Source organism: Lissotriton vulgaris, chromosome 4_1, assembly GCF_964263255.1.
Source record: "Lissotriton vulgaris chromosome 4_1, aLisVul1.2, whole genome shotgun sequence".
Classification (NCBI taxonomy): domain Eukaryota; kingdom Metazoa; phylum Chordata; class Amphibia; order Caudata; family Salamandridae; genus Lissotriton; species Lissotriton vulgaris.
Window position 1 is genome coordinate 1308231725 of NC_141691.1, and position 144179 is coordinate 1308375903.

The following is a 144179-nucleotide window of genomic DNA, read 5'->3' on the forward strand; positions in this document are numbered from 1 at the left end:
TTCTCCAGATAGCTTGTGATATTCCAATTTATTTTCATGCTCCACTGGTAGCATTAGTAAACAATGTAAAGTAATTGCTTTAATGTTGTGTGCTGCCAACCCAGTTGGGGCAGTGATAACACAAGACAAATGTGGCTCAGTTGTTTTCTGTAGATAACTTGTAATTACTTTCATTAAAAAACTTTTTCCCGTTCCAGCTTGTCCACTCACGTACATTCGGATAGGTTGAAATGACATACATGAGCACTCTTTCTTTTCATGAAGTAATCCATGGTCAATCTGTTGTCTCACCTGCTCATATATTTCTTTCTGCTCAACATTTATTTGTTCTTCCAAATTTTCTTCGTTTGTTACATCTTCTGGAGCTTGATACAGAGCTGTTTCCACCTCATGCATGGCGATTGCTGCTTCTTTTTCAACAATTGGTTGTCCTAGTGGATCTTGACTCTGTACAGCAGAACTTTAACTATAATGAGAACTGTCTCTAGCAATCTCAGATGCAATTGTAGCTTCTTGATCAATTTCTTCGTTCAACATTTTTACACAATTTGCAAAAGCACTGCATTGTATGCTGTCTTTACAAGCATTAAAGGAATCTTCATAGCTCTAATTCCAGTTCTGAACGCCATGGTTTGAATAGTTGTAAAAGAGCTAAATAGTAAAATTCCCTTTTATCAGCAGTGTCAAAAGTAAGCTTCCTGTGAGTAATCAAATTTCCTTTTGTTTGTTTCACCAAACATCCTTCCGAAACAATGACTCCATATTTTCCATCATTGATGTTCTCTGTAGTATTCCGTTTAAAAGTGTAGTTCTACAGCACTTCATAGAGACTCATGTTCTCAAGATGATTACTTCTGTTTGGGTAATATGTGTCCAACATATTCGTTTTCAAAATATCTGTACTTTCTGAACGTTTTTCTGCTAAATATTCAATTTTCTGAACAGATTTCAGTACCCGATTTCGCATTGCTGCTAGACCTAGACTCACATAAAGGATTCTTCTAGATTTTGAGTATAGACTTGCCAATGATAACCAATCTGAGCATTCATTTGCTCCGATTTCTCGATGCGATAACATCTTGAAACTGAAACTGTATAATTTCTTACTTAGAGTCTTCTCGTGAGAAATCTCTTCCCACATTTCTTTCAAATCTGTCTTTTCTGATTTTGTAATATAAGATGTTACATATCAAGCAACAGCAATGGAATTGTCCGCAACATATTGAATATCCATGTTAGCATTCCACATGGACAAAATGACTGGGTTGAAGTCCTTTATGCATTTTGACTTTCATTTCATCTTAAGTTGTAGGTATTTTTTGGAGACTTTCTTGTGATAGTATGTCACAAAGATGACATAAAACTATTCACTCTTCCTTCGATATTACAGGAGGATTTTTTTTATTGCAGATAAAAGACATCATAGCCTCAAATCTATGATTGAAATACCTGCATACACTAACAGGATCCAAAGAGCACAATTCTCCATGTGTCTTGTATTCAATGTTTTTTATATTAGAATTTGCCTCTCGAAGAAATTCTAGCAAATCATCCCAAGCGTACTCAGGACAGCTTAGGGTAAGGAATCATGTTGGAGTTCCTAAGTTCTGCAGCATACATTTCAGTTCTCCATGACAATGGTACCAATATTCATTAGTCCCACGCTGACATGCCATCAGATTACTGAGCTGAGATTCTAGATGATCATCTCTCTGGTGCACTTTATCCATAAAATCTTTTGCAGATACATTTTGCAGATGTATTTCAGATTTTAGAATATGGTTGACTGCATATGAAAGTCCAGACAAGTCACTTTCAAACAAAAGATGAAATATTTAAGGGATACATTGTCGAAATCTTGGATCTTCTGCATATAAACTTGTTGTTCGATATTCAGATGCAGGAATCTGCACAGGACATTGATCATATCGTCCTCCTTTTCCAGTTGGGAACAACTGTGGTAAACAACAAGTTTCCAAGCTCTCTTCCCATACACTCATGGGACTTCCTTTTGCCTTTTTCATTTGGAACAAATCAATTGTGTTTCCATTCACTTCTTTTGAAAGAAGTGGATGCACACTATATTGTTCATGGATTTCTTCACATCTTAACATATCCACTTTTTCAATTAGTCCACTTGACGTTTCAGTATCTTCTTCTAAAAGTATTTCTTCTTCTCCTATATAAGCATTCTTATAGTATTTATTGTTTTTTATCAAATACAATGTTGCCTTTTGCACTTTCCTAACATTCACTAACTCCTGCCGGATTTTCCTATTCTCAGTTCGCACACCATCAACAAGAATAACTAGAGGTTCACTTTCTACACTGTCTACACCAATAGTTTCAATATTTTTCTTTAAATCTAAAGGTAAATACACCACTCTTCCTTTTAATCCTCTTTGTAAATCTGAAGGAGGCAATGTACCTGTTTTAGGCTCCATAAGAACAATAGCCTGAAACGGGTGCACACACTGAATGAGAAGAGACTCATAGGTATTGAGATCTGTCAGTTGTGGAGGAATAGCAACTAACTCTAAATTATTATGAACAGCTCTAGCAGGCTTTCTATTCTCATCTAACTAGTTACAACAATATTTACAAATAAGCTGATCAGAACCCAAATCAAAACAATGCTCTACCAACTAAAAAGTTGCAAATTCCCTCCACTTATCATTATTTTCTTTTTCAATATTTAAATACAGATCAACACTCCTAGTCTGATTTTTGTAGTGAGTTCGGCGACAACAAATGCAAGAAAAATTTGGCCTTTCACCTGGAATCACCTTAAACTTTGTAATTTCATTTTCAAATTTTTTTTGGTACAACTATGTTCAACTTTCCATGCAACATTTTCTTCTATTAATGTTTGGGTTTCTTCACTCTCTTCTTCAGGACCAAATTAACAAAACTCAATATCATCACAAACTTTTTTCACATCTGATACTGGCCCTCACAAAAGAGCACTGTTCAACTCACTTAACTTTAGTGCTGGACTTTTTGCAATAATACAATCTTCTCACTTACTTCCCCATTTGAGTATGATGTACTGCCAACATCCTGAAATGGTGAAAAACACTTTGACATACTTTACTTGAAAGACAAGCCAGAAAATGACCTTGCAAACCAGTATATTTTCTCACTCTGCAAGGGTCTAGTCCTTGCAACAGCTTAATCTTTTGTTTAACACTTTTTTTACAATATGCTTGTAAGAAATTGTGTAATTTATCAATAGATTCTTGTCGTACACTACAAATGCAACTACAATCCCAATTGTACACTGGGCTTTAGGACGTCTGCCTAGAACTTCATCAGCTAGCACTTCCTATGCATTTCTATGAACCATTTGCTCTTTCTCAAATGGACAACCATCTCTAACCTCTTACTTTTGGCCTTCATTAAAGCCTTTTTAACAATGGATTCAATATGCTTCTTCTTTTTATAAAATGTTGTTCTCTTTCTATATTTTTTTGTGTCTTTCAGTAAGTTATTCACAACAAAATAATTTGTGGCGGATATCCTTATATTGATTTTCTCTTCTTTTACTATGAGTTGTATCCTTTGTTTTTACATTGCCTTTTTTGCCTTTCCTATTCTTTTCACTTTTTCTTGTGCTTAGAACATTTTCACTGCTTTGCACATTTCTATTTTTTTGTCTCAGTTTAGTAATCTTTTTCATAAAGTTTTTTGAAGTCTTACCAGAAATTGTTCTCTTTTTCGCCACATCATGTTGGTCTTCCAAGAGTTGTGGTTGAGTTTGTTTTTTAAATAAGTATCCTTTTTCTGACTTTTTATTTGTCTTTCTTTGTGCGGCATGATAACTTTATTTTAACGATGATAATCAGTATCTGTAAAAAATAAACATATATAAGTATTTATTAAAAACTTTAAAAAATGATTCATTTTTATTACTATACAAACACATTTCATAAAAATTGTAACTAAAAAATAGTAGGCCTGAAGCAGAACTGTGAAAGTTGTAAGAGCACTACATACATAGTACAAACCAGTTTGAAGCACTCCATAACACTAAAACCTGAAGCAGTTTCCTGCCACTAAAGCAACAATAATTTTATTGCTGTTCTTGATAATATACCCCTGTGTCATTCTAGACAAATAACACTATCCCTTCTATTTTAATAAAACACATTTCGTAGTCTAGAATGAGTACTGGCTCATACCTGGTTGCCTCCAGTGTCGCCATACTTCTGCCTGCCTGCTGATTGCTGCTAAACAGTCCACGGGGGACTGCAACGGTTCTTCCTGCCACCACATTTGCGCCACTACAGGACGGGGACTACATCCCCCAGCATCCTCCTGTGGCGCTTCCTTCCGCAATACCGCAAAGCGCCAGGAGGCGCTTCATAAGCACTTGAGGGCTCCCGCAGCGTGGGTCCCTCGCTCCTACCTAGTTGCCTCCAGTGTCACCATACTTCTGCCTGCCTGCTGGTTGTGCTAAACAGTCCACGGGGGACTGCAATGGTTCTTCCTGCCCCCACATTCGGGCCACTACAGGACGGGGACTACATCCCCCAGCATCTTTCTGTGGAGCTTTCCTCCACATCACCGCAAAGCACCAGGAGGCGCTTCATAAGCACTTGAGGGCTCTCGCAATGCAGGTCCCACACTCATACCTGGTTGCCTCCAGTGTCGCCATACTTCTGCCTGCCTGCTGGTTGCTGCTAAACAGTCCACGGGGGACTGCAACGGTTCATCCTGCCGCCACATTCGCGCCACTAAGGACAGGGACTACATCCCCCAGCATCCTTCTGTTATGCTTTCCTCCGCATCACCGCAAAGCACCAAGAGGCGCTTCATAAGCACGTAAGGGCTCCCGCAGTGCCAGACACACGCGGGCGTGCCTGAGCGCTGCCCAGGCAAAGCCCAGGCCAAGGGCGGGCCCGTACAGCCTGTCATAGCTCGACAGAGACTGGACTGGGCCACCACTCTGATACTTGGACTTTGGTAGCTTAGTAGCAGTGTGGTGAGCTTGCATCTCCATATTGCCTGAAATCTTTGTGTACCTTTAAGTGTCCTGTTTAATTTATAATATTTAGAGTTAAGAGGTGATGAGTGTAATATGAGCAAACGCAAGGGTCCTGCTGCTACCCTGCTTTCATCATCAGGGCAGAATCCTTATTACACCATGAAATTGAAATTGCTGAAAGGCGATTATCCCTTGAACCAACACATACTCAAATGTGCTCACCTAGTATTTCAGGCACTCCGCACGTATTTCTATTGGTATCCATAGAAACAGGCAGAGATGATGGGTTGAAAACTAACTGCTCTATTATTGCTATACCCCCAGGGCAAAATGATACAATCAGCTCACCAAGTCCGACAATGGGAGCTAGACTAAGAAAGCAAAATCCGAGACTGGGGAAAAAGGGAGATGACAAGTGTGTAAAAAAGAAAGCTATCCCTATTGCAAGGAAACCTAGGGCTAAGGCTGCAGGGGGGTCTTCACAAGGAGTGAAATCAAAATCTAGCTCTGATCCTATAAAGGTATCTGTGAAAAGTGTATGTACCTAGACAGAGATTATTGACGATCAAAATCTCCCTGATTTAAGTAATTATTATGAGGACTTTGAGCGTATTGTAAAAAAATCTCTTGAGTCTGCTAAGGAGGCTATGTTATCTGAGCTAGTGGATCATATTAGCGCGGTTCTGAATAAGTGTGGGCAGAAAGTTCGTTCAGCTCGCGGAATTTGCAGATTTTCCGTGATTTTGCGATCCGCGAATTTCACGAAATCGCAAAAAATCCGGAAATTCGCGAACGGCACAAATTTTCATGGAAGCACTTACAGGGTTACAGCAGCAGGTGCACAAGGTGAAGTTAATTTCTCTGTAACCATTTACAAAAGGGTTACAAAGAAATTAACTTCAACTTGGGCACCTGCTGTAACCCTGTAAGTGCTTCCTGAGAGGCGCCTTGTTGCCTACTTGCAACTATTCTCTGACCCTGCTCTGAACCTCGAAGCAGGGTTAGAGAATAGTTATCAGTAGACAACGAGGCTCCTGTCAAAAAATTAAACCTCAACAGGAAGCACTTACAGATACAAATAATTAAAGCAGGTGCCTGAGTTGAAGCTCAAATTCAGTAACTCCTTAATCAGCTCAAAAAAAAATTGTGCTTTATCGAGGCTGGGCAGTTGTGCGTTCTCCCCATATCTACCGTCGAAAATTAGCTATGATGCTTGATGGAGGCCTTTGCATCCTTGACTTTCACAGGCACAATCCCCGTGACCAAGAGCTTCTTTCTCGTCATCTGCTGTTCTGATTGGTGACTGACCTTTTATACACACCCAAGAGGCATGTGAACTCGCATAGAAGCCACCCCCCGTTTGGACCCGCCACTCACACTAGCGGTGTGCACTATTTTCCCGCCCTTTACACACTATGATGGACAGCTCACTCGAGGGACCCCGGTGCCCTTCGGCGCGATGGCAAAGTTAATCAGCCACAAAAAAAGTGCGCTTTGTCGAGGCAGGGCAGGTGTGCGTTCTCCCCATATCTACCGTCGAAAATTAGCTATGATGCTTGATGGAGGCCTTTGCATCCTTGACTTTCTCGGGCGCAATCCCCGTGATCAGGAGCTTCTTTCTCATCATCTGCTGCTCTGATCGGTGTCTGACCTTTTATACACACACAAGAGGCATGTGAACTCGCATAGAAGCCCCCCCGTTTGGCCCCACCACTCACACTAGCGGTGTGCACCGTCTTCCTGCCCTTTACACACTATGATGGACAGCTCACCGAGGGACCCCGGCGCCCTTTGGCGCAATGGCATAGTTAATCAGGCGCAAAGAAATGTGCGCTTTATCGATGCTGGGCAGGTGTGCGTTCTCCCCATATCTACTGTCGAAAATTAGCTATGATGCTTGATGGAGGCCTTTGCATCCTTGACTTTCACAGGCACAATCCCCGTGACCAGGAGCTTCTTTCTCATCATCTGCTGCTCTGATCGGTGTCTGACCTTTTATACACACACAAGAGGCATGTGAACTCGCATAGAAGCCCCCCCCCCGTTTGGCCCCGCCACTCACACTAGCGGTGTGCACCGTCTTTCCGCCCTTTACACACTATGATGGACAGCTCACTTGAGGGACCCTGGCACCCTTTGGCGCGGTGGCAAAGGTAATCAGCCCAAAAAAAGTGACCTTGTCGAGGCTGGGCAGGTGTGCATTCTCACCATATCTACTGTCGAAAATTAGCTATGATGCTTGATGGAGGCCTCTGCATCCTTGACTTTCACGGGCGCAATCCCCGTGACCAGGAGCTTCCTTCTCGTCATCTGCTGCTCTGATCGGTGTCTGACCTTTTATACACACACAAGAGGCATGTGAACTCGTATAGAAGCCCCCCCGTTTGGCCCCGCCACTCACACTAGCGGTGTGCACCGTCTTCCTGCCCTTTACACACTATGATGGACAGCTCACTCGAGGGACCCTGGCCAGCGCGATGGCAAAGTTACCCACACATGGTCACTGGAGGCAACTCTTCTGGCCCTTTACGCAGCTGTAGTGTAGGAAAAGCACTATACATTTACCCAACGAGGTAGCACTTACTGATTAGCCAGTAGAAAGTACTCCAGTTAAGTACGGTGCAAATCGCCCAAAAATCCTCGATTTCGCTGGGAAATCTGCGAATTCGCAGATTTTTTTTGCCATTTTGCATGAATTTGCTAACCGCGAATTCGCAAAATTCGCCCATGCTTAGTTCTGAAGCCCATGGAAGAGAAGTTGGGTCAACTGCAAAAAGCTATAGGATTACGGAATAATGGCAGCTATCCACCTAGTGAGTGTGCTCAGAAAAGAGGGGCACAAAAACACATGGAGATTCATTACTACTAACAGTCCAAGGTGACAATAGGCCAACATTGGTTGAACTGGAGATAAGTACAAGGGGTGGTGTGGTTAAGAATAGTTCAAAAGACGGGGTGACCCTGTGTCCCTCATAACCTGGGTAATTAGACGATTAAAGAAAAATTGGTTCCGTCGGGTAGAGCTGACATTGATTATGGGTACAGTAAATGTAAAAAAGAAGAAATGACAAACTCTCTTAACACACACATATATTCAAAAGACAGTACTCAATGAATCAGTTCTGGTCGTTAAGGGGTTGGCTCAAGAGTTTATCAGAATTACTTCATTCCATGATAAGCAATACAATTTTTATAATAAACAGACTGTGAGACATAATTTGAAATTCCGAAAGTGTCTACGGGTGACTGTTGTGCATAGTGATAAGATAGTGAACAATATATACAGTGTGAAAGACTGTTTTTATATACAGATTTGGAAAGCCAAAGCTTGATTCTAATCCAGGAGTTTCATTCTTAGTACAGAAACCCGGTCAATCTGGATCTAAATAGTGCGTCGATGTTTCGACCCTTAGGTGCCCCTGTTGGTGGTCACGGCGGGTCTTCCTCAAGACAAGGTTGCAGGGGTTATATGTACACAGTCCTGCCAGGTTTAATGATTCAGAGCCTGGGGCGTTGAGGCACAATGTCCTAATGTTCAGTATGCATTTGCTGCTGCCGACGGATGAGATCTCGCTCCTTCGTCAGCGACCGCAGAAGTCCTCCTGAGTCAATCATGCACTTAGATCATTAGCCCTCTAGCTACTCTGCACCCGGCTTAAATCTTCCCAGCCGATCGTTTCTGCCGTGACCACCAACAGGGGCACCTAAGGGTCCTCGATTTCCTGAAATGCCCCTAAATCAGGAGCAACAACTACTATTGTGGGCTGTTCTTGCGGCTGCTGCTGTTGTTGTTCTTGCGGCTGCTGCTGCTGATGTTGTTCTTGCAGCTGCTGCTGTTGTTGTGGCTGTTGTTGCAGCTGCTGCTGTTGTTGTTGCTGCTGCACACTTATGTGCTGAGTTGCCTGCATTGATTGTGTACAACTTTGCAATGATGACATTTCAACATCGCTGCTCATTAGTAGACTGGCTACCTCTGAGACACTCAAGGGCTTGGGCCTAGGTTGGTGGGGTTGGACCGCCGGTGCAGAGGTCCTGCTCCCAGCTTGGTTCCCCGGACAACGCTGCTGCAGGCATAACTTTTTTGCTCCCAAAAAAAACATTGGCCGGCACACCAGTAGTGGTTAATGGCACTTCTTTTTTCTGTTCCTTCTTCTCACCAACAACTTTCTTGGCACTGGACCTGGTACCTTTCTTTGGGGCCATCTTCTTCAGATGTCAGGCAGGACGCAGATTCACAACAAGTTGTGTTCACACGTCGATGTGATGCGCAGCAGGACTTCTGTCTGTCTGGCAGTACAACGGGTAATGATGATGACACCTCCTCCTCTGGCTTTTTGTGCACCTAAAAGCAAATGAGCCAGGAGAAGAACATCAGTGAAATGTTGCATTTGTTGTTATGTGGTTAATTTACTTACTACTGTACAAAAGGTATAGTCTAGTCATTTCTGGGACTTTGTCAACAAAGGTTATGTTATACTAATGTGTATACACACACTACTATCTCAAGAAGGATAGGAAAGAGAATAAGAACCACCAAATTAAAAATTTAATGGAAGTGGGGTAAACCACCCCAAAAAACACACTTCCCAGCTCAATCCAGTGCTATCCATGCCCTAAATGATGTCTAAATTCAGCAGACCACACACAGAAACACTTGATTAATAAAGCTGTGGCTACCCGCTCTGAGCCTACTGGATGAAAGCAGGCCTGTTGGCAGACAAGGCCAGACAAGCTTGCAGGCCTTGGCTTCCAAATGGCCACCAGCCACATGGCCAGGCCCAACAACATCAGATAACCCACCCCAAGAAAATACACTTCTCACCTCAATCCAGTTCCATCCATGCCCTAAATGATGTCTAAATTCAACAGACCACACACAGAAACACTTGATTAATAAAGCTGTGGCTGCCTGTTCCTAGCCTACTGGATGAAAGCAGGCCTGTTTGCAGACAAGGGCAGACAAGCTTGCAGGCCTAGGCTTCAAAATGGCCACCAGCCACATGGCCAGGCCCAACAACATCAGAAAGCCTACCCCAAAAAAACACACTTCCCAACTCAATCCAATGCCATCCATGACCTAATAGATGTCTAAATTCAACAGACCACACACAGAAATACTTGAATAATAAAGCTGTGGCTACCTGCTCTGAGCCTACTGGATGAAAGCAGGCCTGTTGGCAGACACGGCCAGACAAGCTTGTAGGCCTTGGCTTCAAAATGGCCACCAGCCTCATGGCCAGGCCCAACAACATCAGAAAGCCCACCCCAAAAAAAAACACTTCCCAACTCAATCCAGTGCCATCCATGCCCTAAATGATGTCTAAATTCAACAGACCACACACAGAAACATTTGATTAATAAAGCTGTGGCTACCTGCTCTGAGCCTACTGGATGAAAGCAGGCTTATTGGCAGACAAGGCCAGACAAGCTTCCTGGTCTAGGCTTCAAAATGACCACCAGCCACATAACAAGGTCCAACAACATCAGAAAGCCCACCTCAAAAAAACACACTTCCCAACTCAATCCAGTGCCATCCTTGCCCTAAATGATGTCTAAATTCAACAGACCACACACAAAAACACTTGATTAATAAAGCTGTGGCTACCCGCTCTGAGCCTACTGGATGAAAGCAGGCCTGTTGGCAGACAAGGCCAGACAAGCTTCCAGGCCTTGGCTTCAAAATGGCCACCAGCCACATGGCCAGGCCCAACAACATCAGATAGCCCACCCCAAAAAAAACACACTTCTCACCTCAATCCAGTGCCATCCATGCCCTAAATGATGTCTAAATTCAACAGACCACACACAGAAACACTTGATTAATAAAGCTGTGGCTGCCTGTTCCTAGCCTACTGGATGGAAGCAGGCCTGTTGGCAGACAAGGGCAGACAAGCTTGCAAGCCTAGGCTTCAAAATGGCCACCAGCCACATGGCCAGGCCCAACAACAACAACATCAGAAAGCCTACCCCAAAAAAACACACTTCCCAACTCAATCCAATGCCATCCATGACCTAATTGATGTCTAAATTCAACAGACCACACACAGAAACACTTGAATAATAAAGCTGTGGCTACCTGCTCTGAGCCTACTGGATGAAAGCAGGCCTGTTGGCAGACAAGGCCAGACAAGCTTGTAGGCCTTGGCTTCAAAATGGCCACCAGCCTCATGACCAGGCCCAACAACATCAGAAAGCCCACCTCAAAAAAACACACTTCCCACCTCAATCCAGTGCCATCCATGCCCTAAATGATGTCTAAATTCAACAGACCACACACAGAAACACTTGATTAGTAAAGATGTGGCTACCTGCTCTGAGCCTACTGGGTGAAAGCAGGCCTTTTGGCAGACAAGGCCAGACAAGCTTGCAGGCCTAGGCTTCAAAATGGCCCCCAGCCTCATGGCCAGGCCCAACAACATCAGAAAGCCCACCTAAAGAAAAACACTTCCCAACTCAATCCAGTACCATCCATGCCCTAAATGTTGTCTGAATTCAGCAGACCACACACAGAAACACTTGATTAATGGAGCTGTGGCTACCTACTCTGACCCTACTGGATAAAAGCAGGCCTATTGGCAGACAAGGCCAGGCAGGCTTGCAGGCCTAGGCTTCAATATGGCCACCAGCCACATGGCCAGGCCCAACATCAGAAAGCCCAGCCAAAAAACACACTTCCTAACTCCATCTAGTGCCATCTATGCCCTAAATGATGTCTAAATTAAACCGGCCACTCACAGAAATACTTTATTAATAAAGCTGTGGCAACCTGCTCTGAGCCTACTGGATGAAAGCAGGCCAGTTGGCAGACAAGGCCAGACAATCTTGCAGACCTAGGATTCAAAATGGCCACCAGCCACATGGCCAGGCCCAACAACATCAGAAAGCCCACCCCAAAAAAACACACTTCCCGAATTAATCCAGTACCATCCATGCCCTAAATGATGTCTAAATTCAACAGACCACACACAGAAAAGCTCGATTAATAAAGTTGAGCCTACCTGCTCTGGGCCTAGTGGATGAAAGCAGGCCTCTTGGCAGACAAGGCCAGACAAGCTTGCAGGCCTAGGCTTCAAAATGGCCACCAGCCACATGGCCAGGCCCAACAACATCAGAAAGCCCATCCCAAAAAACACACTTCCCAACTCAATCCAGAGCCATCCATGCCCTAAATGATGTCGCAATTCAACAGACCACAGAAGAAACACTTGATTAATAAAGCTGTGGCTACATGCTTTGAGCCTACTGGATGAAAGCAGGCCTGTTGGCAGACAAGGCCAGACAAACCTGCAAGCCTAGGCTTCAAAATGGCCACCAGCCACATGGCTTGGCCCAACATCAGAACGCCCACCCCAAAAAACACACTTCCCACCTCAATCCAGTGCAATCCATGCCCTAAATGATGTCTAAATTCAATAGACCACACACAGAAACACTTGATTAATGATGCTGTGGCTACCTGCTCTGAGCCTACTGGATGAAAGCAGGCCTGTTGGCAGACATGGCCAGACAAGCGCGCAGGCCTAGGATTCGAAATGGCCACCAGCCACATGGCCAGATGCAACAACATCAGAAAGCCCACCCCAAAAAAACACACTTCCCAACTCAATCCAGTGCCATCCATTCCCTAAAGGATGTCTAAATTCAACAGACCACACAGAAACACTTGATTAATAAATCTGTGGCTAACTGCTCTGAGCTTACTGGATGAAAGCAGTCCTCTTGGCAGACAAGTCCAGACAAGCTTCCAGGCCTAGGCTTCAAAATGGCCATCAGCCACATGGCCAGGCCCAACAACATCAGATAGCCCACCCCCAAAAAAAAAAACTTCTCACCTCAATCCAGTGCCACCCATGCCCTAAATGATGTCTAAATTCAACAGACCACACACAGAAACACTTGATTAATAAAGCTGTGGCTGCCTGTTCCTAGCCTACTGGATGGAAGCAGGCCTGTTGGCAGACAAGGGCAGACAAGCTTGCAGGCCTGGGCTTCAAAATGGCCACCAGCCACATGGCCAGGCCCAACAACATCAGATAGCCCACTCCAAAAAAACACACTTCTCACCTCAATCCAGTGCCATCCATGCCCTAAATGATGTCTAAATTCAACAGACCACACACAGAAACACTTGATTAATAAAGCTGTGCCTGCCTGTTCCTAGCCTACTGGATGGAAGCAGGCCTGTTGGCAGACAAGGGCAGACAAGCTTGCAAGCCTAGGCTTCAAAATGGCCACCAGCCACATGGCCAGGCCCAACAACAACAACATCAGAAAGCCTACCCCAAAAAACACACTTCCCAACTCAATCCAATGCCATCCATGACCTAATTGATGTCTAAATCCAACAGACCACACACAGAAACACTTGAATAATAAAGCTGTGGCTACCTGCTCTGAGCCTACTGGATGAAAGCAGGCCTGTTGGCAGACAAGGCCAGACAAGCTTGTAGGCCTTGGCTTCAAAATGGCCACCAGCCTCATGACCAGGCCCAACAACATCAGAAAGCCCACCTCAAAAAAACACACTTCCCACCTCAATCCAGTGCCATCCATGCCCTAAATGATGTCTAAATTCAACAGACCACACACAGAAACACTTGATTAGTAAAGATGTGGCTACCTGCTCTGAGCCTACTGGGTGAAAGCAGGCCTTTTGGCAGACAAGGCCAGACAAGCTTGCAGGCCTAGGCTTCAAAATGGCCACCAGCCTCATGGCCAGGCCCAACAACATCAGGAAGCCCACCTAAAGAAAAACACTTCCCAACTCAATCCAGTACCATCCATGCCCTAATTGTTGTCTAAATTCAGCAGACCACACACAGAAACACTTGATTAATGGAGCTGTGGCTAGCTGCTCTGACCCTACTGGATAAAAGCAGGCCTATTGGCAGACAAGGCCAGGCAGGCTTGCAGGCCTAGGCTTCAAAATGGCCACCAGCCACATGGCCAGGCCCAACATCAGAAAGCCCAGCCAAAAAAACACACTTCCTAACTCCATCTAGTGCCATCTATGCCCTAAATGATGTCTAAATTAAACCGACCACTCACAGAAATACTTTATTAATAAAGCTGTGGCAACCTGCTCTGAGCCTACTGGATGAAAGCAGGCCTGTTGGCAGACAAGGCCAGACAATCTTGCAGACCTAGGATTCAAAATGGCCACCAGCCACATGGCCAGGCCCAACAACATCAGAAAGCCCACCCCAAAAAAACACACTTCCCGAATCAATCCAGTACCATCCATGCCCTAAATGATGTCTAAATTCAACAGACCACACACAGAAAAGCTCGATTAATAAAGTTGAGCCTACCTGCTCTGGGCCTAGTGGATGAAAGCAGGCCTCTTGGCAGACAAGGCCAGACAAGCTTGCAGGCCTAGGCTTCAAAATGGCCACCAGCCACATGGCCAGGCCCAACAACATCAGAAAGCCCATCCCAAAAAACACACTTCCCAACTCAATCCAGAGCCATCCATGCCCTAAATGATGTCTAAATTCAACAGACCACACACAGAAAACCTTGATTGATAAAGCTGTGGCTACCTGCTCTGAGTCTACTAGATGAAAGCAGGCCTGTTGGCAGACAAGGCCAGACAAGCTTGCAGGCCTTGGCTTCAAAATCGCCACCAGCCACATGGACAGGCCCAACAACATCAGAAAGCCCACCCTAAAAAAACACTTTCACCTCAATCCAATGCCATCCATGCCCTAAATGATGTCTCAATTCAACAGACCACAGAAGAAACACTTGATTAATAAAGCTGTGGCTACATGCTTTGAGCCTACTGTATGAAAGCAGGCCTGTTGGCAGACAAGGCCAGACAAACCTGCAAGCCTAGGCTTCAAAATGGCCACCAGCCACATGGCTTGGCCCAACATCAGAACGCCCACCCCAAAAAACACACTTCCCACCTCAATCCAGTGCAATCCATGCCCTAAATGATGTCTAAATTCAATAGACCACACACAGAAACACTTGATTAATGATGCTGTGGCTACCTGGTCTGAGCCTACTGGATGAAAGCAGGCCTGTTGGCAGACATGGCCAGACAAGTGCGCAGGCTTAGGATTCAAAATGGCCACCAGCCACATGGCCAGACCCAACAACATCAGAAAGCCCACCCCAAAAAAACACACTTCCCAACTCAATCCAGTGCCATCCATTCCCTAAAGGATGTCTAAATTCAACAGACCACACAGAAACACTTGATTAATAAATCTGTGGCTAACTGCTCTGAGCGTACTGGATGAAAGCAGTCCTCTTGGCAGACAAGTCCAGACAAGCTTCCAGGCCTAGGCTTCAAAATGGCCATCATCCACATGGCCAGGACCAACAACATCAGAACTCCTCTGTGCCTATTAGATGAAAGCAGGCCTGTTGGCAGACAAGGCCAGACAAGCTTGCAGGCCTAGGCTTCAAAATGGCCACCAGCCACATGGCCAGTCCCAACAACATCAGATAGCCCACCCCAAAAAAAACACACTTCTCACCTCAATCCAGTGCCATCCATGCCCTAAATGATGTCTAAATTCAACAGACCACACACAGAAACACTTGATTAATAAAGCTGTGGCTGCCTGTTCCTAGCCTACTGGATGGAAGCAGGCCTGTTGGCAGACAAGGGCAGACAAGCGTGCAGGCCTGGGCTTCAAAATGGCCACCAGCCACATGGCCAGGCCCAACAACATCAGATAGCCCACCCCCAAAAAAACACACTTCTCACCTCAATCCAGTGCCATCCATGCCCTAAATGATGTCTAAGTTCAACAGACCACACACAGAAACACTTGATTTATAAAGCTGTGGCTGCCTGTTCCTAGCCTATTGGATGGAAGCAGGCCTGTTGGCAGACAAGGGCAGACAAGCTTGCAAGCCTAGGCTTCAAAATGGCCACCAGCCACATGGCCAGGCCCAACAACAACAACATCAGAAAGCCTACCCCCAAAAAACACACTTCCCAACTCAATCCAATGCCATCCATGACCTAATTGATGTCTAAATTTAACAGACCACACACAGAAACACTTGAATAATAAAGCTGTGGCTACCTGCTCTGAGCCTACTGGATGAAAGCAGGCCTGTTGGCAGACAAGGCCAGACAAGCTTGTAGGCCTTGGCTTCAAAATGGCCACCAGCCTCATGACCAGGCCCAACAACATCAGAAAGCCCACCTCAAAAAAACACACTTCCCACGTCAATCCAGTGCCATCCATGCCCTAAATGATGTCTAAATTCAACAGACCACACACAGAAACACTTGATTAGTAAAGATGTGGCTACCTGCTCTGAGCCTACTGGGTGAAAGCAGGCCTTTTGGCAGACAAGGCCAGACAAGCTTGCAGGCCTAGGCTTCAAAATGGCCACCAGCCTCATGGCCAGGCCCAACAACATCAGAAAGCCCACCTAAAGAAAAACACTTCCCAACTCAATCCAGTACCATCCATGCCCTAAATGTTGTCTAAATTCAGCAGACCACACACAGAAACACTTGATTAATGGAGCTGTGGCTACCTGCTCTGACCCTACTGGATAAAAGCAGGCCTATTGGCAGACAAGGCCAGGCAGGCTTGCAGGCCTAGGCTTCAAAATGGCCACCAGCCACATGGCCAGGCCCAACATCAGAAAGCCCAGCCAAAAAAACACACGTCCTAACTCCATCTAGTGCCATCTATGCCCTAAATGATGTCTAAATTAAACCGACCACTCACAGAAATACTTTATTAATAAAGCTGTGGCAACCTGCTCTGAGCCTACTGGATGAAAGCAGGCCTGTTGGCAGACAAGGCCAGACAATCTTGCCGACCTAGGATTCAAAATGGCCACCAGCCACATGGCCAGGCCCAACAACATCAGAAAGCCCACCCCAAAAAAACACACTTCCCGAATCAATCCAGTACCATCCATGCCCTAAATGATGTCTAAATTCAACAGACCACACACAGAAAAGCTCGATTAATAAAGTTGAGCCTACCTGCTCTGGGCCTAGTGGATGAAAGCAGGCCTCTTGGCAGACAAGGCCAGACAAGCTTGCAGGCCTAGGCTTCAAAATGGCCACCAGCCACATGGCCAGGCCCAACAACATCAGAAAGCCCATCCCAAAAAACACACTTCCCAACTCAATCCAGAGCCATCCATGCCCTAAATGATGTCTAAATTCAACAGACCACACACAGAAAACCTTGATTGATAAAGCTGTGGCTACCTGCTCTGAGTCTACTGGATGAAAGCAGGCCTGTTGGCAGACAAGGCCAGACAAGCTTGCAGGCCTTGGCTTCAAAATCGCCACCAGCCACATGGACAGGCCCAACAACATCAGAAAGCCCACCCTAAAAAAACACTTTCACCTCAATCCAATGCCATCCATGCCCTAAATGATGTCTCAATTCAACAGACCACAGAAGAAACACTTGATTAATAAAGCTGTGGCTACATGCTTTGAGCCTACTGGATGAAAGCAGGCCTGTTGGCAGAGAAGGCCAGACAAACCTGCAAGCCTAGGCTTCAAAATGGCCACTAGCCACATGGCTTGGCCCAACATCAGAATGCCCACCCCAAAAAACACACTTCCCACCTCAATCCAGTGCAACCCATGCCCTAAATGATGTCTAAATTCAATAGACCACACACAGAAACACTTGATTAATGATGCTGTGGCTACCTGCTCTGAGCCTACTGGATGAAAGCAGGCCTGTTGGCAGACATGGCCAGACAAGCGCGCAGGCCTAGGATTCAAAATGGCCACCAGCCACATGGCCAGACCCAACAACATCAGAAAGCCCACCCCAAAAAAACACACTTCCCAACTCAATCCAGTGCCATCCATTCCCTAAAGGATGTCTAAATCCAACAGACCACACAGAAACACTTGATTAATAAATCTGTGGCTAACTGCTCTGAGCTTACTGGATGAAAGCAGTCCTCTTGGCAGACAAGTCCAGACAAGCTTCCGGGCCTAGGCTTCAAAATGGCCATTATCCACATGGCCAGGACCAACAACATCAGAACTCCTCTGTGCCTATTAGATGAAAGCAGGCCTGTTGGCAGACAAGGCCAGACAAGCTTGCAGGCCTAGGCTTCAAAATGGCCACCAGCCACATGGCCAGGCTCAACATCAGAAAGCTCACCCCCAAAAAACATACTTCCCACCTCACTCTAGTGCCATCCAAGACCTAAATGATGTCTAAATTACACAGACCACACACAGAACCTCTTGATTAATAAAGCTATGGCTACCTGCTCTGAGCCTACTGGATGAAAGCAGGCCTGTTGGCAGAGAAGGCCAGACAAGCTTGCAGGCCTAGGCTTCAAAATGGCCACCAGCCACATGGCCAGGCCCAACATCAGAAAGCCAACCCCAAAAAACACACTTCCCAACTCCATCCAGTGCCATCCATGCCCTAAAAGATGTCTAAATTCAACAGACCACACACAGAAACACTTGATTAATAAAGCTATGGCTACCTGCTCTGAGCCTACTGGATGAAAGCAGGCCTGTTGGCAGAGAAGGCCAGACAAGCTTGCAGGCCTAGGTTTCAAAATGGCCACAAGCCACATGGCCAGGCCCAACAACATCAGAAAGCCCACCCTACAAACACACTTCCGCCTCAATCCAGTGCCATCCATGCCCTAAATGATGTCTAAATTCAACAGACCACACACAGATCATAAAGCTGTGGCTACCTTCTCTGAGCCCACTGGATGAAAGCAGGCCTGTTGGCAGACACGGCCAAACAAGCTTGCAGGCCTAAGCTTCAAAATAGCCATCAGCCACATGGCCAGGCCCAACAACATCAGAAAGCCCACCTCAAAAAAACACACTTCCCACCTCAATCCAGTGCCATCCATGCCCTAAATGATGTCTAAATTTAGCAGACCACACACAGAAACACTTGATTAATGAAGCTGTGGCTACCTGCTCTGACCCTACTGGATAAAAGCAGGCCTATTGGCAGACAAGGCCAGGCAGGCTTGCAGGCCTAGGCTTCAAAATGGCCACCAGCCACATGGCCAGGCCCAACATCAGAAAGCCCAGCCAAAAAAACACACTTCCTATCTCCATCTCGTGCCATCTATGCCCTAAATGATGTCTAAATTCAACCGACCACACATAGAAATACTTGATTAGTAAAGCTGTGGCAACCTGCTCTGAGCCTACTGGATGAAAGCAGGCGTGTTGGCAGACAAGGCCAGACAAGCTTGCAGACCTAGGATTCAAAATGGCCACCAGCCACATGGCCAGGCCCAACAACATCAGAAAGCCCACCCCAAAAAAACACACTTCCCGAATCAATCCAGTACCATCCATGCCCTAAATGATGTCTAAATTCAACAGACCACACACAGAAAAGCTCGATTAATAAAGTTGAGCCTACCTGCTCTGGGCCTAGTGGATAAAAGCAGGCCTCTTGGCAGACAAGGCCAGAGAAGCTTGCAGGCCTAGGCTTCAAAATGGCCACCAGCCACATGGCCAGGCCCAACATCAGAAAGCCCATCCCAAAAAACACACTTCCCAACTCAATACAGAGCCATCCATGCCCTAAATGATGTCTAAATTCAACAGACCACACACAGAAAACCTTGATTAATAAAGCTGTGGCTACCTGCTCTGAGTCTACTGGATGAAAGCAGGCCTGTTGGCAGACAAGGCCAGACAAGCTTGCAGGCCTAGGCTTCAAAATCGCCACCAGCCACATGGACAGGCCTAACAACATCAGAAAGCCCACCCTAAAAAAACACTTTCACCTCAATCCAATGCCATCCATGCCCTAAATGATGTCTCAATTCAACAGACCACAGAAGAAACACTTGATTAATAAAGCTGTGGCTACATGCTTTGAGCCTACTGGATGAAAGCAGGCCTGTTGGCAGACAAGGCCAGACAAGCTTGCAGGCCTAAGCTTCAAAATGGCCACCAGCCACATGGCCTGGCCCAACATCAGAAAGCCCACCCCAAAAAACACACTTCCCACCTCAATCAGGTGCCATCCATGCCCTAAATGATGTCTAAATTCAACAGACCACACACAGAAACACTTGATTCATAAAGCTGTGGCTACCTTCTCTGAGCCCACTGGATGAAAGCAGGCCTGTTGGCAGACACGGCCAAACAAGCTTGCAGGCCTAAGCTTCAAAATGGCCACCAGCCTCATGGCCTGGCCCAACATCAGAAAGCCCACCCCAAAAAACACACTTCCCACCTCAATCAGGTGCCATCCATGCCCTAAATGATGTCTAAATTCAACAGACAACACACAGAAACACTTGATTAATCAAGCTGTGGCTACCTGCTCTGAGCCTACCCGATGAAAGCAGGCCTGTTGGCAGACAAGGCCAGACAAGCTTACAGGCCTAGGCCTCAAAATGACCACCAGCCACATGGCCAAGCCCAAAAACATCAGAAAGCCCACCCCAAAAAAACACACTTCCCAACTCAATCCAGTGCCATCCATGCCCTAAATGATGTCTAAATTCAACAGACCACACACAGAAACACTTGATTAATAAAGTTGTGGCTACCTGCTCTGAGCCTACTGGATGAAAGCAGGCCTGTTGGCAGACAAGGCCAGACAAGCTTGCAGGCCTAGACTTCAAAATGGCCACCAACCACATGGCCAGGCCCAACAACATCAGAAAGCCCACCCCAAATAAACACACTTCCCACCGCAATCCAGTGCAATGCATGCCCTAAAGGATGTCTAAATTCAACAGACCACACACAGACACACTTAATTAATAAAGCTGTGGCTACCTGCTCTGAGCCTACTGGATGAAAGCAGGCCTGTTGGCAGCCAAGGCCAGATAAGCTTGCAGACCTAGGCTTCAAAATGGCCAACAGCCACATTACCAGGGCCAACAACATCAGAAAGCCCACCCCAAAAACACACACTTCCCCCCTCAATCCAGTGCCATCCATGCCCTAAATGATGTCTAAATTCAACAGACCACACACAGAAACACTTGATTAATAAAGCTGTGGCTACCTGCTCCGAGACTACTGGATAAAAGCAGGTCTGTTGGCAGACAAGGCCAGACAAGCTTGCAGGCTTAGGCTTCAAAATGGCCACCAGCCACATGGGCAGGCCCAAGAACATCAGAAAGCCCACCCCAAAAAACACACTTCCCAACTCCATCCAGTGCCATCCATGCCCTAAATGATGTCTAAATTCAACAGACCACACACAGAAACACTTGATTAATAAAGTTGTGGCTACCTGCTCTGAGCCTACTGGATGAAAGCAGGCCTGTTGGCAGACAAGGCCAGACAAGCTTGCAGACCTAGACTTCAAAATGGCCACCAGCCACATGGCCAGGCCCAACAACATCAGAAAGCCCACCCCAAATAAACACCCTTCCCACCGCAATCCAGTGCAATGCATGCCCGAAATGATGTCTAAATTCAACAGACCACACAGACACACTTAATTAATAAAGCTGTGGCTACCTGCTCTGAGCCTACTGGATGAAAGCAGGCCTGTTGGCAGCCAAGGCCAGACAAGCTTGCAGGCCTAGGCTTCAAAATGGCCACCAGCCACATTACCAGGGCCAACAACATCAGAAAGCCCACCCCAAAAACACACACTTCCCCCCTCAATCCAGTGCCATCCATGCCCTAAATGATGTCTAAATTCAACAGACCACACACAGAAACACTTGATTAATAAATCTGTGGCTACCTGCTCCGAGACTACTGGATAATCATGCTTGAAAATTAAATACATTCAAAAAACACCAAAGAAGCAGTTGCTTCATCATGCACACCCCCCTGAGGCCTTGACTAGCTCTGGCCTACTACTGTCTACTACTGCCCACAACATTTTTTTTAAAAAGGAATGATAGTTACCAAAATTATATTGTAGTTGCAGCAACTGCAATGCCCCCAATCAAACAGACACAACAACCACTTACTTGTAAAATATCCAATTTAAAAATCCTCAAATCCAATTGCAATGATGCAGCAGACAAAAAAAGTGATCTTTCCAGCTCAAAATCCAAAGGCAGAATGACCAGGAGATAGACAAAGTACTAGGAGGAGCCTGCTGGACAGGAACAGGAAGTTGGAGATTCTGTGGTACTTACTGCCTCTCCCCACCTTTTTAAAAAAGAACAGCCAAATGTCAATCTGGGGAGTTTTTTTTCACCCACATCATCATTTCCAGAAGGTTTCATGCTGCTAGAGCTGATATTCTTCTCAAATTGAAAATTTCACATGTTCGAGTTCTCGAGCTTCACATAACTTCCGCCGGCGCGTCGAAAATGTCTTGATCGTGTTCTCTCGCTCCCTGTCGCGTTGGATATGATGTGTTCAGGTTCTCTCGTTCCTTGCGCGTTTGATATGACGTGTCCACGTCCTCACGCTCTCGCTCGCGGTGGAGAATGACGTGTTCGAGAACTCAATTATCTCATACTCTCGCGGTGCATGATTGCGAGAAAAAATACGTGATCGTGCGACGAATGACATGATCGCGCGACGAATGACGTTAATGCGGGCGCGAACTCTCGAGAGATAGCGCAAAATGGCTACCACAATCCCACATCTCGTGGAGAACGTTACTGGATCAGGAAAACAGGTAAGGCGATTGCGTGCGCGCGAGAATTAATTTTTTTCACAGTGTGAGCAAGACAAAAATTTCCAGTAAGATGCGGATTGCGGAAATTTTTACATTTTCGTGCTTTTCGCGGAACACAAAAAGGTCGAATTATCGCAATTTCCGCGAGCGCAACGGAATTTGCTCCCAGGCCTACTAAACTGCACTTTAGCTTTAATGACACTTTACTAGTTTTGGAGTCAGTTAAATCAGGCAAAGCACCAGGACCAGACAAAATCCCGGGCGATATTTTAAAATATGATACAAGCATTTGAAGATCTTATATTAATTACCTTTGTAACGCAATAGCTGATTTTGAACCAATACAAACACATAAAAGAGGGCAGAAATAGTCACAATTTTTAAAAAGGGTCATAGGCATGATCCGGCAAACTATCACCCCATTTGCTTAATTGATATCCCACAGAAAATATTTGCTAGGCATATTTTATTTAGGTTAACTGCATGGATTGAAGAGGTTGATTTAATTTCAATATATCAAGCTGGGTTCAGGAAAAAGACTAGTACTATTAATCAAGTCTTCAGATGTATGTGTATATGCTGGAAATATATAAACTTAAGGAAAGGTAGTTTATATATTGCCTTTGTAGATTTAAAGACCCCGTTTGATCTGGTACCCAAGAACCTGTTACGGGGTTGTCTGAAAGATTTGGGGGTGCCAATCGAACTGCTAGTCCCAATAATTAGGCTCCATGAGGGAAATTATGCCAAAGTAAGATGGGAGCCGAGGGTTGAACTTACTAAGGAAATACTGGTGAGACGGGGAGTATGTCAAGGATGTGTATTGGCGCCCATCTTGTTTAGCCTTTATGTAAATGACATCCCTCACTATCTGGAAGATTGCAAAAACGATTCTCCTAGGTTGGGAGGCAAAGTAATACCTGCATTACTCTTTGCAGATGATACCATTCTAATCTCGCAAACCCCTAGCAGACTCCAAAATTTGATGAATTCCTTCCAGTCGTATTGTACTAACAAGGGCCTTGAAATAAATTCCAGCAAGACTAAATATATGTCTATTAATCCTCGTAGATCTTTTAAAAAGACTTTAGAGTTAAGTTAGCAAAGACTAGAATATGTACACAGTTTTAATTATTTAGGTATCACATTAGATACGAAGATGACCTGGAAGCCACAAGTGGAAAAAAACTAGAATAATCTTGCTCCAAAACTGTACTCCTATTATAAAAAAGCACAGTGGGAGTACCTCTAAGGCTGTATCTCCTGCCATCAAGGTTTTTAAATTCAAGGCTCAGTCAGCCGCCTTGTATGGAGCAGAGATTTGAGGGCCCTATTGTAAACGAAATTTTGAAATTGGAGAAAATAATTTCCTCCGAAAACTATTTTCTCTTCCAAATAGGACCCCGCTGATTCCAGTAATTATGGATTTGAACTTGAAACAAACTGATAATTATGCCGTATTATACCCCTCTTATTTTGGGTAAGAATCTGGTCAACAATGGAGCTCTTACATTACAAAAAAGGTCTACAAGAGATAATGAGCACTGGACTCTTTAAGGCTATACCATGGTTCCAACACGTGTCAACTTGGCTAGGGAAAATAGGGCTATCACACTATTGGAAGGAGCCTTTAGAGCTGACCATGGCATGTAGCAAGTTAGTAAAGTCATCTTTTTGGGATTATTTTAACAATAAATTGCTACATGATTCTAGTCTGGGTTCTCTAACATCATCATTTCTCCTGTTCAAAGGTATAGCCCATTTTGAACTGTTTCTAGACGAGGTGCGTCCACAAATCGCGAAATCCTTGTACCTGAAATTTAGATATGGGGTTTTGCAAACAAACAATATTAAATCCAAATGGGGCAGTAATCGTGAGGATAAGGATTATGACAAGTGCACGTTTTGTACAAATGTTGCCTAGGTCAAGGAAGATGATGTACACATATTATTTTTCTGCCCCTAATACGATACTCCAAGGAAAAAATGGATCAAACCGCTCTGCAGTAATTTAAATATCAGGCATTGCAGAGAGGCTGAGCGTATAATGAGGACGAATACCACGCAATTGGTGTTTTTTTGTGCAACTAGATTCCTGTTTATTGTGAAGATTATTAGAGCCAAAATTGGATTGAAACTGTAATAGCGTACTACGTAGTTCTAGTAAATTTTTGACATATTTCTGACTTTGCACTTTAAAAACTGTAAGAACCCAGTGATGAATTTTCTTTCAACCATAAAAAACTGAAATTGGTGGAGTTACCAGATATCAAATAATTCAATAGATTGTAATTATGAGGAGGGCGATTGAAGGATTTTAACAGGTTTTCACTTAACAAGTTTAACAAGTTTAACATTTGTATAGCGCACTAATCACCCAGAGGGTCTCAAGGCGCTTGAGGGAGGGGGGTACTTTACTTATCGAATATCCAAGTTTTTAGTTGTTTTCTGAATAAGAGGTGGTTCTGTGTAAGGCGGAGGTGGGTGGGGAGAGAGTTCCAGGTTTTGGCCGCTAAGTAGGAGAAGGATCTTCCCCCCATGGTGGATCTATGGATGCGTGGAATTGCGGCGAGGGCTTGATTGGACGATCGCAGTTGGCGGGTGGGGGTGTAAAAGGATAGGCGCGTGTTGAGGCATTCGGGTCCTAGATCATAGAGGGCTTTGTGTGCGTGGGTGAGGAGACGGACCGTTATTCTCTTGTTGACGGGGAGCCAGTGGAGGTCTTTCAGGTGACCGGAAATGTGAGCTTGGCGGTGGATGTCTAGTATGAGTCTGGCTGATGCGTTTTGGATGCGTTGAAGTTTTTTCTGTAGTTTGGCTGTGATTCCGGCGTAAAGGGTGTTTCCGTAGTCCAGTCAACTTGGGACCAGTGCGTGGGTAACCGTCTTTCTTGTTTTGGTGGGGATCCAACGGAAGATTTTTTTGAGCATACGTAGGATGTTGAAGCAAGATGATGAGACGGCGTTGACTTGTCTGGTCATCGAGAGGGAGGAGTCCAGGATGAAGCCCAGGTTACGTGCGTGGTCCGTAGGTATGGGTGCGTTTCCCAGTGCCGGTGGCCACCATGAGTCGTCCCAGGCAGAGGGGGATGAACCTAAGATGAGGACTTCTGTTTTGTCCGAGTTCAGTTTTAAACGGCTGTTCATCATCCACTCGGCTACTTCTTTCATCCCTTCGTGTAGGTTGGTTTTGGCGGTGTTTGGGTCTTTGGTGAGGGAGAGGATCAGCTGGGTGTCGTCTGCGTAGGAGATGATGTTGAGGTTGTGTTGGCGCGCGATGGATGCGAGGGGACCCATGTATACGTTGAAGAGGGTGGGACTGAGTGATGATCCTTGTGGTACGCCGCAGATGACTTTGGTGGCCTCTGATCTAAAAGGGGGGAGGCGGACTCTCTGGGTTCATCCGGCGAGGAATGAGATGATCCAGTCCAATGCTATTCCTTGTATTCTGACGTTGCTGAGGCGTTGTATAAGGGTGCTATGACAGACTGTGTCGAAGGCTGCGGAGAGGTCAAGTAGGATGAGGGCAGCTCTTTCTCCGTTGTCCAGTAGTGTTCGAATGTTGTCTGTTTCTGCGATGAGGGCGGTCTCGGTGCTGTGTTTGGCTCGGAAGCCGGACTGCGAAGGGTCGAGGGATTTGTTGGATTCGAGGAAGGCGGCGAGGGTTTCTTCAGAAGGGCGCTGAGTTCGGCATGTTTCCAGCTTTCCGGGAAGGTAGCGGAGATGAGGGAGCAGTTGATGACGTCTCGGAGATGGGGTGCGATAATGGAGTCTGCTTTGTTGAAAATGTGGTGGGGACATGGGTCAGTGAGTGGATGGAGTTCATCAGGCGGATAGTGTCTTCAGTGGTGATTGGGTTACAGGCGCAGAGGTTGTTGGAGGGGGGTTTTGGTTCGGAGGTGGGTGGGGTGGACTGGTCTCCGGACTGGTTTTCAAAGCTGTTATGTATGTCAGCGATTTTGTTGTGGAAGAATGAGGCTAGGGAGTCGCAGAGGTCTTGGGAGGGAGTGATGTCGTTGGTGCCGGCAATGGGGTTGGTAAATTCTTTGACGATGTTGAATAGTTCCTTGCTGTTGTGGGTGTTGTTGTCGAGTCGATCCTTGAATGCTGATTTCTTGGTGGATCGGATCAGTTGGTGGTGTTTGCGGGTAGCGTTCTTGAAGGTGGTCAGGTTTTCAGTGGTTGGGTTTTTTCTCCAGGCTTTCTCGAGGGTGCGACAGAACTTCTTGGATTTCTTAAGGTCATCGTTTAACCAGGGGGCTTTTTTGCTACCTTGTTTCATTTGATGTTTTTTCAAGGGTGCTAATTCGTCAGCGCTGTGGGTGATCCATTGTGTGAGGTTGATGGCTGCAAGGTTTGGGTCCGATGATTTTGCAGGAGGGTTTTGGTGTAGCGATGTGAAGAGTTGGTCGGAGGTAATTTTGTTCCAGTTTCTGCGGGAATTAGTTGTGGGTGGTTGTGGGGCGTAGTCTTTTTGTAGTTGAAGTGGACTCAGCTGTGGTCTGTCCAATGGAGAGCTGTGGTGTGATTGAAGGAGATGTGCTTGCTGGAGATGAAGATTGGGTCAAGCGTGTGCCCGGCATAGTGGGTGGGGGTGTTAACAAGTTGTTTGAGTCCGAGATTGGCGAGGTTGTCCAGAAGGGTGGTGGTGTTGCTGTTGTTGTTCTTTTCCAGGTGGAAGTTGAGGTCTCCCAGTAGAATGTAGTCCTCGGAGGGGAGGGCGTGTGGGGTGATGAAGTCAGTGATGTCTTCGCTGAATTGTGTGCGGGGTCCTGGTGGCCTGTAGATGAGGGTGCCTCTGAGTGTGGTCTTGGGGTTGGTGTGGATCTGGAAGTGAAGGTGTTCGGCGGCTGCGAGGTTATCGTCGGAACTGGTCGTGAAGCGGATGGTGTTCTTGTGGATGATGGCGATGCCTCCTCCTGTTTGGTTGGTGCGGTCCTTACGGATGATCTTGTAGTCGTCCGGGATGGCTATGGCAATGTCGGGCGCTGATGAGGCGTTCATCCAGGTTTCTGTAAGAAAGGCGACGTCCGGCGATGTAGTGTCGAGTAGGTTTCAAAGGTCAATGGCGTGTCTGTGGACCGAGCGGGTGTTGAGGAGGATGCACTTCAGGTGGTTGGTGTTGGAGTTCTGTTTGGAGTTAGTGGATTTGGTGTGGGTTTTGATGCAGTTGAACTTGCAGGAGTGGCAGGTGAAGGGTCCATGGGTGTGTCCTAGGGTTGCTTGATGGCAGTTTGGTGGTCGGCCGGGGTTAAGGGCTGAGAGGGATGCGGCGTCGTAAGTTATGCGGGTGGAGTGGGTTTTACGGGGGCAGGGGGTCTGGCGCTGGGCACGGTCCAGGCGCGGACGGGCGTAGACGGTCTTACCTTTGGCGCACCTTCGGCACGCATGGGGCGCGTCCTCAGCGCGTGAACGCTGCGCGCAGATGCGTCTGTCATATGTGGATAGTGGAGGGGGGCGGAACGAGGGAGGAGCAGCTGGGAGGCGGGAGCGGGGAGGAGGGACGGCCAGGAGTCAGCAACAAAATGGCAGCACAAACAAAAAGCGAAACAGGGGCACCACCGGAACAATGCTACAATCTGGGCAGTGGTAGCGGCACAATGAGGCACAAATAATTCTGCAGGCGATGCGAGCAGTGCAACAATGGCAATTAGCCCAATTAGCAAAAGCACAACAATTAGCAGCAAGCGCTACGATACCAGGCAGCAAGCGCTACGATATCAGACAATGTTACAGGCAATGAATTAGCAGCAAGCGCTACGATACCAGGCAGCAAGAGCTACGATATCAGACAATAATACAGGCAATGAATTAGCAGCAAGCGCTACGATACCAGGCAGCAAGCGCTACGATATCAGACATGTTACAGGCAATGACTTAGCAGCAAGCGCTACGATACCAGGCAGCAAGCGCTACGATATCAGACAATGTTACAGGCAATGAATTAGCAGCAAGCGCTACGATACCAGGCAGTTTTAATTAGTTAATTAATTAGTTTTTGCCATTACATCGCATTCGCGTGCGATGTAATGGCAATGCTGGAACCGGGAGCAGAGACGGCGACGCTGCACAGGAACCACGAGTAAACAAAGGTAAGGGCATGTTTTAAGGGCTTAGGACTTAGGGTTTAGGGCTTGGGGTTTGGGGTAGTGTTAGAGAGTGGTATTTTATGCTACTGTTAGGGCTTAGGGGCAGGGGGTCGTTGTCTATGTTATGTTTGAACATTTAGGGTTGTTTTTTTTTTTTTTAGGATGCGGGAAAACGGAGGCCGTTGTAAAGGCATATCTTATGCATTTCTAAGGGCATGCGAACTAAGGCCATATATTGTAATAGCATGCATTGTGACGTACATCACAAACTAAAAAACGCTTTGTAAAGGTACGCGTTGTTTTGGTTTGTGATGTATCGTCATACATCCATTTGAACCCTACCCCCATTCTGCCTTCTGCCTTTTACCATAGAAACACTTCATGGAACACTTTACTGAGCACACAGGTCAAAAGTTCATCACACAATGTTACTAATCAAAACAGCAAGTGTGGTTGACTTCTCAATATACCAGCTTATTTTATGTATTGTACCTTTCTATCGATTTTTGTTAACCAATACGAATCAGGCTTTCAAAAACAGAAACCTGCACCCTAGTTTTCGATGTAGAATATTGTCAAACAACCAATCATTTCCCTTCTTTTTTTCCCAACTGCATCTTATCCACCATTTTACAAAAATATTACTTTGCAAACTGGCACTTCATTTGCAGAGACCATCTGAGTGCATCCAGACCTCCCATCAACATGCTTAGAGTGTGGATTATGGGACACAGCTATATTTTCTGGAGCCAAAGGTATGCAGAACAAAAAAGGAATTCACAAAGACCTAGTTTTACCAAACGTAGACATTAAATGGATTGGACAGAGAGGGTTAAATTGGCACCAATTGATGCCATTGGTGAAATACTTTTTACATCTCCAACACCCTGACCTCATAATGGTGCACTGTGGGGCAATGACCTAGGCACTTTGACTGGGGTAGGTCTGGAAATGCTTATGAAGGACACCTTTGGAGAATTGTTTTCACTTTTCCCCAAAACTGCCTTTGTATATTCTAACATATGCCAAAGGCAAAAATGGAACTGGTCCAATCAATTTTGTCCACAGATTGAGAGCGCTAGAAAACATGTGAATACATCTGTTTCTGCTTTTCTCAGAGACTATGGCATGGGGTCCATACACCACAACAATCTGCGTTTCAATATGCATGGCATATATAGGACAGATGGTGTACATTTTACAGATGAGGGAAACAGAGTCTTCCTCTTGAACTTTAGACTCTGTATCAGTACTTACTTGTAGGTACTAAAATCTCTCAATCAATACAAGTGCTCTTTTTAGAGGCGCCCAAGATCTAAACACATAAGCTTGATGTATATCTCAAAAATACATGTTTCTTTTTTTTTTTCGGCAGCCAACTGCGTGGATCCTACGCGCATTAAGCAGGCCTAGGGAGTCAGGGTTTTTCTAACTTGCCCCTGTTCACGTTTTGCCAACATATTCCATGGACTTCCTCAGCCTCGCTTCTACCGCGACACAAAATGGCTACCAACAGTTCCTGGTTTCGAATGTTTACAACCGCTTGACAGACAATTAGAATTGAGCGCGTTATCGGGACGGTGCGCTTACCCTAAGAGGCCAATCCTAGCACAATCTGCTGATTCTCCACGCCCATAGATATATAAATGACTTTAACTGCAATTTTCCCTGAAGATGAGGTTGGGGGTGTGTGAAACTTTGAGTTAAGCCACTGGGCTTTGGCCAGCCATCACTGTATAGGCTGACACTGTGAACTCAAAGTACCAGCATGCCTCTGGTCTCGACATCGTCACCGGAGGCATTACTGCTGAGAGCGGAGGCGGGGGATTTACATCTACAAAAGGAGTGACCAGAGTTATGCTCAGGACCCTGATTATCCCCAGCTGTGAATCAGTAGAAGGAAACGAGAACCGGCACTGAGGAAATCTATTCTATTATTCTATTCTATTAAAATTATTTATTACGCGCACTAACACCAGCGGTTTCTTGGCGCTCATTGACATATTGCGTTGACATATGGCGATGGTCAAGGGTGAACATATAGCGTTGATCGGGGTGAGGAATTAATCATAGGCAGCTTGAAAGAGCAAGGTTTTTAGAAGTGTACGAAAGCAGTCGTACGATGGACAGAGGCGGAGAGAGGAAGGTAGGGCGTTCCAGGTGGAGGGAGCCAGTACGGAAAAACTCAGACCTCCATGCTTTTTTCTTTTAAATCTTGGAACCTCCAGGAGGTTTAATGAAGCTGAGCGAAGAGCTCTGGAAGGAATGTGACGGGACAAGGTTAAAGAGATGAACCTAGGAGCTGCGTCCGATAGGGCCTTAAAGGTAGTGCATGCCAGTTTGAAAGTGCAGCGTTTGGAAACAGGGAGCCAGTGCAGACTGCGGAGGAGGGGAGTGACGTGCTGGTGTTTGGGCTGACGGAAGATCAGGCGAGCAGCCTGATTCTGCACCAGCTGAAGACGGTGGAGGTGACATGCAGGAATTCCTGCATACAGAATGTTAGCGTAATCAAGCCTGGAGGTGATGAGCGCAATGACAACCTGGATCAGGGCCTCTTTAGTAAGAAACCTGCTGATCTTGCGGATCCGCCTGAGGTGGAAGAAACAGGCAGAGGTGCATGCGTTGATATGTGGTCTCATTGATAGATCTTCGGAGATAATCACCCCCAGGCTTTTAACTGAGCTCACAGGAATAGGAGCAGTCCCCAAAGATGTAGGCCAGAAGGTGGTATTCCATGGGTGATTGGGGCCGCCCACCAAGACGAGCTCCGTCTTGGTGGGGTTCAGCTTTAGGTGGCTGTGGTACATCCACTCTGCAATGGTCAGCATGGTGGCCTGAAAATTAATTCGGGAGGAAGGGAGGGAGTCTATGGGGAAAATTAACTGAAGGTCGTCTGCATAATTAAAAATAGTGACCGGGGAGTTACAGAGGGAGGCTAAGAGTGGTTGGAGATATAAGTTAAAAAGAAGAGGGGATAGTGCAGAGCCCTGTGGGACACCGCAGGAGAGGGAAGTGAAAGGTGCAGAAAAAGTGGAGAGGTGGACAGACTGTGAGCGCTGGTGAAGGAAGGATCTGAGCCAGTCAAGGGCCACTCCTTGAATGCCGGCATTGTGGACACGGTCGATCAAGATGGTGTGATCGACCGTGTCGAATGCCGCTGAGAGGTCTAATAGGACAAGGGCTTGAGGGATGTTTTTGTCAGCTCCTTTCCTGAGGGTGTCCATGACTGCTACAATGACCGCCTCGGTGGAGTGGAGGGGTCTAAATCCCGCTTGTTGAGGGTCTAAAAAAGATGATTTCTCTATGAAAGAGCTCAAACAGCGGGTGACGTAGGTCTCCAAGATCTTACCTAGGTAGGGGAGAAGGGAGATGGGTCTATAGTTGCTGAGTGTAGTGGGGTCTGCATTGGGTTTCTTTAGTATTGGTAAGACTGCAGCTTGCTTGAAGGAAGATGGGACCTCCCCGGTAGCAAGGGAGTTGTTAAGTAGCGCTATCGGGGGGCCGGGGCAAGCAAGAAAGGCTTCTTTCAAGACCTGCGAGGGACAGCAATCATTGGGGGATCCTGAGCTGACTTTATGAAGGAGTGAGGAGAACTCTTGTAAGGATATGGGTGGAAATTCAGTCAGGATACTAGTGTTTGTAGGAGGAAGAGGAGGAGGAATAGAAGAAGGGGTAGGGATATTGTTTTTTATTGTTGTGATTTTTTCTATAAAGTAAGAATTGAGGGAATCACAGAGGGTTTGGGTCGGCGGAGGTTGGGGGGTGACTCTATCTGGTATGGATAGCTCATTTACAATTGAGAAAATGTCTTTCGTTTTGTTAGAAGAATTCAAAATTTTTTGTGAGAAGTATGCTGTCTTGGCTGCAAGGATGGATTGTTTATAAGATTTTAGGGTCTGAGTGAAAACAAGTTTGAGTTGAGGATCGTAGTGGCGACGCCAGCGGCGTTCAGTTTGTCGCAAGGCGAGTTTATCCGCTTTAAGTTGGTCCGTAAACCAACGTTGAGCGTCATGGGGGCGCATAGCTTTAATAGTTTTAAGGGGGGCAGCTTTGTCGCTAGCCTGACGTAGCCATTCGTCAAGTTTTTCAGCCTGATTCTCAGGAAAGCTAAGACACTCGCTAGACACACGTCTGCCTGACGTTCCCTGGACTTTGATGGGATTTTACGTGGAATAAATCCTGGTGGGAGCCCGCATAAGCCGGGCTTATTCTTTCTTTTGAGGGTGAGCGTGGTGTTCATATAAAGAGCCAGTATGCTTTTCTCTGGCTCAATCGGCATGCCCTCTTGATCTGGTGTGACACAAAAAATCAGCAACTTTGGTAACTGTATAAAACTACATCTTGTCATTCCCCCATGCGGTCTCAAAGTATTTTGGCTGGGACTTACCGCTTTGGGGAAAGAGGCTGCAGTGTGTCTGCAGGGGCCCCACTCGGTACCGTGAGAATTATCCCTGAAGACGAGGTCAGGGGTGGTGTGAAACTTTGAGTTAAGCCACTGGGCTTTGGCCAGCCATCACTGTATGGGCTGACACTGTGAACTCAAAGTACCAGCATGCCTCTGGCCTCGACATCGTCACAGGAGGCATTACTGCTGAGAGCGGAGGCGGGGGATTTACATCTACAAAAGGAGTGACCAGAGTTATGCTCAGGACCCTGATTATCCCCAGATGTGAAGCGCTAGAAGGAAACAAGAACCGGCACTGAGGAAAGCTAAGACGCTCGCTAGAAACGCGTCTGCCTGACGTTTCCTGGACTTTGCTGTGATTTTACGCGGAATAAATCCTGGTGGGAGCCAGCATATGCCGGGCTTATTCTTTCTTTTGAGGGTGAACGTGGTGTTCATTTATATATATATATATATATATATATATATATATATATATATATATATATATATATATATATATATATATATATTCACAGAAAAAGCCATAGGTTATAGTGGATATATAGTTAGGAATTTGCATTTACAAAACCTTGAAAATTCAATGAAAAAACCATAGGTTATAGGCCATATATAGTTAGGAATTAGCATTTACAAAACCTTATTTTACTCGCATAAAACCATTGAAATTCCATATATAGTTAGCTAACTATAAGCGCTAACTATATATCGCGCACCCGCAATCCACTGCTGATGATGTCACATATTACATCATTCATGACATGGTCAGTGACATCACTGATGACATCACTGATGACATCTCAAATGACATCACTGATGACATCACTGATCACAACATCCAGTGATTGTATGTGTCTGTAAAGTTTAAATATGTTTCACATATTGAAGAATGAGTGGATGTATAAGTGTCTGGATGAAGAATTTAGTAGGTGCATGACTGACTGTATGAGTGAGTGATTAAATGTGTCTCACTGAGTACATGGGTTAGTGACTAAACTGTCTTAATTCGTGCATCAGTATGTTTGATGTTGTGTAAGCTGCTGCATGTGTAGATCAGTAGCTATAAGAGTGGCCATATGGGTTATTGATTGGTTGCCCAAATATTTGAATGGGAGGCTGAGTGTGTGTGTGGGTGGCTGGGAGGTGCGTGACTCTGTGCATAGATGTGTAAGCAGTTGATTCACTAGGAGTATGAGTTCAAGAGTGCATGTGGAAACAGCTATATGGGCGGTTGACTGTGCATGGGTGTGTTGGTGAGTGAATGGATTTCTCATTGCTACATGTGCAAGTAAGTACGTATGTAAAACACAATACATGTGAGAGTTGAGATATATAAATAACTGAACATAAGAGCCAGTGAATGTGTGAGTGGCTGTATCGATCACTATGAGCTTGTATCAGGGATTATATAAGAGAGTAAATATGTGTTATTATATGTTTGAATAAGTAAGATGTGTATAACTGTATAGTTGAGGAAATGGAGGTGTGATTGATTCTTTGCATGACTGACTAGGTGTGTGAGTAACTCCATGGATGAGTGACAGTCTGTGAGTGTCTGTTTATACTGAGTGTATGTAAGGTTATATTAGAGTCTGAAGAGGTTCATTGTATTATCACATGAGTGATGTGATCAGTGATGACAAATGAGATGTCATCAGTGATGTCATTTGAGTTGTCATCAGTGATGTCATTTGAGATGTCATCATTGATATCATTTGAGTTGTCATCAGTGATGTCATTTGAGATGTCATCAGTGATGTCATCAGTGATGTCACTGACCATGTCATGAATGATGTAATATGTGACATCATCAGCAGTGGATTGCGGGTGCGCGATATATAGTTAGCGCTTATAGTTAGCTAACTATATATGGAATTTCAATGGTTTTATGCGAGTAAAATAAGGTTTTGTAAATGCTAATTCCTAACTATATATGGCCTATAACCTATGGTTTTTTCATTGAATTTTCAAGGTTTTGTAAATGCAAATTCCTAACTATATATCCACTATAACCTATGGTTTTTTCTGTGAATTTCATTGGTTTTTTAATAGCAAATATGAAAAGCTTTAAAATGTCAAGTACGTGATAGATAAAAACATTTTCGTATTTATGCACGCTGATGTGCTTTGAACGCTGCCCCCCCCCCCTCCCCTCTTTTGCCTTAGTAGTACTCTCTCTTTGCAGATACTGAAGGGTAGTTAACGCAGGCCTTTACCCCCGTTGTAATCCGTCGTGCCTCCTTGTCTCTCCATTTGATTGATTGTTGTCCAAGCATTTACTGTTTTAGAATTGGTTCTCTTTGGATCATTCTCTATTTACAAACAAGCACAAAGTCGCAATACTCTGTTTAGTCTTTGCAGATAGTGAAAAATCGTGTAAAAAAATAAAAGTAATCGAGCAAAATCAGTAGGCCACTAATTGGATCTCTTTTTGACCTCGCTAAAATAGAAATATTAGGAACAACCCTTCTTGAGAAATACGAAAATAGTGAGATGAACTGAGCTCCACACCATGAGGGCTGCAAGACAGCTCGGCTCCATCACCCATCCCGCACAAAATAATGACAAACCCTATGCAAATATTAAAAATATAGACAACACACCAGCAAAGAAACAGGGTAAAACATTTTATTAAAAAACTATTTACATAACGTTGGTTTATAAGATGATGTCAGTAGTGGACCGATGTGTGAATAGATCGAAAACAGCACAAGGCTCCAAGATCCGGATAGCAAGCTCCTGGATGTTGGGTGCCATAGTTTAGAGTTCTGAATTTCAGCCTTTTTCAATGCCTGTGCTTTGTTGAATCAAAATGGCGGCTTGACACAAAGCTGACTCAAGCGTTGTTACTGATGCTATGCAGACCAAAACTGGTTTTCAGTTTGTACATTTTTCTAGATTTTTCAATCCAAGTTTGGTTGACTTTGTAGAACGATGGCTTCAGATTTTCAACATACGGTGTGGTGGCGCTGACTGGGAGGGGGCGCTTCGCTCCTGCCCCCTCCCCAAGTAAGATTTTCATACGTGAAAGTACGTTAATGGTTTTGGTCCCTGAGATGCTTCGATGTCACTACCATTCTCAAATAGCATAAGTTCTGGATGTTGGGTGCCATAGTTAAGAGTTCTGAGCAGCGCTTGTAACACTGTCTGAAGCTTATTTCCACCTACTGCAGCTTCACTATTCTCAAAGTAAGTGAGTGTCGTTTGTGGACCTGACTGCATTAGAAAACAATGTGATATGTTACCTTCCTAAACAGCTTGACGGAGGCCCCTGAGGGGCGGTGTGATGGCCATGGACTCGGAGAAGACGCTTGGCTCCGACACCCTCCCCAAGTCTTATAGCACTGGTGTAGCCTGAGATCGCCCCCGACATAGGCGGCCGGCTCCCGGGGTCCGGCGGAACTTTTTGCCTTTTGATGACTCTTCAATTCTGGACCTTGTCCCACAATCCGTTTGACCTGAAGACAAGCTGTAGTGGGGCGCCCCTTTATCGTTTTAGTTGCCATTCCGCCCGCTTTTGCTACACTGTGCCTCTTCCGCCATTCAGCTTTTTTCCGCCCGCTCTTGCGACTACAGCGTCTCGCTCACCATGTAGTTGAGATGCGCCCGCTCTTGCGGTGCAGCGATAGGCGGCTGCCACAGGACTCTCAAAATGGCGGCCGGCTCTTCGGTTTTGGGCCTGGTCCACTAAAATGGCCCTGGGACACCTTGGAACTCGGACGCTTGTCTGCTAGGGCTTGGGTCCCATTCTCGAAAAGCGTCCCCTCAGCCGTGAAGATTCTACAAAAGTCTTGGGGGCCTCCGACTCCCGCAGGCTTCTGGTGGGGAGCGGCTGCCATGATTGCTCGTGGAATGGCCACGACGGAGCTACGAGATGGTAGTGGTCTCATGCTGACGCCAGCTTTAGTCTGAAACATCCAGAAACACTGTAGACTACCAATTCGATCAGTTCCGGTAGCGCCCCAACATGACCCGGAAGAGAAGAACTTGCCCTCCCCTCTTTGACTGATGGTTCTTGTTGCCTGTCCCCTCTGTTGTCATTTAACAGAACTTTTTGGACTGCTGAAAGGGTTTGTGTTCTGAACGGTGGTTGGTGGAGACATTTAGACTATATTCTTGACCTACGTTGTCGCGTAATGCGTTTTATGACACGCCGCGTTAGCGCACCCGGAAGTGATCCGAGGCGCGGCGCGCAGCGCGTAACGTAAGCATAACAGGTCATGTGACTTGTTAATAAAACTTTTCATTGGTTCATTTTACTTTTGTTAATTTAATGATGAAAAGCTTGGTCATATGACCTAAAAATTACGCTTTTTATTATTTTCGAACAATATTTTTTTTTCAAACATATGTTATAATATTCCAGGCTAATGTACTTTCCCGGAAAATTTACAACTGTCTTGCAAGTAAAATATATTCCTTTTTCGAGAAAAAGGGCGTTTCTTCCTTCCATGACGGAGCCGTTGAGTAAAAGAGATTCGGCCTGCTGTCTTAGTCGCCGATACGCCTGATTATCAGATTCTTATCGATCACTTTATGTTGCAGACATGAAAAACACAACTGCCCTTGACCATTTATCTTTACTGCGTTCCTACATATTATACCTTTTATCCGTCATGTAATTGGACTGCTTTATTTCACTTGCCTTTTACTGATTCGAAAACAGTCACTAAAAGTAAAAACTTTACAAATGAAAATACTACTACCGTGTTTTGTTTTAAAAACCTTTATTGTGAAAATGTCAGTATACAAATACGGGCCTATAACCACGTGGGCCGGCCACGGAGCAAACTGAAATCGTATATGATGAGGAGACATTTACACTGTAGAAGAACGTAACGAGCGGGCCATTAGGTGACAAGAACAAAGGTGTCTAACAGTTGCGGAATCGGTGGACGTACATTTTGTAATTAAAATACGACAGGGCCACTTACAATAACATTTTCTAGATATACATTTGCGGGCAAAGAGTTACGAGTCCCATTTATACCGGCGCCATTTTGGGCGAGGCCGGGCAGGTCCAAGATATAGTCAAAATGTCTCCACCAACCATCGGCCAGACCAGAACCCCTTTCGGCCCTTTATGCTACAAGATGGTGTCTTCCATTCAGAAAATATTGGTGGCAGCATTTTGAAAGGAAACAGAAACAGCCGTTCTCCTAGTGAGTTTCACATTGTTACATTTAGGAAGAATGTTGAAGAGTAGTATGTGGAAAATCTGAAGCCATTTTTCTACAAACTCTCAATCAGACTTGGATGGAAAAAAAAAACCTGAAGAATGTACAAACTGAAAACCAATTTTTGTCTGTATAGCACCAACAGTAACGCTTGAGTCAGCTTTGTGTCAAGCCGCCATTTTCATTCAATCAATAGCGTCCCCCTGCACACATTCAGGGACCTGGTCGTGTCTTCAGATGAAACGCATTGTAGGAAAAGAAGCAGAAAGGAAAAGGAAAAAAGTTCCGCCGGACCTAGTGAAGCTGCAGCAGGTGCAAATAAGCTTCAGACAGTCTTACAAGCACTGCTCAGAACTCTCAACTGAGGCACTCAACATCCAGGACTTGCCATTCGGATCTTGGCGCCTTGTATTTTTGTTTTGTTTTTGATGGAGGGGAAACAACAAAAATCAGACATTGAAAAAGGCTCAACAGTGCAGGGCGCCTTGTGCTGGTTCCGACCTATTCACACATCGGTCCGCTACTGACATCACCTCATAAACCAACGGGGCACCCCACGCTGACTTTCGGCGCAGCATTGTAGGATGGCCACACCAGTGCGGCAATTTGCTGGACACCACCTCGGTGCCATCCAGATCTCGGCGCGTTCATTCAATCAATAGCGTCCCCCTGCACACATTCAGGGACCTGGTCGTGTCTTCAGAAGAAACGCATTGTAGGAAAAGAAGCAGAAAGGAAAAGGCAAAAAGTTCCGCCGGACCTAGTGAAGCTGCAGCAGGTGCAAATAAGCTTCAGACAGTCCTACAAGCACTGCTCAGAAATCTCAACTGAGGCACTCAACATCCAGGACTTGCCATTCGGATCTTGGCGCCTTGTGCTGCTTCCGACCTATTCACACATCAGTCCACTACTGACATCACCTCATAAGCCAACGGGGCACCCCACGCCGACTTCCGGCGCAGCATTGTAGGATGGCCACACCAGTGCAGCCACTTGCTGGACACCACCTCGGTGCAATCCGGATCTCAGCGCGTTCGAGTCACTGTGCCGGAAGAGTGACCGGAACTCAGCTGAACACGCCGTCTTTCGGCGCAGCATTGTAGGATGGCCACACCAGTACGGCAATTTGCTGGACACCACCTCGGCGCCATCCGGATCTCGGCGCGTTCGAGTCACTGTACCGCAACAGTGACCGCAATTCAGCTGGACACGCCGTCTTTCGGCGCAGCATTGTAGGATGGCCACACCAGTGCGGCAATTTGCTGGACACCACCTCGGTGCCATCCGGATCTCGGCGCGTTGTGCTGCCTTCGGCCTATTCGCACATCGGTCCGCTACTGACGCCGCCTCACGTGCCAACGGATTTTCTACGCTTTTTGTAGCCCTATGTCGCATAACAGGTCATGTGACTTGTTTATAAAACTTTTCATTGGTTCATTTTACTTTTGGTTTCCTAAAGATGGAAGGCTTGGTCATATGACCTAAAAATAACACTTTTCATTGGTTTAGAACATTTTTTTTTCCCAAACGATGAAAGCCCCACCTTGTTTCTGGATCATTCAGACTGAAGCTGGCGTCAGCATGAGAGCACCACCATCTCGTGGCTCCGTCGTGGTCATTCCGCGAGCAATCATGGCAGCCGCTCCCCACCGGAAGTCTGCGGGAGTCGGGGGCCCCCAAGACTTTTATACAATCTTCACGGCTGAGGGGACGCTTTTCGAGAATGGAGCCCAAGCCCTAGCAGGCAAGCGTCCGAGTTCCAAAGTGTCCCAGGGCCATTTCAGTGGACCAGGCCCAAAACCGAGGAGCCGTCCGCCATTTTAAGAGCCATGTGGCAGCCGCCTATCGCTGCACTGCAAGAGTGGGAGCAACTCAACAACATGGTGAGCGAGACGCTGTGGCCGCAAGAGCGAGCGCAACTCAGCTAGATGGCCGCCACCTGGGGAGGCCCGTTCACGCCGGCTCCCCCACGCCCCCCCCCCGGGCCGCCGCACGCCAATTTTCGGAGCAGCATTGTAGGATACCAAAACCAGTGCGGCAGTTTACTGGACATCACCTGGGTGCCTGTCGTACATGTTGTGTCAGCCATGTGACACTGGACACAGACCGCTACTGACGAGGCCTCCCCCCGCACCACCCGGGACGCCCCACGCTGTTTTTCTGTGCTGCATTGTAGGATCCCTAAACCAGTGCGGCACCCAGGCGACATCACCTGAGTGCCGTCCAGAACTCTGCACGTTGTGCTGCCTTGGGACTATTCGCACAACAGACCGCTACTGACGAGGCCTCCTCCCGCCCCACCCGGGACGCCCCACGCCAATTTTCGGAGCAGCATTGTAGGATCCCTAAACCAGTGCGGCACCCAGGCGACATCACCTGGGTGCCGTCCAGAACTCTGCACGTTGTGCTGCCTTGGGACTATTCGCACAAAAGACCGCTTCTAACCATTGTTGCTTTTTGTGTGGAGAAATGTTTAAATGTTTTTAGTTTTTGTTCCGTTTGTTAAAGTTAGTAGTTAATAAAGTTTTATAACCTTACTTTGTTGGAGTGTTATCTATTTTTTTTAAAACGGGTGAATGGGGCCTTGATTCGGGTTATTGTCATGTGTGGGCTTTGGAAGTGTGCTGCTGCAGGATCGGACATTTCAAACTCAAATGCACGTTCTTTTTCTTACCTTTCCGAAGCATGGAGCGCAATAGCAGGCAGAGAAAGGGTGATGCACGTGTTGAACACTACCTGACCTGGCAAGTTGCTGGCAGTGCCCCCCCGCCCGCTCCTGAAAGAGGGCACACACACACCGCCGCCCCGAGTACTTCACAAATCTTTAAAAGACCATGCGCTTGTTCATGAGGCTTAAATGGTTTATCACCTCTTCTAGAACCCCTACATCGACCCTCTGACGTTTCATGGAAAAATTACCATGTAACACAATACCAAGCCCTGTCAGCTGAAACCCCCAAGGAATCGTGGGGCATATTATCAAGGGGGTTTATCTCCGCTTTTTTGGCTTTAAAAACCATGAAAGCGGAGATAAAATTATTTCCCTATTATCAAGCTGTCGCTAACACCAGTTAGTGACAGCTAAAAGGAGATAGCGACCATCTTGGGCCCCGCTTTGCATGTCAGTGATACTTATCACTAATGACATGCAAAGTGGCGTGCCAAGATGTTAGCGACTGGAAACAGTCCCTAACATCGCTATCTCCTATTACCAACTTTTGGAGATATTCGCGCTAAGCGCGAATATCTCCAAAATCTAACACCTGCCCTGAGCAGTTCTTAGCCATGTTATCCAATGGGAGGTGGATAACATGGCTAAGAGCATTAGGTCGATAATACATGAATATCGCTGACTTTTCTGCGATAATAGCAAGGTTTATCTGCGATAAAAATCGCCGATGTGCGGCGATAATTTTTGTCTCTAAACAAGTTATAGACAAAAATTATCGCTAGTTGTTCGTAATATGCCCCCGGGTTTTTGCTTGCAGAAATCGGGAGGCGGGAGACTAGCACTGAAATCAGTACTCACACGCCTGAATCAGGAGGATTGGCATGTCTGAATTCTCTACAGCTGGGGCCATAAACTACATCCGCAGGGTTAGGTGATAGCCTGGAACCAGCCTGGCATCTAAAATGGCTGCTGTGCACGACAAAATTGTGGCATTCGAAAAAAGGCAAGATGGCGCAGCCGCTGGAAGAGATATATCAACATATATCAGCCTCCTCAGCCACCCTCAGGAAACATAGGGGATTAGGATATGTCTCCCGCACCCCCTTATACCTAGTACTTTAATTAACGAAGCACAAAATGGCGAATTCCCGTTTCGCTACCAGTTTGCGGCCCAGTTCGCGGCCCGTGAAGCGCTTCTACCGTGAAAAATCATTTTTTTTTTATTTTCCCCACGGGACCCTTTAATAACCCCAACAACATTCCTAGGGGGTCAAGAGGGGGATACCTTGCCCCCTTTCATTAAATTCCCCCTTAGTTTTTCACCTTTTCTTCTCTCTCGATCCTACCGAGAGACAAGATGGCGGCCGCTCCGGACTGTCACGCAGCAAAAAAAAAAAAAAAGCTCACGCACAGCCGCTGGAAGAGATGTATCAACATATATCAGCCTCCTCACCCACCCTCAGGAAACATAGGGGATTAGGATACGTCTCCCGCACCCACTTATAACTAGTAATTTAATTTACGAAGCACAAAATGGCGAATTCCCGTTTCGCTACCAGTTCGCGGCCGCGCTTCTACCGTGAAAAATCATTTTTTTTTTATTTTCCCCACGGGACCCTTTAATAACCCCAACAACATTCCTAGGGGGTCAAGAGGGGGATACCTTGCCCCCTTTCATTAAATTCCCCCTTCGTTTTCCACCTCTTCTTCTCTCTTGATCCTACCGAGAGACAAGATGGCGTCCGCTCCGGACTGTTTAGAATGTTGACAGACACCGGAGAGCCAATCAGCTTTCTGCGCGCAAAGTTCCGATAAGCGAAAAGTAAGCGGACCGGATCGCTGCCCGGAGCGCTGTTACAGATATATATCTTGATTTAAACGTTAATTTCTCAAAAACTACTGGAGCACATATATTGAGACCTAGCAAAGGCACATCGGGCTAACAGTCCCTACAATTTTGCCAAGTTTCGTGCAAATCCATTCAGCCGTTCGAGCTAAAAGTGAGTCCAACCGCCCTATGGAAAACTCAATGCAAAAAACGCGTTTTGGGACCCCCCTTTTTTCTCAGCCCCCCCTTGACGAAACCCCACCAAATTTTCAGGGGCTGCTCAGAAACAAAATGTGCCATTTTCCTGAAAATTTCAGCCGATTCCGTCCACAAACGCCAAAGTTATTAGACATAGAATTTTCAAAAGTCCCATAGGGAAAAAATTCTAACTATATATACCTACTGGCGATAGCCAGTAGGTAATATATATATATATATATATATATATATATATATATATATATATTACCTACTGGCGGTCGCCAGTAGGTATATATAGTTAGGATTTTTTCTCTATGGAACTTTTGAAAATTCTATGTCTAATAACTTTGGCGTTTGTGGACGGAATCGGCTGAAATTTCAGGAAAATGGCACATTTTGTTTCTGATCAGACCCTGAAAATTTGGGGGGGTTTCGTCAAGGGGGGGGCGAGAAAAAAGGGGGGTCCCAAAACACGTTTTTCCCATTCATTTTTCCATAGGGCGTTTGGCCTCACTTTTAGCTCGAACGGCTGAATGGATTTACACAAAACTTGGCAAAATTGTAGGGACTGTTAGCCCGATGTGCCTTTGCTGGGTCTCAATATATGTGCTCCAGTGGATTTTGAGAAATTAACGTTTAGAAAAACAGATATATCTGTGACAGCATCCCGGATAGCGAACCAGTTTGCGTACTTTTCGCGTAACGGAGCTTTGCAAAGTGAAGCTGATTGGCTCTCTGGTGTCTGTCAACATTCTAAACAGTCCGTAGCGGCCGCCATCTTGTCTCTCGGTAGGATCGAGAGACAAGAGGAGGCCAAAATGAAGGGGCAAATGACTATAAGGGGGCATAGTAGATCCTCCCTGACCTCCTAGGTTTGATGTGGAGGCTTTAAAAGGGCCCCGCCGTGCAAAAAAAAAAAAAAAAAAAAAAGTTTTTTTCGTGGGGTGCGCCCGGTACGCGTACCGGAAAGCGGTCTGGGGAGCGTACTATAAGGAAACAAGAATGATTGACTTTTAACTTATTGTATGTTTATCAATTGTTCGTTTTTTTTTTTTTGGTTTTTTTTATTTACGTAGCAACATGTAGGTACCAATGCAGAGTCTATAAATTAATAAAAGCTGTCTCCTTTGTAGATATCTTGCTTGTTGTTAAACAAGTTATTGTGGTATATGGAATTCATACCATAGTCTGTCTGGAAAGCCGAAACAACATGGAGGCAGGAGATGATAAAGAGATGTTAAATACACATTTGAGATTATATAGTGGGAGAAAGGAAGTAACTATGAACAAAGTTAGTATGTAACACCAAAAAGTTGCACAGTATATTTAAAGTCTGACTTCACGTTATAATCAATTTGCTACTAGTTTACAATATACATATAAAAATAAATAATGTGTCAAACAATTTTTGAATTAAGAAATAAAAATGTATTATTCAGATTGTTTCTCAAAATTTAAAAGAAAATCTAAAAAATCATGATCATTTTTTTCTTCATTTTCCAGTAGAAAATCTACTGCTTCCACACATTTCACAAGTTCATTGTTTATTGTATCGTCGTAGAAATCCTTGTCAACTTCTGTCTCCTTTTGTGTTTCTGTTTCAATTTTCAAGTTATTTGCTTGTCCTTCCATTTTAAATTCTGAAAAATGAATTTTTTAAAATGATATCAGTACATATAGGGCACTGTTGGGTTTCAGTACAGACAGGCAGTTTGGTTATTTAAACAGTGTTTTTTTCTTTGGGCAGTGTATGGTATCAAATTGGAAGTAGAAATATGAAGAAAATTATCAAATAAACTCTTAGTCAATTCTGAATTATACTAGAGAAGTCTAACTCTATCCTTAATTCAGGGCCGGCGCTAGGCATGGGCAGCGTGGGCTGCCGCTCAGGGCCTCGCACTCAGCCCACCAGCATGGGGCCACGCACTGGTGATGTGTCCTTTTGTTTTCCTGGAGATCTATCACAAAGAAAGGTGTCGCCTGCAATTAAGGTCCATTGGAGGGGGCCCCCTCCTTGGGCCTCTCATGGATGGTGTCAGGAGGTATAGGGGAGGGAGAAGGAGACGCTCCCTCAATTGCAAGGAGACCATTCACAGACACTGTGGGGGGCCCATTGTCCAGCATTTTGGCGCACCCACAGTTTTAACTTTTAGACCACAATCAATTCTCACACCTATGAAGGTGTGAGAAATGCGTGTGGAGTAAAAGTTAAAACTGTGGGGGCGTCAAAATGCTGGACAATGGGGCCCCCACAGTGTCTGTGAATGTTCTCCTTGCAAGGGGCCACTTATGTAAATTGGAGGGGGCCTCGCGCACGTTCCCTTTTAGCCCAGGGCCTCGCAAATCCTTGGACTGGCCCTGCCATAACTAAAACAGAGAAGTCTATTTTATTCTATAAGTATTACAGAGTGATAGAATATAACTGTCAGAAAATGTTTTTCTAATTAGCTTTCAGTACAGAACATACTTCAGTTTTAAAAATAATATCTTACCTTTTAAATATAACTTGAAGTTATCAGTTGATTTTTAGTTGTTATGCACTTCACGAAGTAGTAGTCAATATGGCTGTGTTTCTCTCTCTTTGTTTATATATATTCAGGTACATAACCAATCAAATGTCATGATATAATAGTAGAAATTGAAAGTAATATTTTAATTGGTTGTCATTTCCAACACTTCCGATATGTTTTGTGAAGTAATTTACCTCAGGGATTTTAGAGAGTTCTACATGCTAAATGGCTAAATGGTATTCCAACGAAATTTGTGAAAATGGTAGGGATTGGTATGTAGTATGAGCTAATGTTTAATTGGTGAAAGTGTCTCTAGTGGTTTTTCTGTAAATTACTTTCCCACCTTTTTTGAGCGAGTGCTTGTCAGTGCGTTTCCCGGTACGCGAACTTGCAGCGTTACGGGAGTCCTCCATTTTGTGTTTCGGTAGAATTGAGATACAAGATGGAGGGTAAATAATGTTCAGAATGGGTAGATTGGGGTACTTTAGACGTATCCTGTCTCCCTAAGTTTTCTGAGGGTGGCTGAGGAGGCTCATATATGTAGAGTAAAAAAAATAGATTTTTTCGCGTGGTTAGCTGCCGGTACGCGAACTGGGTAGCGAACCGGGAAGCGAATATAAGTGAAAATAAGAGAAAAAAGGTACATTCGAAATTTCAAAAGAGTAAACTAAGTTAAGGTAGCTCTGAAAAGAGCTTTTGGGTTCTGTGTAAGTTCTAGAATCTTATAAGTAGGAACCAATACACATTCTTATATTTAGTATGAAAACTCTGTTCCCCTCATCTGAGAAATGCACGCCATCTCCTCTGTAGATATCTTGCATGTAGTAACGCAAGTTATTGTTGTAGATGCAGCCCATTCCATGGTCCCTCATGTAAGCTGAAACAGACTTATTTACATGCTTCCTCGATTTCTCAATTTGGGGACAAAATTGATTGGACCACCTCCATTTTTGTCTTTGGCATATATTGGAATTCACAAGGCAGTTTGAGGAAAAAGTGTCATCAGTTGCTCAAAGGTGTCCTTTAAAAGCATTTCCAGACCTACCCCAGTCAAAGTGCCCAAATCGTTTCCTCCACAGTGCACTATTATGAGGTCAGGGGCTGGCAAATGTAAAAAGGTTTTCACCAATGGTATCAATTGGTGACATTTCAATCCTCTTCGACCAATCCATTTGATTTCCACATTTTGTAAATTGAGGTTGTGTAAATTTCTGTTATCAGCATACCTGTGAGCCAAGTGGATGTAGCTATGTCCAAGAATCCAGACTGAAAACATGGCTAGAGGAGTTTTTGCTGCAGTCAGATGAAGTGTGGGAATGAAATGGCAGTTGAAATAGTGAAGTTTGTAATGAAAAAAACTGTGGAGTTTAAGTGCAAATGATTCATTAGCAGTGATTGGTGTATTTCCATTGCTGAAAACAGAAAGTTAGGGTGCATGGATGTGTTCTTTGAAAGATGTATTTTGAATGGTTATTTAAAAATGTTGTTATGAAAGATTGCAGTGGATTAGCAGGTGTACTGAGAGTTCAGAGTTCATTTGAAACATTGTTGTGTGAACTTGTGAACATGACAGGTCTGGCAGGCGGTAGTTGCTATGGAAAAGAGGTTGAAAGGGCAGAGGGGGGAAGGGTGTTGATTTGAAAAAAGTGAGGGAAGAGTTTTGATTGGCTGACATGAGAGATATGTGTGATGAATATCAGCGTTTCAGTGCCTTTGTTGGTTCCAGCCTCTGGAGTGCATACCTTTAATTCTGCTAAAGAATAATTGGTGTGTTTCTGAGTCTGTTTTGAATTTCAAAAAGAATTTGTAAAGGTGAGTTATCGTTTATATATTTTAGATAAAGAGTAGTATGCTTTTTTTGCGTAAATAAGAAAGTCAGCTGTGTATTTAAAATGATGTTTTGCGTCAAGTGTTTGCATTCTGCTTTCAAAGGCGATTTTGGATTCTTTTACCAATTGTAATTATAGATAATGTAAAGTATTAGTACTGACAAATACCGAATCGGTAATGCCTAATCATTCCTATGGGCTTCAAAGCCCATAGGAATGATTAATTGTTTGAGTTACATAGCCATGTTAAAAGAAAATGATGCATAAGTGTTGCACGGGCATTGTAAATACCCTCCTATGTGTGCTTAGCAATTTCAAGTCACTTCACCCGGGTACAAGGGCCTTGTAAATACGTCCCCATGTGTGTCTGGTCATGTGAAGTCACTTTCCCCATGCTGTAAGGCCCTTGTAACTACGCCCCTATGTGTGCCTGTAAAATTTTCATTATGATTGTTTGAGTTACATTGCCATGTTAAAAGTTATTGAAAAAAAGGTGCAAGTATCTTAAAAAAACGTGTTGATGTGTATTAGGGCATTTTAAGTCAGTTCCCCATGAATGTAGGTGTATAATTGTTTTACATAAAAGGTTTTAAAACTTTGTTTGAAATCAAATGCATGCACACTTAGGGCTCGTTGTAGGTGGTCGTTTTAGTCCATTTACCGACCGGTTACGGCCGATTTCGGCCGTTTCCGACCGGTAAATGGCGAATCGGTATGCAGGGGCCTAAATCCAAGGCCACATGTAGGTAAATCTACATTTACAGAATCGGTGAAATTGTTTTTGATGGTAAAATACCGATTCGTAAAGGCTCCTGGCACTCTGAAGAGTCCCACCTACATATGGGTGGCTTCAAATCGGTATATTTACCGATGTTTTATTTTACAGAATCGGTAAAATTACCGACTCGGTAATTTTACTGATTCAGTAATATATTGCCTCCTACATAACAAATTTTGTAAACTGGTCGGTAACGGCCAAAAATACCGTTTTTCGGCCGATACCGACCGACCTACATCTGTCCCTTAAAGTTATAGGGAAAGATTTATGATGGTTGTGCGCCTCTTTTGTGTTGCTGTTGCGTCACTTTTATAATGCAGGACAGATTTAGAAGATGCACCATGTTGCAAAACAGCAGCCGCGGGTCGTGGAGGGAGTTACGGTGGGGCAGGTAGACGGGGAGGGGGAGGGGCAGGGTGGAGGGACGTAAACACTGGCATATGGATTATTGCAGGTAAGTACACAATTTAATGTGCGTAAAGTTTCATGTGGGCTTTTTTGTTGCAGGGTGGGCAGTCATTTGCATGAAAGCCCTGTAATATTATCACTATCACAGTAAAATTAAAAATATTTTTTTGAATCATTTTTATAGCATTGTTGAATCTAATTCTTACTGTTATTGATTTACTGTTTGGTAATAGTGGTTAATGACATTTTTTATTATATTTTACCACAGATTCAACTGCAGATTATTTGGAAATTAGACAATGCCGTCTAAGGATAGAATTTGAAAGGCTACGAAACGTCAAAGACAGCAGTTGAGTAAAAGTTTGCAGCAGTCCTCTACATTAGAATTACCTCAACGGACGAAGAGAACACCGGGTAAGAGAACAAAATCATTCCTTAGAAACATTTGTAGAAACAAAAGTATAACTACAGAACAAGTTTTAGTCCAGAAAAAGAGAGCCAATTTAAATGGAAAGGAAAGGCCCATCAAAAAAGTTTGTGCTAGAGCAGGAGATAACTCTGTGCATGGCAGTAGAAGGGCAAATATATTCAGGGGCATTCGTAAGCAAATGTTCCGCAACAGGGTAATTGTCAATTTGCTAAAACAATTTAAAAAAGGTCAACAGAAAGTGTCATTTTATAAGAAAAAGAAAAATGTAGAGAAAATTATTGATCAGGCTTTCAAAATTAAGCGAAAGTTATTTATTTTGGTAATTAATAGAATTAGGAAACTAAACAAGGTAATCTATGTTTTCAAATCTAATAGTAGATGGAAGAGAGAAGTTAATCGAAGTAATTTTTGTGAAGTTTTCTTAGGAGAATGGATGCATAGTTCAAATAGTGAGGCATTTTTTAATGAGGAGAGTTATTTTCAGGACAATGATTTGGTGCATGCAGTTGACAGCAGTGGTCGAGCATATGAGGTAAAAGATGGTCGTCCGGTTGAAAAAGAAATACTTGTATCTGCAGATGCAGAAGAGGCGTTAAGTGAAGAGGTTTTAGGGAGACGTCCTAAGGGACCAGTGTACACCTGGAAGTGTAGTTCTATTTGCAGTGTGCGACAGGATTCCATCAATTTGCTTTGTGATTTTATACGGACATTTCATAAGAAAAGTGTAAAGCAAAAAATAAAGTTGTTGCAAGAATTAGATCCTTGCAGAGTGAGACAAGTGACAGGTTTGCGTGGTCATTCACTGGCTTGTCTTTCTCAGAGAGTATGCCAGAGTGTATTTCATCATTTCAGGATGCTAGCAGTGCATCATAATAAAGTGAGGAAATTAGTTAGAATGTTGTATTATGCTAAGAGTCCAGCAATTATGCTTAAAAAATTAAGCAGAGCTCTTTTGCATGGTTCTGAAGTAGATGTGAAGAATATTTGTCAAGAAATTGAGTTCTGTTACTTTGCTGGTAAAGAGAACAATGTTGATATTGAACCACTAGAAGAAGGTAATGTGGAAGACAGTGTGCAGATTTTCAGTACAGATAAGTTTCACAAGGAAATTTCCACGTTTATGGTGAAATCAAGTGAGAGGCCTAATTTCACTTGTGTGTGTTGTCGACGGACTTATTATAAGAATCAGACTAAGTTAGTGGATATATATGCAAAAAGTGATATGGAAAACAATAGTGAATGGAAGGATTTTGCCACATACTTGATGGTAGAAAATTGTTTTGATTTGGGAGTGGACCAACGTATGTGTACTTATTGCTATAACAAATTAAACCAAAACCAGATGCCTGCTAGAGCGGTTTATAATAATCTAGAATTAGATGACATTCCTTCTGAATTGAAGGATTTAAATACTTATGAATCTATTTTGATTCAAAGTGTCCATCCCTTCCAGGCTATTGTACGAATGGAGCCAAAGACAGGGAAGTTGCCTCCATCAGATTTACAGAGAGGATTAAAGGGAAGGGTTGTTTATTTGCCTTTGGATTTGAAGAAAAACATTAATACAATTGGAGTAGAGAAAGTGGAAGAGGAACCTCTGGTTATCATAGTTAATGGTGTTCCGACAAAGAGTAAGAAAATCTGGCAAGATTTAGTGGATGTTAGGAAAGTCAAAAAGGCAACATTGTATTTGATAACAAATAATAAGTACTACAAGAATGTATGTGTTGCAGAAGAGGAAGTAAGTAAAGAAGAAGACAGCGATTTGTGTCCTGAACAAATTGAGAAAGTAGAAGCCTCTAAAAAGGAAGAAATATATGAACATTATAATGTTCATCCTTTGCATTCAAAGGAAGTCATGGGGAATGCTATTGAGTTGTTTCAAATGAAACAAGCCAAAGGGAGTCCCATTAGTGTTTGGGAGGAAAGTTTGGAAGCTCGATGTTTCCCACAGTTATTTCCCACAGGTCGAGGAGGACGATATGATGAGCGACCTGTTCAAATTCCTGCTTCAGAATACCGGACTTTACGATTGTATACAGAAGATCCTAGGTTTCGACAATGCATTCCCTATTTATTTCATCTACTGTTTGAAAGTGATCTCTCTGGATTGTCTTATGCAGTGAACCACATCTTGAAAAGTGGTGTACAACTGCGAAATATCTCGGCAAGAGACTTTATGGATAAAGTCAATGTGCAAGACAGTATTTTGGATTCTCACCTGATTAATCTCATGGCTTGTCAGTGTGGTACTAATGAGTATTGGTACCGCCGTCATGGTGACTTAAAATGTATGTTGAGGAATTTAGGAACTCCCACATGGTTCCTCACTCTCAGCTGTGCTGAGTATGGCTGGGAAGACTTACTTGAATTTCTACGAGAGGTAAATGGAAACATTGAAAATATTGAATTCAAGACACCCGGAGAACTGTGCTCTTTGGATCCAGTGAATGTATGCAGGTACTTTAATCATAGATTTGAAGCTATGATGTCTTTCATCACGAACAAGAAAAATCCACCTCTTGGAGAGGTGTTGGATTTCTTCTGGAGAAAGGAGTATCAAGCAAGAGGTGCTCCTGATATACATATGCTGCTATGGATCAAAGATGCACCCAAATTTGGAACAGATCCGGATGACTTAGTGATGAGTTTCATAGAACAGTATGCTACATGTGCTGTTCCAAAGAAAAATGAAGACAAAAGTCTAAGAGAACAAGTTTTACGGTTTCAAAGCCATCGTTGTGGAAAGTACTGTCGTCGTAAATTCAGAAACAAGGACAAGTACTACACCAAATGTCGTTTTGCATTTCCACGGTCGGTGATATCAAAAGGAAGAGTTAACAATTTGATGTCTTCGCTGCGACATAATGTGACGAGGAAATCACCCAAAAACACATACAATTTGAAAAGAAACGAAGAGTCCAAGTACATCAACGACTACAACCCAGTGATTTTGTCCATGTGGAATGCTAACATGGATATACAGTTTGTGGCTGACGACTGTATGGCTGTGGCTCGGTATGTGACGTCTTACATCACCAAAAAAGAAAAGACAGAACTGAAGGATATGTGGGAGGATATTTCCCATGAAAAGAGCCTCAGTAAGAAGTTGTACAGTTTCAGTCTGAAGATGTTGTCGCATCGAGAAATCGGAGCTTACGAATGTTCTGACCGGTTATCTTCAGCAAGTCTCTATGCCAAATCTAGGAGTATCGTTTGGGAGAGTCTTGGTCTTGCTGCAACGCGTAATCGAGTTCTGAAACCTGTACGGGAAATTGAGTATTTGGCGGAGAAGGAGCCAAACAGTACAGATATTTTGAAGACCAACATGTTGGATACATATTATCCAAATAGAAGCAGTCACCTGGAGAATGCTTGTCTGTATGATGTTCTTCAAAATTACGTTTTCAAGAGGAACATCAAAGAAGATATTGATAAAGGAGTGTATGCTGTAATTGGAAGTGAGGGATGTCTGGTCAAGCAAAAAAAATGTCAATTGATAAATCATCGAAAATTGGATTGCGAATCTCCCGAAAGAAAAGAGTTTTTCTATTTAGCTCTTTTGCAACTTTTCAAGCCTTGGCGTGCAGAAGAGGAACTGCTTGGGGATTTCCTCTGTTACAAAGACTCTTTCAATGTAGCCAAGGAGTCCATAGAATGTCCTGTTTTTCCAAAATATCTTCAAATGTTGAATGCAGAAATTGAGCAGGAAGCAACAATTGCAGCCGAGATTGCTAGAGACAGTTCTCAGGACAGTCAGAGTTCTGTTTCATTGAGTCAGGATCCACTAGGAGAACCAGTTATTGAAAATGAAGCTGCCACTGCCATGATTGAAGTGGAAAGAGCCATGGCACATGCTCAGAAGGAAGCGGTTAACTTAGAAGATTTGGAAAGACAACTTAACGTTGAGCAGAGGAAAATATATGACGAAGTTACCAACCAAATTGAGCATGGATTAAGTCATGAGAAGGAAGAGTGCTCATGTACGTCATTGAAGCCTGTCCGACTGTACGTGAGTGGAGAAGCAGGAACTGGAAAATGTTTCCTCATTAAAGCAATTTCATGTTATCTGCATAAAAGGACTGAGTCATCGCTGTCTTGTGTTGTGACCGCACCAACTGGACTGGCAGCTCATAACATTAAAGGGATTACTTTGCATCGGTTACTGATGCTGCCAGTGGAGCATGATAACAAATTACAATACCACAAGTTATCTGGAGATGCTTGTTGTGAAGTATCTAGAGTCCTGAAGAAGATGAAACTTCTTATCATTGACGAAGTAAGCATGGTTTCCAATGTCATGCTTGCTTTTGTGCATTTGAGAATGCAGGAAGTTCTTAAAACAGAGTATGATGTGTTATTCGGTGGCAAACACATCATTGTTTTTGGTGATCTTCTGCAGCTGACACCAGTGAAAGGACAACCAGTGTTTAAACTGCTTACACATGAAGATACCAAGAAGTGCCTAGGGAGCATTGGCAACGTTAACATTTGGTTAAACTTCAGTTATGCTGAGCTGCGTGAAAATATGCGTCAGGAGAAGGACGAAGATTACAAGAATATTCTGCAAGATGTTAGAATCGGGAAAGTGACTGAGCGTGGTAAAGAAGCTTTACATGCACGCTTACTGTCAAATTTATATCCAGAAGAAGAAGTTTTGCCAGAGGATATTTTTCAGAAAATTACTGTGAAGAAATCTGGAATATGTTTGATGCCAACTCTTGCAGAATGTTCCATCTTCAACAACAAAATGTTGAATTTAGAAAAACAAGAGATTGTGAAACTGGAAGCTATTGACAAAACAGAGCATATGGGAGCAACAATTATTTTGTCTGAGAATTTGAAATCTAAATTGGATTCATTAGAGAAGACTATATCTAAAACTGCGGGCTTTGAAAAGACTTTGAATGTGTGCTTAAATTGCCAAATCATTTTGAGAAGGAATTTACATGTTGAAAGAGGTCTGGTAAATGGATCAACGGGTAATGTTGTTGATTTTGAGAAATACAGAAGTAGAGATGGAATTGAATTTTTAAAAATTAAATTTGATGGCATTGAGGAAGTACAGCTAATTGGTGGTTGCTCTGCTATGTTTTTGCTTGTTAAAGACTTATATGTTCGCTGTAAGCAGTTTCCTGTTTGCTTGGCATATGCGGTGACAATTCATAAATCGCAAGGTTTAAGTGTAGACACTGCTTTAGTGAATATTGGCAGTTCTGTATTCAAAGAGGGTATGGCTTATGTAGCATTGTCACGAGTCAGAACTTTATCGGGATTGTACTTGATTGACTGTGATGTCACAAACATTTGTGCGGATCTAGATTGTGTTAAGGAATACAATAGGTTAAGAAGAGAGTATGCGCCACATTTGCCTCAATATCCTTTGTTTGAGAAACGTGTGGTAGGCCGGAAACGAAGAAATATCAGTAATAGTAGGGAGGTTGTAGCAAAAAGACCAAAAGTCGATGAACCCAAAATTGTAAGCAGGAATAAAATGAATTCTGTTGAAAATGTTGTTGGTTTTAAATTTGAAAATAGTTCTGGTGTCAACTGCTATGCTAATGTAGTTGTTAATGTTCTCTTTTCACTAGAGACTTTCAAAGAACAGATTGTGATCAATTCGGAACAAAGTTTATCCTGTTTGTTGAATTCTGTGTTAGAGAAATGAAGTGCTGATAGAACGAGAGTAGAAAGTGTGTCTGAAATTCGTTTTCTGTTAGACGAATGTTCAGTTCAAACAGAATTCTCTGAAAATATTCAGCAGGATTGTCAGGAGTTTTTAATGTATATGCTTGATGTATTGCAAGATGAGGGTGTAGATGTAGATTATCTATTTGGCCTTTCTTATCAATGGCAGCATGACTGCGAGAACTGTAGGCTATCAAGTACTACTAGTGTAGTCTCAGAAAGATTTATATATTTAACTTTGCCTGACAGTAAATCAGTATCCTTCAATAAGCTAGTAAAGGCAGCCGATCAAAACATGGAGTGCAGCCAATGTAAGTCTGGGATGCTGTCCACGTTAATTTTACGAAGTTATGGCCAGTGTGTCATTTTAATGTTCCAACGATGTATGCCTGATGGAACTAAATTGACAACGTTAATTAATAATTTTGTGGCTTTGCAGTTGTCAATATCAGGAAGGACTTTTATAACTACTGCAATTATATATCATAACGGTCCTTCAACTAATTCAGGACATTATACAGCTTATTTGAAATCTGGAAACGGTTGGTCATTCTGCAATGATTCTGTTTTAACTTTCAAAAAAAGATTGCCTTTCCACCTTCAAAATTCTTACCTGGTGTTCTTACAAACAAAATTTTAGGAAAGGAAGCTTGGGATTTGTTTAGAGGAATTTACAAAGGTTCTAATGGCTCCTACTCTATATGGCCTTGTGGATAATTGTAGTACAGAGCGAAAACTGTTTTTATAAGCTAAGTCAAGCAGCAGATCAAAATAAAGAGTAGAGGAAACGTAAGTCTGCAATGCTGTCCATATTTTTTATAGAAACTTATGAGTGAAATGTCATTTTACAATTTGAACTACATAAACTGGATGAAAAAAGTTGTTAAGTCTAATTAAAAAATGTTGGGCTACACAGTCATCGATTTCAGGAAGAACATTTGCAACTGCAGCTATTATATAATATGCTGGTCCTTTGACAACATCTGGATATTACACAGCTTATTTGAAATGTAAAAAATGGCGAGTCTTTCAGCAAACATTACTAATTGAGTATGAAGCAATGTTGCCTTTTGACTTGATTTTTGAAGTCAGAATTTAGAGTAGGTAATTGGACTATAATGATTCTAGGTGTTGCTGTAACTTAGTGTGCTGTTTTAAATTGCTTTGTATATCTCAGTTTTCTTAAAACAATGGAGTTTATCTTTCAGAAAGTGGCGGGCAGAAAATAGTAGCAGCACAACAGAGTATAAGCTGTTCATAGGATATCCTTTGACGTCATAGAAAGTAAGTTACTTTGGAGAAGTTCCTATTTCTGCTTAGTTATATTATTTGGGTTTTTAAACACAATCATTTTGATTGTGTTTTTTTTCCCCGCTGTTATATGATGAATACCTTCAACGCACTGTTTTCAGTGAAATTTGATATTTTCTGATAACAGCAAAAATAAACCATTAAATATGTTTAATTAATTTTCTACTTATGAATTGTGATTTCTAATATGTATTCATTTTGTCTCATGCTCACTCTTTTTTTACCACCTTGTATTAATTTAAAATTTTTTGTTCTTTCTTACACAGATTAAAAGTATAAAAATGATAATTCAGTACGGTAATGACAATTATAAGGTAAGTGTTTAGTACTCTTTACGTTACATGTCTATCAGATTTAACTTTTATTTGTTCCACTGCTTCTTTTCTTTAACCCTTAGTTTCCTGCCTTTGCTACTTCCTTCATTTCTTTTTCTATTACTTATTTATACTACTCTTTTCACTTCCTTTATCAGTCCTTCTTTCAACAGTAACTGTGTGTTACTCCCTCTATTTGTCTTTCTTTTCACATTAATCTCTGTTTATTTACTCGTCTTTTTAAAAAAAATATTTTTTTTAGTTCGCTCCCGGTTCGCGTACCGGAACGCAAACCGGGAAGCGAATCAAAAGAAATAGAGGATGCTAGAGTGCTAAACATTCTAGCAATTTTTTTTAAAAGGGAAGGTAGTTCTGAAAAGAACTTTTTTTTATTATTTTTGATGTTTTATATTTTTTTGTGTTTTTTTGGAGGAAGGGGAAACAAAAATGATTCACTTCAAAAGGCTCAACAGGAGCAACAAAAAAAAATTACTTTCTTGGACGTTTTGGACATTGATGATTTTCATATGATCTATTTATTAAAGTAATACTCCTCTCTCCACATGAAATTAATTTTCCACAAGCTACACATGTCAATCTCATCTGCCCAAAGTTCTTTTGGAGATTTGGGACCGTTTCCCTTGCCTCTGACTCACTTATTGCTAAGTCATTGGTGGATGTTTTAGCCGGTCGGGGGTTATCCACCAAATCTCGAAGTTGTGCTTTACTATAATTAGGAGGGTGCCACCTCTCCATGTGCCGATGCATGGTATGATTACCATAGCTATATTTTTTTTTGGTCCCTCTCGAGAGTTTATTTTTGCAGATGAGGCATGTAACGTACCTGGAATTTACTTTCTTTTCCTGAGAAGGAAAAGAAAAAAATTGCCAGATAAAATTCTCTTTCACATGGGACGTCCTTGGCATTTCTTTCAGAAACCCACTTGTCGCTTGCTCCTGTTCCTCGTCTTCCTCTTCTTCTTCTTCTTGTTGGAAGATGACCTGGCTAGTCGGTCCTCTCTTCTTTGGTGGTGGTGGAGGTGGTGGAGAACCACCAGCTGCAGCTAATACAAATGCCATGTCTAAGCAAACAAAAACAGGTCTTTCTCTCATAAAAATGAAAGTCGGAGTGAGGAAAAAAGGTGGGACTTTCATCATTTGAGAAAAAAAATGTTCTAAACCAATGAAAAATGTTTATTTTACGTCATATGATCAAGCGTTCCATCATTAGGAAACTAAAAGTAAAATGAACCAATGAAAAGTTTTATGAACTAGTCACATGACCTGTTATGCTTATGTTCCGCGTTCCGCGCTGCGCCTCAGATCGTTTCCGGGGCTTTACGTTTCGCGCCTTGGTTCGCGTTCCAGAACGCTTCCGGGTGCGCTAACGCAGCACGTCATAAGGGGCATTACGTAGTAACGCGATATGTTGCGTTTATGGGACGTGTCACGATGTGCCTTTCTAACGCGGTATTTGCACTAACGGAACGTTTACCGGTTCGCGGACCGGCAACGAAACAAGAAAAAATAATTTAAACTATAATATAAATTGAATTAAAAAAATATAATACAAATATATATAAAATATATTTCTAAATTAGAATAAGAATATATGTTAGAGCTATAGATATTAGCTTTTAAAAAACCAATGAAATTCACTGAAAAAACCATAGGTTATAGACCATATATAGTTAGGGATTAGCATTTACAAAACCTTGAAAAGTCACTGAAAAAACCATAGGTTATAGACCATATATAGTTAGGGATTAGCATTTACAAAACCTTAATTTACTCGCACAAAACCATAGAAATTCGCATATATAGTTAGTTGCAATAACTATATATCGCGCACCCGCAATCCACTGCTGATGATGTCACATATTACATCATTCATGACATGGTCAGTGACATCACTGATGACATCACTGATGACATCTCAAATGACATCACTGATGACAACATCCAGTGACTGTATGTTTCTTTAAAGTTAAAATATGTCTTACATATTGAAGAATGAGTGGATGTATAGGTGTCTGGATGAAGGATTTAGTAGGTGCATGACTGACTGTATGAGAGAGTGATTAAATGTGTCTTACTGAGTGCATGGGTTAGTGACTAAACTGTCTTAATTTGTGCATCATAATGTCTGTTGTTCTGTAAACTGCTGCATGTGTTGATCAGTATCTATATGAGTAACTATATGGGTTATTGATTGGTTGCCCAAGTATTTGTATGGGAGACTGAGTGTGTGTGTGGGTGGCTGGGAGGTGTATGACTCTGTGCATAGATGTGTGAGCAGTTGATTCACTAGATGTATGGGTTCAAAAGTGCATGTGGAAACAGCTGTATGGGCGGTTGACTGTGTGCATGAGTGTATTGGTGAGTGAATGGATATCTCAGTGCTACATGTCAAAGTAAGTACATATGTAAAACACAGTACATGTGAGAGTTGACATATAAAAATAACTGTGCATAAGAGCCAGTGAATGTGTGAGTGGCTGTATGGATCATTGTGAACTTGTATCAGGGATTGTATAAGAGAGTAAATATGTGTTAGTATATGTTTGAATAAGTAAGGTGTGTATAACTGTATAGTTGAGGAAATGGAGGTGTGATTGATTCTTTGCATGACTGACTAGGTGTGTGAGTAACTCCATGGATAAGTGACAGTCTGTGAGTGTCTGTTTATACTGAATGTATCTAAGGTTATATTAGAGTCTGAAGAGGTTCATCGTATTATCACATGAATGATATTATCAGTGATGTGATCAGTAATGTCAAATGAGATGTCATCAGTGATGTCATTTGAGATGTCTTCAGTGATGTCATCAGTGATGTCATTTGAGATGTCATCAGTGATGTCATCAGTGATGTCATTTGAGATGTCATCAGTGATGTCATCAGTGATGTCACTGACCATGTCATGAATGATGTAATATGTGACATCATCAGCAGTGGATTGCGGGTGCGCAATATATAGTTATTGCAACTAACTATATATGCGAATTTCTATGGTTTTGTGCGAGTAAATTAAGGTTTTGTAAATGCTAATCCCTAACTATATATGGTCTATAACCTATGGTTTTTTCAGTGATATATATATATATATATGTATATTTATATATATATATATATATATATATATCTCTGCCGCACCTCGCATAAAACACTGCTTAAGCGCGGAATCACAAGCATGGACCAACTTATTGTGCCAGCATTATTTTATTTTCCTTTCACAAGTCAAGATGTATGTATACATATTTATATATACATACATACATCATCAAGTTATGTTAGATGTGGAGTTAGAAATAGTAAATCTACACTGACCTATTTGCACCTACGTTCTCGCTATTTTGATCCTCAATATTTTTGACATGATATTCTGTTGTCACAATATTTTTGTTCTTGTATTTTTCTGTCAGTACACTCTTACTTTGAAAGAATCAGATGAAACCTGGGATGAGAATTTTTTTTTCTAAACTATGTCAGGGAAGAATACTTATTTCTTTACCTATTCTAGTCACCTTATGATGTTTGCTGTCATTCTATAAGGGGCATAGAATTTGAAAAAACATTTAGAAAGGGTAAGAATAATTCTCATAAATAAATAAATAAATAAACTATTTTTTTTCTCAGAAATTGTATGTTATTTAAAATGTTGTTCTAATGTATTAGGAGTCCAGATTTTTTCTGTTTCCGGTAGCTTGTCTCCTTTCTGGTGAAGAATTGGCTTGGTAGTTTAGTCTGCCCTGTTCCCATGATGCACTGGGCCAGGGACAGACTGATTTGCATATAGCCAGGTTCTGAGCTGGGATGGGGCAGTGAGATAAATAACGGTGATGGATCAAGCCCTGATCTTTGGACTGGGTAAGAGTGGTCTGCTTAACTCAGACACTCTGTTCATCACCACCCCCTTTTCTAAATCGTTTTTGGCCACTATAGGCGTGGCAGGGTATACTCAGACATGAGTCCCTTTCTCACTGCTCCATCAGGATTCAAGCAAGCCGGGCCGAAGAAGGCTGAAATGCCAGAAACCGGTCCCCGGTAGCTTGTCTCCTTTCTGGTGAAGAATTGGCTTGGTAGTTTAGTCTGCCCTGTTCCCATGATGCACTGGGCCAGGGACAGACTGATTTGCATATAGCCAGGTTCTGAGCTGGGATGGGGCAGTGAGATAAATAACGGTGATGGATCAAGCCCTGATCTTTGGACTGGGTAAGAGTGGTCTGCTTAACTCAGACACTCTGTTCATCACCACCCCCTTTTCTAAATCGTTTTTGGCCACTATAGGTGTGGCAGGGTATACTCAGACATGAGTCCCTTTCTCACTGCTCCATCAGGATTCAAGCAAGCCGGGCCGAAGAAGGCTGAAATGCCAGAAACCGGTCCCCGGTAGCTTGTCTCCTTTCTGGTGAAGAATTGGCTTGGTAGTTTAGTCTGCCCTGTTCCCATGATGCACTGGGCCAGGGACAGACTGATTTGCATATAGCCAGGTTCTGAGCTGGGATGGGGCAGTGAGATAAATAACGGTGATGGATCAAGCCCTGATCTTTGGACTGGGTAAGAGTGGTCTGCTTAACTCAGACACTCTGTTCATCACCACCCCCTTTTCTAAATCGTTTTTGGCCACTATAGGCGTGGCAGGGTATACTCAGACATGAGTCCCTTTCTCACTGCTCCATCAGGATTCAAGCAAGCCGGGCCGAAGAAGGCTGAAATGCCAGAAACCGGTCCCCGGTAGCTTGTCTCCTTTCTGGTGAAGAATTGGCTTGGTAGTTTAGTCTGCCCTGTTCCCATGATGCACTGGGCCAGGGACAGACTGATTTGCATATAGCCAGGTTCTGAGCTGGGATGGGGCAGTGAGATAAATAACGGTGATGGATCAAGCCCTGATCTTTGGACTGGGTAAGAGTGGTCTGCTTAACTCAGACACTCTGTTCATCACCACCCCCTTTTCTAAATCGTTTTTGGCCACTATAGGTGTGGCAGGGTATACTCAGACATGAGTCCCTTTCTCACTGCTCCATCAGGATTCAAGCAAGCCGGGCCGAAGAAGGCTGAAATGCCAGAAACCGGTCCCCGGTAGCTTGTCTCCTTTCTGGTGAAGAATTGGCTTGGTAGTTTAGTCTGCCCTGTTCCCATGATGCACTGGGCCAGGGACAGACTGATTTGCATATAGCCAGGTTCTGAGCTGGGATGGGGCAGTGAGATAAATAACGGTGATGGATCAAGCCCTGATCTTTGGACTGGGTAAGAGTGGTCTGCTTAACTCAGACACTCTGTTCATCACCACCCCCTTTTCTAAATCGTTTTTGGCCACTATAGGTGTGGCAGGGTATACTCAGACATGAGTCCCTTTCTCACTGCTCCATCAGGATTCAAGCAAGCCGGGCCGAAGAAGGCTGAAATGCCAGAAACCGGTCCCCGGTAGCTTGTCTCCTTTCTGGTGAAGAATTGGCTTGGTAGTTTAGTCTGCCCTGTTCCCATGATGCACTGGGCCAGGGACAGACTGATTTGCATATAGCCAGGTTCTGAGCTGGGATGGGGCAGTGAGATAAATAACGGTGATGGATCAAGCCCTGATCTTTGGACTGGGTAAGAGTGGTCTGCTTAACTCAGACACTCTGTTCATCACCACCCCCTTTTCTAAATCGTTTTTGGCCACTATAGGTGTGGCAGGGTATACTCAGACATGAGTCCCTTTCTCACTGCTCCATCAGGATTCAAGCAAGCCGGGCCGAAGAAGGCTGAAATGCCAGAAACCGGTCCCCGGTAGCTTGTCTCCTTTCTGGTGAAGAATTGGCTTGGTAGTTTAGTCTGCCCTGTTCCCATGATGCACTGGGCCAGGGACAGACTGATTTGCATATAGCCAGGTTCTGAGCTGGGATGGGGCAGTGAGATAAATAACGGTGATGGATCAAGCCCTGATCTTTGGACTGGGTAAGAGTGGTCTGCTTAACTCAGACACTCTGTTCATCACCACCCCCTTTTCTAAATCGTTTTTGGCCACTATAGGTGTGGCAGGGTATACTCAGACATGAGTCCCTTTCTCACTGAAGTAGTGTGGCTCACTGGTTAGAGGCGGCAGACCCGAGAGCAGAGGACGGCCCAGGACCAGGGTTCGATTCCCGGCGCGGCAGGTTTCTGGACCAGGGTCAGCGGACTCGATAATTCTCTCGCCTCGGTGCCCACTCTGATCAGTGATCAAACTCGGCAACTCTGGGCATTAGCTTGCCTCATCTTCACTAACGGCCCCACCAGACCGCCGGGGATGCCTGGTCTCACCCTGGAGATACCCATTAAGGGACCATCTCTCAGGGAAGCCAGGAAGGGTTTCGCAGCGGTCGAAGCGCCTTGGGACCCTCCGGGTAAGTAGTGCGCTATATAAATGCCTATACATACATATACATACATACTGCTCCATCAGGATTCAAGCAAGCCGGGCCGAAGAAGGCTGAAATGCCAGAAACCGGTCCCCGGTAGCTTGTCTACTTTCTGGTGAAGAATTGGCTTGGTAGTTTAGTCTGCCCTGTTCCCATGATGCAAGGGATGGGGCAGTGAGATAAATAACGGTGATGGATCAAGCCCTGATCTTTGGACTGGGTAAGAGTGGTCTGCTTAACTCAGACACTCTGTTCATCACCACCCCCTTTTCTAAATCGTCATTCTATAAGGGGCATAGAATTTGAAAAAACATTTAGAAAGGGTAAGAATAATTCTCATAAATAAATAAATAAATAAACTATTTTTTTTTCTCAGAAATTGTATGTTATTTAAAATGTTGTTCTAATGTATTAGGAGTCCAGATTTTTTCTGTATGTGATATATTTTGTCTGACCAGGGAGGCAACCAACTTAGAAACATCTGTGACAATTAGTATTGGGAGCACACTCTTAGTGGCAGTGTGTGAGATAAATGCAGCCAACCGGCTAACTACTGTTACCAGATAGGTTACTGCTGTTTTGGTTTCTCTGGTCATCACTTTGGATTGATCATAATGTGGAGGATCAGTTATCAACACCAGCAGAAGACATTGGCGGCAGTTTCTCCCAACCAGAAATGAAGACATATTGTGTATAACAGTGGCAGCATCACTCCTCACACATCTGTATTTTCTTGTTTGCCACAATTTATATTGTTTCCACAGTGTTGGTTTTTCATGGTGACAGAATATTCCATTCTCTTTGGAATCATAAATCAATAATGAATCTTTCTGAGAAGTCTGCAGTAGCCCTTTAAATAAACGTAATACACAGTAGTTTATGCCCCCCAGTGACTTCACATTTGTAGTTACTGATAATGGGGGAATTTGTAGAATAAGTAATCTGTGGGGAGGAGTCCGCAGGTGTTATATATGGGCCTCTGAGTGTTTTATTGGAATGCAGCAATTCCTGTACAATCAATAATTCCCTAGGTAATTCCAAATCTTGCAATGAAATTTCTCCCAGAATGCCCAACTTCTGTAGCACCACACATCCATGCAGGTACTACAGATCACGTAATTGTGTTTTGACCAGTAACTCTTGATACTGGACAAACCAGTATTGCCCGTGATCTCGTAATGAAGAAATCACAGGGAACAGCTTCTGATTTACATTACAAACCGAAGACAAAAACATGTTTGACTTTTCTACACTGCTAAAAACGCCAACACTTGCAAATATTGACTTCCAGATTTCAGTGCAAGAGCACCTTGACAATCAGCTACAATGTATTTCTGAATAATGCCTGCAGCATGTTAAAATATGCATGGCCCTGAATTTATTATGATTTTCAGACATTTAATTAGTGAATGTTTAACTACTGTTTAACTCTCAAGGATAACCTCTACATACCCGAGGGTGACGATTGAATTTTTCAATGCATACATTTTAAATTCCAGTCCTGCAAAATATTGTTAACAACTCACAACAAAAACATCTAACCAAGCTCTGAATTTCATGCTAAGAATTACACTATTTTGGTGTACCCTTTTTGTCCACGTTCTGTCATTTTAAAATAACATTTAAAGCACTGTTCTATTTTTATTTAGTCGGATTCCTTAAGGCCGCCGAAACACGATTGGCACATCTCACAGGGGTTCCTGCTGTGGGCCTAAAAGCATAGGAGCATATTATCAACAAATATCGATATTTATCGATAAGTAGGGTTAGCGGCAATTTTTTTTATCGCTGCGCATCACCGGATTTTATCGCTGAGATAACGTGCTATTAGCAACGTTTATCTCAAAAGCGATAAAATTCCCGGCGATAGCGGCAAAATCCGTGAATATCGCTGAGAATACAGCGATATTCACGCATTATCGCTAACAGGGTGTTAGCCATTATATCCACCTCTCATTGGATGTAATGGCTAAGAACTGGTCTGAGCAGGCGTTAGTTTTTGGAGATATTCGCACTTAGCGCAAATATTTCCATCGCTACGCCTGTGTTGGTAATAGGCAATAGCAATGTTAGCAACTGCTTTCAGTCGCTAACAGGTTGGGTACGCCCACTTTGCATGTCATTAGCGATAAATATCGCTGACATGCAAAGCAGGCCCCAAACCGCTCGCTATCGCCTACAAGCTGTCGCTAACTGCTGTTAGCGACAGCTTGCTAATAGGGCGATAGAATTATCGCCGCTTAGCGTTCGAAAACGGATGCTAAAGTGGCGATAATTTCCTATCGCCCCCTTGATAATATGCCCCATAGGTCCGGATTTAGATTTTGGCAGATAGGTTACTCCGTCACAAAAGTAATGGGTATCTCGTCTGTCGAATTCTAAACCCCATAGGAAATATTGGCATTTAGATTCGAAATCTAAATCAGGCCCATTGTCATTATACCATTCAAAGCATTGGTGATTACAATATTATATAGGAAGGATTCACTTTTTTTGGTCGTTTTGAGTAGTTTTCTCTGTGATAAATAGCAATTACTATTTTTTTCATATATTGATTTGAGCAAGGAGGAGAGAGCACAGCTAAACACTATGGGGCAGATTTATGTCAGATTTGCGCCACGTTTAAGCCGCAGTTGCATCACGCAACGGAGTCTTAAACGTGGCGCATCTCTGCGACCCATTTACAACGTGACGCATCTAGGCAGATGCGTCACATTGTAAAGCTCTGCGCCACATGTGGGCGTTCCGGCGCAGGGTGGGCGTTCCGGGGCAGGTGCGCCTCGCAAAAGTGCCAGTGTGAAATCTACAAGATTTCACGCAGGCACTTTTAGGCAAATGCTGCGTCAAAACCCTGCTACTGCTTGAAGCAGGCGTAAGGCTTGACGCAGCATTTGACAGATATGGCCCCCCAGAGCATTGCTGGAGCTGCGTCGTGCTTGCGATGCAACTCCCGCCATGCGCCGCCTTTACGGCACAGATGCGTCACACATCTGTGCCGTTTTTGCTCCATGGTGCGCCGCATTGTAAATGCGGCGCACCATGGGTGGCGGAGCTGTGGCGCACAATAACTGGCGCATCCCTGGGTATGCGCCAGTTATTGTAAATCTGCCCCTATTTGAGCTGTAAAAGGGGAACATTTCCATTGTCAAAAAAAGATCTGAGCTGGTAAATAAAGACTCTTTCAAGACTGTGAGTCACTCTGCAGTGACGTTACAGTGGTGCAATGACTTATCTGCCTCTTAGTATACAAAAGGAAAACGTTCATATTTCAATATTTACAACTGAACGCAGAAAAGAACATTATAATATAAGACATTGGATTCCGCAATTAGTGTATACAAACATGTGTCTAATGTCCTTAATGCATGCCACTTGTGAGGGAGCTAGTCCCCTATTAAGGAAATGACGCAGCTGCTGAACTGTAATAGGTTACCACAGTTTAGTTCTGATGTCACCCCCCCTTGCTGTCCGATCCAGCAGCAAAAGGTAATGGCAGGACACAGCATATTTAAAGCTGTCGTTTAAACAACAAAACGAAACCTGGCTTTTTTTATTGTAAAATAGAGCGTTTGTTAAACTTGACTTGCATTAAACTGATTCTCATAATTTTGCAACATATCTCTCTGGTTTTTGGAGTTTTCAATTTTGCGTGTCGTTAGATATCCTATCGCTTTCATATGAAGGAGCAAAACACTAGGGATTTAAGCTCTTTCTGGGAAGATTAATGTTGTGATTATGTACTATAAAGTACATTCGCCATACATTATTAGTGTATCACAAGTCACTGAGAAGGTGCATCACCTTATAAAGAAACTTGAACTTTGACCTCATTCCTCTATATAGGCACGGACCTCCTCTGTGACTTATCCTCATAATGCATGGTAGGGGGTACTTTATCCCTTATATAATCCAACATGGAACAGTGTATACATGTGTTTTGAAAACCAGGCAGGTGGAGTCAAAATGTATTTCTAGTTGCACATACTAATACGCAGAAAATTATATAGGGGTAATCTCCTAAAGGTATTTTCAACCACGAACCAAAAGTTATGGCCAAAATGCCTTAATTTACTGCTGCCATGAGCGCACAAAAGGCGAGCTGGCAAACGTTAATGTTCTTTCTACTGCATATGTCTCAGTTACACGTGTGAAGAAATGTGCGGTATCAACTCCTATGCAAGAGACGAGAAGGAGCGGAAACAAGGTGTAGTCACCCTCGGAAGTTCATAGATGCTCACAAACTCCTGTGTTTTGTTGGCATTTACCAACTGAATTCATTCTTTTCCTGTCCTAGAAATGCTCGAAGATTACTCCAACACAGGGCTGAAATAACTCCCTTTCCAGGGTGGTAAGGGGAAAGGATCACCTTCAAATCTTAGAGGCGGTCTAAGTGAAGAAGATTCTCCTAGCACGGCTTTCCAGCAATGCTACTTGAGTAGTATTGTGACATCCAAAATGTAGCAGTACATTTACAGAAGCAGATTCACAACTTTCGTGAAACTCCTTTGTGAATGAAGTGCATTTGTTCACTCTTTCTGCATACAACAAGAAGTAAATTGCAATGAAGTGGACAGTACTGTTTTATATGCTCTTGCACATAGTATTATCTTCTTTCCTTACAATCTGTGGTGTTCAGACTCTCAGGTTAAGATATTTGACAGACCACTATGATTTAACAGATTAAATAATGTGGTATTTTATGTAACTCATCAAAAGAGCAACTTAGGACCAAAAGCCAATACCTCTAGTCACTGTACTGGTAAAAGTTGGAAGATGCCATCGACCTTGGGAGCAATTCTACAATAAACTCTACAAACCCGTGAGATTTGTAGTATTGTTATCTGACGAAAATAAAATTGCCCCCGCGATAAATAGATTTAGATGGGTTTGTGATACAATGAGCCTGATTCACAATCATTTGTGTATATGTAAAACATTTTTCTATATGTAGGTTTGCATTTCCCATTTAGTATTTCTAGCTTACTCCTGTAATTTAGGAATGGGCCAGGAGTAATACAAGAGTACGTCAGTGCAAAATCTTTATGAATCAGGACCAACAGTTCACAATATTTTCAAAGCACTATCTTTGGCTAAAATCACCTCCAAATCAAAAGCGAGAAGCATGAGTTGATCAATTTTACTTTGCACAATTTCTAACAACTACTTTCATTATTATTTGTAAATATATTCACCTTTTAACCATTAGGATGTAGGAAAGCCATTCTATATCAAAAACTTGAAAAATGAGGGATATATTCACAAGAATGTGTGATAGCTACCACAAGAGTAGTGCAACGCAACTTTCAACATTGCAGCCTATCGTGGGAAAACAACTCTGTGACAACGTGTAATTCGCATGCGATAATCTGCCGAAACCACAGCCAATATCCACGATACAACCACCTCGATGGAGAAAATAACACAAACCTCAACACCAAAAAACCTGCGATGGGCCAAACCGCGATGAGCAAATCAGAGATACGCAGCTCCAAGCCTGCAACACACAGCTGGCAGGTGGGAAAAATCACCACAGAAGTAGAAACACAAACTGACCAACACCCTAGCACCATGGAGGCAGCTGGAGTGGGCGCAGTGGACGAGCGCAACCCCACAAGCACCTAGGACTACCAGCCCGGGACCTCTGGGACAGGGAAGGGCAAGGACAAGAAAAAGAAGAAGACAAAGTTCAGTCCGCAGGCAAACAGGATCATTGTCACAGAGGTGATGGAATACCATCAACAACTGTTTGTCACCTCCAACGTGTCATTGGGCACCAAAAATGTGATATGGCGGGAGATTGTGGACAAGGTAAATCCTGTCGGTGAGCACAAGAGGACAATGGACGAGGTCAAAAGGCATTGGAATGACATTAAGCGGAGAACCAGGAGAAACTGTCCGCCAACCAGAAGGCAGCAACGTAGACTGGAGGTGGGGGCCAAGCGCGACAGCTCGTGCTGGATGACCTGGAGGAGCTGGTGGCACAGTCTTCAGTGTGGAGACTGTGGCCAGAGTTGGGGGAGTGGACACTGCTCGACACAAAACAACCTCAAAAGGGTGAGTGACCACCAGGTACTGGGGGGATGGGTAAAGATGGGCACAATTTATTTATTTTATTTATTTATTTATTTATTTTAAAGGTTTTATATAGCGCTGGCTAGACCCGGAGGTATCAGAGCGCTTTACATGAGTATCTGATCATAGTTGCAGGTTACATTGTTACAAAGATTACACAGGTATTAGAGCATGGCAGAATAGTTACATGTAAGGTCAAGACAAACAAAAAGGACATATACATAATTGAAAAAGCAAGCAAGGGGAGAGATTCAGGGGGGTAGGAGACAGAGAATGAAGGAGGGAAAGTGGAGTGGAGGGTGAGGACACAGCATGGAAAGAGGAGGGGGAGGGTGAAGGGGACACAAACTGGTAGACGAGTCAAAGCTGCGTCCAAAGTCCAGTAAGCTGTGATCCCAGGGGAAGTGGTATCATTTCCCCATCTCTGTTGCGAGAGGCTCCCTATACGCAGTGGACTCTCTCAGAGGGGTCTCTGAGACTCCAAGGCCTACATACTGGATCCTTCTCCAAAAAGGGGAGAGGGAGTGCTTTGGCAAGGGGTGCCATACCATACCTCAACTGTGAGTGGCTCCCTTAGAGCTTTGGACTCTCTCAGCGGGTTCGCTGCGACTTCAGAGTATAAATATTGGATCTTTCCCAACAAGGGGAGAAGGAGTGCTTAGTCAAAGGGCAGAAAAAGGACAGGGGGCTAGGCAGTTTAGCAGGCAAGGGGAGAGGGGATAGGAGCAAAGGAATTAGAAAAAGAAAGAAAGTGTACTAAATGGGAACAAACAGCATCAGAATGAGGGACAGACTATTTTCTCTCTGTGGCCATGAGTTTGCCCCATCTCTAAGGTGAAAGCCTAGCACAGGTCATTCCAGAAGTAGTCGTGCAAGAGTAGGGGTTGAGGTGGCCAGCGGGGGGAGGGGGACAGCAGGCTAGCAGAGGGGCAAATAGCAAATAACCCAGGTGGACCATGGTCCAGGTGATCAAGGGGTTAGCAAATCTAATAAAGCAGAGTAGACAATCTTTGAGGCAGCCAGCAGGGGGCAGCATGAAATGGGAAGTAAACAGTAAACAACCCTAGCAGACGTCTGTAATTGGAGTAAGGCAAAAGGAATTGAAGAAGGAGAAGAGCAGAGTTGGCAGAAATAAAGTGTTGAGATGGCCAGCAGGGGGAGCAAAATAGTTCATTTTTGTTGCAAAATAGTCAATGTTTGTGGCAATTTCTGTGTGGTGTGTGTTGGCTTTACCCCAGCACACCGTCACCCACCACTGGCCGAGCTGCTGCTTGGGCCTGACGTGGTCCTGGTGCTGTCGAGGGGCACCTCTCTCTGCCTGCCATTTTGACTCCAGGCACGGTTGGAGTCGGTGTGTAACATGTTCCCCAGCAGTGGCTCTTTGCTAAGGGTTCCTGTGTGAGAGCTCTGGCACTAGGTGGCTGCACTGTGTGGCGTTTCCGGTCTTCTAGTGGTATTGGCTTTCCAGGGTGACACCCACAATGACTCCGGGTCCTCGGCTAGATTCACAAACTGTCACAATGTACAATGCCATGCTGTCTGAATGTCAACATGTACCATGCGGCTACATACATATGGACACATTGTAATACACCATCCCCCTTCACATCGCAGGGGCACGGTCAACACCTCCTGCAGAGCAGTCCCAGACACTCTTCACTGATGATGAGGAGGACAACACAGGCATCGACACCCAAACCATCCAAGACATCATTGACCTTACCCACCACTCACCTGCAGGGTCAGGGCAGGCCAGCTACATTGAGGAGACCCCATCCACTACCCAAAGCACCCAGCAGGAGGCACCCACAGCCCAGGCCCTCCCCCAAGACCCCCAGGAACAACACATGGCATTTCAACGCCGTGTGCTGGAGTGCCAGAGGGAGACCGCAGAGCAGGTGCGGTTGGGCTTCGGCATTGTGGCAACCAAACTTGACGCCATCCTTGGGTGTGTAGACCCGCTCCATGGTCTCCAACAAGCCCTGACTGACATTGCTGGAGTCATGACATGGAGAGAAGAACGCCTGTCCACTCAGAGTGGCTCCAGCGATACCAGCCTTGAGCAGGCACAAATGTGGAATCTCATGGAGGACATGGTACGGATGGAGGTGGAAAGGATGGCAGCCACCGCTGCACATCAGTGGAATTAGCTGGGATCTACCATACCCTGCAGATCCTCATAATGGCATTGTGCAACAAGGCATGGTGATGATGAATGCAGCTGTCCCCACAAAATCCACCATCCACATCTCTGCCTCCTGGTGTGTCTCTGCCTCCCAGTGCGGAAGGCCTAACCTCTCCGGCACCTGATGTGTCAGTGGCATACAGTGTGGCCGACAATCCATCTCCTGCCCCTGATGTGTCAGTGGCACACAGTACTGAAGCTGGTACAGTAACACACACAGGTGGGCCAGAGCACCCATCTGGGGACGAGGATGTGGATGTGCCTGTCTCTCTCTCTTACCCTCTCTTCTTCTTTAACTCTTCCCCTCTCTTCTCTCTCTCTCTCTCTCTCTCTCTCTCTCTCTCTCTCTCTCTCTCTCTCTCTCTCTCTCTCTCTCTCTCTCTCTCTCTCTCTCTCTCTCTCTCTCTCTCTTCCATCTCTCCCTCTTCCCCTCTCTTCTCTCTCTCTTTCTTTCTCTCTCTTCTTCACTCTCTCTTCCCCCTCTCTTCTTCTCTATATCTCTCTCTCCCCCTCTCTTCTTCTCTTTCTCTCTCTATCCCCCTCTCTTCTTCCCTCTATTCTCTCTTATTCTCTCTCTCTCTCTCCCCCTCTCTTCTTCGCTCTCTCCCCCTCTCTTCTTCTCTCTCTCTCTCTTCCCCTCTTTTCTTCTCTCTCTCTCCCCCTCTCTTCTTCTCTCTCTCTCTCTCCCCCTCTATTCTTCTCTCTCTCTCTCTCTTCCCCTCACTTCTTTCTCTCTCTCTCTCCCCTGCTCTTCTTCCCTCTCTCTCCTTCGCTCTCTCTCTGTTCTTTGATGTGTGCAGGACAGACCTTCTCATGTTTTTTGTATTGCAGGCTGTGACCTACGGATTGTGTCGAGGGGAGCCGCCATATGTCTTCATTTCATTTCTGTATTAATAGCAATAAAGTTTCATTGTTTGCTTCAAAAGTGAATGTGTGATGCTCATTTCTGTGACGACACATGCATGTCACCAGTTGTGATTGTGCGACATCAGGCAGATTATTTCGTACATGTTTAGATGTAGCTGATGTGGCATGGCTTTGGTCGGGGTGCCAGGGTGGGTGGTCCTGGGGGTGGTGTCGGTCGGCGTTGTGGCCCTATTGGGTGTTCTTGTTGCATGTACAGTTGCTCCATTGCATCTGTTGGTCTTCGGGTGTGGCTCTGGGCTGGGCACCCTTTTGTGGTGCAGGCCGTGGTCCGACTTTACACCAGGTCAGAGCAGGTGTTAATTTCCTGCTGCTAACGCGTCTTATTGCGTGTTTTGTGTTCTTATCGCAGATCTGGCTGGTCGTTGTGAATGCATATCATTAGCAATAGTTGCTGAGGTCCTCTGTGCTGATGTTTTTTGTAGCTGCTATCACGAGTTAACTGGTGCTGTGTGCTGTTAACACCAGCTTGTGAATGGGGAGGTCAATTTGTCACGACCTTGGCTGCGATAAAGTGCTGTTAATTCTGCGATAGCTCCTTGTGAATATGCCCCTGAGTTTTATTTTATGCTCAATAATGTTACACATAACTGCAGCTACTGTAGAGTAATTTTTCTTTCTGGAAGTTGCTGTGAACGTGGCACTATCGTTTCTATTTGAACCAATGAATGCATGTCTCTTGTCTATTTTTTTCCTTTAGCCTGTTTTGTTTAAATTCACCAATACTCTCTTAAAGTTTCTGGAACTTCCCATGGATGGTGCAGGACACTCACCAGGTGATTTTTAAAAGTTACAGTTATTGTTTGGGGCCACTATTTTGATTCAATACAGTCTTTTACTAAATAGCTGTCGCAAGTGAAAAATTAAGTTGACCAATTATGCAACTCGTTTACTGATATTGCATAAAAGTCACAATTGGCTCTACACCTGGCAGTGAGTGAAAGTGTAGGAAAATTGATTTTTTTGGTAGACCTATTAGCATATTAGGTTTGTTTAGCTTTGGTCCCATTGAGTGTGGGCATGTCAGTCATAGTTCACTTCACTAAAGCATTGGTGCCATATTCATGCTCATTGCTTTTACTGTTAGTCAAGTATCTCATTACTGCAGTTTGTGTCTTTAAACGTGGTCAGTGCAAGAAACTACTTTTTGTACAGTACATTTAGTTAATGTGGTGTTTAGAAAAACAGGTGAGGAACAGAAGTGGCCAAACTTTTTGCATAAAATGCTATCTTTTTACAAAGCACCACGTTCTGTACTGTGCGTTTTGTAACCAGAATAAATTATAGCATTTTAGCGGTGTTTCTTCCACGTTTTAATTCATTTACGCACATGCAACATGCACTGCACTGACACCACCCCACATCACACTCCCTCACACTAACGCAATCCTGCAACCACCCACAGAACACGTTGCACTGACATACATGCTCCTCAACAGCTGCTCACTCACAAAACACCACAGAGATCTGCGACCTGCTGCACGACAATGTCCCAGACCTACGTTTTCTCACAGAAATCTCAATGAACATCACATTGGCACCTGGCATTGCCAAAGAAATTCCCCCTAGCTACAAGATCCCCAGGTAAGTCAGACTTCACAAGCCCGGAGATGGAATCACCATCACCATCAACTATGTGGAAATATCATCTTCCAACATGAAACACTTTGGGGACCTGAGCGTCCACCTGGAAGACCACACCCACCCAACTCAAAAGCTCTTATTTACGACATTGGAAACCTGGTCCCCACCCCTGAAAAGGACTTCCCCATGTCACCAGACACCTCCTGGACCCTATTGTCCCCACATTCGACAACAGCTGTGACAACAAACCAACACCAGTTTCCTTGACATACCACACCCTTGTCAAGTTCAGCATCCCCATCCTGATCCAATGCACATGGACCACTGTCGGACAAGCCTACCAAAACTGGAACAGCATCACTTACAAGGACTGTAATAACGCTCTAAACACCCACCAACCAAAACACAGCAATAGTCTCCCCAAATCCATCAAGGAGTTCAACAATTGGATCTCCTGCGCCAACTCCCTAGACCCCCTCTAACACAGAAATGCAACAAGTGAAACTCAGAATGATGAAATACAACTGTAAAGACCTGTAGCACGAATAGAGAATGAGCCAGGACAATGCAGAAATGGTGCCTTTAGACTCTACTACCAAATGATCCGGAACATCAAACACGTTGCACAGAATCCATGCCAGCACCAACAGAAGCAAAGAAAACTTTGCCATTATGAAGGATTTTTCCTCACCAGCAGCCACCTTCAACTCGATCACCCCCTCTCAAGACCTCTGCAGTAATCCCTCTCAAGTATTCAGCAACAGTATCACTGCTATATCATCTTCAACCCACAAAGGATTCGTACCAAATACATCCCGATCCTATTCCAAGAATCAGTGATAACGGCATGGCCCATTATCACGCCCGAATAAATACTTCCACCATGAAGTCCATAAACCCATGAATAGACAGAGTAAGGCCGGAACCCATAAATATGAGTCCCACATGTCATCTACAACTGGGAGAATGACGGCTTCAATTAAATAGGCTAGTTGGAAACCAGACTATGGGGATTGAGGAACTTAGATTCTTCTAGGAATGGGCAGAGTTGTCTCGCAACATGTTCTTCAAGGACCTTTGCTAAGTATGGCAGCTAGGAGATTGATCGATAGTTTCTCAATATAGGTTTGTTCTCATCAGATGTCTTTTGGAGTGGGACCACTATCGCCTCCTTGAAGGTGTACTGGGCCATGCCTTGACTAAGGAACTGGCTGAGCAGGGAAATTGCAAAGTCAGGAAAGTATGAGGGAACTGTTTTCAGATTTTTTGGAGGACAGAGAACGTTTGGGGATCCATACTTGGCTTTTGACAGCAGATCCATGAGTCAATCTTTGCTGAGAGTAGAGAATTCAGAGAGTACGTTGGTTCCTTATATAAGGGGGTGCCAAGCTGGAGGAAGATCTTGCTGGCATGCTGTCCTTTATTGTCTTAATCTTTGCAATAAAGAAGGAGTTATGAGTGCCACACATATTCTGCGTAGGAAGGAAAGGTATAGTCAACCTGTCGGAGTTTGATAATTCAATGACTGTATTAAAGATTTCCTTTGACTTATTCACTGAGTTTAATGTTCTACGAAAAAGCAGCTTTTGCATGTTTAATTAAACTTTAATATTCTTTGAGGCAGAGGATGTAGGCTTAATTTTTCTTGGATGAATAGTTAGTTTGCCATTTGTGTTTTGCCATTTGTGGTTTGCATGACCAAGTTTGGATTTTGGCTATTTTGAGCTCATATCAAAATCATTTGGATGCCTCATGGCATCTGACCTGTTTGGATTTCTGAAGAGGGGCATGAATGTTGCTGGCAGTAGTTAACCAGTTAGTCATTTCTTCCTCATAGCGATTTATGCTATTGTATTATTTGGGTGAGGTGAGCAATGGGGATTCGCAGAGGGAGTTGATGTCCACCGGGACCAGTTTCTGGAAAGAATTTTAGTACGATGGGATCAAATCTGTTAAGTAAATTTGCATTAAATGGTGGTCAAACCATACACACAGAGTGACACAAAGATTATTAAGAGATACTTTGGAAGACAATACCTGGTCTGACATTTGGCCTTTGTTATGAATAGGTAGAAACACATGTTGTTAGAGATTAAGATTGCTGAGCTACTCGGTTAGCTCAATAAAGGAAGACCCTCCAGCTTCCTTGTTTACCCAATAATTAAAGTCACCTATTATCCCCTTCGCTGCTAGGCCTCCCCCCCCCGTGGTAAGCCTTTTTTTGGCTACTTGGGGTAGTTTGTGCTTAGGCCCCTGTAACTTTTTGACCACATAAGGTATCCTCGCCAAATTTGCGTCCTTTTTTCCAACATCATGGGGATTCTAAAGGTACCCAGAATTCGTGGATTCCCTGGAGGGGACCCAGAAATTATGCAAAATACAGCGAATTGTTTTTTAATGGGAAGAAAGGGCTACAGATGAAAGCGTCTGTTTATTCCCTGAAAATGGTATCCAAAAAGGGTTGTGGTGCTGAAATCACCATCTTCCAGCTTTCAGAGACAAACAGACTTTTGACCGAAAAGAAACATTTTGTTACAGTTTTGGCATTTTTCTGGAACATAGCCTATTTTTGCTATTTTTTGTGCTTTCAACCTCTTTCCAGTTAATGGTAGAAATGGGTATGAAAGTAATAATGGATCCTGGAAAGCTATACATTTTAGGAATGTAGAAGTAATTCTAAATTCAGCAAGGGATAATTTGTGTAGATCCTTCAAGGTTTCTTTGTGGAAACTAACCGTTGAATATAGGAAAAATTGAAAATTAGAAGAAAAAAACAGCCATTTGTGTGAACGTTTTCACCTGTAACTTCTTCTAATTATGATAGATGTTTAAAAGCAATATATTGGTACATCTGCTGGACCTTTCGGGTTGTGGGGATATATAGGACTCGTAGGTTCACCAAGAACCCAACAAACCCAGAGCCAATAACTGAGCAGCATTTTGCAATGTTTTTTATTATGTACTGGGTATGTAGCAATTAATTTGGGAGAATATATACATGGAAAATTTGTAATGAAAGACACCTATGTATTTCTGAACGTGGAACAAAATATAAAGTTTAGAAACAGTAGATAATTGCACATTACTGAAATTGTGAGTACCCATACTAGCATGAGAATTAGAGGCAATTTTTCAAAATGACTTCTTTTTTATACATTATCTTTCATTTGGAAGGCAGAAATGCAATGAAAACCAATGAGTCATAAGAGTTGCTGTAAGTCTCTTGATAAAAATGGTTCCTTACTGGTATGGGTAGGTCTACTGCCCGCGATAGGAAACGGCTCAAATGCAACATTGACACACTTTATTTTTACAGTGCAAAATGACCCTTTTTTTGTAAAGTGCCTAGTTGTAGATTTTGAACCCTAGTTCTGCCGGCATCTAGGAAACCCTAGCAAACCTATGCATTTTAAGGAATGTAGACAAAATTCTGAATTCAGCAAGGGGTCATTTGTGTAGATCCTTCAAGGTTTCTTCATAGAAACTAACCGTAGAATATAGGAAAAATAAAACATTTGTTGCAAAAAACAACCATTTGTGTCAACGCTTTCACATGTAACTTCTTCTAAATATGACAGATATTTAAAAGCAATATACCGGTACATCCACTAGACCTTTCCAGTTGTGGGGATATACAGGACTTGTAGGTTCACCAAGAACCCGACGAACCCAGCGCCAATAACTGAGCAACGTTTTGCAATGTTTTTTTATTATATACTGGGTATATAGCAATTAATTTGGGAGAATATATACATGAAAGAATCGGTACTAAAGACACATAAGTATTTCTTAAATTGGAAGAAAATATAGGGAAATGCTTTGAAAGTCAATAGGTAATAACAGTTGCTCTACAATTCTTTATTACCCTAAGTCTCCCAATAAAAATGGTACCTCACTTGTGTGGCTAGGCCTAGTGCCCGCGACAGGAAACGGCTCAAAATGCAACATGGACACACTTTATTTTTACAGTGAAAAATGACCCTTTTTTTGTAAAGTGCCTAGCTGTAGATTTTGAACCCTAGTTCTGCCGGCACCTTGGAAAACCTAGCAAACCTATACATTTTTTCAAACTAGACACCCAGGGAAATCCAGGATGGGGTGACTTGACTGGCTCTCACCGGGTTATATTACCCAGAATCCCTTGCAAACCTAAACATTTGTAAAAAAAAAACATTTTCCTCAAATTTCTGTGGAGGAAAGTTCTGGAATCTGTGTGGATCCACGAATTTCCACCCACTCAGTGTTCCCCAAAGTCTTCCGGGAAAAATGGTACCTCACTTGTGTGGGTAAGCCTAGGGCCCGTGACAGGTAATGGCCCAAAACGCAAAGTGGATACACCATATTTTCACAGTGAAAATGGACCCTTTCTTTGCAAAGTGCCTAGCTCTAGATTTTTAACCCTAACTCTGCCAGCACCTAGGGAAACCTAGCAAACCTCTAATTGTCTGAAAACTGACACCCAGGGGAATCCAGGATGGGGTGAATTGACTGGCTCTCAGCAGGTTCTGTTACCCAGAATCCCTTGCAAACCTAAAACTTTGTCCAAAAAACAAATTTTCCTCACATTTCAGTGGTGGAAAGTTTTAGAATTAGCATGAATACACAACATTTAATGTACCCTGCATTCCATAAAGCCTTCAGAGAAAAATGGCACCTTACTTGTGTGGGTAGGCCTAGTGCCCACGACAGGAAACGGCCCAAAACGCAATGTGACACAACACATTTTCACGGTGAAAAAGGACCCTTTTTTTGCGAAGTACCTAGCTGTAGAATTTGAACCCTAGTTCTGCTGGCACCTAGGGAAACCTAGCAAACCTATACATTTTTTTAAACTAGACACCCAGGAGAATCCAGGATGGGGTGACTTGTCTGGCTTTCACTAGGTTCTGTTACCTAGAAAAACAAAACCCTGGTTTCTAGCGGGCTTTCTGCCCCCCTGGGGGGCAGATGGGGGCTACTTCCCCCATCTGCCCCCTGGGGGGCAGAAAGAATGACATTTCTCTGGAGGGGGAGTGGGGGTATTCTATGCCCTTTTTGGGCAGCCCTCATCCCAATAAAAAATCCTAGGTTTCTAGTGGGCTTTCTGCCCCCGGGGGCAGATTGGGAGCTACTGCCTCCATCTGCCCACTGGGGGCAGAGACACTGACATTTCTCTAGTGGGGGGGGCATTGGCATGCCCTTTTTGGACATCACCCACCCCAACGACAATAAAAAAAATCCCTGCTTTCTAGTGCGCTTTCTGTTCCCATGGGGGGCATATTTGGGGCTACTGCCCCTATCTACCACTACAGGAGGGGCAGAAAGACTGACATTTATGTGGGGGGTGGTGCAGTGCAAAGACATTTTTGGGCAGCCCACAACCCAATGTCAATAAACAAATCCCTGGTGTCTAGTGGGCTTTCAGCCCCTCCCCGGGGGGGCAGAGAGACTGTTGTGCTGAAAACAAAATGGGGGGCCGCTCCCCCCTCCCTGGTGCTAGTGGGTGGATCCCTGCTTGGGGAGCGCTCTTCTGCAGTGATCCCCAAGCAGGGATCCACTAGGGAAGGCTACCATTGGAAAGGGGAGATTCTCCCCTACCTCTCCCATCTTTTTCGGTGCCCAGGGGGCTGAGATAGCCCCACAAGCACCAGAACTGAGAAACTGAAACTAAGTTTCAGTTTTGATTTCATTTTAATGACAATAGCGCACCATGCGCGTGATCGTCATTACAATGAAATACAAAAATAGGCCTGGGGAGTTTGGGGAAGCTCTTTCCCACCTCCCTAGGCAAAAAACAAAATGGGAAATCCCTCTGCTGTCTGCAGCAGAGGGATTTCCTGAGCATTAGATCATGACAGAATGGTTCCATCATGAGCACACTAGAACTTGTGCTCATGACGAAACCATTCCGTCAAGAGCATAGAAGGGGTTAACAAGATTTTGGCCTGGTCGATGACTAATGAGACATGGATTCTGGTAGTTGTAGAAAGTGACACATATGGCATTGAGTTCTGTACACTACTGCACTAATAAGGGGACAGGATAAGAGGTCAAGCTTGATCAGCAGGCAATCGACCATGGGGATATTAAATGATTGGAGTTAAAAAATCTGAGATGTTTTTTAATTACATCTGCGATTCTTTTCCCGATTTCATTTGTGGGGTTATTCTCTTGGAATAGGTAATTACCATCCGGGAATTCAGCTTGTAAATCCAGAAGGATTCCTCCGTTAACCAGATTTATGTTAAAAACAAGATGTCTGGAGATTCAGGATCAAGCAGGTGTAAGATATTGATCTGGTGCTTGACCATACATTTAGTGTTGAGATAAACAACCAAAAACAACCAAAATGTGGTCAGTGTTGAGGTTGCCGGAATTCTTAAGTGTGTCTGTGGCAAGGTGCAAAGTTGTTAGACACGATTTAATAACAAAGGCTTTACTGTTGAGTATCTTCCAATAATGTAACTTTACCATGGTATGGGATGCTAATTGATATCTAGGTGATTGAAGATGTTTGTGTCCCTCTGAGGATTAGTGTGGTATTCAGGCATCATCACCATTATAGTTTTTTATTGGCTGTTGGCGCCTAACCTCAATGAATGTCAAGAGTACTGTTAGAGAGTTGTTAGTATCTTTGAGATACACATGGATCAATGCGATGTGATGATGATTCTCGGGCCAAGTCAACTTTTTAACAACCACAAGTACTTCATTTACGTCTCTCATGATTTTTAACTTGGGTTCTGATCTTGAGACCTTCTTTTATGCCTTCCAAACTAGACATGTTGAGGGTGGTTATAATTGGTTCTACTCACAGCTTGAGGTAAAGCTGAGGTGGAGAAATAGCACCAGTTTTAGTGCCCGTACTTGGACGCTCGCTCAAATACCTAGAATTTCAAGGTTTAGAACCTTTTTGTTATTTTCTCAACATCATGTTGGTATGTTGATTCAGTATTGACTTTGGCCATTTTCTCCTTCAACAAGCATGTTTTTCTTTGTTTTTGGTGGTATCTTCTGCATGAGATGGCAAATTCGATGGTCATAGTGTCTTACCACCTCTTTAGCCAAGACCTCCCAATCAGGATCCATAAACTTGTACTTCTTTTCCCTACCTAGGTCCATGATGGAAAGTTTGGCAGGTTTCTACTGAGTGATATCAGAGGATGCAGTGGATTCTGTTTGTCTAGTTTCAAAGTGCTTTGTCCACACAACATGAATGTCTGCAAACTGCACTGTCAACTTGTGGACTTTAATAGCTTCTTTTGGAAGACTATTTTTGTACTATCCGTTCAAGTGATCACTATATGTTACATTTCCTTACCCTTAGGGTAACAGTATAAATATGAGTCACTTGCATACCTGATAAGAATATCCACATTAATTTTTGTCATAGTGGCTCTCTGGTTTGCATCTACTTGAATCACCCGTGCCTCATGAGTGTTGTTTTGGATCAATTAGTATGTTGCCATATAAGCATCCCAGTTTTGCCGGGTCCTACAGCTCTTTTGGAGACGTTCCTCTGATCCTCTCCCATCTCATACCGGGACGTTCCCTTTCCTTTCTTTAAAATTGTTTTCGGAGCAGTATTAACATTTATTTACTACTCCGTATTGACAATCATTAGTGGCTTTAGAAGCGCGCAGACGCGCTCCGTATCCTTGCACTAGGAATACGGAGTGAGTATTTAGAAACCCTTTGTGCATGCGCGCTATCTGATGTTGACCTCTAAAACATCACCGCATGCGCTGAGCAGCATTTTATTCCGTATTTCGGATCCATGCGCATGCGCAATGCGGAAACACTGACGCCGAGCGTAGAGACGTTGATGTGCGTCTTAGACGCATCCGTCATCTCGCAGGTGCAGTCTATTGGCAATTAATTATCTAATTTACGGGGGTATATATACTTCCGGCTTCCTGTCCGTCGGCGCCTCCCTTTCGGTTCTGGAACCCACACCGAGGTACCGACGGACAGGTAAGTAAATCCAAGCTGGCAGTTCTGGTCTTTGTCCCAGTTGGAGTATCAGATTAGCAGGTTTTTTAACTTCTTGCTGACCATATTAACAGCACAGACGAGCTTACAACTAGTAATTTCCCTGCATCTTACAACCATTTTTGTATATATTTTTTCTAAAAAACGGAAGTAGTAGAGTAAAGCTTCTCCCTTCTCCCGTTAGCTTAATTGACAAACAAGTTACTTAAATCTGCTTGATAGATTTTTAGCAATCAAATGACACTCACAAAGAGCTTTCTATCAGCATAAACATAGATCTGAGGCACGAGAGATTTTGTGTCCCAGTCGAATGACTTTTCTTGCCTTTTTCGCGCCATTGGACATTTGGGGCTGTTAACCAGTGGGAGTTTAAAATCAAGTTTAAAAACAAGTTTTTTGTGGGTGTGTTCACACCATAATAGATACATTGAGCATGACATTTTTATTGCCAAAAATGTTTTTCTCTGTATGTTTCATAGAGCGGGGCCTCTCTATCCGAGCCGTTGCCGGGTGAGGTGAGGCTTGACTCCCACACAGTGTTGGGTGAGTAGTTATCCTTTTTCAATATTATAGGATTCACTAGATTATCTGGTTTTTTGACTCTCTTATAGTTATGAGATTGTCTGGCTCCCGTCGGAGCAGTCATTAGAAGTGTTTGTAGACCACGACAATTTTGACTTTCACAACATGTTGATATTCACAATTGTAGAATGGATGCAATATCAGTGTGTGTTTTCTTTTCTTTTCATTTTTAGGAAAGGACGGTACTTTGCTTGGTTGCCAAAATTGTGACGGTAGGGTGGCTGACCTAGCCACATGACTCAAACTTACCATTCCAACCATGCATTATAGTTTTTTTCTTTAAGTTTTTCTATAAAAGAGTATTTAAATAGATGTTGCAGTAGCCTATTTTTCAGCTTGGCCCTGACGAATGCCTGTAAAACAATACATGAAGGGCAGAAACATGTTGGCCTATTTATAGATGCTTCCTTGACAGTGATATTGCCACACTGTTGCCACATCTTTTTTAACCTGGCGTCCAGGGAGATACCAATAAATAATTTTGTCTACCCTGACCGCCATTTTAATTACGCACTTTTTTGTTGAGCACTGCACTCTATCAGTACCACTCGCAGTGAGGACTCATCTTCTTTCAGCATGGGAACTGTTGGCACCGAGCAAACACTACTGAGCTTGGCCAGATGAACACCTGCTGACAAAGTCCTAGATGACGAGGTTCCGCCAATTGGGTGGTCTGATAGGACTCTTTCATTTCTGATGGACCCTCACCGTTAGTTGTGATAGAAGTGTTAGTCAATTTATTGTGGTCACTTCCCTACATTTGTTAAGACCTCCTAGTTTATTTCTTGTTATTCATGTCTGCAAACTCACACAAAGGAAGGAGTTGTTGGTGTACTTGTAGAGTGTCCTACGATCCCTTTGAGTATGGCTTTGGCTATTTCTTTTCTTTGAGGATTTCTTTTTATACTTCAACAACTTCCAAAGATTGAAAATGGCCACTTCCTGATGTTTTGTGGTTTGCTTGACATTGGGGTGAGGTATTTAGCATAAGCGCTAAATAACACATTTAGTATACACCACATCTGCTAAATATCACCCATTCCATAGTTAACTCATGCGCTAAATAAAGATTCCATTGTGTATGGTAAAAACTCATAACCAGTGTTATTTAACATGTGTTATTTACTGAACCCCGAAGTATTGGTATTTATCCTATGTGCAAGTTTGGTGGTCTTAACCATCAAGCTTGTAATCAGGGCCTTTATGTTATGCCACTAATAGTAGGGGCCTGTCAATGTTGCTAGCCCTATTTTGTACTGTATTAATTTGCCTCTGTAATTACCTGTCAGAAGGTTTCTACATAAGACCCCACCTTGAAATTCCTAATGCATTAATTGATTTCATTGTGCATTTGCAGACCTATTTGAAGTGTTTGTAATTTGGCCATCCATGACCTAATGCCTCTTGTCATATTATTTGCTGACATTTTTTCTCTCATTGTCTAAAACCGTCAGCATGCACAATAAATGTACATTGAGGCAATATTTCAAAGCTCAAAGCTGAAATAAACTACTTGTTTGTGGAAGAATATCGGCAGTAGAAGGGAGAGCTGAAGATGTGAATTTTCATGGTTTAAATATTAAGAATAAATTGTTGTGACTTGCTGTCTTACTAAAGTTATAGTAGGCTGAATACAAATGCTAAAGAATGTTATTGGATTATGGGAGGGTGTGATGCACTCTAATATGTTATGGTATATGTGTGTGTACAGCACACAACCCACCTGGTAGAGTATCCTAGCTCTGAAACAAGGAATGTATGGGCTGAGCCAGGGTCAGGGCTAGGTAAGGAGTCACGCCTTCTGTTTCTTGAGAAATTCTAGAACTGAGGAGGAGGCTCTGATATGCCTGGGTATGTCATTCCAGGCTTTAGGAGCAAGGTAGGAGAAGGCACAGATACCAGATTTGGGTCTTTGCTTGCAGGGCTGTGAGCCAGTCGGAATCTGACTAATCGCAGGTGTCTTGTGGACGTTAATGTTGTTTTTGGGGAATGTGGGGCCAATGTTGTGTAAAGCTTTGTATGTTTGTGGGGAGTTTGAAAAGTGCGGTTTGTGGAGTGGGAGCCAGTGGAGCTCTTTGAGGTGTGAGGTGAAGATGTGAGTGCAGGGTGGGAGGTTGCGGCAAGCCTTGCAGCAGAGTTTTTTATGGTCCTGAGTCTTCTGCTCAGTTGAGTGTTGATTCTAGCATAGTGTGCATTACCATAGTCCAGCTTGCTAGTGATGAGGCCTTAAATGGTGGTTCTGTAAGTGTTAGTGGGGAGCTACTGTGAAAGACTAATATTTTATAGAGTATATATTCTAGCAGTTTTTTTTTTCTCTTTTTGGATTTCATTTCATTTTCTTTGTAAATTGAGGGCCTGGAACTTGAACGTAGGGATGCAGGGCACTCCTGTGGCGGCAATAGGACCAATTAGTAAAATTCTGTTAGACCTGTCAGCCTTGGGTGGTCTGCCCCCAAACATTTTGCCTTCACCCTCCTATTTTTCTGAATTTGGTTTTGATGCCCTTAGAAATCTGTGTGCTTTTACCAGTGCTAACCACTCCTAAAGTGCTTGTGCCCACTTGCGAATACATGGTAAACTTGGTTTATAACTAATTGCCATATTTAGTTTACTTACAAGTTTCTGGCAAAGTTGTGTACCAGCCTTGCCCTGCTGAACTTCTACCTTCTCAGGGAATTTTTGCTAACATTTCTCCTAAGTCCGAAGATAAGTGCTGACTGGGTCAACCCACTATTTGTATCCAACTTATGCTTAATCGCAGTCTGCCATAATTTTCGACTGGGACCAGGTCTCTTACAATCAGATGTCCACGGTTGGCATTTTAAGCTTTTAAATTCTCGTTCTCACCTTAAAGTAAAAAAATTCTTAGCTCCAGTTCTACTGATTTGCTTTTTGTTATTTTGGTATTTAAATAATGTATTACATTTTATCTATTTTTCAAAATTGGTGTGGGATTTTTCTTGTGTTATGTTTTCAATTTGCTACTGTAGTGTGCTGCATAAATAATTTACACATTGACTGTAAGCTAAGCCTTACTGCTGTTGTGCCAATCTACCAGGTAGTGAAGCACAGGTTAATTTATAGATTTTTGGGGCTGTTGGATTAGCATCCCACTCAACCACCAACCCAATTTCTCACAAACTTCAATGGACATTTTGAGGTGGTGAAGGCAAGTGGATACACTTTCTTCTTTTCCTTGTTCCTTTCAAGCTTTATTGTCATTGTATAGTGTTGTGTTACTGTTTAGTGCCTGATATGTTAGTCTGCTTTAGGCCATAGTCACTTTTCTCTAACATATTGATTATTTTTTCACTTTCCCTCTGCTGTTGTGTTAAACACTTGTAGGGGCCTCTGCAAGGCCTTGTTCGGAGAACAAATTTGCGGTAGTTTTACCTACAGGTGATTGTGCATGGTAGGTGGGCTCCAGGCACACATAGGGAAACATTCTTATTTGTATTGATCCTTCTCCTACCTTTCCATGTACTCTTCCACCATTTTGTTAAAAGTGTGCATTTTTGAGTGTTTGTGTATGAAGAGAGGTGGTTGAATAATATGCACTTTAAGCAACTTTATCAACGACTTTTGCTGGTGGTATTTCCTATGGCTGTTAGGGTTAGAGACATTTATTTAATTTTAGTCACCTTTCTGCCAGACACACTATTCTGTGCTGCCCTGGAGGATTTACCCAGAAATTGCAAGGGCCATAAATCCATTATAAGCTTACAGATATTTAGAAAATGTGTTCGTTTTTTTAGATCATATTTCTGTTATTGTGCTTGTGGGCTGATAGTAGTCATTAGACAATGGTTCTTATTTTTCATTAGTTTTATCATTTCTTACAGCCTTACCCAAACTTTCATATGGTTTGTGTGGCCAGATATTATTTCTAATTTTACAACCGGCAACATCACCCCATCACAAGATGTGTGTTTTGACATCTCAAATTTCTTTTGCAGCAAGATCACAACCATACACTGCACATTTGCCCAGCAAATGTGCATCGTGACTCTTTACAGACATTTCCCAGAGAGGAACAAAGACAACCCAATTACCATGTTTCATTGGGGCAGAAAAGAGGCAAAGTACCACCAAAACTATCATTATTTCAATGTAGATATTGCAAAACTGTCCAAAATGTTGGTGCTTGATCTCCTCTCAACTACTTTTGTTACAGCATAGGAGCATCTTGAATTTGTGGAGCCCTACATCTGCAATAAAAGGTTCTAAGTTGGGCCCATTTTTCAAATGTCGCTATGCCACAGCTACATGGTCAAGTGCTAGGATTCATTGCTGAAGGACTGAAGCAGAGCACTTTACAGATAAACCATTTCACATGTGGATGAGAAGTCAAGATACAGACATGAGGGGAATTTCTTTGCATTAGGTTTGCATCTCAAAAAGTGAATTAAATTCTGTGCAAGTGTTGTTTTGGGATTTACTTTTGAACACAAACCATGAAAGGTTGGTTAAAGTCAGTATAGCAATGTGCTACTTTGCATCAAGGAGGCATCCCATGGGTGGGACACTGACATTCCCAAGCAACCTCCCATGGGGTATGACTCAAATACCTAAACATTAATATTTGTAGGCAAGACATTGTTCCACAAACTTACACCTTGTAGAGGCAAGTGAAATTGTGGAACAAGTTTCAAAAGTCTCCCTTCTTTTCCAACTTTGTATGTGTCTGGCACATTAGAGCACACATGCAAAGTTTGGAAAGCATTAACTATGTCAAAGCCTAGTTTTATATTGGAAGGGTATCCTTAATTTTAAAACCTATCTTTTGCAGAACACACACCCATATAGACTATGTTGTAAGGAATCAGCATGGCATATCTTAGCAGATATGGCGTTGCATTTCCATTTTAATTTGATGCAATGCAGGGCAGTAACTCAGATTGCTGTGGTATGTTCTGCCAAAAAGTTACTAAGTTTAGCCCTATATGTGTATCATTACTCACTGAGCCAAGTTCAAAAGAAATGTTTGTTACTCAGAACAAAGAGCACTGATATGTTATGGTAATCTATTCCAACCATCAATAGATCTCAGACTTGCTAGGTTGCAGGTCAAGTAAGCACTGCTACGCATTTCTTAGAGGCGGGACAGATATACAAAGATGCCCTATCCTGTATGGAGTTAACATTGTTAGTGGAAGGCTAAGACTAGGAAGTCTAAACTTTACTTTTTCTGATGTACAGCTAGTTCCTATGGACAGTTTTCTTTGGTTGGTAAACTTTGTCTTGACTTCATGAAAGGTCAAAAGTCTCAAGTCGTGCAAGCAGGAGTAATGCACACTTAGCCCATCAGCTAGTAATGGTTATATTTAGGCTATCCTGTTTTAGGTTAAACCTATAATAACTGATAAAACCCCACCAAAAGGAAAATAGCCCTCACCAATATAAACATATAAACACTGAGAAAACACCTGGACAACCACAAACTAAATGCCATTCAAAAAAGGAAAAGTAGAGTGAAAGAGTCATTTTTATTTGAGTATAAGTTTGTTATATAAGGTAGAAGCAAGAAAGACTGGGCTAGCATTACTCTGCTTGCATTTTATTGTTTAGGGAAGCCACTAAAATATAGTTTCTTCTTCCTTTTGCTTTTTTCAGTTTCGAAAGGTGCAGTGTTAAGATACATGTTTTAGGTCTTGTTTATCATTTTATAAACAGTAGAGAATTGGGAAATATCAAAATCATATTTGACACTTTGACTACATTTGATTCTTTCACTGATCGGTAAAATGTCTGGTTTCATAAAATTCTTTCACAATACGTGCTATCGTATTTACCCACAGATAATGGAAAAAAAACCTTAATACATCAGTCCTCTTCTAGCGGGTCAGTATTGATAGTAGGTGATATGCCAAACACCTAAGGCTTTAAACATTTAATACAAGATGTAGTGACAGGTATATATGAAAAGAGTGCTGTCACATTGCATCTGGGATAGTGGTTAAAACATGACACCAGGCTTTTGGAAAATATGGAATGCAGTATCACTGGGAATGCTGTTGGAAAAAGTTCTTTCCAAATTCAACAAATATTGGAGTGACATTGTGTCATTTAGCTGATGGTTGGCAGTCCTAGAGGTCATGAATGCTAATATATCCAGGAGGTGAAAGACTTTTTGCTGAGTGAGGTTATCAAAGACAAGGAATGTGAAGATCGTTGGTCACATATAGATAGTGATGTGGAAAAAGTACACTCTACTGCATTCTTAGGGGCATATTTACAACCCCTTATCGCCACCACAATGTCACTTTCAGTGATGTTGTGATGGTGATAGGGGCCTTGACTTATTTACAAGGCAGCATTAAGCTACTTAATGTGGCTTAACGCTGCCTTGTAAATAAGGCACCCTTTCATGCTGTATTTAGCATGAAAGGGGAGTGCAATGGGTTGAGCGTTGGGCATTCCACCAGAACATTAATTGATTTTGTCGTTGCCTCCTATGTACAAGAACAGCATAAATAGGAGGCAGAGCCAAATTTAAGACCAGGGAAAACCTGGTCCTAAACAGGCAAAACGAGGAGAAATGCTTTATTTATCCTCATTTTTGCTGTTTCCATGTGTGCTTCATTGTGCAGCACACATAGAAACAGCAACCATCAGGTACATAAAAAATCATTTTAAAAAAATGCCATTTTGCAACATTTATGTGTGCATTAAGCAGTACACATCGAAGTTGCAAAACGGCAGTTCAAAGATTGTTTATGTGCAGGATGGGGAACCTTCCTGCCCATAAACAATCTTCCCCTCAACACAGGCACCCCTGCACTATGGTGCAAAGGTGCCTGCTTTGGCACTAGGCAGCTAAAGTTAGCGACAGCGCAGGGTGAAACGCAGGGCTACACCATATTCTGGTCAGTATGGCGCAGCCCTGTGTTTCTTAAGTGACAAAGCGTGCAATTAGCCTTTTTGGGTTAACGACACGCTACGCCACTTTATTGTAAATATGCCCCTTAGATTTTTACAGGAAAGCATGACTGCTGTAGAGGACATAATAAAAAAACAAGAGTCTGAAAACACCCTTGTCTGCCAAGTGTTCAGCATAATTGGTGTAGTTGTGAAACATCTCCTTGAGAGTATGTTGGGCGACACTTTTAGTGAATTTGGCCTGCAACATGTTTCATGTTAGAGTTCTTGCCACTTGGTAAGCAAAGAAATGTTGAGGAGCAATTCAGGACATTTTATTTTACAATGTATTAATGGCTTGCATTGCGTAGAAATGTCCCTTCACTAACCATGCCATTTCATTCCGCCCTTTTGTTTTTAGATAATATAATATTGCACACTTTTTCAGTTAAGGCTTTTGTTTTCCTATTAGTAAAGAGTTGATGATGATGCTGGTACTGGTTTGAATTTTCCACAGGCTTGGTTTCCTTCATTATTTCAGAATCGTTTTGTTGGTTCATCCAGCCAAAACAAAAAGTCTTATTTCAAGGGGCATCTTCCTTGTTTGAATTTCTTAGTTTCACTATTTAAGACTAACTAACCCCTTTCTTAATTCCTCACCTTGTGTATATTAGTTGTTTTACTCATAAAAGACTGGGTCCCTTAGGTTTCTGCTCAAGTTTCATTATATTGCATAAGATTCTGCCCAGCACTCTTTAGCCTATTCCAGTCCAGATGTAATCTGAACTAGGTATCAGATATACATCAACTGAGCTGATGATTACATCATGCAGTGACGGCTACTTACAGGTATTGGCCAAGTCAACCCCTGTCCCTCCTCAGGTTAAAAAGGGACAGATAGTGTTGAATTGATGAGATGATGGCGAATTGTTGCAGCTTTTTTATGGATTCGTACTTACTACTATGTAGTGGTAATGGCAAAAGGGAGCACAATACACAGCACATTACACATCTATTATTAATGGTAGTTATGGGCGCTCATGTGACAAGTCATGAATGCGGTGATGCGATTATTATGCAATAATGAATGCAGCACTGTAGCTGTACTTGTATTCTTGGTACTCTCATTGAAGGTTTCATGACACAGAATTGTTGTTGCTCATCACTATGTGCTCTAAATCTGTCTTGAGTTTTTGTACTCCCCCCCCTCAAAATTAATAAAGATGTTTTTTTTATTTATGAGGTGATATGAGTTTGGGATATGGGTATGTTCAAATTTCTCTCACAGATTGCAACAATGACAGAGGACCACACTGGGGTCTGGAAAGGGAACTAATGTAGCAATACTCGAAGAGGTTGATGTAACTTTATGCATGATGGTCCAGGTTTGGAATTCTTTACAAATATTGCCCTTAGATAAACTAATAATGAACAAAAATGTACAAAAGAAGGGAGACCATTTTGCATGTAAAACATCTGCAATTAAAGAAAATCAAGAACAAGTAAAAGCAATACCACCCAAAAAATCCTAACACTTTGACCCTTTTCGTGAACAAAACACTGATTGATTAAATGTACATCCATTTAAACACATCTTGCACTCTCCAAATAAAAACAGAATCACACACTCCAATAATCTCTCCATGCAAGAAATTGAGTTATTGGTGGAGGGGCAGGGGCGTAAGCGCCACTCAGGCAACAAGTGCAATCTCTGCCAGGGTGAACCACAAAACTCACTAGATCAACCTGTGCTTAATGCTCTCATAGCATGGGACCACAGCAGTCAGGTTTACCTTAGAGACAATGTCCAAAGTGTTTATGCATCACACAAGCAGTAATAAAGTAAGAATGCAACACAAGAAAAATCCAAAAACAACTTAGCAAAATAGAGTACATTTTAATATATTAAATGATGCTAGAATAACAACAATGTAATCAGTAGAACCAAAGATTTGTAATTGTAAAGATTTTTGTGAGAATAGCACTAAAAACTACAACACACCATTTATGGTCACATGGTCATGCTAGACCATGGGAAAGTACCAAGTTCAGGCTGACCACGATGGAGCATGGGCTGGAGACAGGGACCAGGTTAGCCCCACTGAAGTGTGACCTTCTCAAGTCAGGCACGAAGAGTTCCATACACATTGGAGGATGATGCAAGGAGCCAAACGTCAGCATTTTCACCTTTTTCTTCTTGGAGGAACTTTCACTGATACCAGCCAAGAGCCTAGGACCTGGGAGGGGTTACCTCTCAGGAATCAGGACTTACTGCACTAGAGGCCAGCAGCAGGGTCCGAGTAGATCCAGCCAGGCTCAGTTGCAACCAGTCAGCTGGGCAATCACAGGGAGGCCCCAGGAAATATGTTGTATCCCTGTATCTCACACAAGAGGTCAGACAACTGGCCCCGAGCATTGGAGTCATTCTTGGTAGCCTGGGATGAAGGCTGTCAGAGCAGTAAGAAATCTTACTGGAAGTTTTCCCAGGAAACTCTCAGGAACAGAATGGTGAGCTTTTCCTAAAACCTCTCTGAGCCTCCCTCCACGCTCCAAAGGGAAGAAACTCTAGTTGCGTGAAAAGACTCCCAGTGGGGAAAGGGGATTGGACAGAGAAGAGACTGCTGGTCTTCAAACCGGTGTCTTCTACTGCTATCTGCGACTTGTTCTTAATGAAGCGGTTCACACTGTAATACACAAACAAGGTTCACAACTACAATTCTCTTATCCTACTCTTTGTACATACACTCACTCTCTCTCAGGAAACTACTACCTACCCTTTACAAGACCAGTCTAAGCATCTCTTCTATTAGGATATAGTTGTCTTTTGTTGAGGCTATTGGTTGAGTAGTAATGTGTATTATATCCTTTTGTTTTCATTTAATCTTTTTACAATAGGAGATGTTTACGCAGATAGCTATTGGAAAGGTAAGTGTTGTTCTTGAGTTCTAATGTCTACTAAACATCTTCATGCCACTAAGAGTAGGAATATTTAAGTCTTTTATCTCTTTTCTTTTCCACAGGGAAAGAGTAGTTCTATCTTTTTCTGATAGGTAAGTATTTTTCATCTTTAACATGCTTCTAGAATCACAAACATCTTATTTTCTGGATTCTCAGACAGTTAACCAATCTATTTTCATCCTCTAGGAAGGCATTCAGGAAACTTCCAATTCCCTCGATGAACTCGGTGATGAGCGCGACACTCAGAGCCAGTTTGAGCCTCAGCTGTGCTCTTGAGTCACGTGCAAGTCACCGAAAGGCTGCAGCACTAACCTAGCACTGTGCTGCCATGTTGAGGAGGCATCTCCTAACCAAGGCTGACCAACTTCCGTGACATTGAGAGGGAGGAGAGCTGGTAACCCCGACAGATTGCCTCCTTGGGGTATTCATTTTCCTGACAGAGGCACACAGGTTTAGTCCTTCTTCAGATAGAAAGGTAGTATTTCAAGTCCTTCAAGCAGCAGGACAGTCCTTGAAATAGCAAGGCAGTCCTGGCAGCAGGGTAGTCCTTCTAAATCCTCATCTGGAAAATGTCAGGGCAGGCTAGTGTCAGGTCCCTTTGTGAGTCCAGTAGGCAAAGCACATTGAGGTGTAAGTGGGACTGGGTACAGGCCCTCCCCAGTCATCCTGCCAGGATGGTCAATCCTTTCCACACCTAGGCCCCTTTGTGTTACTGTCTGGAAGCAAAACGCAAAGCCAAACAGCAGAGCCATTCACAGTCATGTCACTCAGGACACTGGTAGAACACTGGCTGGGACAAGAAAATGCCGACTTTCTAAGAGTGGCATTTTTAGAAATATAGCTTAAAATCCAACTTCACCATTAATGAGGATTTTAAACTACAATTCATTTGATTGTAAACAGCCTATCTCTACCTGCTTCCAATCCAAAGCTAGCATTTATTAATTGAAATGAGGTAATCCACTGTTAGCCTATGTGAGAGATAGGTTTTACAGTGGTGAAAATGTACTTTAGGAGTTCTATGCATCCTGCCCCCTGAGTGATTAGGGCCTACCCGAGGGGTGACATAGCTTTTAAAAAGAAAGGTTTAGGCCTGACAAATGCTTTCTTGCAGATTGAAATAACCATTTAAAACTGCTATACAGACTGCAATAACAGGCCTGACACATAGTTTAAAGTGGCACGTTCGTGTTTAGACAATTAATGCTGCAGGACCACAAGTTACATTTCACTTGCAGGTACTAGGTACAGATATTATGACTTACTAGGAACTTACAAATAAATTAAATGTGCCAGTCAGTTGTAGGCTAATGTTACTACAGTTTAGAGAGAGAGCACAAGCACTTTAGCACTGGTTAGCAGTGGTAAAGTGGATGTACGTCATGACAACGCAGGCTTTATACCGCGGTGCCATTACGACGCATCCATTACAACGGAAGTCGTTACAATGACTTGCGCTGTAGGCGCTTTATTGTGGAATAGTTTAATTTTCTATTCCAACTTCAGCCCACGTAACAGTAGGGAAGGTGTTGGAATAGAAAATCAAACTACTCCTTTACCAAAAGCGTCCTCCAGCGCAAGTCATTATAACGACTTGTGTTGTGATTGCTGCGTCGTAATCGCAGCGCGGTGTAAAACCTACGTTGTCATGGCTGTCTCCCTGGTAAAGTGCAAAGAGTCCCAAAGCCAACAAAAATGATTTCAGCAAAACAGAGGTCAAAGGCAAAAACATTTCGGTTGACCCTACAGATAGGGCTAGGTCCACCACTCCCTAACCAGAAACAAAAAATTACTGGCCAACTGTTAAGGCCTATTTATTTTATAATGCCTTTCACAGAGGTATGTCAGTGTAAGTGGGTGGTCGAGGCGATGGCCATAGTGGCTACAACTACAGTGGCAACAGCTCTGGCATTATCACTGCATTGCTGGTTGGAGAGGTGCTGAGAACTGATACCTCCAGCTCTTCCAACTCCAGCACCTGGCAGAAGATTTCAATAATGGCCTTCATGAACTTTTGTTGCAGTCTATTGGGTATCTTTCTCGGAGCATGGTGTCTCACAATGTCTTCAGCCTTAGGGTCCTCAGGGAGGTGGCCATTGCTTTGCACAGAAGAGACAAATTAAACACTAATGTTTTGTGACCATTGCAGTAAGTAACATAAATGTTGTTCTTCTATCCAATAACACTAGAATTATGGCAAGATTACTTGCCATGAATAAATCCACAACAATTTACATAAATTGACAAAAGAAATTCTAGCTGAAACAGTATGAAACTCCAAGTTAAAAAGAAATTACTCATATATGCATAGGGAAATCAGTAGTGGTGTATCCAAAAAGGAAAACACCGCACATACACAAATGATAATAAGATGGACAGTAATACTGGATAGGTAAGAAAAATCTTTAGTTTTAAAGACGGAGTGCTGCACGGACCACTATCCCCCACTACCAAGAGGGATTAAATGACAATCAAAAGATTGACAAATATACAGCTAAAGAGGAGAGGTCAAAGAGAGCACAATCCTGGAAGGCATATAAAAAAGAGACTGATAGGTCATATAATATCAACAACACTTTGAACTGTATATATCTTGTGAATTAGGTTTCAGGACAAGACAACGAGATAGATAAAGTTCATGTTTATGTTTTCATTTTCTTTATTTGAAGATCCATAAAATCAAGGTTGATAAAAAACAGCTGACACGTGTTTCGTCAGTACTTTTAATCAGTACTCAGACTTTTTCAAGGCTATGATGAAGAAATTACCCCACCGCATGTAACCTCCTGTCATGTGTAAATGACAATAACAGAGCGACTCAGGAATCAAAATGAGGAACAAAGGTCCACAACATCCTATGTGGTCATCTGAAGTAAAATGTGTGTAGGGTGTGATGAATAAAAGTACCAACTCAAGCTCCACGAGCAGTAAATAATCCCCACAAGTGTTTAGAGGTGTATCCAAGAAAATGTGCAATTCGAACTCCCTGTATAGATTACACAGGAAATGTTCCACGCTAAGTCAGGTAGAAGAGTCGGGATGTTTAAGGCAGATAATGCGCAGCTCAAATGTAATGGCAGACTGTGGTGTGGCCTCGAAAATGTTTAGAGGCAGCAATGTAGCAGAGGGCCCCACATGATAATGATGCCTGGAAAACCAAGAAATTACTCATGTAGATGTGCAGAGAAAGATCTTTTGCACAGGTGAAGTGGTCACCTTTCAGTAGTATCTGCAGTCAGGTTTTATTTTTAAACTGGTACTAATGATGGGGTGAAACATTTGACCAATTAAGATAGAATTAAAATTTAGTACACTGACTAAACTGCAAAGTTATCTTGAACAAGAATGTGCCACTCAATATAACATAATTTGCCTTTCTTGCCAAGTAATTACTGTAGGAAAATAAAACGTTGCTACATTATGTTTGGTGGCCTTGCCCTTCCTCTAGTCATCCCAAACTCGTACTCCACTTAGTATCCTAACAATAATACATCAAATTTTACTATAGTGTTGGGGAGTGAGCAGGGGCTAGGTTAGGTTCACTTTAGGGCATGGGTCTAGGGGCCTAATAAGGATGGCGGTTGGACTTTTGTCCGACCGCCATCCATTCAGAAAAGGGACTCACCGCCATGAAAGGGCCGGAGGAAAGGAACATCGTAATGCCATTGTAGGCATTACTCCGCCTCCGACGGACTGACTGGCACTTTGAGCCAGTTAGATCTGTGGTGGTCAGTCTCCCCGACCGCCACACGTCTGCCTGCCCTCCAAATGTGGCGGCCGGAAAAAAATATTGCAATGTCAGTGGGAGCGCCACCGACGGGCTCTGGTTGGTGTTCCCACTTTCATCATAATCAGTCCCTAGGTTTGGTTATGGAAAGGATAGTTTAATGGAAGGAAGATGATGGTGTTGGGAATAGCCTTTGAATTTATATAGGAAGAAAGTTTGGGGACATATGACATGTGGCATGTTGAAGGTGGTCTGAGCTGGTAATGATCCCCATCAGCCATGAAAGGGCAGACAAGGCAGGCATAAACATTGTAAGGACACTGGGATCCTAGGCTCAAAATGGAATACTGGGGTTACAAGTTAAGAAAGTTGTCTTTTAGAAAAGAACGTAGCTTACAATTCACCCCAGCTCAATTTGTCCTCTATGTATTCTTACTACCTTGCTCATAGAAACAAGGTATTGATTATAGGTTGCATCCACAATATTCAGAATATAGGCACCTACAAAATGTAAACGATATGAAGAAATATTTTTGGGAATAATTTGAAAAAACAGTACACTAGGGGCTTGCATTTAGTATAACATTTAGTAGTGGTAAAATAGTACTACCAATGTAGAACAAAATTCTATTTGCAAGCTAACATGCAGAGGTTTCTACCTCTCCTATCTTTTATGTGTGGAGAACTCTGATCGACTGTAGAGAGCTCTGCATATGTACATATACATTTTAGCAATAAATATAGGATGGACGGGAAAGTGGCTGGAAAATGGGTCTTGCTTACTATAAAACAGATGGGTATTAGGGAGGGTAAAGAGGGCTTAGGAAAGGTTAGGGAGGGTTTCAGGAGAGACACATACCTAGCCACAAGAGTATGTCCATTCCTAATTAAAACTGTACTTCTAAAACTACTACAACAAAAAAGGTCCCAAAACGGTAGTAAATATACTCCAACTCATACCAGGAGTAGGTTCAGCACCACATATGGCTAACCACTGGTACTGCAGCACTCTCCCATACAAAATAATGGTAGTTATACTATGGAAGGTAATGGTAAAATAAAATAATTTATTGTGACTTTTAAAAAACATACATAAATGTTACTTTAGAAAATATATAAATAAACAAATAATTTAACATTAAAGATGTTAATAACATTCTTTTACTTACAAAAGAGAACTATGGGTCACATTTTGATGGCGGAAGGCACGGTCCTTCTACCATCACTAAGCATTTTACCCTCCGCCAAATTAGGTTGGCAGTGGGTATCGCAGTGGATGCAAAGTCCGTCCGCCGCTTTTCCACCAGAGGCAATCGCACCAATTGCCTGGTGATCGGAACAGGGCCAGTACTATGGTGGCGTTGCCTAGAGGACATCGTCTGCCATAATATGATGTGTCATGGAAGAAGCCTCTCCATGGCGGCAGTAGGCTGGCGGGGATTGGGTCTGTTTGGCGGGGAGGGTGTAGGTGCACTGGGGGGTACACATTTCCCTGCATAAGGTGGCAGGTACCTGCCATGTTGTGCATGGAAATGCACATCATGGCATTTTGGTATTGTGAACAGTGCTGCAGCCAGCAGCACCGTCCGCACCGTTAAAAGGCCAGGATGCGCCCGCCAGTATGGCGGGTGCATCCTATTTGGACTGGTGGGACCACCGCACGTCTGTTGGCGGTCCCTGCACAGCTATGAGAGCGGCCAGACATATGTCTGCCCCCTATCATAATGAGCTCCTATAACTTTCATTTTTGAAAATAATTATATTGTTTAATATTAACTCTATACATAACTTTTAATGACTAAGACTCTTACAGCATAATAAATATATAAATGTTTTCTCATTGTTTATTTTGCTCTATGTGTAAAACAGATATATAACATTAATTTATATTGATTATGAACATAAAAATATTGTAACTTTTTTTTATTTAATAATTTTGGCAGGAGCTACTTTCAAACATACCCACCTACCACCTTGCTTGGGCTGCTTAATTTTCAACTCTGTAAGCTGTGAAAAGATTCACTATATGGTTGGATTCCATAAGTCCTCAGCTCTGATTTCCAACATTGAATGCATTGTGGTATTGCAAATAAACTTTGTGCTTGTGAGTGATTTCCAGAATGGGAGGGAGCAGAACAATGGCCGCTTGCTGTCAGAGCTTAATGGAGGTGCCGGTCCTGCTCTCTCACCATGCTGCACAGGGGATTCACAGGCACTTATTCCACTCTGAAAGAGGGTAATGACACTACTGCCACCGCACAGGGCCTGCCTACAGTTCAGGATATGGCCTGCCTCATAACCACAGGGACCCCTGAAACACACCCTTTCTCATAACAGCAGGGTCCCACAGCCTACTTCAGTACACTGCCATAACTTCACATGGTGCCATGGGCCACGCATGAAATGCCCTCCTCACATCCCCAAGATGCCTGTCAGTCACCCCAATGCACAGATTTTTCCACCTCATCCACATAGTGACCTTGACCATGTGACTACCCCATCACTATGGGGGGCCACATGGAATGGGAAAGGTCGTGTAGGTTGTGACTAGTAGAGCAGACCAAGAGCAATCAGACCTTGCAGTGCATTGCACTGTACTGATGTATTCTGGAGGACTACTCTCTCTGGCCTTGAAGGGATAAAAATATCCATGGCCCATGAAAACAGGCTGAAAGCATAATGCAGGTACTAGTGACTACTGTAACCAGCCTAGTGGGGGCCACACCTAAGTATGAAGGTCAATGGGTCATTAAATAGGCTCTAATTTGTCAATCACGCTGCCATCAGCAGGGGCACCTCAAACAAAGTAACTTTTCTCTTCTTTAAAGACAACCCTTTGACGGGGACAGGCACTTTTGAGGGTACTCTTGAGGGTTCAAACACTGTCCCAAGAGCCTGGTTAGGAAATAAAGCTCCGCATGATGCCTAAGAAGCAGCCAGGCAACCACCTCCTATTCAAGGATGCAGTTTTCATTTGCAAATATCCTTAAAACAAACTTATGTGACCTCTTCAGATGGAAACACCACTTCAAGAAATTTAGCCACACTCACCACTGTGGACGTAAACATGATAGACCTCACATCTAAGCTTAAGTACATGAGACAGGTGATACCATCCTTTTACCTAAGGATGTATATGGTGGATAAAAGGTGAGACAAAGTAAAAACCTAATATGATCACCTTCCAAGTCTGGGACACAATGTTGAGTTCCTATACCGCATTGTGGGACTGAGTAAGGAGCGACACCGTCTGCATGTATGGGCTTTCCAAAGAAACAGAAAGAGTGACATGATCGGTATCCTGGATCGATGATGCATGAAATTCTCAGTCTAAAACTGCCTAAGAATTTTGGCATTCCTGCGCTATACAAATTCTCAGATCAAATCTAAGCCCCTGGAGCTCTCTAGAGTCCCCAGAATTTGATCCCATTGGGCCTCCGAGTCCAATACCCCGCACAATCATTAACTGTGATCTAGGTTATGAACACAAGGGGGACATATTGATGGCAACCAAGCAGACTACAGAACCCCTGCTTCTCAGTGGAAACCAAATCTCTTTCTGCTCAGATTTCTCTGCAGCTACGAATGCCAAGCCAAAAGAGGCCTCTGTCCCTCTGAGTCAGACTGAATCACAGAGCCATTAAGTCTGGCCTTTTGCAACCAGCATGGATACTTGTGACTTTGGATGGAAAATACGGGAATTCCTTGACCTTGGGGAACTTGTACGGTTCCTGTACATCCTAGATGAACGATACATGGACATTACCACACGCAATGCAGCATTATCTATCCTTCTGCAGGGCTCGCTCCCTTCTTATTTATTTTTATTTATTTATTTAATAGTAATTCTAAAGCACATTCACTCATCGCCAAGGGGATATTACAGCACTTTAACCTTGGAACGTTCCTAGCTATCAGACTAGGAACCAATGGCTGGGGGAAAGTGCATAGGAGCGAATCAGACAAGGGTGTTCTACATCAAGTCATGGAAGCATTACATACGGACAGGAACACGTCCATATCCCCACTGAAGTAATGGACTTGTGAAACAGGAGAAGGAAACAAGAACTGAAAATACATGCTTAGTGATTTTGTGATGTGCATGATGCATTATAACTATTTATCCTATGTTGCATCCTTAAAATACATTCTGTTCCAGTCCACTAATATCATTTCACTGAGTCCCCCCCAAACTTAACAACCTTGCTGATCTCGCTTGCGTGTCCCAAGTCCCCGCCCCCATGGATGCTTCTCTATCTGAAAAGTTGATGCTGAGCTGCTGAGCGGATGACCTTAGTGAGGAGGCCAAGGGATAATATGCCGGCAACACTCCCAAACTGGTGCGTTAGGTTAGAATATAAGCTAAAGCTTACCCTATCTTATGGTTGTTCTCACACTACCATACTTATAGTAGTGCTTGCACAGGACAGCAGGTGTGGGAGGATGGCCACAAGCCTCAACTCATGTTCATTCTTCACCTCCCAAAATGTTTTAGTGAGTGTGGGTGAGGGGTGGTGGCCTCGTGCCTTCTGGTGTCGGGTCCAGCCCTAGAACCAAAGGTTAGAGTTTACCACCCCCCAGTACACACACCTCAGCTCCTTCTTGACAACCCTTCCCCAAATGGCCCACTCCCTCCCTGATCACTCATCGCTCTCCCACCACCCTACAAGGGGAAACATCCTTAACAACGAAGTTGTAATGACGATTTACCTGAACAACGAAGTCCGAACAACGACAAATCCTGAACAACAAAGTCATGAACCACGACTCTAATGAACAACGATTCCCGGACTGCATTCCACTCTTCTAACTTAGCAATGCCATTCCTGCCCCCCCCCCCCCCCCCTGCTGCTAAGGCACGTCGCTCTTCTATGCATGTGTGGCTCCCTCTCCATGCCTGGGGATCTGGCAGGGTCACCTGATTTATTCAGCCAGGCAAGGAGCGTGTCACATCCTCTTCAAGCGCAGGTTTGCAGAGTGCGAGCAGACACTCTCCAATCATGTTTCATGTTTCTCATTAGGAACGTGACGTCACCAACACGCCTAACACTCCTCACGGATTGTGCCTTTCATCAGCTGTAACCTACGCAAGGGCATGTGCAAATGAGCAGGTGAAGGGGGAAATTATATTGGTGTACGGAAATGGGATGCGTCTAAAGGAATTATAGCAGAATTTTAAAAAACAGTTTTTGTGCAGCTAGATTCTGTTTGAAATTAAGCAGCAACGCAATCTGCATGGCAGGAGAGCAGAGCAACAGGGAGAAGCATTTAACATGTTTAAATTCGTGAGTGCCATTAACACGAAGAAATGCACAGCACAGTTATCTGGAGTTCAAAGTTAAAAAGGCGCACTATAGCAGGGCAACTTTGATAAATCAATATTTTGTTCTAAAATTGCCAAAGTACATCAAAATCTAATTTGTAACAGAAAAATGAGAGAGTGGCTTCGGAACTAAGCCCTTTAAACAGATCTCTCTCGCCGAACATAAGGAAGGGCTGTGAGGGATATTCGAGGAGGTGAAAGAAAAATGCAGTAGAAGATTACCCTCAGGTGTGTGTGGGTAATCGTATTTCTATTTAGGGTGAATGCAATTCGTTTTCAAGGGTTGGGGGATCTGGTTACTACATGAAAAGGTAATTTTTAAAACAGACATTCATTTACCTCGAAAAAACGTGGTAAAGGAATGCGTGGAAAAAAAAGTTGTGGTTTAGAAGAGGTCGTTGTTAGGGAAGTCGTGGTTGCGGAACTCGTTGTTCCAACATACAACCACCAATAGTAACTTTATACTCATAAATCTGGCTCAAGATTTCAGGTATTGGGGACTTGAAATTCTACAGTTTTGAGTAACTTGACACTGAGAAATGGTGAGTAGCCAAACGTGGTCAAGTTCCTCAAACTGTAATAGGAAATTTATTAGCAGTAAACAAATATGCTAGTTCAGTCACCCAATGCCTATCTTACACCCACCTCAGAGTTTTTTCAGTTAAAGTGGTTTCACCCTTATTAAACTAAATACTACTCCTCCACCCTAAAACAATTTTCATCCTCTCACTCAGGGTTCTCCATTGGCTTGGGCCTCTAAGTGATAGCCGCACCTTTTTTTAAAAAAATTTGTGTTCAAATATTCTTAGTATGTCAAATGTACCAATCTCTGACGCCAATTTGAAAAAACACTGTTTGGTTTTGCAACTTTGACGTAAGAGCTCTGCTGTAAAACAAACAGGTGATGAATAACTTTAAAATCATAAAAGAATGAACACAGCTTACTTCTGTGGTGATGCAGGCCATGGCTTTGACAGTGGACATCCTGAATAGAGGGAAGACAACGAGGACTCTGGTTCGCAGTACTGAAAAGAGTTAGTATATGTAAAAGTTAACAATAACGCAAATCTACTTGTACAGTAACTGTACCTGTTCCTCCTCCCTCTATCATAACAGTCTCTCTATTACTACTTACAATTATTAATTTTTTCTCTATCTTCTTCAATTTCACTATCATACCAAAGAAATGTTCTAAGTATCCAAATATGCACCATTATGAATATGAAGCATCTGCACAGGGTGAGAGAGCCATGGGGGAGTCAGAGACCCCTTCCCCACCACCCTTGCGATTCATTCGTTCTCTCCCACAAGCTCCCCTAGGTCATTTCTGCCCCCAAAAATGATGGTCCCCACACAAATATTTAGCAAAATATAACTGGTGTCAAAGACGCCTGTCTCTCTCAGTAATCACCTTTATAGCCCAGTCAATACATCTGGCATGATGGCCCTTGATACAATTCCATCCCTTCCCATCGAAGACAACAACAGTCATCTCCACACATGTTGATGTTCACACGCCAGCCTAGGGTCTCTGAAACTGCACAGACCATGAGTGACAACAGAAATGGTGGTTGATGACACGAGTAAGTTTCACTCCCATTCCACCACAACCCACACGTTTTTGAAGTTTCAAATATCCAGACCATCATCTGCATTTCCAGTGCTTTGGGTGGATCTTTGGAGAACAGAGAAAGGTGATGAAGTCTTGTAAGTGAGCATGCCCCCTGCACAATCATAACAATGAAGGGACATCTTTGTTATTTAATGTTGTAACACAAAATAGCAGTGAATAGGTTTTACCAGCGTTCACACTAACAGTTGCATTAATGATTCATAAACATGGTTAGTTACCTGACCCCACCTGCCAGCCTATAATGTTCCTGGCCTACCACATTGTGGAGTGGTGTTTAAATTGCTGTTAGTCGAGTGATATACCGGTTATGCAGCGCCTGCAGCTCTGCACACCCCCAGAGGTATTTTCTTTCATGAAGGCTGTACCACTTTGTGGCTAACACGAGGGCGAATGGGTGTTTTAGCATCTTAAATATCAGGGCCACTAAAATCCTGTCAGAAAATGGTGGCATGGCTTGACATCCCGCCGTGCCAGCTGGATAAGGGACCATGTGGCAGCTTAAAAAAGGCCAGCACATCCTAAACTATTTACATCGATAGAATTCAAAATTTCTGCTAAAACTAAAACCAAATGCTCAGTGTTGGTTTCTTGCAAAGATAAACTTCTAAAGTAGCAGAAATCAATAAACTATGGGGCATATTTACAATTACTGGCGCATCCATGCAAATTAGCAGGGATGTGCCAGTAATTGTGCGCCATGCCTCCGCCACCCATGATGCGCCGCATTTACAATGCGGTGCACCATGGGGCAAAAACGGCACAGATGCGTCACGCATCTGTGCCTAAAGGTGTCGCATTGCTGGAGTTGCGTTGCATGCGCGACGCAGCTCCAGCAATGCTCTGGGGGGCCCATTCTACTAATGCTGCGTCAAGCCTTACGCCTGCTTCAAGCAGGCGCAGGGTTTTGACGTAGCATTGGCCTAAAAGTGACTGAGTGATATCTTGTAGATTTCACTCAGCCACTTTTAGGAGACGGTCCTGCGCCAGAACGCCCCCCCCCTCCCCTGCACCGGAACGCCTCCTTAAATCGCAGGGCTTTACAACGTGACGCATCTCCCAGATGCGTCACGTTGTAAATAGCACGTACTATGGTGCATCTTTTGCGCCGCCGCTGCGTCACAAAAGTGACGCAATGGTGGCGCAAAAGAGGCACAAGGGGCTTGTAAATCTCCCCCTATGTATGTAACAAAGGTTTACATGACTAGCTTGATGCAGTAAGGGGCTTGACCTTTTTCACCATAGTGTTTAAATGAACGTTCTACATTCTGCAACTGTCACAGATTTCTGTCATGTTATCCAGTCACCAATCACTTCATGAAGATTGATGAATGTAGATTGTAGCTTAAATATTAGACTGGCTCAGGTATGGGACAAATTGATTTGTCCAGCCCAACCTCAAAGTATTCATTGTTTCTGTGTCTTACAAATGTTACAGCAGTATGCTAAACACTTTTTTTAATTCTGTCTATTCTCTTTTTAAATTGTTGCCCGAGTCATTGTGTGCTGCAAAGTGTTGCTAATCCCATACTGGTAAATTATCAACCTATAGGTTCCCTAATATGAAGGTTTGTTGGCTAAAAAGCCAGCCCCCCACTCAATGGGACCATCACAAAAGTCAAAGTGGAACTAATAAAAAACGACGAAAAGACCTGTGCATACAGACCTGTGCGCTTTGGTTGAGGGATACATTCGTTTTCCATAGCGGATATCAAATGGTTAACTTGATTTTCTGTTTTCTTGGTAACTGTTTTGGTCCCTGAAAGCAGATGAATGTAATTTCTCTGCAAGAAATACATTGTTTGATATTGATAGGTCTGACCTTTCACTCCAGTGTTAATAGTAACTTTCAACGGACTTAATCTTTCATGAACTTCTCTGTCCGAATCACTGAGGACTCCTAATTTAATGAGCCGAGAAAATCATAAAAATGTTGCTACTTAACTTTTCACATGGACCGGTTTTGGAAGGCTTATTGGCACTGTACGTGGTGATTAAAAGGGATGTATAACCCATTTCTTTCAGGTAGATTTGGTGGACAGAATTGGTCCCCTCTGTTTGGAAGGACAAGGATAGGCTGCTGATCTGAAACACAGTTTTGTCTAACACTATATTAAGAAGGTAAAAAAAGCATTCCAAACACAACAGCAGCAGTTCAGCAACAGTGAATAGTAAAATAAAATAAATACAGCAAATACAGTTGTATTGTGCACATTACAGTACAAGCCGGGGATAGACACACCAAATAGGTTAACCGCTGGGTAGGACCTTTGGAGTACGTATGACTACAAGGCTACCCCGTCGGGACCCCGTTGATATTTGCATTCCCCTCAAATTGGGCAGAATTTTTCGTAACTTGAAGAAGGGAGATAAGTATTTTCCCAATTGCAATTGTTTTCACTGCATATAACAATTTTCACGAAGGTTGCATCTTTCTGCACCTTCAAAATTTAAATATAGGTTAGCTAACATTGCTTTTGATAAGAACCAGGGAGGGCATCTCGATTTTTGCCCTGACGAAAGCCCAGAACCAATTTTGGCCAACCTCTTTTGGGCTGAAACATGTTGGCAGTCTCTTGGGGTCTTAGGACACAAACCTCCAATAAAGACCCGTTTTTACATTTTTAATATCCACTACATCACCACCAATAAAGGGATTCCTGGTGGTGCAGTAGGATTTTTATCTTTAAGTTCCCCTGGCCTAAGTAAGAGCTCCCTGAAATATGGTCGAGCCCACCATGACCTTTAGGAGTCATGGTGAACCTGATGATGAAGAATGACACCAATAGGGTGTGTGAGGGTTAAATATCAAAAGGATTTTTTTCCTTCACGCCATTGCGGAATACGCCATCTAAGGAGTTTAGAAGGCTTTTGAGCCAAATTTGGGGTCAGAATACTCTGCTGTGAAAGGGGCACATTTACAGTTGTAAACCAATTGTACTACAGGATGTGAAACATGCTGTCTAGTTATGTATATTATATTGTAAATATTTGCAATGTACTCTTGCTTGCTGCAGATTCGTCAAAATCGCTGCTGTTAGTAAAATACTGGGTAAAATGGCTAACATATGGGGAGCGAGGTGAAATGCATGCTGTCATCAATGCATAGCATCACCTTAACAAAGGGGTAATTTATTGCGCCCTAATGTGATTATAAAATACTGATTACCTAATAGAGATTCCTACAGAGTTGCAATCGTCATAGGCAATGCTGCTCCATTTATTCCTATGGACCTAGTTTAGAATGGTTTTGAATTGCCTCATTTTCAATTACCTAATTGGTAATTGTAAATTAGGCAATGCAATACCTAAGATGCCAGAGGGACTGAGGCCCCCTTTGAAGAACCTCCCAAAAATGTTCACTTATAAAGGGCACAGCGCTACATAGCACTTTGAAAAATGCAATTTTTCGCATTTTTCATAATTTGCATATGGTTACCATTGACTTGGAGTTGATGGTAATAGCCTTTCCTAAATGCACAGTATGCATTTAGAAAATGCTTGGTACATGTGCTAAGAGAATCGTAATTTGTGATACCCTATTTGTGGTCCCAACCTTATGTAAACACAATTTTTGCAATTTCCTAAAATTGCAACTACAAAGCCTTTCATACATCTTGAAAGGCTTTTTTTGCATTCACAGATGGGCAAAATTACAGATTCGCAAACTTTGCAAGTGCAAAATTGTTTCGTACATGTGGTCCCAAATGATCAATGACCAGAATAATGATCTACCACTTTAAAAATTGTGCTTCAGTTTGAATATTCAATGATAACCCAGTAATTAACCAATCTTAGTGATAAGCAAAGAGTTAGAGAGAGAAGTCAGAAACTAGGGGGCATATTATCAAGCCTGGCAATAAAATTATCGCCGCTTTCTCTGCAGGAAACTGCTGATAAAGCGGTGATAATGGGCTTGATAATATGCGCTATGGAATTCCAATCGAAGCTCATGTTAAATGTGAAGAACATCTAACATGACCTTCGATTGGAATTCCATAGAGCATATTATCAAGCCCATTATCGCCACTTTATCAGCAGTTTCCTGCCGATAAAGCGGCGATAATTTTATCGCCCAGGCTTGATAATATGCCCCTAGATTGTAAAAGGAAAGTTGGAGACTGTTAGGGCGTGTTTTTCTGTTCACGTTCGGTAGGGTATAGTTGTGCTCTCTTGAATCTAAGGGTGATTGATAAGACAGGGCCTGCCATGTTGTATTGCACAACATGGACAATACATTGCTGTGCAGTACTTACTAATACAAAGCAGAGTGTCCCATTCAATATATCTTGAGAGAAAGCCTACTCATTGCCTTTTATAAATGTTATGATTTGGCTTCCGCATCTCCATAGTTATCTATCACAAATGACAAAAATCGATTAAAATTAAAGCCAATAACCCAAACTATTAGTATGGAAGATTATGGAACTCAATATATTTTTAGGCTGGATTGAAACAATACAAAGATTTTATGGGGGATGGAAAAGGCAAGGAGCACATAAGAGCATTGATGGTATTCTCTTTTTCCCTTTTGCAATATAAAGTGGCAATTGTTAGGTATGCTGGTCTGATCACATGAAAATATATCAAAACGTGCTTTAAAAATGCTTTTCAAAAGATGGTTCTAGCACAGGGTAAAGTCAGATTTCTCCTGAAATAAGACAGTATTTCATTTAGAAATTTCAAATGGAAAAAAGGAACAGGCGTTCTTCGTCAAAGAGCCCAAGGGCCCAGGATCAGAATGGCAGCAAAAGTAAAAGCTGGCCAGACCACATGAGGTTTGAGGGAAAAACCCCTGACAATCACATCAATATCCCAAAGAAAATTTCTGCACGCAGATACAACATGAAATGTTGAATAGCTTGAGTATTCAGAAGGTTATGGTATAGAAAACTGTGGGAGGTTTTATGATTTATGAGAGAAATCATGAACTTCGTTGTAGGCTGATGCAGATAGACATATTGAGTGGTGTTTTCTATATAAAAATCCAACGTTTTACTAACAAAATAGTAGAATATAATAAACTTATGTTTATGGCTGATTTTTTTTTACTTACACTACCCAGAAATTCACAAAGGCAGTCCTGACAGGCATAAGTCTCTTCGTGTTTGATGAGAGCGCCACAAATTAGTGTGGAATATTTTGCGCATGTAAATCCCAGTCAAGGCGTGGAAATTAGGTGTTCCAATGCATGATTATAATTGGTAGTTCATGAACGCCCACAAATATGGCTGTTTGTGGCTATTCTCCAACTCCCTTTCTTCCATTTTCTACTCTGGAAAAGATGGAAGAGTTTCTCTAGTGGAATGTTTCAGAATTCCATGTCCTAAACCTACACTCAAACAAATGCGCACATCTGTGAGTGGGGATTTATTAATTTCTTCGTGAATCGAGCTAAGTGTGCAAGTTTAGATCAGTTCCTAACCTGGAGTCCACATGCCTCTTTAGATGTGCAATGCATATCCAGGCAGTCTGGTCTATTTATAAAATTAAATAATATCAGTAGATTAATATAGTGTATATACATGAAAAAGCCAAACGTAAAACTGAAAATGTTTATTGCTCTATAAATGTAAAGGAATGTGAAAATGCAAAAAATAAAGTTGATATTCTTAGCTTGATTCGTGGGAGCCGCACAAGTAGAGCAAACAGAATCTAGTATGGATAATGAAGCAGTGCTATGTGATGACACTAAGGGAGTATATATCAGAAGAAAAAAGGCAAAGTGATGTGCCCGAGTCTAGCCTATGACTTTGGGTTTTAGAAATATAAATTTGAAAAGCTGTTACCTTTACATTAAGATTCAGATTTCGATTTCGTACAGTTTTTCTTGTAAATGAAATAAAATATTTAATAATGTGTATTTATTTGATGTATACCTGCTTCTGTATATTCTTTTGAGTTCTAATTGTTGCCATCAGATTCCAAGGGATTTGGGGTCATATGTAGGTAACCTACATTTACCGATTCTAAAATACCGAATCTTACCGATTCGGTATTTTAGAATCGGTAAATGGTATGTATGAACAAATTTGGTACTTTTTACCGAATCGGTAAGATTCAGTATTTACCGATTCGGTAATTCCCATTCATTCCTATAAGCCTGGAGGCCCATAGGAATGAATGGGAAGCCATTCACTAATACCGATTCGGTAAACACCGAATCGGTAATAGGGGGCATATATTTGTTATCAACTGTTGATATGTCTTATCAGTGAGATACAAAATGTAGATGCTGAGATAAATGACAGAGGTTCTCTACGAGAACAATACATAACATATAGAATAATTGAGGGTAATAGAGAATAACGGGCTATTTTTCACCAAGGAGTTCTGCATCAAACACATGAAAGCAAAGCTTGAGTATCTTTGATGTCCCACAGAATCCCAAGTTTAAAAAAACTTCTCTTTTATTTACATTTCATCCATCTGTATGGTAAATATGGTTCCCAAAGCAAACACAAGGCGATGATGAACGGAGCGCTGACATTTTTCAGATCTGGGTTGAATCCATCATCGTTCTTTAGCTCACTTTGCCACCCCAGTTCAGATCCAGCCATATGCAAATCAGTCTTGACCCTGTGCCTCATGGGAACAGGCAACCCGAACTGCCAAGCCAGGTCTTCCCTGGACCAGAAATCAACATCCTGGGGCCGGTTTCGGGGTAACACCACTCATCAACCAGGCTAGCTTGAATCCAGTGGCAAAATGAGTAAGGGTCCCCAAAACATCTGCTCCTGTTTTCCACATCTACACAGGGGCAGAGGAGAAATGAGGGAGTCACCCATAACACGAGTCACAACCCCTTTTATGAAGCAAGTACTTGGTCTCCTGCCACCCACCGCTACCACTCTTTCTACCTTCCAACCCTCCCCTCACCCCCCTGCCTGAAGCTGAGCTATCTCTTCTCCAGTGTGCAGAGAGTCCTTTCTGCACCTACAGAGGCTCTCCGAGAGCCCCGTCAGAGCAGCCTGGGATTTCTTTATGGTGTAGCAACAGTGGAAACAAAGTTTTTCCTATTTGTGCTACATTATAGCCATAAATAAATAAACAGATTCAGAATAAGATATTGATGGTAGTTTGTCTCAATGAGAGGCATGCATAATTAAGTAAATATTCAAAACGAATTAGCACTGTCCTTAAATTCCAGACTGAATATATTCTCAGTGCACGTGCTGTGGGCAGATGAAATAACGCTCGTCATGTTATTCCTTGTGTTTGAGAGGTATCTAATAGAGCTGCATCTCATAACACAAGGTTTGAAAATGACAGCCACATAAGCCAACATAGTCGTTTTCCTTGCTTCGGGAATCTTTGACATCAAATTTAAACTCAGTCATATTCAGTTTCCAACTGAACTCAAATAAAAACAATTGCATCTGAATGACATTTTAGATTTTACTGTGGCGTCAATGTTCTCAGACAATGTGGCAACCAAGTTACAAGCAAAGGCATGAATTAGTATGTGTGGTATAAATCTAGAGCAATATAGAGGAGGCAGGGGTGAACACATGTACACTGTGAGTGCAAGCACAACAACCAGGTTTTTATAACCATTTGTTAAAAATTATGTATTTCGGATTTCCCAATTGTTTTCCAGAAAGAGTGAAACACGGTTTCTCCACCAGAAAGCATGTACTGTTTGAAGAGGAACACATATAACTATTATTTTACTTATTTAAATATTTATGCAACTTTCCAAGGCCTGAAGGCCTTCGGGTGCTTCATATGGAATGAGAACATTATTATGAACAATAAAAATAATGTGTAAAACAATCGGTGCTTAGAAGGATTCTATATGAAGTGTAAGGTCAAAAAGAAAAACAGATAACACATAATTGGCTGAAAGGTTGTAGGAAGCTACAAATAGCCTTGTGGGATAGCGTGGGGGAATCAATCAAGTCTGAGTCATTCGCTGAAATATTTGAGATGAGAGTATATATTAGTTCAGAATTAACTTATGAATCATTGGCCCAGCTTCTATGGACCGTAACGGGACGATGTCACGTTTCTGTTGTACAAAGCACAGTCCTAGTGGGCATTTTACAGCCCAAGTTGGGGGTCCCCTGGATTGGTTGTTGAGACTGCCCATCATCCGAGTTCTAGGGCGTTCCCTTTGCAGTTATAATTATTTCGAATTTAAGTGGGTCACTGAATAGCGTGTTTGCAAGTTAATTCAGCATTTATTCTGGACATCCCTGAAGACGTTGAGGGCCTGGTTAAGCACTTTATAAGAATAACGATGATGATGATATACTGTAAATACATATCCCCCAAGCATCACCACCTATCCTCCCAGATTGATTTTTCTGTCAGTCACCTCCTTGTCATTTGTTTAATGAAAGCTACTGCGATTTAGAGTTTTTTTCCAGGCTCCTGCAAGCTGAAACGTGCTTCCTCAGTACTACTCTGAAGTGCACAGTGTTTTTTTTTTTCAAGAAGGCAAATGTGCGTGCCCATTTTTGCTGTAAGTTGGTGTGTTCACATTAGCCTGCTGCGTGATTGCTATGTTCACCCTAAGTGGTCAAGTGTATGCTCAAACGTGGCTCCCTTGCTTGCTGTTCCACTGGATTCAAGCTAGCCTGGCTGCTGAGGGAGTGATATCCCGAAACCAGTCCCAAGATACTTGGTTCCGGTCCAAGGATGACCTGGCCTGGCAGTTTGGGATGGACTATTCCCATGAGGAGCAGGGTCAATACAGATTTGCATATGGCTGAGTCCAAACTGGGGTGAAATGGTGATCAACAGAACAATGTATATAGCCCAGATCTCTTGACTGGGGGTGAGAGTCCAAAAGGTTTCAGCGATCTTTCTAGCTTCTTGTTGTTTGCAGCCCAACTTGCTGACATAAACGGCGGCATCAGTCTGCTGATTCACTCAGACAGGGAGCACAGGTATGTTACAGCTCCCGGCCCCCTCCACAGTCATTCTTGGACCATCCACCAATGCAGCCACTAACTAGGCTCGCCTCTGTTTTTTTCTTAATTCTACCCATTGCGCAACGCATCTATTCCTGACTCACCGCGGTCATATGCACAGGTATGTCACGGTTTATAGATGTAATACCACTTTGCCTCCAATTGCTCATTTTAATGCATAAACCTCTACGGTCATACATGAGTAAAAACAAAAAAAAAATTCTCATGTTCCCTTTCAGCCTTTCATAAGGAATGTTGAACGTTGAATGTACGCAACAATGTTTCAAGTGAATTTAGGATATTCGAGTTTACCTTTTCAATATTTTACTTTTGGATGGCCCTTACTAAGGAGTCCACGGTTTTATGTCTCCTATCCAGAGAGTATTGGATTACGTAGAGAGTGGTTGGGATTGTTTAACCCTGATGCCACACCGACCCGTGACAAAGTAGGTTGGATTGGTTTCCTTAGATTTCATAGTCATGACCTTTCTTCTCCAGATGATGAAGGTGCTGATTAGAATTCTTGAATCGCTTTCAGCATCCTGTGTCTTCACTTTGCTCTCTTCTATGACGGAGGAGCCTACAGGCCCATACTTTGAATTTTACTGCCAGATTCGTCCAGGTGGTTATAAGGTGTAACTTTTAGTGCTTTCCTTATGCAATTGACAAAAGTCATGATCTTCATCACCTGATTTTACTAAGACCCATCTTTAATTACCCTTAGGTGTCTCCACATGTCCTGATGAAGACCCATATCAAGGATAAAATGCCCTACACGCATCAGGGGGGTTGAAACGTTGACGGTCCTTCTTATTTTCTGACGCACAGAGAACAGATATTGAGTCACTGTGTATTGAGGATATGATGTTACTTGCATATTTAGCCTTCAATAAGGCTGGATAGGTCACTATCAGTCTTTGATGTTTGTACTGTACATTGCACACCTCCTAGAGCACTTCCTCCTTCCCTTTCTTGGAGCAGCATTTTAGAAATGTACCGATTATTTGTGTTGTCCTAGAATATCAACCCAGGCATGTCCTGAATATGAATTCATATAATGAATTGATTTTTTTTATTCTATGAGAATATCAACACTGGCGCACACACTGTTATACCCTGAGGGTATCAAAAAACTGGAGATATTTCTCCTATACTATTAGAGTATCAAGCACTGGAGCACCATTAGTTAAGCACCAGAGGACTTGCTGTTATACAATGAGAGTATTAACACTGGAGCATACAATGTTATAACATGAGAGTGTCAAACACTGAAGCAATTGCTGGCTGTCTTCAGTATTTTTTTTAAGTCATTTGCTTCTCACATACATCCCTCTAATGATCACATTTAAGTCACTAAAGCATCCCAAAGAAGCTAATGCACGAAATGATGTGTTTTCACCTGCAAGACTAGCCCCAATAACCAAAGGATTGACCATTAACTTTGAGGACCTCTGTTGATAGCACACTGCAACAGCAGCTTTCTATCTCCATCTTCATTACTCTCCTGTGTGAGGACCTATGTTGGCAGTAGGGTGCAACAGGTTTTCCATCTATATTGTACTTTTCTCTGAGAACCTCTGTTGTTAGTACTCTGCAACTGTTGCTTTCCTCCTCCATTGCACTCTTCTCCGAGGACCTCTGTTGCTAGGATAGCAAAACATCAGCTTTTTATCCTCCCTGTGTTGTACTCTTCAATGAGGACCTCTGAGTGCAATGCAGAAGCAACAAGTTTTCCATCTACATTGTACTCTGATGTGAAGATCTCTAGTGTAGTGAAACGCGTGTACATAGAGATGTTCAATGAACACTCTTTTAACGTCAGTCTAGTCAAAGAATAATGCTCCCTCCAACTATAATCCAAAGTACATGTTCAACGGATCACCCACTTCAACTTAGCCATTAGATTCCTTCATTTTGAGTGACTGCATTTTGCCTTTCCATCTAAAAAAACTACACCTAAAGTATCAATCACCAAATAACAAGCATTCCAGATACTTGTGCTTCTCAGTGACAGATCATTCCTATGCAAAATAGGGTATCATCAGTTGTTTCCATGGGACTTAAAACATGTATTATGAATTGCATTGTTGTTAGACCTGTCATCCCTAGGGTGGCCTTCCCCCAAACTGTTGCCTGCTACCTCCTGTTTTTGCTGATTCCTTTTTTGGGCCTTAGGACTCTGAGGAGTTTTACCACTGATGACCAGTGCTAAAGTGCATGTGCTTCTCCACTAAACATGGTAATATTGGTGTATACATAATTGACATATTCAGTTTACTGATAAGCGCTTGTAAAGTGAAATACTATATACCCAGCACGTGTTAATTAAATGCTACTAGTAAGCCTGCCGCACTGGTTGTACCACCAACACAGGGATCCTTTCAACCCTGTCTCAGGCGTGCCCCATGCAGGGCCTGTGTGTGCAGTTTACTGCCAGTTCCACTTGATATTTAAAACTACTTGCCAAGCCTGAAACTCCTTTTTTATTATTTTGTAGGTATCAAGGACCCCCTGATAGGGATAGGACTCCTGGGTCAGGGAAAACAATTTTTATGTAAGGGTATATACCCAGGCAGACTTACTGTACAAGAGGCTGGCTATTTAGAAAAACATATTATATAAACATCAATAATAAAATGACACACACAGCCCCATTCTCCATAAACAGAGATTTAAAAAGAAGGAAAAAGCCTTTTTTATTATATTGCTATGACTTCTTAAGATGTGTTTAAGAAAGGTCACACAAGGAATCAAGAGTTTTTATTGTGTATATTGTGAATACAAAGCTATATGTATTTATTCATTTTTATATCGGAATTAAAAATTACCTTTTTGATATCATTTCAGTCCATTGCACTAATTTTATTATTGATGTTTATATAATATGTTTTTCTAAATAGCCAGCCTCTTGTACTGTAAGTCTGCCTGGGTATATACCCTTACATAAAAAAACTCCTTTTTTATTACACATACGTCATCCCTAAGATAGGCCCCAGGTAGCCCATAGGGCAGTATGATGTGTTAGTAAAAGGCAGGACATGTACTTGTAAGTTTTGCATGTCCTTGTAGTGACAAATACCCAAATTCGTATTTCACTACTGTGAGGCCGACTCCTCTCATAGGTTAACATTGAGAATTTCTTAAACCTCTTTTATGCTGTAATTTCTGAATGGAAATGAGTGGCTGCATCTCGTTGTTTATCCTTGGAATGAGAATGATAAATCCTCTTTACTGGTAAAGTTGGATTTAACATTACTATTTTAGAAATTACGCTTTTCCTAAATGGACATTTCTCTGCTCTTACTGGTTTGTGTGCCTGCATACTGTCCCCAATGCATGTCTGGGAGGGGTGATGGCTACACACTTTGTGCATTCTCTTTAGACAGCGACAAACACAGGAAGATTAGGTATGTCTGCATACTCATCTGTGTTCTGATGACTCTTTCATAAACTGGAATAGGGGGGTTGACACAAAGAGGCAGATTACCCTCCACTGATAGTCTGGAGCCAAGGCTGGGAAGATAGGGCCTCTGCGCACTTCAAAGATCCTTCTTTAATGTTATCCCATCTACTGTATCCTGACAGGTCCCTCCTATTTTGCATTAACTCATTGGGACAAGACCTTCTTTTTCCATCTTGTCTGCACTATCTCCCTTCGCCCTTCATAGCACTACTACCGTGTACACCGCTTCCACTACTGACCTCTCACAGGGTTTGTGGAGGCCACTTTAATCAGTTGTACCTATCACCTTCCCTCCTCCTTCACTTTCCCTACTCTATCCTCCCTTCCCCTCTCCCGCCCGCCCTATCTAGCTTATCCCCTTCCAACCCTCTCCCAATGTTTTTCCCCTTTCTCAATCTAGGTCCCTACGTTTGAGGAACCTCAATGCAGATGGTTTATTCTGGTCAGGGTATGGTTATAAGTTTGTACACATTTATAATTAACATCCCTCTTTGAGTAGAAAATAGGGTATTTAGGTCCTGACAAAATGCCATTAACGATATGACGAACAAGGCATGACACAGGTTGCCAACTATCCTGACTCACAACGCTTGACGAGACCATTGACAATCTCTTTTTACAAGCATCACAGGTTTTTAATCATAACGTGGAGCTCATAAAATAAAGTGAACGCAGCGAGTTCCTATAGGTATTTTTATCTTTGTTCACTGCACATTCTACTCACTTTTTGTATATACATTACAGATCCCACGTACACCCACTTGATCTGCGGCAGAACCCAAAGGTAAAAGATCTCTGGCAAAGAGGCCCTGTGTGAGGCTGTTGGTCATTGCAGCGCCGGCCCAGCGGGGATCTACCCTATGAGGAAGCATGACACCTCTCGGGTGTGTAAGGGCCCTTGCTTCTTATAGGAGCTATCCCCCCTTCTGTACTGATTCCTGTTCCCTCTGCTAGGAACAGCACAACTCGTAATTGATACTTTACTGGAAGTGGACCCAGATACTTGCATCACAAAAATTGACACATCTCCAGCCAGAGAAGTAGAACTGACACAACTTCACTGTTCCAAGAGTAGAACCCAGTGCGTAGCACTCAGAGCCACCAAATCACATCCACCACTTCAGAATAAACCTGTCGCAACCATGGTGTGAAGAAGATCAAGGCATTGTCCCTGAGTCATGGGTTAACCCGGCACGTTGTCTTCAGAACCAGCGTTTTGCTCCACAGAAGCTGATGTATCGCCGCCACTTCATGAAAAAATCAATGCATCACCTCAACTGTGGGCCTGACATCGACACATCTCTCGTCTGCACCCCACATCTTGCTGTTGTAAGCCCTAAAAGCGGCATTGCTTCTAAGAGCTATATTTACTCTTATTGTATTAAAAATCATAAGTCTTCTTGTACTTCTTTATTTTTTGTAATTTTGGTCATGTTTTGTTCGGAATATAATAATATTTTTTTCTAAACCTGTGTGGAGTCTTTTTGTGGTGCTTTTATTGTGTTACTGGGTATGTGTGTATGGGTTGCACCAATACTTTACACATTGACTCTTTAGAAAAGCCTGACTGTTCTGTTCCAAGCTACCAGAAGGGAGGCACATGTTACCTTTTAGTGTGTAACTAGTTAACCCTAATTAGAGTGGTGGTTCCTGCTTATAGAAGGTGCATACTCCTATAACCCAAAACTTAATTTCTAACGTTGGTGATCAGCGGTGAGGATAGGAATTATGCTTGTTCAATACCATATAGCAACTTACTGTTCACTAGAACTCAGTAATGAGGCCAAAACGAAACCTTTTAAATTGTCCCTGATTAGCCTTTTGATTTTTTTCTGGTAAAAACATATCTCTCAATGCAGAAGAAGCATTGCACCTGCACTAATTGATTTTGAGATGGCTAGCTTGGAGTTTTACACTGTGGCCACCTGATGAATTTCTGTAAGGATGTTCAAGTGTCTATTAGGGGTTTCACCAGGAAGGTAGAGCTACAGAAGGCTTTGAGAGCTTTGTTAGAGACTCAGGTAGCAGGGGAAGACAACCTAGAGGAAGAGGAGCAGGAAATTCCTGTGGAGGAGGAAACCCTGATTCTGGATGTCATTGTGGATTTGGAATTACCTGTAGAGGAGGGCCATCAACTCGCTGGAAGCAGTAGTGGTTTCCAATGCAGGGAGCAGTGTCTCCTCCAAGACCCTGCCTCCAGAGGAGTTGGCAGACAGAAGGTAGGAAAGGATGCTCAAGTTTAAGCTTGCAAAGTTGAAACTGGCTCTCGAGGATAAGAAATTTGTAAATTAGATCAGTTTGAAGGAGCTGGACAAACAAGACTTAGAAGTTGAATCGAGCAACAGTAATAGTGGCTGCGGCAACAAATGATGCTTGCAATGCTGAATAAATCAAACATTCACCCCCAGTAAAGTGATCTGGATTAAATCCATCGTTCATTTGCTCACTACACGATCCCAGTTTAGACCTAGCAATAAGCAAATCAGTCTTGACCCTACTGCTTATGGGAATAGTCCAGCCCTAAATGCCGAGCTGGGTCCTCCCTTGTGTGGAAACAAGCATCCTGGGACCGGTTTCAGGGTAACAACCTTCATCAACCAATGCTAGCTTGAATCCAGTGGCACAGGAGCAAGGGACCCATGACTGGCATATCCATCCCACTTAGGGCAAAAAGTGCTGTGGCCGGATGGACAGAATGCTGAATGAATCAAACATTCAAGCCCAGTCAAGAGATCTGGGTTGCTCACTATGTCACTCCAGTTTGGACTAGCCATAAGCAAATCAGTCTTGACCCTGCTCCTCATGGGAACAGTCCAGCCTAAACTGCAAAGCCAGGTCCTCCCTGGACTAGAAACAAGCATGCTAGGGCTGGTTGCAGGTTAACACCTCTCATCAGCAAAGCTTGCTTGAATCCATTGGCACAGTGGGCAAGGGACCTACGTCAGGGCACCCCATCCCACTTAGGGTGAAAAGTACTGCAGCAACAAATGATGAACGCAATGCTGAATGATTCGAACACTCACCCCAGTCAAGAGTTCCGGTTAAATCCATCGTTATTTTGCTCACTAAGCCACCCAAGTTTGGACCCAGCCAAATGCAAATCAGTCTTGACCCTCCTCCTCGTGAGAACAGTCCAGCCCAAACTGCCACGCCGAGTCCTCCTGGGACCGCAAGCATCATGGGACAGATTTCGGAGTAACACCCCTAATCAGCCAGACTAGCTTAAATCCAGTAGCAGAGTGAGCAAGAGACCCACATCTAGGCATACCTATCCCACTTAGGGTGGAAATCGCTGTGGCAGCAAATGATGGACAGAATGCTGAATGATTCAAACATTCTCCCCCAGTCAAGAGTTCTGGGGTAAATCTATTGTTCTTTTGCTCACTACGCCACCCCAGTCCGGACCCAGCCAAATGCAATACAGTCTGGGTTGAAACTGGGATGGCATGGGCTGCAAAAGAACATTGCATTTAGGCCCAGATCTCTGTACTGGGGTGAATGTTTGTCATTGTTCACCATTCTGTCAATCAATTGTTCTTTTTGCATTTATCACTCCGAGTGGGACGGGTATGCCCAGGCGTGGATCCTGTGCTTTCCATGGCACTGGAGTCAAGCTAGCCTGGATGATAAGGAATGAAACCCTTAAACTGGTACGAGTATGCTTGTTTCCAGTCCAGGGAGGACCTGGCCTGGCAGTTCGGGTTAGACAGTTCCCATAGGGAGCCGTGGCAAGACTGATTTCCATATGGCTGGGTATAAACTGGAATGGCATGGGGAGTAAGTAAAATGTGAAATATAAAGAAGGAGGTACCCCTGGTATATATAGCAGGGAAGGGGGTGTTATTATCAGTAAACAAGAAGTCCCTGTTTCAACAGTAGTGGGCTGGCGTGGCCAGACAAGACAGTGATCGAAGGGGTAGGGATATACAGGTAATGCTCCCTATATCTATACACTAATAATGATTTGTTAAGGCAGGCAAAGAAAAGACATTCATATAGGGTGACCAAAAGTAACTCAAACAATCAAGTTTATGTTGGTTGTAAAAAGGTTAAAACAGTTTATTACCTCCCGACATGGGTTACAATCTAAAACATGATAAAAACATTGGAGTTAAGAGCCACCTAATGTGGCGAAGTGGTACTATATAGTAGAGTCAAACATGAACAGAAACAGTCGACGCGGCGTTTCGGTGTTTTCTAAATCTTCACACCTTCTTCACTGAAATTGTCAGGACTACTAACCTGTTTATAATTTTACAGGAGATCTTGAAGATATAATACTTCAGTATTATAACAGAAGTGAAGACTGGAACAAGAGACTGTTGCAGAGTGATCCGTATCTTCAAGATCTCCTGTAAAATTATAAACAGGTTAGTAGTCCTGACAATTTCAGTGATTAGGATGATCTAGCAGCCCTCAATCATATAACATAATAAATTTTGAAACTATGTAACTGCTCTAGGTTCCAAGAAAAAGATGACCTAGCCCTGATATTCACGGTGGCTCCTCCGTTGCGCACATAGGCTCAACTTAATCAAGTATGAAGGTAATCTTTAGTCATAAAAATGTGCAACAAAATTCAGTTTTCAAGATTTACTCAAAATGAGGCTAAACCATTAAATGATACTCTGTGCTTATTTTTAGATAGCCTTTGAAAGATTATCATTGCAAAGAATCTAAATCTAGAGGGAAAGAACTATAATCCTCCGTTATATTATACCAGGTAATATCCAATAAATACCTAAATCAGAACCCTATACAAAGGGAGTTTTTTACATCGAATAGCATGTACATTCAATTTATTCAATGATATTTCATTACTAAGCTCGAAACAATTCTTTTTTAATTAAGAAATGTATGTCGAAGGGTTTTCTAAGTAAGAGATGGATTAAAAATATTAGGCATGTACCTTTTTAAGCTTGGTAGAGGCAATGTTAGGTTGTTGGTTTTTAATTTATATATACCAGTCAGTAAAGTGTATTTTTTAATTTTATAGATATTGAGTCATTACTGTACAAAAGTCCTGAAGAAGGTGTGAAGATTTAGAAAACACCGAAACGCCGCGTCGACTGTTTCTGTTCATGTTTGACTCTACTATATAGTACCACTTCGCCACATTAGGTGGCTCTTAACTCCAATGTTTTTATCATGTTTTAGATTGTAACCCATGTCGGGAGGTAATAAACTGTTTTAACCTTTTTACAACCAACATAAACTTGATTGTTTGAGTTACTTTTGGTCACCCTATATGAATGTCTTTTCTTTGCCTGCCTTAACAAATCATTATTAGTGTATAGATATAGGGAGCATTACCTGTATATCCCTACCCCTTCGATCACTGTCTTGTCTGGCCACGCCAGCCCACTACTGTTGAAACAGGGACTTCTTGTTTACTGATGGGGAGTAAGTAAACAATAGTTTTAGGCCCAGATCTCTGTTCTGGGGTGAGTATTTGACATTGTTTAACATTCTGTCTATCAATTGCTCTTTTTGTATTTGATGCCCGAGTGGGGAGGGTATGCTCAGATGTGGGTCCGGTGCTCTCCATGCCACTGAAGTCATGCTGGCCTGGTTTATGATAGCTGAAACCCCAAAACTGGTCCCAGGAGGCTTGTTTCACATCCAGGGAAGACCTTGCCTGGCAGTTCAGGCTGGACTGTTCCCATGGGGTGCAGGGTCAAGACTGGTTTGCATTATGGCTGGGTTTATACTGGAATGACAAGGGAAGTTAGAAAATAATGGATTTATGCCCAGTACTGGGGTGAAGGTTTGACAGTGTTTAACATTCTTTCAATCAATTGTTCTTTTTACACAGTAATAATTGCAGCTTACCTGCAGTATCATCTGGTGATTAAGAGTCTGAAAACCCAAAGATTGTGTGCCCAGTTATTGGGTAGGAGATGACACAGACACATGGTTTGTAGCCTATGATGTGGCTCTAAGAGTGCACAAGGGTCCAGAGGAGTCCTTGATTTGTAGTTTATAGAGGTACATGCCCCCGTGGGGAGGTATACACTTCTAACACTAGAGATGGGTGACCAGACTTGCTGCACTGCAATGAAGACCATAATAGTCAACAAGTTTGGGCTGACATCTGAGTGATACTGGCAGAGTTTCATTGCCAGTCACAAGATTGCATCACAGAGCTGGGTGGACAGCTTGGACTATGCTAGCAAGGCACTGAAGGGCTTGGTGAGAGACAGTAAAGTAGATGATTATTCAGGGCTGTGTAGCTTAATTTTGAAAGGGCATATGCTTGATCCTTTTTTTACAGAGCTGCTCCAACACCTGGTGAATTGTAAGCTTTATGATCCCAGGAAGCTTGCTGAGGAGGAGGACATCCAGGTCAGCACCAAAGTATCCAAGATGGTATCTGGAGGGGTCTCCCAAAAGAGTGTTCATGTATCCCACCAGAAGAAAGAGGGAAGAATAAAAAGACAGAATTCTCTAAAGGCCCCCAAACAATTCACAGGGGAAAGCTTCTGATTTTCATTCCCTATATTGCCTCCATAACAATAGCTGCCCTGACAAAAGTCAGCAGCCCAGAACTCCCAAGTGCTATGAATGTGGTGAGTATGGACACTACAAGGGGGGACTCAAATGTCCAAAAAGAGCACAACCTCCCACTTGAGAGAAAGTCCCTGGTGTGGTGCTTGGGGATGAAATTGTCCCATTTAAAGGGTGGGGGAGCTTGGTGAGGTTAACCTAGTGTCCCTGGGTGAAAAGGGAGAAGGATTCTAAAATCCATGTGATATCAATTACTGAAAAAGAAAAGGGACTTGGTTACCACCAATGGGCATGGTGTTGAGGCTCTAAGGGATGCAGGTGCCAGCATGACTATGGTAAGGAGTCATCTAGTGTCCACAGAGCAGGTGATTCCCAATGCATTCCATCAGGTTGTGATGGCTAACAACAAAGATGGTCACTATCCAGTGGCCCTTGGTCTATTTGAGTGGAGTGGGGTTTTAAGTCTTCTGAAAGTTGCTGTGAGCTTGCCATTCCAGTGGACTGTTTGTTTGGTAATGACCCTGAGCACACTACCTGGAAGAAATTGAAGTTCAAGCCTCATGTGAAGATGTTGGAGTTACCTAACTGGATCTGTACTATGACAAGGTCCATGGCTGATTGGAGTCAAAAAGGACTGGAGCCTGAACAAAAGGGCCCAGCCAGCTGCTAAGAAAGAGAAAGGCAGAGGGTATGGGAAACCATCCCCTGAGTGTCTCCCAGTTGAGGTGGATGGTGCACCTGCGGTGGCTGCCCGTAGTCCACTGAGGAGGACATTGCTTACCTTGGTGCTCTGCCTGAGCTTGCTGGATTGTATGTGGAAGGAGATACCACCAAGGAGGAGTTCTATAGGTCCTAGAGAGAGTGTCCAACCTCAGAGGGCAGGAGGCAACAGGCTGAAACCCCAAGCAGCAGGTGATGTCTCTAGTAGTCACATTTATTGGGAGGACAACCTCAGTTAACATGAGCCTAAGCCTCCTGTCCATGGAACAACAATAACCCTGGAGGTCTACCAATGCTACAGGGCCAGTGCACTAATGCTACAGGGCATTCCTACTGTAACTGGCTCATGAAGGTCCGCTTGCAGGAACCCCGGGCCAAAACAAGACCTTTGCAACGCTTCTCCCTCACTTTTATTGGCCTAGAATCAAAAAGATTCTCAGATGCATTCTGTAGGATTTGTGTGGACTGCCAGGCTAGTAGGAAGACAGGGCAGAGGCTGAAAGTCCCCTCAATCCCATACCTGTTGATAGCACTCCCTTTGAGGGGGAACATCCTTTACAATGCAACTATTACCACGCACTACCATTACAAAAAAACGTTTACAACGCAGGGTCCATTACAACGCATGCCATTACAACGTAAGTATGGGTAAGTATTAAATTTAATTTTAACCCCTACACTATCCAACACATTCCCTACTGTTACGCCCCCCTGGAGTTAGAATAGTAAATTAAACCCCTATACTATCCAACACTTAGAATAAAAAATACTTACCCATACTTAGGTTGTACTGGCATGCGTTGTAATGGATCCTGTGTTGTAAAAGTTTTGTTGTAATGGTATGCGTGGTAAAAGTATGCGTTGTAACGTCATACATCCCCTTTGTGAGGGTTGGCATCAACATTGTTGGGCCTATGAATCCCAAGACTGCTCCAGGCAACAGTTTAATCCTGGTTCTGGTGTATCATGTCACTAGCTACCCAGAAGCAATCCCTCTTAGGAACACAACTGCCCCTGCAGAGGCAAAGTCCCTGATGGGGATTTTTACCCAAGTGGGTTTCCCCAAGGAAGTGGTTTATGACATGGGCAGAAACTTGATGTCTGCTGATATGCTGTCAATGTGGAAGGAGTGTTGGATAACCTATAAGTTCTCCACTTCTCCGATCACCTACAAAACAAATGGGCTGTTTAGAGATTCAACAAGATCCCAAAATATGATCATCGGGGGCCTGCCTGAGGCCTAGAGGAAAACATGGGATATCCTGTTGCAATGCCATCTGTTTGCATATAGAGAGGTGCCACAGAAGGGAGTGGGCTTCAGCCCCTTTGAACTTCCGTGTGGTAACCCAGTCAGGGGTCCTCTCTGTTGGCACAAGGATGGTTGGGTGAAAGCTCCCAGGAAGATTCCCAGGATGTAGGGAGCTATATACTAGCTATCAGGAGCCACATGGCTAAGTTTGGATGCAAGCTTCAGACAACTTAGAAGCCAGTCAAGCTGTAATGAAAGTGGTACAACCAAAATTCTACCACTGTGGAATTGCAACCTGGGCAAACTATGTGGATTAGAGAACCTGTGGAGACCAGGGTCCCCCAGGGCCATTGGAGTGTGCCCTGAAGGTAATTAAGAGGATGGGTAAGGCCTCCTAACTGGTGAACCTTAACCCTCTAGGTACCACCACAGGGTGCTTCATGTCATTCACCTCAAACACCACTTTGAGAGGTTTGAGCTCACCATGCTATTGGTGACAGATGGAGAAGAAAAGAAGGAGGGTGAACTTCTTAGACTCCAAGGAGAATGATGAATCTGTGGATGAGTAATCCTGACCCTAGTCTTACTCCTGAACAGCAGAGCGACTGCCAGCAAGTGTTGGGACAGTACTCTTCTTTGTTTTCCCTCATCCCTGGGACTACCCACCTATGTAGCATTGATGTGGACACAGGAGACAAGCTCCCTGTTAAGAATAAGTCTTACAGTTTGTCTGATAAGGAGAGGGCCAGCATTTAGAGAGAAGTCACTAAAATGCTGGAATTGAGGGTGATAAAACACTCCAGTAGCTTCTCATCCATTCCTGTGGATCTGGGAACAAAAGCTTCCCCACCAGACACCATACCTACACTCAGGTTCTATTTGGATTATAGAGGGCTAATCTCAGTCACAAAGACAGATGTTGATCCCATCCCTGGGCTAATGAGCTGATTGACTGGTTAAGGGCTGTCCAACACAAGTCCTTTTAATCTTACGTCAGGTTACCAGCAGATTGCTTTAACAGAAGGGGCCAAGGAGAGTTAATCTTTCTCCACTCCAGAGGGTTACTACAAGTTTAGGATGATGACCTTTGGACGAAAACGTGCCCCTTCCACCTTCCAGAGATTGGTGAACCAGGACATTATTGGTATAGTAGCCTTCTCAGCTGCCTATCTGGATGACATTACTGACTAGAGTAGCGGTTGGAAGGACCATCTTGTTCACCTCTACACTAAGTGCTTCAGGTTTTGCAAACGGCAGGTCTGAATATCAAGGCCAGTAAGTTCCATGTAGGGCTGGGGTCTATGGTGTGCTTGTGACACCTAGTGGGTAGGAGAAAGGTACAGCCCTTCCAGACCAGGATATAGATTATCATTGCCTGATACTCGCCAAACCCAGACTGAGGTCAGAGCATTCTTGGGCCTGACTGGGTACTACACGAGATTTTTCAAGGGATATGTCACCCTTGTTACCCCCTTGACAGAGCTACCATCTTAGAAGCAGCCCAGAAGGATGATTTGGACAGAGGCAAGTTAAAAAGCATTTGGCAGCTTTATGAAGGCCATGTGCACAGCCCCTGTGCTTGAGGCCCCTGAGTTCTCCCAGTAGTTTATCATTTATACAGATGCCTCATAACATGGCATGCTTAATAAAGAGGACCTAGACCAAACTGTACTCTTTCTCTCCAGGAGGGGACCCCTGGCAAAAAAGGTGGAGTGCTATAGAAAGAGAAACTTTTGCTGTGGTCTGGGCACTGAAGAAGTTGAGGCCATATCTGTTTGGTACTCACTTCCTGATTCATGCTGGCCACAGGCTCCTCAGGTGGCTCATTCAAATCAGAGGTGAGAACTCAAAACTGTTGAGGTGGCACATTTCTCTACAGGGGATGGACTTCAGGGTTAATCTAGGCTTAGACAATGCCAATCCTTATAGTCTATCCAAGTTTTTCTAACTTAGTGATACACACTTCCTAGAGGTTAGGTAGATATCCCCACTTTCAGCTGAGGGGGAAACATGTTAGACCTGTTACCCCCAGGGCAGCCTTCTCCCAAACATTTTTCCTGCTATGCCTTTTTGCTAATCTTTTTGTTGACCGTAGGACTCTGTGCACTTTTACCACTGCTGACCAGTACTTCTCCTCTAAACATGGTAACATTGATGCATACACAATAGACATATTTATTTACTTATAAGTCCCACACAAATAGTTTTTCAAAACTGTCTAAGGTCTGCCACTGCAGGGACTGTGTGTGCAGTTTACTGCCAGTTTGAACACTTAAAGCTACCAGCCAAGCCTTCAGCTCCCCTTTTACTACACATAAATCATTCCTAAAGTTGGCTCTCGGGAGCCCTTATGGCAGGGTCCTGTGTAAGTAAAATGTAGGACATGTACTTGCAAGTTTCTGGTAGTGAAAAACACCCAAATTTGTTTTTCACAACTGTGAGTCCTACTCCTCTCATATGTAAACCTTGGGAATTCCTTAAAACTATTTTAATCTGCAATATCTAATTGGAAAGGAGTAACTGTGTCATGTTTTATTTCTTTGGAATTGTAATGATAAATCCTGTTTACTGGTAAAGATGGAATTTACATTACTATTTTAGAAAAAACACATTTAGAAAGTAGACAATTCTCTGCTCCTACTGCTCTGTGTGCCTGCAGCCTGTCTCCAATATACATCTGGGGTGGGTGACAGCTATGCTTTGTGATTCCCTCTAGACAGCCACAAACAGAGAAGGTTAGTTGTGTCTCCATACTAATCTGCATTCTGATGGCTCTTCCTGAGCAGGAAACGAAGAGGGAGTTGACACTTATGCCTGAATCTGCACACAAAGGGCTCATTATCCCCTATTGTTAGTCTGGAGCCAGGGCTGGGAAGAAAGGCTGTTTGTGCACTTCAAAGACCCTTCTTTGAATTCACCCCCATTTCAAAGGCACATTCAGGTATAAGGACTAGGGCTCTGACCTCACCAAATCAAACACTTCTCGGCCTGCAAGTAGACTCTGCTGGAAGAACTGCTATGCTGCATCAAGGACTGACACTCTGCTGGACTGCTGACCTGGAAGGCCTGATTTTCTTTTGTGCTGCCCTGATGTCTGCTGCTGTCTGACTCTGCTTGGAAGTGCTGGACTCTGCCTTGCATTGAAGTGATTTTCCAAGGGCTTACTAGCTTGCCTTTTGTTGCTTGGGTCCCACGGATATCAACATATCTACCCCTGCTTCTGTGCCTGGTTCACTGGAAGTGCACCCAAAAACTTGCATCATGGAAATCAACGCATCTCCAGCTTACATATACCAGAACTGTTGCATCCACTATCTTGGGAAGGTAGGACTCTATGAAACACACCCAACCGACAAATCGTTTTCATCACCACCGTTTTTGAACAAGTGCATTGCTGCCACTGCATGGAGAAGATTGATGCATCGTCTCTGAAACTTGGGTTAACCCAATGCAATGTCTTTGGAACCATCACACTTGGAACCGGCTCTTCGCTCCATGGACCCCAACCCATTGCCTCCACTGCATGAAGAAATGGAGGCAATGAATCACATCAACTCAGGATCCTGCATAAACGCAATGCTTGCCTGTAACCCGAATCTCACTGTTGCGACCAGGATCAAGGTACTCTGTTCCCCGCCCTGCATTCCATTGAGGTCAGCCTGAACTGATGACTTTGCCCCAATCCAGCACCACCTCAAGTAACCCCTAAAGCAATGTTGCTTTTAAGTGCTATTATTACAGTTAATCTTTTAAAATTCATATCTAGACTTAAACTTATTCAATTTTTTGTAATTTTGGACTTGTTTTGTGCATATTATAATCATCTATTTTTCTAAACCTGTGTGGAGTCATTTTGTGAAGTTTTCATTGTGTTACTATGTGAGTGTGTTGCATGAATACTTTACACATAGCCTCTTTAGACAAGCCTGACTGCTCTGTACCAAGGTACCAGAGGGTGAGCACAGATTATCTTTTAGTGTGCATCTAGCTACCATTCCTCGAATGGTGGTTCATTTTTTTACAGGGTGTTTACTGTGACAACCAGAAACCACATTGCTAACAACTATGAAGAATGTTTGCAATATTTATTATACTTTAGAAAAACAAGCGTAGAGTAGCAAGAGTGTATTTGAAAATGTCTAGTTTGATGCCACACACCCTCAGCTCTGTGACTGATATTTCAAGCAATTGTATCTTACTTGAGAGGGTCCTCTTGTAACAGCTTGAGGAATGTCTGCAGCTTTGTGTTCCTTGCACTTCTTTTTGATACACTGGTGTTGCAGTTACATGTATTCATTGTGTGCAAATATTCCAGAATGATTGAGTTATCAAAGAATAGTTTTGCCATTGTCAATCTCCATTGAGGTGCACTTTCCAATAATGACCTAGAAGATGTCAACATTGTGTATGTACCCTTTGTATAACACCAATGGAAAGATATGACAACATTGTACTCTTCTTTAATGACCTCTGTTGTTACTATAGTGCAACAAACTTTCATCACATTGCAACCTGATTAGTTGCACTCCCGGGAACAGCATGGTGCAACTAATCAGGTTGGCATGCAGAGGAAGAACTTTGGAGTGAGTGTGACTATAAGTTCCCCTCTCCCCGGGGGAGCCATGAGGCAGTGCCAAGATGTCTTATATATTAAATGAATAATTATTGATCATCAGCCGTGGCTGGCAGTGGGAGTACCTGCAGGGCGGTGACGTGGGGAGGGGGAGGGGCAGGGTGGGGGTAGTAATGTATGTATTACGGAGCTTCCCAGATAAGCAAACTTTTAAATAAATAAAACAAATTTCATTTAGTGCACTGCATACCCAAATGAGATGCAGTGCGCGCAACAAAATTTGTTTTCTTTATTTAAATGTTTTCTTATCTGTAAAACTCCGTAATCCATACATTACTACCCCCCACCCTGCCCCTCCCCCTCCCTATGTCACCACCCTGCAGGTACTCCCACTGCAGGCCGTGGCTGTTGATCAGGTGAATCACCAACAAGGTGATAATTACATATATTTTACTAAGCATGCACGTTTGTGTGCATAAAGTATAAAGTGCAGGAGTGGGCCCAGTTTACCTAGGTCCTGATGAAAAGCCAATATGGGCATGGCTAGAAACCTGTTGAACTTGTAGGAAAGCACGCTCATAATTTCTCCTTTCCTACCTCCCCCCTTCTTAAACATACCGTCTAGGGGTCAGATTAAATTAGCCACACCCACTAGCCTGGTATTTTTAAGCTTCACTCTACACTTAAACACCCCACTCCTATTTCTTAAACATCATCTCTATCATTATACAGAAAGTGCTTTCATGTAGTCTGTATGTGGCGGCACGCCTAGTTCCACAGTGGAACAGGATGGACGCAATGATGAAGCAGCCCACCAAGGGATAACCCTGGTGCGTGAGGGTTTCACAAGAAAACTGTTGTTTTCTCCCGTGGAGGGTAACCTTTTAAGTGTAGCTCGGCTCTGTTTTTGTGAAGTAAGATTTAACATGGAGGATGAACCTAGTGTTTGCTCTCACACCCTCTTGCTTTTGGTCCCTACACCAATGCACTGCACAACTATTCCTCAAAACGTTGTTGTAGTTTGGCTATTAATCACAATATTTTAAGGCAAACCAGCAAGTGTAAAATTAGATTTTGATTAATTTCTTGTGAACTATAATTTGTTTGGGTGCCAATGTTAACTGTATGAGTGAATACTTGAAAAACATCAGCCGGTAAGGTCAACATACAAGGAGGGTACAAGCACAAATCAAACAAAATCTTTTTTAAATTGCATTATTTGATGTTTAAAATGTGTTTCTAATTGGAAAGCACAGAATCCCTGTAGCTGTACTGTAGTATATATGTAAATTTTAATCACTGGCACTTCTTTGGCATTTTTTGACTCATCCCATTTTCTCTTTCAGAGATAAATAAATAAAAATAATGTTATGCATGTTATCTTGTCTCAGTTTAGCTCATTGTTTTGGAATCACCTCTAAAAACAAGCTTTGTTATCGTGATCTATTTAGATACATCTTCACGCTGTATACATTAACGCATGAAATGAGGACAGATGAAAGTGGGACGCAAGTCGTTGGCCGTCGGGGAATTATTTACTTCTTTGAAATTCATGGCTGTCATTAACTTTGGGTTTGAATTCAGTGTGCGGCTGGTGCATTTCCCAAAGCTTTAAATGTGGCTTTGCTGAAGCGAGTTACAAAATTAGTAATTCATTCTCATACCTTACCTTATTATTTATTTTTCTGCTTTTCCTAAACAGTGAGGTTTTGTGTTGTTTATGACAGCTTCTTTACTGAGCAGCACTCCATCGCCGTTAGGTCAGTGGGTTCATGCTGCAAAAAAAAAAACATGATTATACTTTATTCATTTATTCTCATTGCCAAGGTTGATGATTCGATAACATCCTTTAAATCGTAAGAATATGGCAGGAACCAAACTATCACTTCTGCCCAGGGACGGCTGCTCTCAACTGGAAGAAGTGAATCAACACAGAGTGTGATGGGGGAATAAATTGAACACTTACGTTCATGTGCGGCCACCTCCTCAGTGCTCCTCTCCCGAAGCGGGTCACGCTGAATTTGCTGACTTGACACTCGCTCAGGCACAGGGGGCCTGCAAATTTTCTCCAACCTGGCTGTACAACACAGCTGGGTTGGAGAAACCAAAGTGCGCAGGCCTGTTTGGCCTGCCTAAGACAGCCGGCAAAACTGACATGCGCACTTTTAAGTGCCCACCACTCCTTCCTACTGTGATGCTCCATCATGATGGCCTCACCCCCTCCCTAACCTCGCCTAGCAATGGTAGGATTAGGAAAGAAAATTAAAACTATAATAAATGGTTTTATTATCATTTTATTTATCAGTTGGGTGATGCTCCTCCACCATAACGTAGGAGACTCCCCTGCTTCTGCTTGGCCATCTCAGTTTTCTGCCAGCTAAATCATAGCACAGACAAATTGCCGAGTTTGCCTTTTTAATCCAGACTAAAACATAACAAAAACTTGTTGCAGTAAAAAACCAAAAGAAATATCGACAGGTTTCTGTATGAAATGCATCTATGTGATTAATAATTTAACATGATGAGCCAGAGAACGTACAAGATGTAAAATAGTCCCTCATCTACATGCAACAGCATATTTGTATGCCCACCCAGACTGCATGTGTGTATACATTTGAAAATATGAATGTACCATGAGCTACCAGCAGCAACATAGCCACCAGCCTTTAGGTAGGTTTGCACTCTTTGAAAAAGCAAATGAAGTTTGAAAGCCATCCTTGAGTGCTGGCTGCGGGTGCCCACTCTGTGAGATCAGAGAAATAATGGTCAACCTTGATGAAACTGTATTGATCCATAATAATAAAGTTACACGTTTTCTGGTGAGAATGCACAATGACAGAATTCATTTTTGTTAGTCTAACAAAAATAATGAGCCACTTATGGTGTTCTCAGCTGATTTGACTCCTGAAGGTCTTGCTGCCAAAGCAGGATCTTAGGATGCAGTAAAACAAGCAGGAACCATTTAAAGAAATTTCCTGAAAAATTTAGATTTTGCACTTGATAACAAATGTTGTGATGCCCAGAGCTCTGCAAATCATGAAAGGCAACAAGAATGCCTGATGTTGTCTTAACTTCTTTACATCATTGTTTAATATCAGCAAAGCAAAACTTTTACAAACTAATGTTCTTAAGTTTGGAGCAGAATCTGACAACATTGATGATGGCTCTGACTATATAAGAGAAGAGGTAGAAGCAAGCCCGCAAGCTTATGCTGGGCAAATGTACTATCTTTTCCAAATGGCATCACAGCAAAAAAAAAACTTCGCTACACATGATGACTGCCCACGCAATCTATGACAAGTGCAAAAGTAGAGAGCTAATCACTTCAGTAAATGGGATTGGTGTATCAACAAGTTATAATAACATAGTATGGAGCAGGAAATTGTTAGCAGCTCATGCTGTAAAATCTGACAGTACACCACTTCCAAGTCACTTTACAAGCAAAGGATTTACAATTCCTTCTCTTGATAATAATTACATTTTGAAGACATCTCTCCTTTGTTTGGAACATCCAGCACTGTTGATACTACCAGGATGTTTTGTCAAAACTCCACCAATGAAATTACTGCTGGAAAACAAACTGTATCTGCTGTAGGCATTAACAAATGAAGCTGTAAACGTATAACCCAACTGCCTTGCCAACGTGTGCAAAATCACTGCAAGCCATCAACATGTCCCAGTCTACCAGAAAGTTTCCAAGTGGCTGAGGACACGGATCTTCTTCCACCTGATGCTGTGGTCCGCAAAGCTGATTTAACTGTATTTATCATATTGCTTAATCGTGTGGACTGAAGGATGAAGAAAATCTAGGCCGCCTATAAGCTGGAATTCATGCAATGATCTCCCAGAATACCATACCACTGTAGAAGGTTGGATTTTTACCAGTAATATCATCTCCAGTCACAAACTACACAACAGTATACACAGCTCGAAAAAAGTTCCAAAATGAGCATGCTCAGTTTAAGTCCAGCCTATCCTACCAACCAATTTAAGTGATTAGACTGTTTTCTATATTGTAGCTGACTTTTTATGAGCAATGCAGTAGAATGTGATGATCTTTATCCAATGATGGGCATTTTCTACATGACAAAAGTTGTGTTGCTGTTTCCAGGAAGTTATCTCAGGGGATGTCGCATAGACAATGCACTTATTGAGGGTGAATTCTTTGGAAGCAAAACTATCCAGTCAGCATTGAGCGGAACGCATTATGTTTGCTCATTACAAGGTATGCTCATCATATATAAGGCTAAAGAGACATTACGTTGGAATGTTTTTTGGAACAAGAAAGACAAATTAGATTTTGCCTATCGTATCACAGTGGAGAGGTGTGGTGCAGCGGCCAGGGCGGCTGACTTCAGAGCACAAGGCTCACGGTTCAATCACCCGCTCTGGCGGCAGCTCAGCTCAGCACCGTCTGACTCTGGGCAATAGCTCACTTAATTTCCACAACGGCCCCCAGCACCTTGAGACCCGTAAGGGTGAGTAGTTCACACTTTACAAATTCGGATTTAAATTCACATTTATCGCAGAAGTGAACAAGGCAAAGGGTGCACTTCATTCAAAAGACATGGGGCCACATTTATGACCATTTTGTAGCAGTAATAAATGGAGTTTTAGGCTGTTTGCATCCGCTTAAAAGGGTTGTAGCATGTATCAAACCTATCTTGCGAGTCAGCAACCTATTACCGCCTTGCAAAATAAGGTTAGTGAGTCGCTATTAGGAATGGGCATTCCATGGGCATCCCTTCATAATACCGAGTTACAGGGTGCTGTACAATTGTTTCACAACTGAACTGAAAACAATCAAAGTTTACTGCCTACTTCAAGTAGGTGGTAAGCAAATCACAAATGGGAAGGGGACCCCTTTTCCTTTGTGAGTGGCAGCAGAAATGTTTTTAAGAGCAGGCAGTGGTCCTATGGACCACTGCCTACTCTTAAAAAATAAAACTGAATCCTTTAACACTTAAGGAAAATGTGCTGCATTCAAAAAAATTAGTTGCTTTATATAAAAAGCAAACACAGACATGGGCCTCAGGTGTCCCCAGCAAGAGACCATCCCTGTGTTATTGCCCATGCCGAATAGGTTGCAAATTGGGACCTGCCTCATTAATATTGATGAGGCAGGTCATTTGTGACTCCAATGGAGATAGCAAAATGTGTCTGAAACACATTAGTACATGTCCTTTTGAAACTCACAGATTGTGAGTCACTAAAATACACAAATTGCGGAAATGGTTGTACATGTGGCCCATAATGCAAAGCCAGGCAATGTTCAATACACTCAGTTCAAAATCATAAAACCTGAAAACAAAGCTCGTAGTGTTTGTCAAAGAATGTGAAGAAAAATCTGAACTTTGCAAGTACTTGGGAAATGTTTTACACATGATAGCTCTATTGAAAAATGTGGTACATGCTGATTCGGAAGGTGATTGGGAGCTACACATGAAGACTGTGGAGTCACTGATTACTGTGTTTCATGAATTTGATTGCATAAAGTACCTGAGATATGGATCCTGGTATTTGGAAAGAGTTAATAAGCTGGAGGTGGAAAACCATACCTCTACAGAAAATGTATCCAAAGACATTTTGTGGTGAAAGACAGAGACGGAAGGTTTGATGCTGTGGCTCCAGATAACAGACGATCCAGAGATCACAGAAAAGCTCCAAGGGGAAATGGTGGTCAGCCATTTAAAAGTGAATATGTTGTTCAATGGCAGCTAGTTTACCATGAATGCCTTTCTATTTGCAATGTTTTCAGAGAGATAACAAATTCATAAATAACTGACAATCATGAAACTGTTCTTCACTGTTAACATGCAGGAAAGGTAGGGGAACATTTTAATAAACTTGTAGACAGCCTTCTTCATTTCATGCAGCAGCAAGGATACCCGTTTGAAATTACTAAAGCTGTGCGACTAAACAACTTTGTGAGCAAACAAAATGTGGCTAATGTTATAAAAACATATCTACTAGATGTCCTGAAACATGGATCAAACTTATATGCTGAACTTAAGCAGGGGAGATTTGTATTGAGAGAGAAAACGTTGTTTGATTTATTCACTAAAGCTAACTTCCACACTTTAATTAACATATTAAGAGTTTTGTCCAACCAGTCACTACAAAGCAGATTACAAAAAACAACTTGTACAAGCACATAGAGAGATGGATATAGCTAAAGAAAGGGGTTCATTTATTAAGATAGTTCTGTCACATGATCTTCTTTCAGCAAACACATAATTTTATGGAGATACTGCAACCAAACCAATGAAGCACAAACTCATACAAGAGCTCGAAATAAACATTTTACCTGAAGAATTTCAATTAAAAAAGGTGTCCTCATTAAAAACAGCTGTTGTTGTTGGCTGTATGCCACAATGGCGAAGAGTCAAGATTTCCTCCATGAGAAATTTCAGAGAGGTTGTCCAGACTGTTCTACAGATATAAAAGTTAGTTTCCACTTTGCAAGAACTGCACATTGTCTTTGACATTTATCTTAAACAATTTGTCAAAGAATGTCAGAGAAGCAGACAAATGTATACAAGTGTAACAATTGACCTTGCCTGCATCAAACATTCGACACCTATACCTGTGCAACTTGATAAATTCTGGTGAATAACATCAAACAAGATGAAATTAGAGACCTTAACTGTGTCAAAACATGTTTATGCCTTAGTGACCACTGAATTTTCCAATTATTTCAAGTGGAATGATTGTTAATGAGGAGTTGGTGCCTGCGGTGATGTATTTGAAAGGTACGGGCTATATTGTTTCAGAACTTAACTTAAATTGGAAGAAGTTGACCTTCATGTGCCACATGTTGGGTGGGGTGTTCTAAATGCTTACAATTGAGTTATGGTGCAGTCAAATGATACAGGTGTAAATATTGTGTTACTTAGGTTTATTGCAGTGTTAATAAGTCAATTATTGTTAGACTTATGGAAGCGTTATGGAACAGGCAAGAAAAGACACTTAATCCCACTTCGTATTCTGTACAAGAAACTTGACCCAGAGATGCCTAGTGTTCTTATCAATGCACATATTCTTACAGGTGATGAAATTATGAGCGAATTTAGAATAAAACTTGGAGCTTTGACTGCTTAACCTTTGAAGTTTCTAAAAAGATTTGCTGAGAAAGACAAAGAATATGACTTTAAAGACATAGAAAAATACCTTGGTTGTGTGTGGAAAATGAGAACTGACTGTCACACATTTGATCAGCCTTGGTACAGTAAGTGCAAGTGATCAGTCCCACTAAAGTCACCTTCCACCATCATCATACTCTGTGTGTGGGTACTGATGTGTAAATGTTTTGGATCGTGCATTTGTAGAGAGATATCTATTTGAATTTGTTTGAGAAGATATTTATGGAGTGCTAAAACATATGACATTTCTAAAGTCTTTACCTACAGAACTTACACGTACATGTACTTTCAGAAAGCTGTGCTACAAAAAGACGTCCCTGTCGATATGCTTTTCTCAAGCGTACCACATTCTGCAAATGTACCAAGAGCAATTGCTGAAACAAATGACTTAAGCAAACTATGAACATGTGTCTAAACAGGAGTAATAATCTTTTTTTGTTCATTTTCAGATCATAAACATAGATTGGTGTATACATAGAAGGATTAAAAGCCATTATTATTTGTTTCATTTCTATATATTTCTCGTCTTCCTCTATTACAGCTGCCAATTTGTACAATTGCAGAAGGGTAGCTCTGAGATGTTATTTTTTGTCTCTATGAGACTATTTAACCCTGAAAACCTATGTTTTGACACCAAAATGAAGTATGTATTTTTCACTGTTCCTGAAATATTACATCATCACTGCAACGCATCTGCCATTTTTAAAAAGGTTGAACAGAAAGATTTAGCCCAGATCAGTAATGTTTCCCAAAGCTAAAGTATTTCTCTAATGATCCAAAAACACAAACCAAAAACACATTTCTCCGAAAATAAATGTTTTACAGAGTTATATCAGGAGCCTGGGATGATAAAGGCGAAAAGTGGTTAAGGTAGGTATGGTTGGATTTGGTGCACAGCAGCGAGATAAGGAATTTAACTTGCAGCAGCGAGATAAGTTGACTACCTGGTAGTGCTCCTCCTGAGTAGCTGAAGAATTTTCACCCCTAGGAACACTTTTCCCTCCTCTACACTCCTTTCTGACCCTTCAGATGGTGTTGGAAGCTTCCAGGAGCTGGGATTGGGAATGTCTTTAGTTCTCCCACTGTAAATAACAAAAATGGTGTTATAATACTGCTCTACAAAACTTTATGGCACCAATGGAGTAGTTCCGTTATTTTGGAATCACTTTTCTTCTCTATTATCCTCATGTTCATCAGTAGGGCGTAGGTGGTGATTGCAATCAGTTAATGGATCCCTTTCTTGATTGTCGTTCTCAGACAAAATTAATTCCCAATAAAATGCACAAAACCTTTCAGAAAGCCATTTCCCCTAAATGATTGGGAAATGCTTAGAGAACCTCTCATCCTGATGTGTTAGAATTTGGCTTTTTTCTCCCCTATTCAAAGTTTTCACTAAAGAATGGATTATTTAATTCTTACTCAGACTGTTCTCCAGTTTATGACACATACTGAGATGGGCTATATTCTTATTTCAGATCATTCTCCTGTTATAGTAGATTTAGATACCCATACTGATACACCTTGCTCTCTTAAGTGGAGATTTAACAGTGCCCTATTGCTTGATAAAAAAAAAATTATCAATTCACTACTTTTTTACATGAATTCTTTTAAGGTAATCTCTCCTATGAAACAAAGATTCATTTTATTTGGGGTGCCTTTAAAGTTACAGCTAGAGATTTTATAATAGACTATGTTGCAATAAAGAAAAAAATTCAAAGAATCTTTAGAACTCTTAAAACAAATTAAATCTTTGGAACATTAACACTTCTCTTCTAATAAAACAGATACCTAGCCCAAATTCATAAATGCTAAAATGCATAAATGCTTTTTTACATTTAAAGCACAACATTTCAGTGGCTACAACAAAGCAGGTAAATCCATGTCTAGACAATAACAGGATCAGACACATCAGTGATTCCAAAATAGTAGAGCGTATTGCTGAATATTATACAAAATTATATACCCCAGAGTCCTCTCCCAGTAATTAAAAATTACCGGACTGTATGGTAGATCTACCCTCACTTGATACTGCAATTTCAGAGCAAGAGATAATAATAGCCAACACTCAACTTCCAAAGAATAAAGCTCCCAGGGCTGATGGCTTCTCTGTTCAATTCTACTTTCATTTTAAGCACATTTTAATTCCAAAGCTAATACTCCTCATTACCCACTTTTTAACTACATTCAAAGTAATGTAAATAATGTAAATTCAAACTTTACAATAAAATGTATACAGAACATTAGGAGTGCTATAGCCATTACATTACTGTTGTCAATTTCTGTTCCAGTATCATATTTGTTCTATTCCCCTGTTAGACTGGCACCATTGGCGTGGGTCTCCCTTCCATTTTTTGTTGTTGCCTCCTATGTTTTGCTGATTATAGATGCTTTGGGCACTGTGCCACTGCTATTCTGTGCCACAGTGCAAGTGTTCCCTATGGTAAATTGATATATTGATTAGTGACTCCATGATTGGCTGGGTTGGTTTACTTGTCAGACCCTAGTATAGTGCACTGTGTGTGCTCAGGGCTTATACATAAAATGCTGCTGGTAGGCTTGCAGCACTGATTGTGCCATCCACAGAAGCAGCCTGTAAAGTGTGTCTCAGGCCTGCCACTGCAGAGCATGTGTGCACTCTGGTACTGCCATGTTGACTAGCAAGTGCACCCAGCTGCCAGTCCCTAAACCTTCAATTTTCGGCATATTAGTCACCCCCATGGTGGGCCCATGGATTGTAGGTAAAAAGTAGGACATGCCCTGATCTGTGTGGCATGTCCTAATAGTGAATTACAGCCATTTATGTGTTTCACTATTACAAGGCTATCTGTTCCCCTAAGACCAGAATGGGTAGTTTGACAATAACATTTTTTAATCCTAACTGACTCAGGGAACTAGGTAGAAATTCAAGTTTAGTATGACTGAACTCAGAATGATAAAATAAATCTTTTAGTAAAGTTGGTTTTACCATTCTGTGTTTGAAAATACCACTTTTAGAAAGTAGGTATTTTCTTGCCTATTATCAAAGCCTGCCTCTGCTAGGTTGCGTATTCCTTGTCTGGAGTTTGAGTGACAGGGGCTGGGGGATTCCAGGAGACAGGGTAAGTCAGCACAGGACAGAGTAGAGCTATCTGCATGTAGAGTGATGGGAGAAGTTGCACCTGGGTCCTGAATAGGGCTGTGCCTGCCTTCCACAATGCTGGCTCCACCTCCTGTAGTGTGTCTGATGTCACTAGCCCACCCTGTCAAAGGAACGAAGGAGTCTTGTCAACAAAGTGCTCCAGGACTGACCAGAACTGGTTTGGACTAGGTACAGACACTCTCTACCTTCAGAGAACAAAGAGAATAGGTGTAGAAAAGGGGGGACCCAGACCACAGAACTTTAGATCACTTTTGGGAAACAAGAATAACCTTTGCTGAGGAGAGGAACAAGAGAGAGAAACTGAAGGAGGAGACTCTCCCTAAGCTGAGTGCTGTTTGGGGGATTGGCCTGCAGTGGATGCCTGACTGCCAAAGAAAGGAGAAAGGAACATTGTACTACCTTCATCAACTTGTAAAGGATCTCCAAGGGCTTGAAGATAGAGCTTGCCTCCTGCTGAAGACTCAGGGATAACAGACTTTACCAACCAGCTCCCCTGAGTTCCCCTGCCGGGATTTTGAAGTGCCTGCTGTTGAGCTGGGTCTTCTGAGAGACTGCATATCGCAGGGATCTGGAAGCACGACTCACAGAGAAAAAGCGTGATCCACCGTAGCCGCTGACGTCGCATCACTGAAGAATGGTGTCGCCGCTGCTGCATCGCATCGCAGAAGCGCCTCACATCACCGGAGAAGAGGGCCGCAGTCGCAACAGACGCCACCGCATCACCAAAGAAGCATGTCGCCGCTGCAGCCACTATCGCTGCATCACTGAAAAAGGGTGTCGCCCCTGCAGCTATCGCATCGCATCAACGGAGATGAGTGTCACCGTCGCAGCAGAAGCCGTCGCATCACCGAAGATACATGTCGCAGGGCCTGTCGCGGCTTAGAAGATTCACTGAGTCGCCGTCAGGAGTGCAGGCATCACCTTGTCATTGAAGCATCAAGGAGAAGACGCCATTTTGTTTCATTGGATTGGATTGTCATCGCATCACAGCGCTGTGGGTCGCCTCGCTTCGGAAGCGCAGTAAGAAACTGATGCATCACCTCCCCACGCGGAAAAGAACCGACGGATCACCGCCCCTTACGCAGCAGTAGGGAACCAATGAATCGCCGTTCTTGCGTGTCAGGTACCAACGCATCACCTTCCCTGCAACTTTTTCGTTGCATAGCGTTACAGCTCCTAAGGTACATTGAACTTAAAGTGTCGCATTTACCATGTAAACAGAACTAAGCTATTTCTACCATTGTGAAGTTCAGTATTGTGGATTTTTGTTATTTGTTGTCTTGTGTTAAGTCCATATAAAAATACTTATTTTCATACTACAACTTGTGTGGTGTCCATCTGTTGTGTTGTCAGTGGGTTACTGTATGTGTTTACACACTGCCTCTGAGATAAGCCTGCCTGCTCGTGCCAAGCTACCACTAGGGTGAGCGGGGTTATTTTAGGAGTGTAGCCCCTTACTCTGACTAGAAGCAAGGGTCCCTATTGGTCAAAGGTACCTACCTCTGCCAACTAGTGAACCAAAATCTAACATTGGTGGTCATCGGTGAGGATTCTGTACTTGCATTTGTGACTCATATAGAGTGATTGGTAAACACTACTATTGAGTGAAGACCAAAATGCACCCACATACTTTTTGTAGATTGTTTTTTCTGGGATTTTCTGTTTTTGACAAGCACTGCCAAGTTCAGCCACCATGAGTAAAGCAGCATCCGTAGCATCCGTGATTGGGATTTTGAAGAGGAGAAACTAGAAAGCTACAATGTGAGACAGCTGAAACACTTCTGCAGGAGATTTACAGTTGCTATGACCAGACTTACCAAAAAGGATGTGTTCCAAAGGGCGCTGAGGGCCTGGGTGGAAGCAAGGAGGGCCCCTGAGCACGTGGAAGGGGCTAAAGAGGCAGAAGAGCCACTTGATGGGCCATTGGGTCCGGGGGGGACTGGCTTCTCCAGTAGTTAGCAGTGTTTCTGCCAAGGCTGACAAGCTGGAGGACAGGGAGAAAAGTAGGATGCACAAAATGGAGCTGGCCAAGCTCAAAATGGGTGGGAAGTTGGAGTTGGAGAATAAGAAATTATCATCCACGAGATCCAGCGGGGGACAGCTAGGTGCCGGGTGGGTGCTGAGCGTTGCGGGCGGTGTGCCATTGTCGCTCCCACCCCCCCCTGAATCTATGGGGCGTGGTTCACATTGTGTACAAACTTCTGGGCTCCTCGCAACAGAGGTAAATCCCCTAGCCTTTTGGTTTGTATTTTTAACGCACCATTTTTATACATAGTGCTATTTTTAACTTTCACAGCCTTTGGCAGGGTGGGCCTTAGCGCGCCCATACCTGTTGAGGCAACACTCGCATACTGGTCCTGACGAAAGCCCTGTAAATTCACACACTTAAAGGGCAGAAACATGTTGACCTTCCCCTAACAGGGAAACACCAGTATTTTTTTTGGTTAGTTTCCCTGCACATAGTCAATTTAATTTCAATATGTCAAGTTGACCAGCTAATAAATGATTTTTTGGGACAACCGCTGGCATTTTTAATCACACTTAACTTTTTTCACTCTTCACTCTCACAAAACCTGCTCCGCAGTCTCCTGGCGTCGCAGCACACTGGGGAGGTACTCGATCTCCCTAGTGGACCCGATGATGAAGCATGTCACCACTAGGGTGAGTGAGGGTTTCCTGAAAAAATCAAGTATTTTTTCTTGAAAGCTGGTCCAGTCCTTTGACCACTTACATCTGGCCTCATATTTTACGTGCTATATTCACTTCTTTAACGCCATACTGACGGACACTCTTCCTTTGTTTATTTACCTATTGACTGGGGACTAAGAGTGCCCTTGAACCCTTTCTCTCCCTTTGTTGACCGAATAAGAAATTAGCCTTAGAGGAAAAGAGTATGCAATTGGATCATGAGAGAAGTTTGAGGGAGTTGTAGTTAAAAGCTAGGAACTTAGGGGCATATTAGCAAGAACCTCGTTAAAATGATCGCAGTTTTAGGGGCAGGAAACTGCAGCTAAAAGGGCGATAATGGGCTTGCAAAAATGCGTTGTAGAATTCCAATAGAAGCCAAGGTTAGATGTCCTGCACATCTAACCTGGGCTTCTATTGGAATAATATAACGCATATTAGCAAGCCCATTGTCGCCTTTTTAGCGGCAGTTTCCTGCGGCTAAAACTGCGATAATTTTTACGTGGTCCTTGCTAATATGCCCCTAAGAGATTACTCCCTCTGGTGGCATCACACAGTCCATGCCTGTTGAAACAAGGGTGTACATACCTAAGAATGTGGTTAGAGAATATGATAAGAATGATGATTTTGGGCAATGTTTCAAGGCCTATGAGGTAGCTATGTCCTCCCACTGGGTCCCTGAGAAGGATTGGGGAGCAGGGTTGTGGGGGCGGTTCCTTAGTGAGGGGTGGGATACCTTGTTAGACTTGCCTTCTGAAGTCCACTATTCTTATGGCCATATGAAGGAAGCATTGATCTCCAGGTAAGGGGTGACTCCTGAACTGTATAGACAGAGTTTTAGGAATTGTAAAAAGTTGGAGTCAAGCACACGTGTAGAGTATGTAACGTTTTTTTGCAGAGCGGTGGATGGTTGGGTGAAGGGTAGCAAAGTCAATGATTTTCAGGCGTTCTTTGATTTAATTGCATGGGAGCACTTGTAAAGTAATTGTTTTCCAGAGCTACAGCAGCACCTGATTGATAGCAGGCTGACTAACCCTAGGAAGCTTGCTGAGGAGGTGGTCCACTGGGTGAGCACCCGGGTCCACAAGGGTCACATGGGAGAATCCATTAAGAGTGGGCAGAGTCCCCAGCAGAAGAGTGGGGGGGACAAGGATAAACAGAGGGAGTTGCAGGAAGGGCCCCAAAGTAATCCCCAAGGGAACCAAGAAATGGGTTCCAAGCCTACCCCAGAAAAGAAGTCCGGGCCCGACAGGTAGACCTGTTTCTATGTGACCCTGAGGTGCTATAAGTGTGGTGAAGTGGGCCATACGTCTATCGATCCCCAGTGCCCACAGTATGGAAAGACAGCACACACTGGTGCACCACCCAGGCAGATGGCGAGTGTAGGACTGGGGGAGAAGATGAGGGCCCTAGGTAGGTGGGGTCTCGCAGAGATGTCCCTTGTTTCTTTCGGAGACTGTGAGATGGTCCCCAGGACCCAGAGGCCTTATAAAGTACAGGCAGTGGGTGACCATCAATGGTCATAGTGTGAAGGCTCTTAGAGCCACTGGAGCCACTGTGACAGCTGTCAAGTGTCACCTGGTGTCTGAAGAGCAGGTGGTTACCAATTCATTTTACCCAGTTGTTGCAGATGACAACACAGAGAGCCACTGCAAGGTGGCTCAAGTTCCCTTTGAATGGGGGGTTCTCTGGTACTCTTCAAGTAGCTGTTGCCAGCCATGCCTTGTGATTGTCTGTTGGGTAATGATTTGTAGAGCTCCCCTTTGGATAAGGTGGAGCAAGGAGCTCATTTGAAGATGTTTGGGTCTGCCTGAGTGGGCTTGTGTGATCACACGGTCCATGGCAGCCAGTAAGAGTGTTCAAGTGGACCTGGAGCCTGAGAGGGAGGCCCAGGTGCCTGCCTTAAAGAGAAGAGGCAGTGGGCACGGGAAACTGGCCCCTGAAGTTCCCACGGTCCAGGAGGAGGTAGACCTTGAGGGAGATGCCGTGGAGCCTACTGGGGAACAGGTAGCTGAACTGGGGGATCTACCTGGGCTGACCCATTGGCAGCAGGAAGGAAGACCCTCCAGGGAAGAGTTCTGCGAAGACCAGAAGAAGTGCCTTTCTCTTGGGGGTTTGCGGCAGCAGGCTGCAAACCAAGCAGCAGGTGATCAGTCTGGATCACGTTGGATCTACTGAGAGAATAGTCTCCTGTATAGTGATCATAAGGTTGCTGAGCCTGGGTCAGCCCATGTGCTGGCGGTACCTCAGCGCTTCAGAGCCTTACTACTGGGGCTGGCTCATGATGTACCTTTAGCAGGACATTTGGGGCAGAGGCTTGTCACCCACTTTTATTAGTGGGTGACAAACACTCCTGCAGGTGACAGAGCGAGATGGGTCAGTGGATGGTGTGAATCTCTCATACAACCTGACCCTGAGCAACAGAATGACTGTCATCAGTTGCTGGGACATTTTTCTGATCTGTTTTCCCTGATTCCCAGTGCCACTGATTGGTGCATCCATGATGTGGACACTGGAGATGTCCTCCTGTTAAGCACAAAACTTACAGGGTAACTGACAGGATGAGAGCTTGCATCAAGGAGGAGGTCTCCAAGATGCTTGCATTAGGGGTGATTGAGTCCTCTAACAGTCCTTGGGCCAGCCCAGTGGTCTTGGTCCCAAAGGCTGCCGCACCGAGTGCCACGCCAGAACTCCGGTTCTGTGTGAAATACCAAGGGCTCAATTCGGTCACAAGGACTGACGCTCACCCCATCCCTAGTGCTGATGAGCTCATTGATCGCTTAGGGGCTGCCCGGTACCTCAGCACGTTTGATCTAATGTCTGGCTACTGGCATATCACCTGACTGATGGGGCAAGAGAGAGGTCAGCATTCTCCACTCCATATGGGCACTACCAGATCCAGGTTATGCCCTTTGGGATGAAGAATGCCCTGCCACCTTTCAGAGGTTTGTCAACCAGGTGTTGGGTGGACTGGAAGAGTTCAGTGCCGCCTACCTGGATGGCATTGCAGTGTTCAGCACCAGTTGGGAAGAATATCTGCGCCACCTCTGGGAAGTGTTGATGGAGCTGCGGAGAGCAGGCCTCACGATCAAGGCGGGTAAGTGCAAGATCGGGTAGGGTTCCGTGTTGTACTTGGGACACCAGTTTGGGAGCGGCCAGGTGGTGCCCCTAACGCCCAAGATTGAGACCATCCTGGTTTGGGAATCCCCCAAGACCCAGACAGAGGTGAGAGCCTTTTTAGAACTCACTGGGTATTACAGGAGGGTTGTCAAGGGGTATGGCAGCATTGTTGCCCCCTTGACAGAGCTGACTTCAAGGAAGCAGCCCAAGAAAGTGATTTGGACAGACACCTGTCAGAAAGCCTTTGATGCCCTGAAGGCTGCTATGTGCACAG